The sequence below is a fragment of the Abrus precatorius genome, unplaced genomic scaffold (genome assembly GCF_003935025.1).
Source record: "Abrus precatorius isolate BTA unplaced genomic scaffold, Abrus_2018 Scaffold5, whole genome shotgun sequence".
Classification (NCBI taxonomy): domain Eukaryota; kingdom Viridiplantae; phylum Streptophyta; class Magnoliopsida; order Fabales; family Fabaceae; genus Abrus; species Abrus precatorius.
Window position 1 is genome coordinate 14,423,604 of NW_020874395.1, and position 133,106 is coordinate 14,556,709.

At 30.6% G+C, this 133,106-nt stretch overlaps 12 protein-coding genes across 19 annotated transcripts; 6 read left to right on the top strand and 6 right to left on the bottom strand.

Moving 5' to 3' along the window:
* Positions 1-4,756: 4,756 nt before the first annotated feature.
* On the bottom strand, positions 4,757-17,253 carry LOC113866517 (probable serine/threonine protein kinase IREH1). 2 transcript variants are annotated; one of them, XM_027501348.1, is made up of 18 exons: positions 16,267-17,164; positions 14,783-14,847; positions 14,414-14,596; positions 12,966-14,321; positions 11,688-11,860; positions 9,651-9,891; positions 8,820-8,912; positions 8,596-8,736; positions 8,389-8,481; positions 6,988-7,192; positions 6,562-6,647; positions 6,356-6,444; positions 6,079-6,130; positions 5,914-5,970; positions 5,643-5,813; positions 5,478-5,555; positions 5,152-5,330; positions 4,757-5,078 (listed from the first exon to the last, which is right to left on the bottom strand). In XM_027501348.1, the coding sequence occupies exons 1-17, from the start codon at positions 16,985-16,987 to the stop codon at positions 5,250-5,252; spliced, it is 3,885 nt and encodes a 1,294-aa protein (XP_027357149.1). In that variant the 5' UTR covers positions 16,988-17,164; the 3' UTR covers positions 4,757-5,078; positions 5,152-5,249. The 2 variants fall into 2 exon arrangements, with proteins under 2 accessions (XP_027357149.1, XP_027357148.1); XM_027501347.1 differs by having other exon boundaries at positions 4,758-5,078; positions 5,640-5,813; positions 16,267-17,253.
* An 8,296-nt stretch (positions 17,254-25,549) lies between these two features.
* On the top strand, positions 25,550-31,565 carry LOC113867778 (protein TIFY 6B-like). The gene is made up of 7 exons (XM_027503244.1): positions 25,550-25,754; positions 28,629-28,822; positions 29,063-29,319; positions 29,586-29,679; positions 29,783-30,098; positions 30,597-30,657; positions 31,255-31,565. The coding sequence occupies exons 1-7, from the start codon at positions 25,667-25,669 to the stop codon at positions 31,379-31,381; spliced, it is 1,137 nt and encodes a 378-aa protein (XP_027359045.1). The 5' UTR covers positions 25,550-25,666; the 3' UTR covers positions 31,382-31,565.
* A 2,668-nt stretch (positions 31,566-34,233) lies between these two features.
* On the top strand, positions 34,234-36,606 carry LOC113866748 (lipid transfer-like protein VAS). The gene is made up of 3 exons (XM_027501549.1): positions 34,234-34,609; positions 35,720-35,752; positions 36,461-36,606. The coding sequence occupies exons 1-3, from the start codon at positions 34,234-34,236 to the stop codon at positions 36,604-36,606; spliced, it is 555 nt and encodes a 184-aa protein (XP_027357350.1).
* Positions 36,607-38,387: 1,781 nt separating this feature from the next.
* On the top strand, positions 38,388-42,653 carry LOC113867924 (surfeit locus protein 1-like). The gene is made up of 6 exons (XM_027503435.1): positions 38,388-38,572; positions 38,715-38,800; positions 39,658-39,896; positions 40,662-40,833; positions 40,907-41,190; positions 42,245-42,653. The coding sequence occupies exons 1-6, from the start codon at positions 38,398-38,400 to the stop codon at positions 42,312-42,314; spliced, it is 1,026 nt and encodes a 341-aa protein (XP_027359236.1). The 5' UTR covers positions 38,388-38,397; the 3' UTR covers positions 42,315-42,653.
* A 681-nt stretch (positions 42,654-43,334) lies between these two features.
* LOC113866749 (pentatricopeptide repeat-containing protein At3g22470, mitochondrial-like) lies at positions 43,335-45,019 on the top strand. The gene has a single exon (XM_027501550.1). The coding sequence runs from the start codon at positions 43,418-43,420 to the stop codon at positions 45,017-45,019; it is 1,602 nt and encodes a 533-aa protein (XP_027357351.1). The 5' UTR covers positions 43,335-43,417.
* A 2,987-nt stretch (positions 45,020-48,006) lies between these two features.
* LOC113866750 (uncharacterized protein At3g17950-like) lies at positions 48,007-48,876 on the bottom strand. The gene is made up of 2 exons (XM_027501551.1): positions 48,661-48,876; positions 48,007-48,504 (listed from the first exon to the last, which is right to left on the bottom strand). The coding sequence occupies exons 1-2, from the start codon at positions 48,742-48,744 to the stop codon at positions 48,007-48,009; spliced, it is 582 nt and encodes a 193-aa protein (XP_027357352.1). The 5' UTR covers positions 48,745-48,876.
* A 3,562-nt stretch (positions 48,877-52,438) lies between these two features.
* Positions 52,439-55,504, bottom strand: LOC113866751. The gene is made up of 4 exons (XM_027501553.1): positions 55,392-55,504; positions 53,679-54,129; positions 53,375-53,600; positions 52,439-52,953 (listed from the first exon to the last, which is right to left on the bottom strand). The coding sequence occupies exons 2-4, from the start codon at positions 54,114-54,116 to the stop codon at positions 52,439-52,441; spliced, it is 1,179 nt and encodes a 392-aa protein (XP_027357354.1). The 5' UTR covers positions 54,117-54,129; positions 55,392-55,504.
* Positions 55,505-59,307: 3,803 nt separating this feature from the next.
* On the top strand, positions 59,308-86,490 carry LOC113867134. 5 transcript variants are annotated; one of them, XM_027502186.1, is made up of 43 exons: positions 59,308-59,421; positions 59,547-59,707; positions 64,413-64,488; positions 65,346-65,426; positions 65,513-65,593; positions 68,360-68,436; positions 68,548-68,602; positions 68,722-68,770; positions 69,008-69,145; positions 69,432-69,510; positions 70,133-70,223; positions 70,297-70,343; positions 70,456-70,650; positions 71,302-71,377; positions 72,987-73,067; positions 73,146-73,226; positions 74,266-74,342; positions 74,424-74,478; positions 74,579-74,627; positions 74,817-74,954; positions 75,074-75,155; positions 75,271-75,349; positions 75,854-75,900; positions 76,677-76,888; positions 77,125-77,212; positions 77,858-77,977; positions 78,076-78,194; positions 78,282-78,354; positions 78,444-78,563; positions 78,720-78,788; positions 78,881-79,051; positions 79,137-79,184; positions 79,315-79,456; positions 79,668-79,765; positions 80,323-80,467; positions 80,733-80,821; positions 80,895-81,005; positions 81,791-81,865; positions 83,007-83,072; positions 83,192-83,380; positions 83,461-83,571; positions 84,040-84,120; positions 86,077-86,490. In XM_027502186.1, the coding sequence occupies exons 2-43, from the start codon at positions 59,606-59,608 to the stop codon at positions 86,254-86,256; spliced, it is 4,143 nt and encodes a 1,380-aa protein (XP_027357987.1). In that variant the 5' UTR covers positions 59,308-59,421; positions 59,547-59,605; the 3' UTR covers positions 86,257-86,490. The 5 variants fall into 5 exon arrangements, with proteins under 5 accessions (XP_027357987.1, XP_027357989.1, XP_027357992.1 ...); XM_027502188.1 differs by having other exon boundaries at positions 70,133-70,211; XM_027502191.1 differs by having other exon boundaries at positions 70,133-70,211; positions 79,668-79,699; positions 86,077-86,471.
* A 1,543-nt stretch (positions 86,491-88,033) lies between these two features.
* Positions 88,034-90,680, top strand: LOC113867181 (aldose 1-epimerase). Its single transcript, XM_027502290.1, has 5 exons — positions 88,034-88,195; positions 88,285-88,334; positions 89,034-89,160; positions 89,689-89,793; positions 89,893-90,680. Exons 1-5 carry the CDS (start codon positions 88,081-88,083, stop codon positions 90,513-90,515), a joined length of 1,020 nt encoding a protein of 339 aa, XP_027358091.1. The 5' UTR covers positions 88,034-88,080; the 3' UTR covers positions 90,516-90,680.
* A 583-nt stretch (positions 90,681-91,263) lies between these two features.
* LOC113867182 (Down syndrome critical region protein 3 homolog) lies at positions 91,264-95,023 on the bottom strand. 2 transcript variants are annotated; one of them, XM_027502291.1, is made up of 11 exons: positions 94,902-95,023; positions 94,725-94,817; positions 94,510-94,574; positions 93,721-93,775; positions 93,282-93,368; positions 92,950-93,034; positions 92,761-92,856; positions 92,263-92,447; positions 92,104-92,192; positions 91,540-91,639; positions 91,264-91,418 (listed from the first exon to the last, which is right to left on the bottom strand). In XM_027502291.1, exons 1-11 carry the CDS (start codon positions 94,950-94,952, stop codon positions 91,374-91,376), a joined length of 951 nt encoding a protein of 316 aa, XP_027358092.1. In that variant the 5' UTR covers positions 94,953-95,023; the 3' UTR covers positions 91,264-91,373. The 2 variants fall into 2 exon arrangements, with proteins under 2 accessions (XP_027358092.1, XP_027358093.1); XM_027502292.1 differs by having other exon boundaries at positions 92,950-93,018; positions 93,275-93,368.
* Positions 95,024-96,654: 1,631 nt separating this feature from the next.
* On the bottom strand, positions 96,655-103,715 carry LOC113867626 (phosphoethanolamine N-methyltransferase-like). The gene is made up of 12 exons (XM_027503030.1): positions 103,607-103,715; positions 103,286-103,407; positions 100,989-101,126; positions 100,570-100,707; positions 99,952-100,095; positions 99,511-99,621; positions 99,274-99,415; positions 98,128-98,408; positions 97,850-98,011; positions 97,122-97,175; positions 96,960-97,034; positions 96,655-96,870 (listed from the first exon to the last, which is right to left on the bottom strand). The coding sequence occupies exons 1-12, from the start codon at positions 103,629-103,631 to the stop codon at positions 96,772-96,774; spliced, it is 1,491 nt and encodes a 496-aa protein (XP_027358831.1). The 5' UTR covers positions 103,632-103,715; the 3' UTR covers positions 96,655-96,771.
* A 6,423-nt stretch (positions 103,716-110,138) lies between these two features.
* Positions 110,139-113,885, bottom strand: LOC113867296 (nucleolar protein 56-like). 2 transcript variants are annotated; one of them, XM_027502528.1, is made up of 9 exons: positions 113,575-113,885; positions 113,278-113,492; positions 112,805-112,962; positions 112,494-112,681; positions 112,165-112,417; positions 111,266-111,414; positions 111,049-111,183; positions 110,434-110,672; positions 110,169-110,355 (listed from the first exon to the last, which is right to left on the bottom strand). In XM_027502528.1, the coding sequence occupies exons 1-9, from the start codon at positions 113,777-113,779 to the stop codon at positions 110,299-110,301; spliced, it is 1,599 nt and encodes a 532-aa protein (XP_027358329.1). In that variant the 5' UTR covers positions 113,780-113,885; the 3' UTR covers positions 110,169-110,298. The 2 variants fall into 2 exon arrangements, with proteins under 2 accessions (XP_027358328.1, XP_027358329.1); XM_027502527.1 differs by having other exon boundaries at positions 110,139-110,672.
* Between the last annotated feature and the right edge of the window lie 19,221 nt (positions 113,886-133,106).

The window sequence follows — 133,106 nt, forward strand, 5'->3', positions numbered from 1 at the left end:
CAATTGCAAAAGCTATTGGAAGAACACAATTATTTCTATCTTTAGTTGTTGTAATGAGCAACATATGACGATACTTACCATATAAGAACATTTCATCCACTTGTAATATAGGTTTATAGAATTTAAAAGCCTCATGACATTGTTCGAATGACCAGAATAGTCGTTCAAAATACTCTACACTTGTTATCCACTTGATGACCAATCACATATTTTTTTGTTTCAAATTTATAAACAGATCGAAGAGAATGTAATTACATGTATTCTAACCAACAAGGCAAGGTAGCATATGATTCATCCCAATCACCAAATACTTTAACAATGCTTTTTGCTTTGCCTTCCAAGCTTTTTTATATAAAATTTTGTATCTAAATTGAGCACATATTCGCTCTTATATCAATGAAATATGTATCGACGGTTTTTCATTCACTATTCCTACATAAAATAAATTTTATCAAGTTAATAAGAATGTCATTGTAATATATATATATATATATATATATATATATATATATTTGTCTTACCAAGAATGCATGAACAAATTAAATCAGAATTTAACTTTTCATGATCTTGAGAAATTCTCATATTGACACATATATGTGAACCACCCCACCTAGTAATTTTTCACTTGTTTGAATTTTTCAACAATGAAGCTCTCACTCTCCATGGACAACCAGAGGTATAGTTTAAGCATTTAACTTACAAACGTGTTGGTTTAGACTCAACCACAAGATAACTTTGTTGAATCTTCATTGCGTAATGTTTTAACGCATTTTTCACATTTTCTTTACTATCAAATAATAAGTCAACAAATAAAGGATCTTCGTCAACCTATGAATTGACTTCATGAAGATGTTCTTCATTCATTTCTTGATCAGAATATTCTCAATTAATATACCTATACTTTGGAGTAATTCCAAAAAGAAATTACAGTATCTCCTGCATTATATTTAGCATTAATATATAAATAAATAACTACAAAAAAAATTATAATTATTTCACATTACTTCCTACATTTTCCATTACTTGTATATCTAAGTTGGAATGAAATTCGCTTTCAACATCGGTAGAAGAAAAAATGCCTAACGAAATTTTTGCTTCATCATCTCCATTAGTGTAACTCTCATAATCTAAGTGTTCATTATCTTCATCAGCATCATTTCTAACTCCTTTATTGCAACAAATTTATCAGTTTTAATTTAATCAATTACATATATTACTTAAAAGATATTACAAAGAAAATAATTTTACCTTCATTATAATCACGACTCACAAGGGTCCTATTATTTTGCTGTGAAAGCGATAAATTTAAATTCATCATCTGTAAAGATATCGATGAACTTCTACTAACAGCAATATCTACATATAACTCAATAATATTTTTACTAGATTATCGTTGAAATGAACTTATCATGCAATCCATATCTTTATCATCATATATATTCAAAGCTATATAATGTCTAATATTTCCATCAATCAAAAAACGATAAATTAATCTAGAAATAACTTGATTATGGTTAAGATTAAGTTTTAGGTGAATTTTTCTTTTCAATATTTCATAACTTATTCCTCATTTTATATGAACTACTTTCTTACTTCCTTCTAAATTTACTCCTTCATTTTCTTCATAGATTCTACCATTTCAATATATAATAATAACAATTCCATTCATCCTGCATTTTCACAAATAAACTTTATTTAATATTTAAAATTTACAATAATTAACATAAATAAAATAAACAATACTCATTAATTAATTTAACAATTTATTTAATTAAAAATAATTAAATTCATATATTAAAAATTAAACAATAAAATTATTAAATTAAACATACCTGGTTTTCTTCTAATTTTCTCTTCTTCGGTGAAAATGAGAGGAGGGTGGGGGTATATATAATGTTCAAATTTTGTCATATAATTTGCAAAAATTCTGGTAATTGGATCCCAGTAAGTTTCGCAGGTTGGCTGTCGATTTCTTTAAGAATTTTGCCACTAAAATTGCTAATTTAAACAACCTATTAACACATGTCGAGTTCTCATTTGTTTCGCCAGTTCTGTAGCAAAATTTATTTAAAAATAAATTAAAAAATATTTTCGCTATCAAATACGCGAAATTCTTCTATACGTGACATGTGTCACATTTCTATTAATTTCGCAACTCTTTTGGCAAAGTTCAATTAACAATAATAAAAATATATATATTTGCCAAACGATATGGCGAAACTTATGGCCACGTAATCCAAAAAAATATCAGAGTGAGAAATTGTTTCAGATTACCTATAAAGTGATAAATTATTTTTTAAATTATAATATTAAAATAAATTTTCCATTTAGATTTAGAGATAATTTAAATATATAAAAAATTGGAGTAAGAGTTTAAGATTTAATGGCTATTTTGAATAATTCAAAATTTAATCTGACTTGATTTTCAACAATAGACTACTGTTTTAAAATTACCATATTTTGATTATTAAAAAAATGTCAATATTAGGGTATTACAGTGTTCAACTTGGAAGGTCAGCTACATTGGTCCCCATGAGTCAATTTTGGTATTGTGTGACTCAGCAAGTATTAAAACAAATGCCTTTTATCCATAATGTAGATTTTAAAAGAAAATTTATATTCATACACTAATATATATCTATACAACAAATCATAAAAATAAAAAAGAGAGAAAAAGAAAAAAAATATAAAACAAAAAAAATAATATGTTGAAAAAAGCAAAAAATATATATTGTATGTATATAATATCTTGTTTTAAAATTCAAACATTAATCCATGACAATGGCTGGCACTTGTGAAATAATTACCCTCAGTTGAGTACAACCCCAACTGAAGTTCATATCGCAAGGATGATGCATGTGTGGATGTGATTGTAATTGTAACTTCATGGTACACCAAAATAGGGTACACATAATCACAGTGGAGGGGCACTACATTTTAAAGTGACCCTTTCAGACATAGTGGTCCTACTGCTACTTCATTGTGGTTCATGGTCATATTATATTGGCATCTAGTGATTTAATCCATATTGGACATTTTAATTTTGTTAATACCTAGAGGGAATGCATTCAAATAAGGTTGGAAAACAATGAAAGATAACATTTTACTACATGGGATACTCTTGCCTCTTTGGATGTTGTTGTCCTGTTCTCTGCAATTTTCTTCCAGAATTGGTGACAGTTATGGTAGCACAAACACAAGCATTGGACCATTGTCGCTTTCTTTCTGACAAATTAACACTGCTAGATATTATTTGGCGCCAAGCATATTCCTCACCACTGAAAATTGCTGTAACTAATTTAATATTATACTCAAGATGTCAACACATGATTATTTTTTTGTAGAGCAAGGACAACCATTTAAGATTAAATCGATTTTATATAAGAGGTGAAATATATATATTTGGATAAATGAAAATGCTATCACTTGTCAAAGAAAAGGGAGGACATTATGTTTTATATCAAAAGTGGAAAAATATTATTTTATAGTGTGCCAAGAAAGAATTGAGATCTGTGAATACATTAAAAATACAGATCAAGTCAAAATTTAGAGGAAAATAGTGAATTTTACAAGTTTATGTACGGTTAAATGGTAATTTTACGGTGTTTTGTAAAATAAGAGTATTATATAATCTCTTATACGTGTGATAATTATGATAGTTAATTTTATATCAATAGATAATAAAGTTAGTGATTTATTTGAAAAAAACAAATATAAATACTCTTTAACTTTTAAGATATTAAAAACAATGTACCCTCCATCTAAAGAGGGTATTCAATGACCCCTCAAATTTAAGAGTATTGTAATAAGTACTATTAAACAAGTATATATCTTAAGTTAAATATTTCTATATGCATTTTTGGATTTTTTTTCACGTCTAGATAAGTATATTACTCAACCCAACTTATATCATTTTTAAATTTTAATATATTATAGTTGTAATTTTATTTTTTATATTTAAAGCATCTTATTAAATTATTATATTATAATATAATCATAAAAAAAAATTGCAACTTAAGAGTACACCTTGTTTACTCTTCATAAAAAATATTTAAATTTAACAATTTAATTTTGTATAAACAAATTGGTGTAAATGGATAAACAGGCATGCATATTTAAGTAATAAATTGAGCTGTAAATTTTGTGTAAATATTTTTATTAGATTAATTACCAGATATTAGCATTAATAATAGTTATAATCTATTTAAAAAAAATACACTTAATTCTTAGACTATATATTATTGCTACGGTTGCCACGTTAGTTTTAAAAATTACAAGTTCCTTTCCTACTTTTATTTACGAACTATGCACAAGGTATTCTTAAAAATAACAACATAAGAAAAAACGACGATGGAAATTAACATTACCTCCACGATGTAATAAATGATCCCACATATTACTATCCCAAATAAATGACAACCTTCATCAAATCCAAATAAATGGGAGAAAGTATCACTTCCACCCCACGTTTATTTTTCCATTTTTCACTTTCATCTTTGAGAGGATATTGTCCTTAACAGTGTAAAAAAACCGGGTTTGACTCTTTTATTGTTTTGCAGTTAATGACATTAAAATGCGACAGATTACAAAAAAAACCAGCACTATTGTACCGAATTACATCAACGTTTTTGGCACTAACTGGTGTAAGTGAAATGACTTATTTCCAATTACCGTTACGTTCTAGCATTAGGCTGCGAGAAAAAAGGAGTGGGGTTCAAACTGATGTTACGTTAACATAGCCAAACTAAGTTAAAGAAACCAATAGAAACCACGCGAACAAGTTGTTTATGACGCAGTGCTTGAAGGGGAGGGAGCACCAGAAAAGACTTGGCAACAACCCAATCTGAATTGTTTAAGCAAATAATAATATTACAGTGGGCAGAACAAAAAGGGATGTGTTCTCATTGCCAGTATAATAAGAATTCGCCACAGAACAAAGTGAGCCAAATTTTAAATTTACACTTCTCAATTCATACACAATAAACCGTAACATTGAACCCCACCCCCACCGGAGCGGGCTTCCCTGTAACCTAGTAAGCCAAGTGTACCATCCTGAACCACTTTGAACCTCTAAATCTCTGCAAAAACCAGCAATACATGGTCAGAAAGAATAGACTACATGGTGAAGCGACAAGTTATGCAGAATCATACATGTACAAGGTATACAAACAATAAAGGTGCTTATGCCCCCAAAATTGCTTGGATCATAGGTCGAAAACCAAATTCTGGACTTTGTCAGGATAAGACAGCTATGCACTAGAATTGGCTGGCGGATCATCTTTCCATCCCTTGGTGAGATCATAGTTGATTGATGCAAGCTGAGAGAGATTCTGAAAAGCAAATGGAAAAATTACACACACCATATAAGAGAATATTTAGGAAAGAAGAGAAGGGCAATAGACCATGCATAATTCATGAAAGTTAATTCTAATTGTTTAGTTCAAGTAGAAAGATAGAATATGATTTGAGATCATTACCTTAAAGGAGAAATTACTAAAAGAGTAATTGACAGATGAGCTAGAATCAAACTCAGCTAGACCCCCACATTCATCTCCCTGTTACAAGGAGAAAGTCAGGCCATAATATTAATTTGATTTCAATTAGTATTTTCCATCTAGCAATGTCTACAAATGTAGTACCACTTCATCTTGACGATTGCTCAAGCAACTACTGCTGCCACTTAAACTATCGGCATCACTAGAATCCTCAACATCACTAGCTGGATATACTAGCCCATCAGAAGTATTCCATGAGTAGCGACTAGTGAAGTAACTAGTATCTAAAGCACTCTCAGAAGTAGGAACAAATGCAGCCTGCAAAACCAACAAAGGCATTATGTGGTTCAGCACATAATATTTAAATCAAAAGAAAGGTAGCAGAATTAATAACATTTATAACTCAACTATCACATACTTTCTGCCTGGCAAGTGTGTCCCAGTTTATATCCTTGAAGAAAACATGTTGCTTTACCTGCATCAAGTGTCTATCAGTTTAACACTTGAAAGGAAAAAAATTAAGAAAATATCTATCATAAAAATTGAGAACAAGAATATATATGATTATAAGAAATTAGATCACCTCTGATGCCCCTTTCGCTCCTAGTCTTTGATTAGGATCTTCTGTCAATAATCTGAAAATTGAAAATCTCAAAACACTAAATGAAAAAACATCCAACTTTCTTAATTGAGTGCATAACTGCGAATAACAACCCATGACAAGAAATCAGATTACAATAAAAATTATTGAAACATATACAAGGATTCAATGTTCTAACATATTTTATTCAAAACAAATATTTTTTTAATGCATATAACAAGAACAGTAAAGAACAATTAGAATATAGCATGTCTAGTACCGATCAATAAGATCCTGTGCTTCAGGACTCATTTCTTCAGGAACTGCAGGCCAAGGTATCTTACGATTAAGAATATTATCAAATATAGTCTACAAACACAAAAATAACATCATGTCAGAGAGAACTCCATCATATAAAGGCAAAACTAACAAGAAGAGAAACAAAAAACCAATATAAATATTCATCATAGCAAGCAGGGTATATACCTGAGGATGCTCTGCATTGAAGGGTGGAATACCAACAAGCAACTCAAATAAAATGACCCCAACAGACCACCAATCGGCAGTATACCCTGTAAAAATTTGAACAAGTGTTTTGATTGTTATTTTGCAATGGTAAATACACACAAAAAAAAAATGAATATTCACCAGTATATTGTAAAATCATTAAAAAAATCAGCAGGCTACAATGATAAAAATAAATCAGTCAGTTTCATCCTTTCACTATAAAAGTGCTTCAAGATTTTTCAACATCATTAAGATTTAAGAAGTTAAATCTAAACAGAAGGAAAATCATGTTTCTGTAATGATTTATCAAAAAACAAATGCTAACATTGACAAAATCTAATCTGAGTGAGGGAGAAAAAACCAGAAATCTAACCACCTTAAACATGAAAATGGGAATATACGAACCATGTCCAGTTCCCAAAAGTATCTCTGGTGCTAAGTAATCAGGCGTGCCCACTGCTGAACGTTTCTTCCTTCTTTCCATTTGATCCTCAGATGTAAATACATGAGGTTCATCATCTCCAAGTAGGGATGTCCCATTCACTGCTGGACCAGACAAATCATCTGTGCTGTTGATGAGACCAACTTTAGAAAGCCCAAAGTCTGTTAACTGCAAAAGTAGACAAAAAAATTAGGTTGACTTCCTCAACATCAGTATCTATCAAATTTATTCAAAGAGCCACAGGGTTACATGCATGTTGAAACTCAACAGGAGGCAATGTATAACTAAGGAAAAACACTGGGCTTGTTAGGATGAGCTTTTAAAAAGAACTTTATATGTGGGCTTTTTTAGAATGATCTTTTAAAAAAGTAAAAGTTATATGTTTGGATGTAATATTGAGTACTTCGCTTAAATTTTTTAACAGCTTCTCTATGATTAAAAAAATCTTTTCCTTACAATCATTAAAAAATAGCTAGGGAAAAATGGCTCAAAAGAGCACTTTTTTGGTACATCAGTTTGAAACTTTGAAAAGCTCATCCAAACACACTAATATAACAAAAGTAATATATACATACATACATATATATATATAGACATTGACTTCCATTAATTCAACGTTTAGTTCAAGAGTTCTTATTGAGTAGATCAAGTTTACAAAATTTTATATAATTTTAAAATTACTTGATACTTCGTCAATTAATTTTAGATTACCATATAATATATTTTTTAAAAATACAAGTACATGTCAATTATAAGATTACATATTTATGAATGTCCAACTCAAATTCATTTTAAAATTGACATACATAATATCCCATGATTTAATGGTTAAATTTATGGTAGAAAAAATTATTGAAGGTAGAAGTGTCTAAAACTTACTCTTGGAATTGGCCCAATGAGCAACTAACTTAACTGTAAAGGGAGAATATTCAATATCATATAAGCTAGCAAAAAGTTTATTTTTCACAATATCTTCATGGGGAAAATAAAGTTCTGTATCTTGGTATTAAATACATGTTTGGGAGTAAACAATTGCTTTTTCTTCCTCAAAAGCTCTTAGAAAACTAAAAAATGATTATTTTTCTAAAATAAGTTGAACCTAACATGAATAAAATCACAGCTTATAGGAGTGATATTGACTGTGCCATTGAAAGAAACTAATAATAGTAAAGATGCAAAACTCAAACCATTCATTATATATATAAGCCCCAAAAATTTCGAAATCACCACCAGACTAACAGGCTACCCCAACCAAAAGTCATAAAATTTATACATTACTTTTATGCAAAAATACAAGACTAGCTTCTCACTGAACCATGGCTTGGAGGTTTGTAAAAAGAAATCAAAACAGACTCAGTAGTTACCTTGATGTGACCATCATGTGCTATCAATAAATTGTCAGGCTTCAAGTCACGATGAACCACGCGCAGTGAATGCAGATACTCTAATGCAAGCACCTAACATCAGATGAAAAGTTTTGTTTTAGATGATGTAATAAAAGATTTGTTTTTTCAAATTACCACAGAGAGAGAGAGGGAGCAAGCCAGTAAAGAAATAGAACCAATAATTACCACTTCCGCAATATATACACGGGCAACTTCCTCATCTAGGCAACCTAAATTCCTTAATAATGAATACAGGTCACCTCCATTCAGATACTCCATGACAAGATATAAGTTCTCACGACACGTAAAAGAATAGAAGAATCGAACCTGATTAAGTGGAAGCTATTGTTAGAACAAGATTAACATTTCTCAAAGCAACATGGAATAATAAACAAGTTAGACCTGCTCACCACAAAAGGATTGCGTACGGTAATTAAGATATCACGCTCTGCTAATATACTTTCCACAGCATTCTTTCGGATCATATCTGCCTTCTTGAGAACCTGTTAGAAAATAAGCTCAATAGGATAAAGAACTAGGGAGTACAAGCATAAAACAAGAAATAGAAACAATTAACAACATAATATATAAAGATATTCCAACAAAGATATGTCACCAAAATTTATTGGATTAAAATTACTTTATAAGCAAAAAACCATTGAAAGATGTAAACAGCATGAAGTCAAAGGGTAATAAACATTACAAGAGTGTAAAGAATATTTCAAAGCAGATTTTGTTTTCCAGATAAGAAAGAAAAATCATTAAAAGAAAATGATTAAATAAAAGGTTAGACTCAGCATACAGAAGAATTTAACGCAGATTTTATATTATATACGAAATGACTCCTGCAGCATGTTATGAGAGATACAACAACAACTAGTGAAATATATAAAGAACAAGTACAATTATGTTTGAAATTGATACCAATTTGGATACAATTATTTTTGGGAAAATGATTGCTTCTTAAAAAAAAGGTTCTCAGGAAGCTGTCAAAAAAGGGGCTTTTGCCCAAAAACAAGCATTTCAAATAGGCAATGACAAGGTTTAATAAAACTCCAACATTATAAAACAACTCTTCTACAAGCCACATGAAGTAGCAAGCACAAACAGGTATGGAACAAATCAACAAATGCAAGGATGTGGATGTTGAAATTAAGAGATGATAGAATAATGACAGCCACCAAAACCAAGAGGTGCGGGGGGTAAACAGTAACCAGTAAGTTAGAAGCATAAAGTATTACCTTTATGGCAAAAAGATCACCAGTTGTTCTCTTTTTAGCCAAGAAAACCCTTCCAAATGCCCCACGACTGATAGGTTTTATAATCTCAAAGTCATCAATAGAGGTACGATCCCTTGAAGAATGAATCGGGCTTGTTCTCAAGCTACGAATCACATCTTCTTCCAACAGATCATCATCAACAGTGCTCTCCGTATCTATCTTTTCAACATCCACCATCTCAGTGAGCTGCAGATACTTCTCTCTACCAAACAAAATTACAACTTATCAAGAATAATCACCTAAAGGTTAACAACTTGCAAAGTCCATGTTATTAAATTGCAGCAACGGTGGATTGCTGTTCCAGATCTTGGAGAAAAAGGCATATGAAAGCGTTGGCATTGCAATCTTGCAACAGTGGCAATGTTTTTAAATTCTATGCTATGTTTTTTTTCCCTATTCTTTTATATTTTGTTTGCAACCTAGTCCCCACTTCTCTCACTTCATTAGTGAGGTACTTCCCTCACAGAATCACATGCTCCTGTCTTTGATTCTCTGTTATTCTCTGATTTCCTTCACCAAAACAGCATTTTTTTAAGTTTCATGTCCATTTCTATTTACCAAACCCGTAGCAGCAGTTATAGAATTGAATCAGCATAGCTGCAGTTCTTTCATACTTATTTCATTCCCATAAGTTCATAACAGAGGCTAGACATTAGCACAACAGTCACACACATACCTACAAAGACCAATTAGATTCCTTCAAAGCTATATGAAATTGATTAGGATAAGTTTCAATTTTTCTGTTGTCTTTCATTTGAGCTGCTGTTACATTAGATTTTGTGAAGTTCATGTACTAGAACACATTTGAAATATGTTTATTATTTTTTATATAATCTGATAATTTTTATTTTATATATCATGCAGATACTTTATAGTATTTTACCATGATCATCATGTGTCAGTTTGACACACCACAATTCTATGTTCAATTTTTTGCTTGCTGCTACTAGTAACAAAGGGAAAGTTACAAGTACATGCTGAAAAATATAAAATTAATATACAAATTTGGAACAAAACAAAAAAAAAAACTCAAATTAGAGAAGGAAATAAATAACAAACAGCAAAGGGTGTCGGAGCAGCCATTGCTTTTACTTGAAGCTTTGAAATTTGAAACAGAACAGAGTACAAGAATCAAAATAGGGAAGAAAAATAGGAAAAAAAAAGTTCAGTCATCGGAAAATGTGCAGTTCGCCGGAAAGATCTCTGAAGATGGAGAAGATGACCGGAAAGTGTTTGGGTGATGTTGGAAGCTTTGCTGAACTTGAAAAAGACGATAAGAGATGAAGAAAATGACTCAAAATAATCTTAGTTACATTAGAGACTTTACATGAAACGAAGAAGATGATTGGAAAACGTCCCTTTCTTGTTAGAAGCCTTGGCGAAGATGAAGGCCACACTCTAGCGATGGAAATAGAGAGAAAAGAGATGAAATGAAAGGAGAAATGAGAGGAGAGCTGAAGAGAGAGTTGAGAGGTGAGTTGAGGGGCTAAGGTTTGCGAGAGGCAGAGGACAGATTCGAAATTTTTAGGGAGAACAGCATAGCAGCCACTACAGCCGCAATTTCCGGCCGCTATTCACAGCCCGAACACTGAACCGCGACGCTACAAGGTCGTCATAGCGAGACTACACCACTCCGCTCTACTCTGCCGCAATAGCAACCGCTATTGATAACTATGTTCTAAAGTGAGAAATTAAATATGAACCCCCCAACTAAATTACCATGGTATATGGCATTCTGTATTTAGTTGCAAAAGGACCCAACCATACTTTCTCACTTTACATTACACATTTCCTCATAGAAACAGCTATATTATCATGGTATATGGTATTCTGTATATAGTCACAAGCTTTTGATTATTCTGTAAAAGAATTCTTTAACAAGAATTTACCCTAAAATTTATTCATTTAGAATCCATCCACTGAAGTTCAATTTTAACTTGGGAGTATTTTCCATATTCTAGAGATGTTCTATAACATGTAAAACAGAAAAGTACAAACCGTATCAGCTTCTCGATACGTGTTCCAAAAGTCTCCACAGTAAGTGCATCAAATTTCCTTCGTTCTACAACAATTCGTAAATCATCAAGACAAGATAATAAATATGATGTTGTGCGGTCATCATCCAGAGGTGCATTTGCCACACATCGTGCTATATCAGCAAGTTCATTCATCTACAATATTTCATTAAAAATACATAGATATGATCAATAATAAACATAGTGCTGAGTAAACCACAAGATCACAAATTTTATTGTTTATTTCAACATTTTTAATGCAATGATAATATCAACCATGCAAAATGAAACAGAATATTTCTTTCTTTTGTTTTGGGACATGAAAATTTTATCATATTAATTTACTAATCGAGCAGTAAATATACTAAGTTTCTGATAATAAAAAACAGACATTACTTTGCTAACTACTATCCATTCAATGCCAAGCAAAGTGCATCTTTTCTACAGCATACAGCTGGTAAAAAAAAGACCCTACCACCAAAGCAAAACTTAGTGGCTCACATGACAGCCAAACCAACATAATTTTTCACATACATATTCACTTCTTTAAGAAAGAATCAGCAAATTCTTAACACATGTAAGGAATACCATTCATTACTGTTTATTCAGCAGAGCACTAATGTCAAGTTGCTTAAAACAATGAATAATTCAATAATGAAGAATCACAACACAAATCAAAGTTGTTAGGATTAAATTAACATTGTACTATTTCAATAATATTCTACAACAATCATTTAAAAAACAAACGATTCTTATAACTCAAATATTCGCTAGTAGTTCAAAATGCTTATTTTCAATACAAAACAATGCCTAGATCAATAAATCCATCCTAAGATTTCCCCTATTTTATAATTTCTTACACAGCGTGCTAAACAAGTCGGTCAGTGGCTACAAGAAGACCTGATATGCTGGCAGAAAATCACCAATTCACCATACCATTTTCAATCAAATGTCAAAGTATCAGATGATCTCTAATCAGCCAAAAGATATGAAAAACAAGTCTAATGTCAAAAGGCAAAAAGTACATCATACAATTATATATCTAACATGCTGCGCTTATTTTAATAGATCATAGATGTTGAAAATGTGTTTTAGGGACAGTTCTGACTCCTTCCTGGATTGTGTATCACTAAACATCACATTGAATATGCGGGGAAGACCATTTGACACAACATGGTGAATTGAATGGACCATGCAAGCCATGACATAATTAGTATAAAACAATAAATTAAAAATAAAAGCATTTTAGAAAGTGGCATGCCTGTGGCAGATCATCGTGTTCAGAATAAGCAACCTTCCCGGCCAAGAGCAAGTCAATCTGACTTGTCCTGGGTGTCATCAAAGGAGACCTAGGAGTCATGCTCCCTGCCGATGATGTTGTCATACCTTGGTCAGACTTTGGACCAAAACGAGTTTTACATGATATAAGTGGTAATCCCTTTAGGTCATCCATAAACACAGAATTATCAGTTTCAGGGAAACAGTCTAGCATGTCCTCTGAGCCTCTGCGAGACCAATCACTAAGTTTAGGGGAAGGAACATCAGATTCTTCAGTCATGCTTGAGTTTGACACTTTTGCAACATCAGGACTTCCCACCATTTGTTGGGTATCCTTCTGCGTACATGATTCCATCATCTTTTCAAGTGTTTCAGCAATTCTGACAAGACGCTCATTGACACTCAGTCCCTTTTGATCACATCTATCGGCAACTGCACAAATCCTTGAATGATCTTCAACATGTGAAGTAGGAACTTCCTCTTCACATATACGACAAATTATTGAACTCTCCTCACTATTGTTTGGCTGATCTCCCCAATATCCCCAGGAAACTTTGTGTTGGTGTTTGGAAGCATGATCAAGGGAATCTTTGACAGGAAGATGCTCAGGTGGTTTGGCATTAGAGAGATCCACATCAGAAGTGAATCTCTTATTATTTGATGCCTTTGAAGATTCAACCCTTCCAGCAGGTTCTTTGGGGCTTCTTCCTGACGGAGATGGGAATTTCTTCCACGAAGCCATTCGATCTCTGCCTGAAGAAGAGTCAAAGTGTTTTGAACTGTCATCATCGACAGGAAGTGTTAGATTCTGTGGTTGCATAACATCTTTCTTCCAACCCAACATACCCTGCTCTTGACTATAAGCTTTTTTATTTGAAGCCTTCATGGTCTTTGCAGCACTAGAACTTTTAGTATCCCTTCCCACACCAGGAGGAATACATTTTTCAGCAGAATGCAAGACTCTGGATTGACGAAGATTGAAAACAGGCTCATCCTCCGCCAAACCACTTTCCTTGTGGAATTGCAATAATCTAGTACACCTTGTTAGAATGAAAAGCATTCGAGTGTGAAGCTGTTTTAGCATCCCTGGAGGATGCTCTTGACGCCTATCATCCAACTCCTGAACTATGCTTTCACACTGAAGCCAAAACTCCCCAGGTGAAGTCATTGCACAGCTCCTAGCCAAAACTAACAAGTCCTCAATTGTCTCTTGCCATTCAGGATGAGTATCTGCATTTTTTTCAAGAATTCCAACCAGGTCTGCCGCAAAAATAGCCAAATCAGAGTTCACATCTTCCTTTGCTTTATCAAATTTTGCCCTGATAACAACTAAAATCCCCTGCACAACAAAGTAAAGCAATTTCAATGTAATACCTCCTATGACACAAATCATGAACAAAACAATATAATGTGAAATGGAAACCAAAGTACCTCAAGGTTATTTAACCGTCGAGGCTTCAAAAATGGAAAAGGCCAGACACCTTTCGAATTCAACTCATGGGAAAAACTTTTGATATCTGACGGAAACCTCTTCCTAGGAGCACTTGTGACACGTAATATAGCTTGAAAACGAGGAGATTCTGATTCCTTTGGGTTTTCAAAATCATATGCTGTCTGAAAAGGAAACAATTAAGCTTTTTTTTTCTGCACTAATAAATGAATAAACAGAACACTAATTCAAACAAAATTTATGTAAATGAAGGTAACAAAATTTAAGTAAATAAAGCTAACGATAAAAAGATACCACACACCGACATGCGCATGTGCACGCGCACACACACACCCCAAACCCAGTGATACCTCTGGAGTACAAACATCTGTACTTCTTAAGCCTCCAGACTGAGCCCATGATGGTGCTGGTTTGCCTGTATAAAGTGATGTCATGAGCAAAAAATAAGCAACACAGTTTTGCCAGATATCTCAGCATAAACAAGCATAGAATAGTACAAACTTGTTTATCAGCATTCGAGAAAACTAAACAAATAATGACATCAACCCAAACCCTATTAGAATTTGTGAGTAGGATGGTAGGACCCTGTCCAAGTTTGATGTGTGAGGGAGTGAGCTTAGTTGATCTTGAGTTTAAGCTTGAGAATGGGTTGTTGTCCATAATTGTGTGGCTATTTGCAATTGTCCACCTCTTACTTGTACTCCCTTAAACTCATGCTTATCCCACCGATGTGAGACTATTTCCAAAACTTACTTTCACACTTGAAGTGTATTACATATACAGTACATTGCTTTGCCAATACAACCATTTTATTAACTACAGAAACCAACAAGATGAGCTACAAGACAGAGATAAAGAAAAGCGAAAACTGTCAGATTAGCTCTGACAACTACAATCAACCACTTTCACTGTGTAAAGCTGCCAATCAATATGATGCAGCAGCAGTAGATTTATATAAAATCATAATTTTAAAGATCCACAGACCTCTACTGTTTGGTGTAATATTGATGCCGGGTTAATTGTAACATTTCATTATAAGGATATACCAGTAATTTAATCAGGATCTGCAAGTCAAGATTTTAGTTGTGCATTTGTACAGGCTATAGCTTTAGTTGTGCATTTTATTTCCATTATTTTGTTACTTTATTTATGTTTATTAGAAACTGGACTCGCCACTTGACTAGGGTGTTCAACTGTGAACTTCATCTACTTGAATAGTCCTAAATAATATTTAAAGTAAACAGCTAACAAATTTAGGGCAAATTCTCGCCTCCCTGCATTTGATGTGTCTCTTTCCCTCAAGGGTGCGATGCCTAGTACTAAGTTCTAACTGCTTTTCAGTCAAACATGATCAATGCTGCGGGAACCAGGTAAAAGCCAGTAAAACCAGCCAGTTTGAATCAGGTAGAAACTGGTAGGCCTAGTTAATTTTAAGAAACCAGAAAAATCAGCTGATTTTTATATTTTCTTTTTTACTTTTGTGCTGACCAGCTTTTCCAACCACATTGATGATCAAATCACTGAATCAGTAACCAGGTCATATGCTCCTTAAGTCAAACAGATTACATTTCTCAATCCAGTATTCTCCCAAATCCACTCACCAGCACCCCATCCCCATTCCTTATAACTCTCATAAAAGCAAATTGACAAGTCATTCTTCTACAATCTAAGTACAGCAATGGCATTTATGGGGCCTCAATCAACAATCGAATTACGTATTATCCAAACTACGATCACGCACCTAACTGATTCAAAAACCAACTGAAACCACGCAATCAGTATCATCACCAGAGTGGAAAACTCAGAAACAAAATTGACAGAGTTGCACCGATACCTGCTTCAGAGGACGACTCGCCGTTCTGTAACCGCGACCGGGGTAGCACAATCGGGCTCTGTTCCCTCGACGGCACACTCCCCGTCGACATGCTATCAGAATTGCTCCCATTATCAACCCAAGCTCCGGTGGCGCCGGAACCCTCGTGAAACCCTACTCTGTTCTGGTTCATCGACTCCTTCTTCTTCCCGCCACTCCCATCACTGCCACGACCACCATGCCTGGAGAGGTTACTTGCTCCCAGCGCCGCCGCGGCCGCCGCCGTCCCCTTCTCGCCCCTGAACCCGAAGAAGCTCTCCTGCGGCAACGGCCCCGATCTCGTCTTTATCCTGTTCAGCCCAAGCGACGACGCTAGAATCGGCGAAACCGAAGACGACGACGGAGATTCCTTCCCCTCCGCCGCCGCCGCCGCCGCCGTCAATTTCTTCGAACCGGCAGAGCGAGACTCAGTCGGAGGAGTTTGACTCTCTTTGCCTTTGACCACGACGTCCTTCTTCTTAGTCCCATCCTTAACCTGCGTCTGGCGACACGCGACGGCGGCGGCGATTCCTCCGCCGGCTGATGAACTGGCTGTTAGGGTTTGATTAGCGGCAGATTTAGGTTTTTTCTTATCGGATCTGGAAGGCGAATTGGAAGAGAAGGATCGAGGACTATTGGAGGAAGCATCGGGGCTAGATGAATCCGATTTCTTGGAAGAGAAGAACCTTCCTTTGAACACCATTTTCCCAAGTTATGAACCCTAGCACCATGCTGCTGATAGCTCAGACATTGATTCGACGCTGAACTTTTAGAGAGAGAAAGAGGGTTTTGTTTGGATTGTAGAGAGAGAAAGTAAAAAGGGTTGGGGTTGGTGGCGTTGTTGTTCAAAGACTCCACTACTACTGTTTTCGCGACGAAAGGAAAAAATGTGTCACTTCTTACACTAAACCTGAAAATTAGCACATTATATAAATTATGACTTTCCTCGACCCCAGTTGCAGATTTTCTATGACCAAGACCAAAGTTTTCTTTTTTAATATGCCATTTTTTTATTATTTGTTGTTTTTGGCTTTTGACCAAAATAATTTAGATTCCTATTGTCAAAATAATGCAATCAAATAGCCCTTTTACCAAAGAAATAAATTTGCTAGTTTGGAATGATTTTTGTTAAGTGAGTTTAAATTTATAATTAATCGAAAGAAGTGGTACAACTCTTACTGTTAATGTGTTTTATTTAACTCAGATTAGGTTATGTGATAGCTTTTGTTACACTGGTAACTTACACAATGATCCAATAAATTAACTCTCAATTATAACAAAACCAAATTTTTTATGGGTATTATATCATTTTTCTTCTCATGTAACGTGTATGATTAGTCTACATGAGATCACAATGTTACTATTACATCAGTTGAATTAATGTTAGAAAATTTAGAATCGTTGAACGTGTGTCACATGCATAGCCATTAACTAAAAAAGTATTTTCCTCTTTCTTTTGTGTACTCATTTTCCAATTTGTCCCTACACCTTTGTTTTTAGCTTACTAATAACAGTACAACTATATCATATGAACAAATCATCAAAGTTCACATGATAATAATGGTGAGTATGCATATTATTACACACAATATTAACATTGTGCATATAGTATTTGATTTAATGAGTTAGTTAACTGTGTAAATTTGCATCAGCCTCGAGTGGTTTCTGTGAATACTGAAGCAAAATTTGGATATGAAAATAATAATTTATAAAATAATAATATTTTGAGTTTTTACATAGCACCTAAGTGAGATGACAACTTTGACAAAAAAATAAAAGGATTATCTTATAGCAATTCATTGAACACAAGAATTGAAGGTAACTTTGATTCTGTTTGTCTAATTGAGTAGGAAGAAGAGATGGTCTACCACATGCAAGAAACAGCTAAAAACTTTACACAGTACAATTTTTCAAGTAAAAACTTTCCCAAAATTACACCAAATTGGTGGCAGAGCCTTTTTGAATTCTTATTGTGTTCTCTCACTTAAATGGTTGTTTTTCTTTATAAATGATCTAACTTGTATGACATATCTAAGTTTTCTCCTGAATAAAACAGTTTTAGAAATTATTCACATTTTCATGAAATTGTGTAACTTGTTTTGTGCTGAGCATCTATTTTTTGTTTATATTTTAAAATTTTAAAAACAGTGTTTATTGAATTTGATTAGCTTTTATTTAAATACAATATGAAATTTTGAAACCCCTTTTCATGTAAATTTTAAGAAAATAATTTAATTTAAAATTTTGGAGTGTAGTTGTTAATTATGCATTCCAGTAAACCACTAATAATAAATTTTTTTAAAAAATCAATATTTGCTTAATTATCTAAAATAACATGTTTCGAAATGATTCAAAAATTAAAAAGTGACCTTCATTTGTTAAAAACAATTCTAAATAAAATAGTTACAAAGTATTTTAGGTTATTAGACTTTACTTTCAATACAAGGATACCATGTTTGTACATCATCTAAACGTTTAAGAATTATTCCTCCAATATATATAGAATTTGGAAATCACAAATAAAGTAATTCACATTAAAAGAAATGTGAATAAAAAGTTTTTTTTTGGGGGGGGGGTGATCTATGGGTGGACATAATTTTATTTGAAAAACATTCTGTAAGCCCAGTGGGTTCGGTTTCACAGCATACGAACTGGGCCACCATTAATTGGGCTCGCAAGTTTACAAATGGACTACAAATAAAAAATATTTGAAATAAACTAAATCAGAAAAAAATGAAAGCCCTTAAATTAAACCACATGTTGAAGACCCAAAAAAAAAATAAACAAGCACATGGTAGCACACGTGCGATTAGTTGTGAATTGTGATATACTTAACACTTAATGGGTATTTGCTTCAGGGAACAAGTTTTCATTTTTTATAATTAAATATTTGAATGATATTTTTTAAAAATAGTATTCCTAAGTCTATTATGCCCACAATTAAATATGTGTTTTTTAGAATTTTTGTGAAGGTAGGCAAATTTATTAGAAGAAATTAATGTAATGTAAATTATTATTTCTTTTATCTTATTTTAACTAACAAAATTATTGAGTAAATTTTTATGATTAAGGAATTATAAAATTTTATTTCATTTTACTTATAATGGTTGCTATTATCAAAGAAAATATTAAATTATTTTTTATTTTTACACGAGTAATAAAATATTTTAAATTAACATTTATATACACAATTTTAAATTATTTTTCTAACCCAAGTCTAAAAAGGCCTAAAAATAACTTATTTTTTTATTAAATATTATATTATATAATGTATTGATGACATTGAATATTATATTTTATAATAATTTATTATTTATTAATATTTTATTGTGTATCTTTAGCACACATTAAAATAAAATAAAAAAATAATACAATAAATTTATAATATACTAATTTAAATAATATTCTAAAAAATGTATGATTAAGAATAAATTTTTTGGGTGATATTTTTTTCAAAATTTAAAATAAATATGGGAATACATTTTTTTCCCATTTAAACATTCCTGAGAATAAATATAACAATAAAATAATGGTGCACAAGGAAAAGAGAGCCTAAGAACAAATATTCCATGCAGTGAAACAAGTAGAGCAAGCAATGAGATTATTATTATTATATATACTGTTACCACATATGATAACTATTCCTACTAAAAAATCACTGATTTTCTCGTTTTTTTTGGATTGGGATGACGTCCTTCCTAACACTGTTGACACGATCTGATATGAAGGGATATACCTGAAAAAGTACTTCAATGATAAAGTTAAGTATCGGTTTAGGCAATAAATGTTATTTAATAATTAGAAGTCAACAATTTACATGTACCTCTTACCTTCCTTTTTATAGGCGTTATTACGCGTTAATGGACTTTATGAGTCAACCCTGACTTTGGCCCTTTAATTACAATAGATAATGGTCTAATTATCACCTCTTAATTGGGTTAATTACTGACTAAGAGGGTGCTCAGCTATTTAAGCTGAAAGGGTACTCGATTTTCTTTTTTTATAAGCAAGATCGAGTGGTGTCTTATCCAGTATAATAACTATTTTTATAAGTTAAAAGTAATTTATACTTTACATTTTTAAAATATTAAATAAGAACATTTGAAAATATAAATATATTTAAATTTATAAAAAAAATTATTTTATTATTTCACTTTTGTACCATTTATACACTTGGAAGAATTTTGAAAGTTTGAAGAAGTTACAAATATGGTCATTCGATGGTGGATATATGAGCTAAATTGCAAGGAATGTTGAAAGTTGTGGAGTTTTTTGCTTCTGTAAATAGAGTTTAGTTGTTAGTCATATTGTTCAAAAAAGGTAGATGATAAATTGATGGTTGTGGGAAAGGTTCTCTCTCAATTTCTATTACATAAACTTTTTCAACTAAATCATATGAATTGAAACCGTTGAAAAATTTTAATAAATTAAAATTTTAAAAAATATTATAATATATTAATTATTAAAAGTTAAAAATATTGAATATTTATAAAGAATAAAACAACAGCAATAATTGTGTCTTACTTTTTAACATGAAAATTACACTGTATCATTAAATTCAATCAAAAATTTAAAATATAAAATATTACTAATCAATATAGTTTTAATAATTTTTTTAAACTTTTCTTATACTTTTATTTTTTTATTATTAGATTAAAAGTATTTCATACACTTTCTTCGCTTACTTTTAAAAGTTTTTTTATACAAAATTAAATCAAATTAAAATATTTTTTAATTATATTTTTTTACTATAAATATTACTTAAATATTCTTATTTATACAATCATTTTTCATTCTAATATTTTTTATTTGACTATTTATTTATTTTAATATTTTTTATTTTTTAATTTCACTTTTCATCGTATTGTTTATTTAAGATTAACATTTTATATCATAGTAACTAATTGTACAATTAATTTTTTTTTCAATTTGATAGTTATTTTATAATTACAATTTTCTTTTTTTACTTTAATCAATCAATTTATATTTTAAGAGTAACACCTTTGTCGTTTTATTTAATTCATTCCAAATACTTGAATTTAGCAACTTATAATATCATTTTCAATTTGAACATACAATGTGATTCTCGTCTTATTATTATTATTTTGCTAAAATTATAATACATATATTATGTCATTTTTATTTTAATTCAGACTAAAATTTTTATATTATAAATTTTTTTTTCTTAATCTGAATTTTGACATTAAACTTTTCTTTTGAATCTTTAGCCAATATTATATTATTTACAAAAATTATACACTTAAAATTAATTTTTATATATTACTGGTAAACACATTCAAGTCTCAGTGTAGATATGTCTTTGTAGAAAACTCATAAGATATATTTTCAAAATGTTTCACACATGCAATCTTCTTTTTATAAGGATAAATATGTTATAAAAAATATTTCTAAATTTTTATAAAATAACGTATATCAAAGGCAAAAAAAATCCAAATTAATCATATGAAAATGAAATAAGAAGAGAGGTATTTTATATATCACATAAAAGATACTTTAAAATGTCTATATGTTTAAATTATATTTTTTAATTACGCATACATGAAAAATAAATAAATAATAATAATATTAGATATTTTTTATTTTAATTACTCAATTGATGACTTGTCTCGATGATTATGGTCAATATTTATCATAAAAATAGAAAAGTTATATAGAATGTTAAATTGTAATTGTTTATATAAAAACAATATGATATCCATCGTGAGAAATGCACGTGTTTTGTTTCTTTATCATTTTCATATTAGAGTAACGTCACTCGTGTAGGCATGTGGATGTGCTGCCAAAGCCAAATGACAACATTATAATGAGGGGTGGGCTCATTATAAAGTGTGACAACTCACAAAATTATAAATAAATACAAATATTTTTTAAAATTATTTTTTATTAAACATGTGAATTCAAAAGTTATTTTGATTTAGTATATAATTAAATGTAGTTGTATTAAATAATTAAAAAGAGAGTTTTGATGTTCATAATTATTTTATTCTGTTTGAATTAAATTTTATTTAATATTTTCTTTTTATTATCTCATGTGATTTTTATACATTGAATGATTATTTTTAAATTAATTATATAATATATTTTTTAATTAAAATATTTAAATTTACAGGTAATAATAAGGGAAATATTATATTATATTATATAAATAAAATATGATTGGCACGTGGGGACCAAGACGCGAGGTGGGACGTAGGTATTGCGTGTCAAATTGGCTCACCAATCACATGCGCTCTCTGCTTCTCACTGTCCCCACTCCCCAATTCCCCAGTCGCACATGCTTTCTTACGTTTCACTTTCTCATCCACGTGTCGTGTTTTTATTCAAGAGTATTCTCTCCATTTAATATATTCATATACGTATTTAAAAAAATAATAATTATTATTTTATCAATTATCGTTATACAATAGTTTTTTATTAAATTTTTCTTGTTAAAAGTGTTAAAAATATTATAATGGTAAGTTGATAATTTTTTTTATAAGAATAATTATAAAAGATAGAGTTATTAATAATTGATAGCAAATATTATTCTTAAAAAATAGGAATAATAATAATAATAATAATAAATATTTTTAATACTAAATAATTTAAATATCATTTAATATAACGCATAAATATTAACACACTATTTTAAATATATTTTTATCGTTAATTAAAATTTATTAAATATTAAAAAATTATACTAATTTCATTTTTTATTTTTGAATATATTTTTAGTAAAATTTAATAAATAATATTATACTAAAAAAAATATTTCTAACACTGTTCTTTCTTTATTTCCATCCAATCCTATAATATTTACATCCAAATTCATTAGTCAGTGAGGCAAAACAATCACTAATTTTTATAATTAATATTATTATTATTAACCAAACTTAATTCTAAGTATTAATTTTAATGTTTTTATATTATTATTTATTATAAAATTTATATCAATAATTCACACATTTGTTATTCAAAAAATGATTTATTTATTTATTTAATATATAAATTACCTAATTTGACCATCTAATATTTAATGTGTAGCAAAAGACATACAATAAAAAACTATATAACAATAATAATAATAATAATAATAATCACATTATCTAATATACTGAAATTCACATAATAACTTTAAATGCTACAAATTTTCATACAATTTTATTATTTATTAACTTGTTTTTATATGACCTTTGAGTTTGACACATACATTAAAACATATTTAATATTAGAATTTTTTATATTATCTTACATATCCTTCTAAATATTAAAATTTTTATTACTTTATAAAATAAGTATTAACTAAAAAAGACACATGTAGTTATTGTTTTAAAAATATAAAAAAATATTTAATGATTAAAAGAGTTTATAGGTATACATAATAGAAATATTTAAAAATATTCTTCCCATGATGGGTGTTAAGAATTCTTGTTTTTATAAAAACCCCGTGGTTATGTTTATGAATAATTCCAAACAAAACAGATTGACTTAGTTTTTTCTTTCTTTTTTTCAAAACCCGTGGTTAAAAAGTTGCTTTTGTCTCTTCTTTATTGACAAAAAAAGAAGAAGAGAAAAGACAGTGACTTAAAATGATTGTAATGATTAAGGTGTGAACCTATATTAGCCAATGAAAGAAGAACTCAAAATAAGATTAAACCAAGCTTTGCATGATTCGTTGAAAAAACCTCGACCAACCACATAGAATATATATAAAGTTTTAATGTTAATTATGTGACAACTAAGGCTACCTCAGCCCACAGGCAAATAGAATCCATCAACTTTGTCTCGTGAAACGTTTACCCATTAAAATAAAACCAAAACTATTATTCAATAAAAATGATTAATCAATAGCCAAACATGTGAGTCCTAAGTCAGAAAAAATAAAGTAAAGTTCTTAGGTTATCTTTTCCCATGTATTATTCTTAAAGAACAACAAAAGATAATACGTGTCTAATGGAACACGCTTTGAGTTATTTATTCAATATATAAAACTTCACGATTCACTCTTTCAGGACATCTAGCATATTCTATAACAGTTAATGTTTATTAATACCCACATTTTATAATTTATATTGTTGTAATAGATTAAATAGGTTTCGTTGTGCAAAACTATAATTGGTTGTTGTATGTATTTTTTAAGCAATGTTCTAAAAAGCTAGATTCGATCATCAATGGTTTCTGTGTTCCATAGATTCATTCACCTATCTAAAAATATTACATGTTAGAGCATGTACACAATGTTTATGAAAAAAAATATTAGGTGTTAAATTATAGTAATAATCAATCAGTTTAAAAATAAATAAATTAAAATATTGACACTTATGGTTCGTCTTTGCTTTGATTATATTTCTCCGTCAATGATTTATTCATTTACTTAGTAAGATATGAATTCATTTTTTTAAATATATGAATTATATTCAATGTCAGATATTTTCAAAGTATGGGTGTTTTTAAAACTGACTAAAAATTTCAATATATTTTTCTTCAAAAGTAGTGCATGAGTTTTTGTTTTCGGATTCTAAAATTAATAAATCATATATATTTTATAATTATAAATGCTTTACAAAATTTAAATAAATTTATTACAATTCTTTTATTAACAAATATGTTTAATATATTGATTAAAAATATGATAAATTATATTAATAACACTAAACATTGTATTTTTATATTTTTTTCACTTTTTATTCGTATTTTTAATGTATGTATATATATACGTATTAAATTAACTCAAAGCAATGTTCTGGTGATTAAAGTTTATCTTTAATTTTTGGATTAATTCTTAATTTTTTTTATCACCGTTCCTGATTCTACTTTAATTCTTTTGGTCAAATATATAATTTTTTATCGTAAAAAAAAGTAATGTCGCTTTCTATCAACTGTGATAAATTTAAAATTTTAATAGAAGCAACGACATAACAAAAAAGTAAATCACAATTTAAAAAAATCAAAATAAAATGAAAAATAAAAAAGTTACAGCAGTAAATTTACAATAAAGTAACTTAATAAAATATCCTTATTTTCTACCATAAAAAATAAAAAGCAACCGGTTAGCCAGAACCGAGTTCGGTGCACACGCGGGAAAGACGAGTTTTCAGACCAGCTCGACCGGTTACCTAGGAGCAATAGCATCACGTAGAACCGAATAACTTAATCGAACGGTTCAGATTCAACTCTCGAACCGGTTACACCCTCCTTTTATTTTTGTTCATTCAATTTTCCTCCTTCTTCTATATATCTCTCTCTTTCTTCTCTCTCACTTTCTTCTCCTTTCCACTCTTTTCCGTCTTCAACAACAATTCACTGCACGCATTTGGGTTTTTTTATTCTCTGCGTAACCAGCAACATACAAATTCTTGTGGGTCTTTGATTTTTTCACCACATGGAGAGGGAATTTTTTGGCTTAAGCTCCAAAAATGGTGCATGGATTACTATGAAAGAAGATGGTGCCAACAAACCAAAAGACCCAGGTACCAGTTCCCATCGTCATCATTTTGTTATCATTATTTTGTTCAATAAAAGGCTTTGCAGGTCAAGTGTTTATGTGAATTAACTTGAATGTTTTGTTTTATCTTAAGCTAGAGATGTTTTTTTTTTTTTTTAATCTTTGGAGTTTTATTGTTTTTCTTTGAATTGTTATGTTCTATGGAGGATAGAAACTGAAATTTGAGAGTTTTTGAGTGGTGTGATTCTGTTTCTGTGACACTAGTAATGGTAGTATTTTTCAGTTTCATTTTTGGATCCTAATTGGCATCTTTTTAATGCATGTGTTATACGGGTCTTAAACTCAAATTTAAATATGTAAATATAATTTAAAATTAGTGTTAATAATATGTTTGGCAATTATTATACTATAATTAAATTTACTTTGAAATATATGTTTAAATTTATGTAATAAACTATATCTTTTATATTGAGTTAATAAATATATTAATTTTTATTTCTAATACATGTTTATTGGAATATGCTAAAAAAATTAAGTATACCATATTAAATACTTTAAACTATCATAAAAATACTTGTTGAATATTTTTTTAAAAAAAAAGGTAAACAAATTATTTATTTTTTAAAATTAAAAGATAAATCACATGACTTTAAACTCATTTATAAGAAGTATTAATTCATTTAAACTCAAATTTATAAATATTCACTTAAGTACACACACTTATTCAGTTCCTTTTCCCACAATAAGTGTTGTTTATTTTCTCAGAAATAAAAAATAAGGAAGAACGTTTATTTCCTCCCCTAAAAGAAGTATAAAATATGGAAGAACAAAGGAAAGAACAGTGCTTTAGTAATACCCATATGCAGCAGAAAATACCAGAAGTCATTGTCAGGCTTTGTTGGTTTGCTTTTTCTTGGTTTTTCCCTTTAATCTTAAATGGATAAGAACAAGAATTTTAAGGTTTCTAAGTCCCAACTACCCATTTTGCAAGAGTGAATCCATTGAAGTTTTAGGCTATGATAAAGTGAAGGAATTTTACCTGCAAGTTGCAACCTAGCTGCTATAATGCATTAATAAGGTGAAGTATCCATCATACATAACTACTACGCAAGAAAAATCCTATTGAGTGGGCCAAACATTGAAGCTGGGTCCATCTGATTTTTGTGTTTTAAAGTTGATGTTTGATTTCACCAAAAGCAAAATTTTATGGTTGATAAATGGTAATGTAGGGAATTTGCATAGAGATAGAGTGGCCTTCTTCCCAGTGATTCAAATAATAAAATACTTAAATCAACAGATAAGAAATTGTTCTAATAAAAAATGCTTAAATTTTTTAAAAAAATAGAAACTTTTCGTTATTTCACATCACATTCACTTTTACAATAGATAGAAGCAAGTTTTTTTGTTATCTCTAATTTTACATTTTATAAAAATAAAGAATGTAAAATAATATTATTAGTAGTAGAAGTTAATTTTACTGATAAATAGTTCGATATTACTCAAATAAAATCTTGAATTCGAGTTATTATGTATGTAAAAAATCTTCATCAATAATAAATTTACTCATTACAGTATAATATTATTGATATAATAAATAATTAAAATAATTCTTATATACTCATTTAATTTTTTTATCACGTTGCTCATTTAATTTTATATTTTTCTATTTCTATTTTTATATAAATTGTTGTAAATATTTATAGTGTGAATATTTCTTCATGAATAAAAGCAACACGAAACAATTATATATTTAAATGCTTAGTACATAGTAGAAACGTGGCCTTGGTTGTCTTTGGTGAAATTTATCTATATATTATTGTAAAATGTGCTACTTCTTTTTCTCGCTTCCATATTGATGTGCAATATTTAAATCATTGGGACAATGAGATGCATTTTTAATATTAATATTATGGATTCTGACGTATGAATAATATTTAAAAAGGATATAAAGGTGTATAATTTTTTAATATATTAATGGTCATTGAATATTATATAGGAGGTTAACATGGGCATGCGTGATGCTACATATTGAAAGGCCTTGGGAAGCAAACAACTTAGCCATCTTTGATGCTGTTGACCAGCTGGGTGCATTAAGGTTTACATAAAATATACTTACAGAAGGAAAATCCTAAAAAAATAAACAAAGAGAGACAGCATAAAATATTGTAACATATAGAATAATAGCATTTTAATAAAGTACTACTTTTTATTAAATGGTGGACTATGATTATATAATGCTAAATTCATATGGGGTTAATATATAATTTTTCTTCTATGGTTCTTAAATTTGTACTTCTAACCTGTGCTTGTCCTGTTGCTGCCGACATTTACAATAAATAACATGGTCGTACCATCACATAGTCGCATGTGATATAGTTATAATATGTGAAGAATTAATACAAGGACTATAAGCTTTCTTGTTATGTAATGTGCTTCCGAAGCTTCTAATAAATTATTATTATTATTATTTCCTAACTTGTTTATTTTGAATTTTGTTAACCTTAATTTTTAAGGCTGAATTTAGCTACTTATAAATAAAAAACTATACAAAAATATATTTATTATATTAAAATTATAATAATGTCTTAACATCATTGGTTTACTTATGATAGGATTATTTATCCTACAGGATAACTTAGACAAACCCTTTTCATCATAGTTTAGATTACCTTCAAGACCATAATTATTCTCCTGTTTCATAGTTTGGAAAGCAATTAGTAGATTTTTTATTTGGTTATTTATATATATAAATCAGCCAAAGTGATAAATTTCTTTATGTTTGAGGTATCTAACTATCGAAGCAATGTACTATCATCTTTATTCATAGATGGATTTTCTTTTCATTACTCATGAGCTTGATCTAATGTTCCACACCATTTTGTCCTATTAATTGGTGCAGTGAGGAGTTCAGGAATGCAGTGGTCATTCTCAAACAAGGTCTCGGTTCTTCCTCAATTCCTGTCCTTCAAGAACAATCAGGAAGATAGAGTGAGAAAGACTCTTCTTGATCCACTAGCCTCATCTGGATATATGAACATGCCACCTAAAGATGCTTTTGACTCTAACCAAAAACCATTCTTAGGTGTGACCCAGGTTTGTTTCTTCTAATGAAGAGATGCTTTAAATTTTGAAATTCTATAAAGGGCCTACTGTCATACTCTCATATAGCAAAAACATTTCTCCTTGAAGTAGAACATTTGAATGCTTTATTCTTTTTATTATAATTGTGAAAGGTATTTTTCACAAGTATGAACTCTAGTGTTTTGTTTTGTTTTTTTTTTTGTAAAATTTTTTCTTGTAGCTAATTCTTCTTATTACTTCGATGTTTTGTAGAATAATTTGTCCATAGGAAAGCAGGCAGGAAACAAGCATGGAATGTCAATTTATCCTCAGCAATGTTCAGATGCACAATCAGCATCCCTTCAGGAAGCAACAATATTTTCAGTTTCCAACCAATCAAATCTTGCTACTACAGGACTAAACATGGTCAATTCAGTCATAAAACCACAAGCTCCTGGTTCCAAATCCTCTGGCACACCTGTATCTGTTCTTCCACCAATAGGTTCCATTGTTGGATCTACTGACTTAAGGTATTATAAATATAACGATTTTTATAATGTGTGTCAAGGAGTATTAGATATACACTGTCAAAAGCTTTAAATTATCATAAAAAGTATGTATTAAATGTTTTATATAATTTTAAGATAGTAAATATTTTTATTTTAATTTCTTAACATATGTAACACACATTAGAAAAATCATAAATTTAAAATATCATAAAAATTGTAATTTCTTATTTCACTGAACATGCTTTTGAGCAATGTAGAATGGCACACCTGAAATTGTTGTTTTTCTACAGGAATTGTTCCAAATCCACTGGCACACCTACTCAGCTTACCATTTTCTATGCTGGTTCAGTATGCGTTTTTGATGACATAACTCCTGAGAAGGTGTATATATATATATATTTCTAAATTAGCTTAATTCTGTTAAAATTTTTTAAAAATATTTGTATTTCTAGTTTTCTTGATTTTCACTTCCTATGACCATTAGGCCAAGGCTATCATGTTAATGGCAGGAAATAGGTCTACTCCAATTCAGAACATGGCAGTTTCCACAGCTAAATTTCAGCCAACAATCTCAATTCCCTCCAAAGATGATGGTTTCATTATAAGTCAATCCTATCCCTCCTCACCCTTGCCAAGCCCTCTCCCACTAACTTCTCTAGCCAATTCTCAATCTATAGGAGGATCTTCTAGCAACAATGAACTTGCAAAAATAAGACCAATAGGACCTTCATCTGCCCCTCCTAACTATTTGGAATCTCCTATTGTTGTTGCTTCTGCTGCTACAAAAATGGTTCAACGAGGTATATTTATGCTTGGTACCTATATTTTTAAAAGAAATGTTAGCAGTACACTCTATCAATCTCTTTCTATTTTGAGTTAAGAGTCTGTTTGGAAGAACTTATGGAAAACATCTTATGACTGTTATAAGTTATTTTAATTATTTTCAATAAGTTCTTGGTATAACTTATCAAAATAAATTGGTTTCAACTTATTCGAATAGGTTTCATTGTAAAATTCATGACATAAACAATCATTTAAAAAAAGTTCATTGAATCGTGTTTAAACGAGTTCTGTATCCAAACACACCCTAAATCTATGTTGGCCTCACTAATAGAGAGTGGATCCATGATGTTTAGTGGAGCTAGCATGGATTTCACCTAATAATAATAAAGAAGTGTTGAAAAGAAAGTGTTCAAGGTGTGTTGCTATTTGCTAGCATTCATCTTTTTACAGCTAGTATATTCTACTAGTTTATGCACGGCACTGTTATGAACAGAAAAGTTTTGTTTTGTTTACAGTATGCTTGCCTCAGGCACGTAAAGCATCCTTGACTCGGTTTTTGGAGAAGAGAAAGGGAAGGTAATCAATGCAGCTGAGCAATTTTAATTTTTCTCTATCATGTATTGTTTTGATTATAGGCAAATATTAACTACAGCACTAAATACAAAACTAAAAGTAGAAAGTTTTTATTAAAAAATCTTATTAATACACTTCCACTGTAATTTTTGTTGAGCAATATATAAGTGACAAAGACCTTTAATCTAATGCCTTAAGGTTTTGGGTTGGATGCACAATCTAAGTCTTTTTGTATGGTTTGCTTATGGTCCACTGAAAGAGATCTCCTTGGTGTTTTAAACCCTATGTACGCCTCGACAATTTCTAATAATAAAAATTATCTATTTATTGATACATAAACCAGTTCTCTTAAAGTGCTGAAATATTTATAAACTTCTTTCTTTCATTGAATGCTCATTTCCATGATCTCCATTGAAGTTGTTTAGCCAATATTTTTAGTGCTGATTTAAATTTCTGCAGCGGAAAAAATCACACACACGCATGTGTTAGTGAAATTAAATGTTTCTTTTTGTGCTAGGCTAACACAACTAGCATTATGTTATTAAATTCGCTTGCAATGGGAGTTTCTGAGGCTGAAACATGTATTTTATACTTACTCAGGATGACGAGCACATCACCATACTTCCATATGAGCAAGAAATCACCCGAATGCAACTCTCTTGGATCAGACAGTGTTAGTTTCTCTTTGAACTTCTCTGGTTCCTGTCCTCTACCAGCTACCAACTAGCCCTTATGAAGATCATCAATGGAAGTTTAGACTTATATACTTCTGTAATTGTAAGATCAATTCTTTCTGTCATTGGTAGAGAAATTAAGTAGGCATTTTTGTCCTAAATATTTTCTTTTCTTTTCCAAGCTTTTCATTATCATTACTTTTATAGTAATTTACGTCACTATGAAGATCTTGCAAGTCATCATATATGATTTTTGAGCTGTATAATTATTTCTTTTATGAATATTGTTACAGTGAATAATCTTTATATTATTTGTATGGCCGTTGGATTTATCAATGGTTAATATCTTTTCAGCTGTAACATGACTAATATTTTCTTTCCTTATGTTTGGATATGCAGTAATGAGTTGTATGGAGTGAAATGGGATGAAATATAATGAAATGGAATAACGTTATTGTTCTATTGTTTGGATACTTCAGTAACAAAATATGGTCTTATATTCTAAAATTGGAGAAAAAGAAAAAGAGGTATTAAAATGAAATGCATTCTTTTATTCTATTTTGTATGATCTTAATCATGAATCTTAGTCTTATTTTATTTATTTCATTATTTTTTATCAATCTAAACACCACTTAAATAAAATGACAATGGTCTAAAAGTACCTCACTGGATCATACAATGTATTTTTGTTTTGATACTCACTCAAACTATTTTGTATCATGTTTGAATGATTGCGAATTCATGTTTATTTTAACATTATTAGTTATAATTTTTATGTTGAATTTATGTTTATAAGCTTTTTAATATATTTCTAAATATATTAGAATGAGGATGAACCTCCAAAACCTCCAATGATTATGGATGTAATGCATCAAAGAAGCGTTGCCCAAAAGTTTTCTTGTTACAATCCACAAGGATGATCTGTTTTCAATTTCCTCATAATTTTAAAAAACTCTTAACATTAATTGATTTTATCTTAAATAGTTAATTCAACAAGTATAGATTTCTGAAAGTGTATACATAGTATGAAAATATATTAAATTTATTCAAAGAGTGCACCACGTGTTATGTGAATTTTTTTTTCTTTTTGCTTTGTACAAAAGTGCATTAATTCCATTAGCTTAGCAATACAAACAGGCACTTGGTGGCTCTACGGTAATTTTTCTTATAAACTATCATTACTTTAAATTAAAGCATGCTTTTAGCTTTTTTAGACAAAACGCGTGTAAATATTGATTGCCTCTTTTTAAGTTATTTTATGAGTTTAATTTTGAAATTTGACTCCTTTAAAGTGAAAAAAGCATATAAAATAAAAAAGTATCAAATTATTTTTATTTAAAATTAATTATATTTATTTTTTTTGAATTTCAATAAACAATATATATGTCCTTACTTTCTTATTTTATATATTTTTAATTTAAAGGAGTTATTTTTTTTATTTGATAAATTATTAATATAAATACTTTTGTACCATCAATTATTACAGATATTTTAAATATAATTTTAAAAATAATTATTATAAAAATTAATACGATTCATGAATAAATGAGTATACAAATTCTTTATATTATAATATATTTCAATTAAATTCTACTTTTATTAGAATTTCATGAGTCTTTAACAAGTAATAAAATAATAATTCCAATAGTAAATGCCACAGGGGATAAATATGGAACTTTACTCAAATTTTGGTGGTGTGGGCCATTTTAAAGCAAATGACACGTGCATTTGTTCCCCTCAGAAGCTTGTTCTTCATTCGTTTTATTATTCCATAGAGATTGCATGATATTCTTTTGAAAATGCTAGGGATATATGTTTTTTTAGTATATGTCTATTTATTTGTTAAAATTAATTAAAAATTATGACTAAACATTATTTTGACAATAGAATTAATTAATAATTTAAAATATATTAAAAACGTATATTAAAAAATGTATTCATAGCACTGACATAAGTAAAAAAAGTAAGTCAGAAACTCATTTAACTTTTGCAAACCGTAGCAAATATTTTCTCTGCTCCTGAGATGTTTATGTACATGCTTGTTAAGGTCAAGTGTGATCGGGGATGACCTATAGCTTGAACATTATAAATTTAAAAAAACCCTTTTTAATGAAGAAAATTATTAAAAAAATGAGTTTTTTAAAAAGTTGGTTTTAAAAATTTTTAGAGCATATTTGATTTCTGTTTTAAAAACTGTTTTCTATTTTTAAAAATAAAATATAATACATATTATATTTACTTTTTTTTGTTTTGTTTTTTCAAATCACAAAACTCAATATCTCTAACAAAGCTTAATTTAAAAGTATCGTTTTATTTAGTATATTATTTTTTTTATAAAAGATAGAATACTAATAGTTCGCTCTTTATTATTAAAGCAAAATTCATATGAATCTTATACTAATTAATGTGTAAGACCCATATGATTTTTTAATATTGTATCATAAAAATTTCACCTAATAATAAAAATTATCAATGATATCGTCTTGCAAGTATTCCTAAAAAAGTGCAATATATATATAACAATATACACCTAAAAATTTTACAACTAAATTTTTTAATTGTACAGAAATTAAGTGTCAAATATTGCAAAATATAGGTATCCCAGACTGGCAAAAAGAGAGGAGAAACACAAAAAAAAGTTGTAATTGGGAAATAAAACAACCTGGTGACAAGAATAAATGGCTATGAAGAGATGAGTGGCTAAGTTTAATTTCCTCTTAAAAGCAACCCTTTAAAAATAGAATGTTCCCTCTAATTTATATAACTACGTACATCCACCACAATGAGGCACCAGAGGATGGAATAGAGGAAAACCAACAACAAAAATCACCTTCCATCCTTTGGTCATTGTTCTTTCATTTTTATTTTTATTTTTTATATTTTTCTCTCTCTTTTGTTGAAGATCATGGCTTCCAAGACCCTTTTCTCATTCTTCCTAATCATGTTCTCTTCATATCTTCACATTGGTTTGTGTGATAATCCTCCCACCAATCTTGACCAGCTTTTGCCTGGTCTTGGACAAATTTCAGTTCTACAAGATGCACAATGCATGCAAAAAATGCTTCCTTGTCAAGCATATTTGAGTGCTCCAAACAACCCTCCTCAGACTTGTTGTGATCCCTTGAAGGAAATGTATGACAATAAAACAGATTGTTTATGTAGTTTCCTTAACAACCCTCAGGTTCTTCAGTCTTTCAAGATTACTAAGGAGGATGCCTTGAAACTTCCTCAGGCATGTGGTATAACGGTTGATGCTTCTCTTTGCAGCACAGGATCCACAGGTAATTAATGGTTTTATTTCTTGATTCTTCATGTTTTGTGATGCAAACTACTCCTAACATATATACTTGATTTTGCATCAAATTCATTCAAATGTTGATCCATTTCAACGTTATAACTTTTAAGTAAAATGTGATTTGACGTAATTTTATTAAGCTGTTAATCTGTGTCATATTATTTGTCTTTTAAATGATGTATATTTCTGAAGAAAATTATTGCATTGGTAAAATGGTTTTATGACTAAAACATTTTCATTAAAAGATCTCAACTGTATCTGTGAATCATTTAAGTATTTATCTGAGATTTCAATAAATGCAAGTATTATTAGAAATAAATAATTAATACGTGATAGATATGGTAATTTCATGAGTATTAATTTAATTAATTTTCATTGCAAAAGAATCTGTGTTGTATTAATTTGCTATAGTTTGTATGCCTTGTTTTGTCATGTCATGATACCCACACACACAAATACTGCTCACCTTAAGATAATATAAAATGATTACGTAACTGGTTGCGTTAGAAGGCAAAATAAATGATGTTGTAATTTATCATTTTCTTTTTCCGTTTTGATTATTGTTGTAAATCATGATGGGTGATGAAAATTGGTTTCCTTTCGTTTTTATTTTACCACAAGGAGAACTGTTTTAATATGTTGGAATTGGGGTTGAAATGAGTCCAGGTTATCAAATTTTCATTCTGATACTTTTTGTTTTGTTTATAAATCTTTTGCAATTTTTCTTCAATCTTCAATGTTATCAATGGAGTAATGCTTGTATTTGCCATCATAAACAACTGATAATTATTGCATTTGCGTTCATATCCTAATGCATAAGATAGAGGAAAATGCAACAATCTTGATCAAATTGAAGAATCCTTAAGGCCAATAAAATAAGTTTCTTTAAGCAAACATATTGATGAACTTTTCATATATAGTTTCTTCAATAATTTTGATGAATTTCATGTCTAGGAAATTGCACACGGATTAGCTAGGTGAAGTCTAGTTTGTTAATGACCTAGTTCTATATATTTACCCTTTCTAAAATTTTGCATTTGCATTGCATAAAGGGTTTGGTTCTAAATTTAAACTTGTTTTGTTTATTTCATTGCAGGAGCAACCTCACAATCCCCACAACCCTCAGAAGGTAGATCATCACCCATCTATATGTTCCTATGGCCACATAGGAGAAGAGTTTTTGGACATATAAAATATTGAAAATTTTGAATTTAATTCAATAAATTAAACTAAATTTAGACTACATTAGTCTGTTAAGAAGCTTTGAACTAATTGTTGCCTAACATGCTACTGCAACCCTAAGAAAGAAGAAAATGGGAAAGTTTGTTCTGGAGTAAATTTTTAGGCAAATATTAATCAGTACTTTTAAAAAATTAAATTTTTTGAAATAAATATTATTAATACATAATTTCCAAAATAGACTATCCAGCTCGCTTGGATTTAGGGTTTTGGGTCAAACTAAAAAACTCATTCAATTTGACCTAATAAAAATAATGACAAGCCTAACTAAAATTACTTTTTGAACTTTTAAGCCTTTGACTAAACAAATTAACTAAATAAATCAAAATTTTAATGTAGACTCAAGATATAAAACTCACGGCCTTACATTTTATGGGCAGGTTCGAGTCAACCAGACGGAACAAGTTTAACTTATCAACTTTAATTAATGCCATACATGTCATAATTTTTAATGCATTTTGAACATGATTTTAATAAAAAAAATATTTATTGTTTGGCAACTATTTTAAGGCACATATTAATAAGCTCCATTGTTTTGATGTAAACAAGTTTAATTACATCAACATGTAATAACTAGTACTATGTTTGGTGCTTGTAGGTGAAGACGTAGCCAGTGCAGATGAAAGTTCCAAGGAGGAAGAATCAACAAGTTCAACAAAAATGATCACAGCATATGGAATTGTTTATTTTGGTGTTCCTGGCTTTGTTGCTTTGTTGAGTGCTCTTGTATTTTCTACATACTAAGCAATTGTATGAGTTTATTTACTCATGGAATTTCTGTCTTGAGTCTTGGTTATGTGAATTTTCATGTCATGATTACCGAATGAGTAAAGAACATGTTCTCAGAGCTATATATACAACGCATTTTTATATAATTTAGTTTTGCAGTAGCAGATATACATATATATATATATATATATATATATATATATATATAGTTTAGTGCCATTACGTGATTGATCAATTTTTATTTTTATTAAATAGATTAGTTGACGATTATTCATTCATAAGTCTGTATATATAATCTTTGTTAACTTTTGCTTTGTACTGTACATAAGTTTAATGGTTATTATTAATGCTATGCTTACCATTGATTGTAATTAATATGACTCACAACATTATATAGTTTCTCCCCATTTTACTTAAGACCAAGCTAGTAAACAAAGATTGAAGTATATCAAATTTAAACAAAATTATTTGAAATAAATTTTTTGTTTTCCCTTTATTCCTAAAACGTTCTAAACATATTCGTGAGGATAAAATGTTACATTTTATAGGTGTTCCGTACGTGTGAATATTTTTTAAGTTCTTAGAAATGTTAAAAATATATTTAAAGTATTTTTGGAAATAATGCACAATATTTTTTTTAAAAATATTTATACTTCATGTTTAGATCAAATATCGCACTTTTTAAAAATACTAATATTTTTCTCTTAAAAATAATTTTGTAATTTTTTTTACTCTATATGATAATTGATAAATTTTGTTTGCATTACTGATTAAATTTATACTTATTTAAATTAAAAAAAATTAAATCAAAGTTTATATTTTTTTAAAAAAAATAGTATGAGACATTTATAATACTAAAAGCATGAGTATATCTGTCAAAAGTAGAATTATATAAAAAATTAACTTCATTAATCATATATAATTTTTTTAAAAATAAGATTAGCACTTAGATTGACCTACATAAGTATTTGTTTTTAATTCAATTAATTAACTTTTATATTATTATAAATGAGAGTACTCTATATAAAATGAAGCTATTATTGTTTATAATTAATATATATATATATGAAAAAGATCTTTTTACATTGATAAGTCTAAAAATTCTTATATCTATATTTCTTTAAAATATTAAATAAAATAAACTAACCATACATTGATGAGTACTTTTAAAATCAAGATCCTCTTCCGTAAAATAACTCTCATGTTTTGTATTTTTTTATTTTTGTTTAAGCGAATTTTGACTTAAGCGAAAATGCAAAAATAACAACACACGAGAGTCATGTTCATCCCAAAAAATGAGAGGATCCAAATCTGTACTTTTATATAAAATGAATGAAACAATTTCTTACCACTATGCTCTCTTCAAGTTTTGTACAAAATTATTATTATTATTTTTTGTTGTTAACTTAGAATGTGAGAGGTATGCATTCTAATAATAAATTTTTATTACTAAAATGATTGTGAAAACGAAGAAATAAAAAAATGTGTGACACATATCATTTTTATTATACATGATTAATTTTAAACTATCATTGAGTTAGTAATTAATTTTTAAAACTGCATTACTACAGTAAATAAAGTCCCCTTTATATCTATCTTTTTTTTTATTGAATATATCTTTTCTCTTTTTATCATACATTATTTGTGAAAATATTTTTCTAATTTTTAATTTTTATTTTTATAAAATAGAATGCAATCCGGGAGGTCCACCGTAGCTAAAGGTGCTTCCACTTGCAGCAGATTTTACCCCCGTAAACCCTTTGCGCTTCTTCATCGCTCTTTGCTTCCCTCACATCACAAGCCCAAATGCCCCTATCGCATTCTGCCGTCAGAACGCTAGCTCGGCTCCGCCGTGGCGCCGCCGTATGCGGCGGCGGTAGCTCCGTCCATTTCGTCGCCATTAGGTCGTTGAGCTCCGCTGCCACCGGTTCCTCTGTGTCTGATTCCGACCCAACACTTCCCTCTTCTTCTGAATCGCAGGGTATGCATTCACTTATGCTGACTGGATCGATTCTTCGAGTGGGTCGATCTTGTTTATTCCATTGTTGAAGTCCCTTTTCATAAAAATTCGAACTTTGTTATTTTTATGCTTATTGATTTTTATTGTTTGGGGTTTATGAAAGGGAAAGCATCTAGATGGTTGCTGTTTGTGCCTGGGGCAATCACATTTGGCCTTGGGACTTGGCAGATTTTTAGAAGAGAAGAAAAGGTGTGTGTCTTTTTGGCATTCATTTCGTTATAATTAGGAAAATGTTTAATTTCACATAATTCTTTGTTTACACGATCTATAATTTTGAACCATTGATTTTGATGAAGGAAGGGAGAGGAAAGCAATGGTGTTGATTGATAGGTATTATGTGAATTATGTAAGGGAAGATTTTGTTAAAATAATACCACCCCAATAATTCAACTTGTATGTATTTTTTTTTAATGAAGTGTTGGCAAGTGAGTAAGGTAAAGTGAAAGAACGTGCTTTGAGATGAAGATCAAGTAAAGAAATCCAGCCTAGAGGCTTGGTGGTGTTATTGTAATTTATTTATTTATTTTTTGACATGTGTAAGAATTTGTGAACTTTCTCTTTGAACAACTGTGGCGGAAAATGTATATCAACTATTTATGACTGTCAAGATTGTGAGATTTTGAATCATTTTGGTTGATATTAGTGATCTAGGTGCTTCAATAAGAGTGATGCATCAAGGTGTTATAATATTTTATCTTTTTATCTTCATGTTTTGAGAATACTATTATTTCATCTGTGTTTGTCACTTATTTTTTGTCTTGACCCATTAGGGAGATTTCTTATCATTGGCTTATATTGTGGATTATTGCCTTATTCATTTCCATCTCCATGATACGTGGATGACTTGAATACATGATATTATAGGAATTTTATTACAATAATCAAAATATAGTTTGCTAATAGAATGATGGGGTATTCTGTTGTAAATATTTGGAAAATGTTTTGGGGATGGAGTTAATTTCATATGAACTCATGAGATTCAATGTTTAGATATTAGCTGTGCATATTATCTTGTTGAAAATTCCTTCTATCTTTCAATGTTACAGATTAAAATGTTGGAATATCGAGAGAAGAGGTTGCAAATGGAACCATTAAAACTCCGTAGTGCTAATCCATCAAATGAGGAATTAGATTCTCTGGAATTTAGAAGGGTGGTGTGCAAAGGAGTTTTTGATGATAAAAAATCAATCTATGTGGGACCACGTTCAAGAAGTATTTCAGGAGTCACTGAAAATGGCTACTATATTATAACACCTCTTATGCCAGATCCCAATTGTCCTGACAGGTAAAACATAATCATTACTTCCTGTTTTTAACACCATTTGAATCCAGGGATGAATTTTCTGTTAGAGTAATGCTAGTTGATATTGAAATTGTTCCTCATAATATTCAATAGCTCTATTTTTTCTAAGAATTTGGGTCCCTGAAGTGAGGGGGATGCACTTTAGAAGATAAAGTGTATGTTATAGACCATTGATTTGAAAATCATCAGTTGAAAATTTTGATAAATTGATAGTTTGTTATTTTATCACAATATTAACAGCTATATAATTGCACTTTATTCTCTAAAGTACATATTCCCCAACTCATTTTAGAGAAGCTAAATTCTTATTCTAAAATGGATGTTTATTATAATTTATACTTACTACCATATACCAACTTTCTCTTATAATATATTTTTATTATTTTGATATGAATTTTATTCTTGAATGAACTTTTGGGGAAATACATAATATTGGTATTCTCCTTTCATCGATATAATGTATCCATAGGTACAATGTGTCTACTGTGTGGCTAAACATTGCTGAGTTTTAGAGTTTTAACTTTTGAGGGCTTGGAATATATGGGATTTCTTTGCATAACTTCATAAACTTGAACTCCTAATATTTCTTAGGTTAACATGTCCATATCATATTATCAACTATAGTTTTTTCTTAATTGTAGGCAATCATATGCTAGTTTTGAATACTCCACTGCCACTGGTTTAATGGGTCAATTGTATCATTTGTTCTGAGTTTTACATTTTTATATTGTGTATTGTTTCTTCCAGTGTGGGTTCTCCAATTTTAGTCAACAGAGGGTGGGTTCCACGCAGTTGGAAAGACAAATTTTTAGAGGCTTCAAAAGATGAAAATTTAGCAGATGCACTTCCTTCCCCTTCTCAGGCTGACGGAACTAGATCTTGGTGGAGACTTTGGTCTAAAAATCCTGTTACTATTGAGGTCACCTCTCCTTTTGATTCCTTGTTTAATACAGAAGATTTGTAGATTTAAACTTATTTTTGGTAACTTACAGGATCAGGTCCCGTCTGCTACACCTATAGAAGTTGTTGGGGTAGTTCGTGGAAGTGAGAAGCCAAGCATATTTGTTCCTGCAAATGATCCTGAGTCTTCCCAGTGGTTCTATGTTGATGTTCCTGGCATTGCCCGTGCTTGTGGCCTTCCAGAAAATACTATCTATATTGAAGATATTAATGAAAATGTCAATCCAAGTAACCCTTACCCTGTTCCCAAAGATGTCAATACCTTGATTCGAAGTTCAGTCATGCCTAGGGACCACCTAAACTACACATTGACATGGTATGCAACTTACTTTTCTCTCATTAAATATTGATGCATTTTTTGACAAATTAAAAATTATTTTTTATGTATTCAATTATATTGCTGTTGTATTACTCTTGCCACCAATTTTTATATTTGATTGGCCAAAGCTCGTAGGTTTTGCAATATGAGTTAGTTTACCACTAAATGATAATAATAATAGAGGAATAGTTTATTTCGAAGAACTCTGCCAAATGCTAAAAAGTAATAGTCAAAATCAGGAATTGTATGTAGTTGAAATACTTTGAAAAATTAATACTTCAACCATCCTTTGTTGATTACTTGATTCTAAGTGATTTTAATTAGGATTTGTCAATGCTTATGTGGTGAAAACATACATGTGTTCTGTCACCATTTAAGAGATTCAGAATAGGAAGAATAAAAGTTGGCCCATGTCACCTCTCCTGTAGTTGTCTGGCAACGCCTAGTTTGGGTAAACTTCTAGAGAAGTTTTTACAGGAGAGAAAAAAATTAATATAAAAAATAAATAAAACTTCTCCCATAAATTCTAAACAACTTATGTTTATATTATTTTTAAAAAGTTTTCTTATTTAACTACTCTAAAATTTGAAAAGATAAGTTGTTTCTAATTTATGGGAGAAATTTATTTATTTTATATTCTTTTTTTTTTCCTATAAAGATTTCTGTAGAAGTTTACCTAAATATGGCCTAAATGTAAGTGTCCATTGCATATTTCTATTATACTAATTTAGTCTCTTTCTGAAGGGATTTTGTCTTTGTATCCACCTGCTTGTAACTCAGAATTTACTTTGTGAAAATTAAGCTTAGCATTAGGAAAAAGGGTTTTCAATGTGATGGCAATGGAAATTATATGAATTATTGTAATAAATTATATGAAAAAGAGTTTATTTTAATAAATTATCTGAAAAAAAATTAAAATAAGTTAAAAAAATTATGAAAATTATAGGTTATTTTCCTAAGCTATCTGTGAACTATTTCAAATGCACCCTAAGTCTCTAATGATGAGGTTGCAAGCATCTTTCTGATAAGTTTTCATTTGTATTTGGATCAGGTATTCCCTTTCTGCAGCAGTTACATTTATGGCTTTTAAGAGGCTAAGACAGAAAAATAAGCGGAGATAGCAAAGTCATAGCTATTATAGTTGAAATTGACTCCATCATTTGGCATCTGGATACATCTCTATCTTCCCAAACTTTTCTTCAAATCTCAATTTTCAAGAATCACTTTCAAGCAACTTCAGCTATTCAAGTGAAGTATTCCCAGAAAGTTACTCCCTCCTCAAAAACACTGATAAATTGAAAGTGAGATGATATATTTTTTGCACAACACATGAATGTTTATAATTTTGATGTAAGAGGGATCAAAGATATATATTATCTGAAAGGTCATTTTTTTGTTAGAAAATCAGCTACTGATAGTAGTTGTTAGAGGATATCATATGAATATATTTGGATTATTTGTAAGATTCCTTTTCACTTTTTTCTCTTTGACCAAATAAAGCTTTCAACTCTTCCACTCCATAATATTACTTGCAAATTTTGATATTTAGCAATGAAAATAATTGAGATAAAATTTCACAATAGGATTGAAAGTGAGTTTATTTTTTTAATAATATAGTAATTTATATTTGAAAATAAATAAAAAATGTATGTATTTTCCAATGAGTTTTCCGAAATTTTTACTCAAGCAACCATTAAATATTGAGGAATTCAAAAGTATTTGTTAGTCGTTTATAATTAATTTTAAGGAATGGTATGGAATTAATTCTCTAAGTAATATAAATAGAAGTCATTAATTTCTTATAACATTCGAAATCAAAGTCATATAAATAAAAAATAATTTAATGGTATAAAAATGCATTATATATATATATATATAGAAAATTATGAAAATGCAAAGTATTATTTTTATTATAAAAAATATATTCTAAATACATAGTTAAACCTTTTAAAAAAGGTCAAGATCTTTCAATCTGTGTGTTTTCGATTTGTTTTATGATGTGGTTTAGTTAATTAGTTAAATTAAACCTAACTTTCTTAAATTCAAAATCCCCCAAATTCGAAACCTAATTGTGATTCGCGAACCCTAAACCCCTTCCTCACACCATCTGATTTTTGCACAATTCACACGGACCCATTCTTTTTTTCACGATTTGAACAGAAGCATTGAATGGAAGCATCGAAGATAGACAAACTTCTTCAGCACTGGAAAGAAGAAGGTTGCCATGTCGTACACAGCTACGACAACAAGGTTAAGGTTTAGGTATGCCATCCCCAAGTTTAGCATCTTTATGAGACTCTTTTCTCATTCCCCACCACAACATGCAAAACGAATATCTGGGTTTGATGCCATTGATGATGCTGTGGCCTTATTCACTCGCTTCATTACTATGCATCCTCTTCCATCTGTTGTAGAATTTAACATGATTTTAGGGTCAATTGTGAAAATGAAGCATTACCCAATTGCTATCTCTTTTTCTAAACAAATGGGGTTAAGAGGAATCACTCCTTCCCTAGTCACTTTGAGTATATTGATCAATTGTTATTGCCACTTGGGTCACATGGGTTTTGCTTTTTCTGTGTTTGGCATGGTTCTGAAGAAGGGTTTTCAACCCAATACTATAACCCTGACCACGCTCATTAAAGGGCTTTGTATCAATGGTGAGGTTTGGAAAGCAATGGACTTTCATGACAGTGTGGCGGCACAAGGGTTTGTGGATGAAATTAGTTATGGGACCTTGATCAATGGAGTATGTAAAATGGGGCATACAAGAGATGCCTTTGTTTTGCTGCAAAAGATGGAAGGGAAAGTGGTTAAGTGTAATGTGGTAATCTACAACATGATCATTGATGGCTTATGCAAAGATGGACTTGTTACAGAGGCACGTGATTTATGTTCTGAGATTGTTGGATTGGGAATAGCTCCTGATATTTTTACTTACACTTGTTTGATTCGTGGTTTTTGTAGTTTGGGACAGTGGGGAGAAGTTACTCGGTTGCTTTCTGAAATGGTTGATAAAAATATCAACCCAAATGTTTATACGTACAATATATTAATTGATGCATTGTGTAAAAAAGGAATGCTCTTAGAAGCTAAAGATATGTGTAATATGATGATTGAAAGAGGTCAGAGACCAGATGTAGTTACCTTCAACACTTTGATGAGTGGATATTGTTTATACAATAATGTGGATGAGGCAAGAGAATTATTTGATACATCTGCTGTGTGGGGTATTGTGCCTGATGTATGGAGTTATAACATCTTGATTGTTGGGCATTTCAAGAGTAAAAGGATTGATGAAGCTTTGAGCCTCTTCAAAAAAATGCGTTACACAGATTTGGTTCCTAATATCATAACTTACAGCTCTCTTATTGATGGTTTGTGCAAATCAAGGAGAATATCTCATGCATGGGAACTTTTTAATTCAATTCATGCTGGTGGTCCATTCCCTAATGTTATCACTTACAATATCATGTTAGATGCTTTTTGCAAAATCCAACATATTGATAAGGCAATTGAATTATTTAATCTAATGCTTGAAAGGGGATTGACTCCAAATGTTTCAAGCTATAACATCTTGATTAATGGGTATTGCAAGAGTGAGAGGATTGATGAAGCCATGAACCTTTTTGAAGAAATGCTTGGCAAAAATTTGGTTCCTGATTCTATAACTTATAATTCTCTCATTGATGGCTTGTGTAGATGTGGGAGAATCTCTCATGCATGGCAGCTTTTCAATGTGATGCATAAAAGTGGACCACCTGTTAATGTTATAACTTACAATACCTTGTTAGATGCTTTTTGCAAAATACAACACGCTGTCTAGGCAATTGCATTATTAAACCTAATGTTTGGCCTATGATGATTTGAGTCATTGCACGTTGATTGAGGAATTGCAAGGATTAAAAGGAATGAATGACGCCATGAATCTCTTCAGGGATATGTCTTGCAGCAATTTGATTCTATAAACTCATAGTTCTCTAACAAATGATTCAGGAATCCCAGAGAATCTCATATGCATGGGAGTTTGCTGATGATTAGCATGATAATGGTTGGCCATCTGTCACTTAAAATATCTTGTTTGATGCTTTTTTGTGAAAGCCAGAAACTTGACAAGGTGACTGTTTTAATTCAGTGGTGTCAAAAAAAACTTTGTTTTGTTTGGTGCCCATTGCCTAACTTGATAGTTTTTACAGTGATCAAAGAATGAAGATTGCACAAGAGATTGTTCAACTTTGTGTGTAAAAGTTATCAGATATAACACTATTGTCAGTGGACTCCGCTAAGAAGGTTTGTTCCATGATGCAGTGGACTTTCCTTTTAGAAATAAAAGAATGAGACTGATAAAGCAGAGAAACTACTTCAAGAAATGATTTCTGGAGATTTAAACAAATGATAAAACCTGGTGAGATATTGCAGTTACCCTCACATACTTATACTAAAGGTGAGATTGTCTAAATGCTTAGCAAATGCAAGTTTCTTTTGGGTCGGAGAAGTTGAACTACACCAGGGCCAGCTCCTTGGGCAAGTTTTACTCAATTCACATGTTTATTGAACTTATTTTAACATTCAACTGTTGTCATGATTCATCTGTTGTCTTTGTATGATTATTATCCATCTTCCTTGGCAAATGCGTTCCTGAAATGCTGTCTATTAAGTTTCTAGGATCCATTTATTAGCTGAAATGTTTATTTTTTTTTATATTTAATTTTGTAAATATATAACCCTTGTACGATACATCATACGATGAAGTAGTAGGACTAGGAACTGACAACAACAATGTAGTTCTCTGTGCTGCTATTACTAATCTACACTCCATTTTTCTCCATAACATTATTTTCTTAACCATTGTTCTCAAGACAACACCAGTGCTGTTGCTAATTCTACATTTTAATAACTTTGTATTCTGGTTAGTTTACCTATATATATATAAGGTTAAGAACTGAAGTCCACATAAAGATGTTTTCAGAACCCAAATGATGTGTTGCAGGTTCATAATCTGACACTGCTCTTTCACTAGCAGAAGAAAATTGACAGGGGACTCAAGATCCTATTTGGATATACTTGTAGAAAAGTTCTTACAGACAGGGAAAAAAAAAGTTAGTATAAAAAATAAATAATTTTTTTCTCACAAGTTAAAAATAACTTATCTTTTTATATTTTAAAAAAGTTAAATGAGAGAACATTTTAAAACTTCTAAAAGAATAGAAAAGTAAGTTATTTTTCATTTTTAAGAGAAATTTTATTTATTTTTTATATTAATTTTTTCTTTTATAAGAACTTGTCAAAAAGTTTACTTAAAAAGGATTTTAATTTGCATAATTTTAAAAATAGAAAGATTTGATTAATTAAAATTCTATAGCTCAGGTTTTGGTAGGAATAGCGTGCATTCTAGAATACGAAATGTCCACATTTTATATACCATCTCTTTCCCTATTGTATTATAGATAAATCAAGTTTAATGGTTTATATGCTAGTTTGCTTAATTTTTCTATTGAAATTTATCTTATATTAGTATTTTGAAAATGATTTTTTATTTTTGTTTTTACTTTCAACAAGTTGAAATAAATTTTCATGAATTAAAATTAAAATTTGATTAAACTTGTATAACTTAAACCACCATTGTAAGCATTTGATTTATACTTTATTATTTTGAACCAATTAATTATTGCTATTTCAGTGCAACAATGTATTTGACAGCATAAGGAGCAGAGGAAAAGAAGTTAAAGAAATTGAATTGACTGAATCCTTTGAGAGTTCAAAATAGACTACATAATAAAAAGATGAATAGTTTAAGGGTGAAAAGAGTTCATTAAAAGCATAAGCATTTATTTTAAAAAAATAACTAATTACATAAAATTAATTAGTTTAATGAATTCTTTTCATGTTATTATGCAATGGTGTGATGTATCATATTGCGTTTAATCAATTTTAAATTTTGAATGGTGGATGTGCCTACTAGTTCTCTAATTCTGATTTTTCGATTCTTCTCTTAATAATAATACACATCCCTCCCTTTTAACAAGATTGGTGTTACTTTGCAAATAAATTTAAAAAATAAGATTAGTGTTACTATAAAGTTGAATTTGACATTTTATAATAACATTGACATGATTAAACTAATAAATTCAGAAAATGGAACGTGGTAGGACTTTATTATTTTATTTTGACTCAATTTTTATAATACCTTTTTAATTTCTTTTTGTAATCTTTCTTCTGATAATCATTTTGATTTTTGGCGTAAATGAAGCACATGATTAGCACCAATCACCACTTAAAACCCCTATTAATATATGATCATAATTGGGACCACCGTAAAGATTAAAGCATAGTGCATCAAAAGAACAAAAGGGGAAAAAAAGAGAGTAGAAAACCCAAAAGCCCAGCTTGCTTTTTGAATGTGAACCACAGACAAAAAGAATCCTAATATGCCAATTAGGTAACAACCAAATAACCCCAAAAAATAATGAAAAAAAAAAAATTAAACACAAAACTTAATTACATTTTAATATTAAAAAATAATAACCTTTTAATTTAGATGTTTTTATATTAATAAACAACACAATATAATCATGTTAAAAAATGGTATTTATCAAATAAAAATACACTGTAACTGATTGTAAGTTTCTCTGAAAATTATGTTATACATATAAAAGAAGATTTAAATTTTAAAAATAATTTTTAATCATTTAAACTCGTCATTAGGTCTAAGAATCGAGATTACCATATAAATAAAACCTCGAAAATTTTCCTTTATATATATATATGAAATTATTAAAATAAAACAAAAAATAAAAAAGCTTTATGACAACACTAAGCTGCACCGCCGCTGCAAATTCCGGCGAGTGAAACCGGAAACCTATTACAGAGGCTTTCCGCCGCCGGTAGTCCGTCGTCGACATCGGCCATCGGTGGAAGAACCCTCCCGTCGGCGAAGAGCACCCTGCTTCCGTTCCTCTGGTGATGGCCGGCGACCATTCCCTCAAGCTCCGCCGCCGTGCCGTAGAACGCGCCGTCGCCGAACCGCCGCTCCACTTCCAGAAACTCGCCGAGCGAAGCCGGCCCCGCGTCGTCGTCCCGGCAAATCTGCCACCATCGCCGCCGCCTCTCCGCCACTGCCGCCGTGACGGCGGTGCCCACCCTTTTCTTCTTCTTGGCAGCTCCGGCGGTCCTTTCTGCGAGGCCGGCAGCGGCGGCGGCGGAATGTGGGTCTCGGTGCTGTGATGGGACTCTGAATGCAATGGTTGGGAAGTTCACTCCCATAAGAGTCCCCAATGTGGTGCTTCTGTCATGGAAGAATGATCCAGTGGACTATCATTCAATACCCCAAAAACAAAAAAAAATAAAACTTATGATTAATTTCTCACCAAAAATTAAAATTAAGGAAAATTGAAATTTTGGGGTGTGGAAAAAAGGGAATTTTAACGAAATTTGAGAATTGGGGGGTGTGAATGAATTTGATTTTACCTCAGTGTCAAGATCAGAGGAGGAAATGGAAGAGATTGTGGGTGAGGATGGTGGTGGCACTAACTCAGTGGCTGGATCTAGCATTGTTGTGCTGTGAGTGCTGATAAACTCTCTTGGAGGTGTTTGTGGATTTTTGAGGAAATTGGATTGTGGGTTTATGTGCTATGTTTAGCTTTGAGGGTTTAAATGCATTATATAAGGAATGGATGAAAAAGCAATTTGAGGATCAAAGAAAAAGGGATGATGGGTTTGTGTTTTAGATGATTATTATTACCCAACTGGGTCATGGGCGTTTCAGCTTTGGGAAAATGATGCTGCAAAACTTCAGTATCACATTTTCTTTTCTTTTTATAGAATTTTGACCTTCTTTTATGAACAGACACAGACAGTTTATGAAACTTGCAGGATTATGTAAGTGCTCCAAGGGTCTATTAAGTTCACGTGTGAAGTTGATTTATTTAACAATGTGTTCTATTGTATGCAATTTTCTTTTGGACTAATGACAACCATGACTTATGAGAAATGATTAATTTTAGATTTTTTGAACTTAAAAGACACTTTCTGATTTTTTTATCTTAAAAAAAGACAGTTTATGAGTTTTTGATATTTCATATTACATTTTTAATGTAGTTTATTTAATTATCTTAAATATATTTGGATAGCTGAATGTAGTTAAGTATTCACCTGTCTGCATATGTTTTAGCAGATACAAGGGTGAAAAAAATATAAAGAATGCCTTCCAACTTTTTTATTTTTAGAGGGTCCATAACCTTATTTGCTTTCTGTATTAAAATGTACACAACAATTATCTAACAGTTAACAACAATACCATCAAGATAGAAACACCAGCTACAAAAGCCATCACATAATTTCTAGATAATAATTATAATGATATATAATGGCCCAAGCTAACGCCTAACAGTAATCTTTTCTGATTGATGTTTCCTCCTACGCTTGTCTCTCTCAACCTTTTAAGATTTTTATGGATTAGATTTGATAGAAGATGCAGGGATAAGTCAACATGTATTGGTAAGATGTCTCCTTTATTGCAATTTTCTCTATGATTATTCTCTTTTTTTTTTCCAAGCAAATTTTCTTTCCTACTTATTTTTTGATAAGATAGTTGAATGCAATGTAGTTGTGTGAGGCAAAGTAAAATATTGATCATACATGTGATTTCTTTCTTATCTCCTGTTTTGTTTTCTTATTTCTCAATAGAAAATGAGTTTTTTTTAAAGAGTTTGAGGTGTTTTTTAAACTAAAAATGTAAGTTCTAGACTAAACTATTAGCTTTGTTAATAACTACAAGAAACAAATCAATGTTTTTCATATGATTCCTTTAAAAATAATGTTTTATTTTTAAAATAATTTAATATCCTTTATTAATAGAGGGATGAAAACATTTTCAACACTACCAGAGTCACATTAATTGCATAAGGCTTCTACAATTCAACAAAAAGGATACAATCACATCATTTAAATTAAATAAAAATTTAAAGCGTTTATAATATTTTATAAAGAATGACTAAGAAGATTAATTTCATATTTAATTCTCAAACATTGTAATTTTTATACAAAAGAAATGTCTATGTATTCAAATTTTGAAAATCGGTCAGATATAATAGTTAGAAAGATTAATATCTATTATAGTATATAATATAGTTTTGAATGAGTGCATAGAGATAATCAAATCATGCTTGTGATAGTGTTACTAGCATTTCTTATGCTCACATTTTATAAGAAGAGCTAAAAAAAATGTAAAATTTGAGTATAAGAAATTTAAATTGTTTTTACTCTTAAAGTTTACCATCTATTTTCCTTAGAATCAAACATAAAGGTCTAAGTAAACTACAATAAAATGATGCTTCAATCTTCAATTTAAGCTAAAGCTAACTTGAAAGGGACTATCACATGATGTAATGTATCAATTGGTAGTATGTCCCTAACTAAAAGGCTTAGCTATCACCACCATCATTCTAACTCCAAGCGTTGATAGGTTAGATACCTTTGTGATTGAACTATAATAGATGCAGAGAAGCACAAGTTCACTTTTAAAGAATTTATGACTCATTTAACATTATTGTGGAATATTAACACATATTTAATGAGTCATGCAACGTAGATCACAAGGGAAGTGCATAAAGTGCATAAAGGTGAAGTCATGGTACATCACATTCTTTTGGTCCTTTTTAGTTGAGACTTGAGAGACTAAACTCAGGGAGCCTGTGATTTAGCTTTACGGTTCAATTGGGAGTTTTGGGGATTCATATGAAAAGTTTAAAGCACAGATATGGGCAATTATGTTTGCACAGGTGTAAATTTCTTTAACTTGAGAATACACTTTACATCTTCCATTTTTTATAAATAATTTTTAAAATACAAATTGATTTTCCTTTATTATTTATTTTTAAAGATTTGAATAATAAGCAGTAGAAACAACAAAATATTGTTTTCATTTTCTCCCTATTTCAACGCACCTTTGTTCTTTTTTCCGTTTCCTATTTTCACTTTAATTTTTTAATATTTCCCTCACAAAAATCACAAGACAAAAAGAAAATAAAATATAATATTTTTAATAGTGGGGTTCTATTTATTCTTAAGAGTAATTTCTGTCAAACTTTGTAGACTCTTTATAAACATTAAAATTCACCGATCTAACAATCATGCTTTAAATAAATTAAATGTTTATAAACATATGATTTTATGGTTAATATTTATTTATATTTTAAAAAATATATTAGATATTAAAATAAAGTTATCGGTAAACTTTTGATTAATTTTGAATTATATAATTTTTTTAGACTTGATTTACTCAATAAAAACTCCAAATAAATGGTTAAATTGATAAAATTCAATGCATATAGAACTTTATTAAGTGAAGTAACTCTAGCTTGATGCCCCACCCTTTATAATTATTAGTTCAAACATATGCATTGAAAAAGAAAAAAACCAATCACACCCTTTTTATTTAGTGATTTCATATTGAAAATGTTTTGGAGTTCAGGCTTGCCGTAAAAAATATTCACACACAAGGAAATGTGGAATATTGTAAAATATCTTATGGAAGATTGAATCAAAGCCCCAGAACTCCATAACATGACAGTAACATGATTGGCCTTGCAAGCTAAGTGAATTCCCTGTCTATGTTCCTTTATTTTCCCTCACATTTCAATGTCACGTAGGCAAGAATCCATGTCCCTTGTATTCCGTATAATGGTCCCATGAACATATGATAGAGTACACTGCACCAACTATACATCCTTTCGGTTTGAACCACAGTATGAATATTGAATATGATGGTCTCCCACATGAGCTGAGCTCTCTTGGCAATGAGAGAAAGTAAAGAGCAAAAGACCCCTTCCAAACAATTCATGAAATTTGGACAGAAAAGTTGGCAAAATCTAAAGGAAAAGGGTAACCACCAATTTTCAAGGAAAATCTAAAAGCAAATTCAACAATTGAAAACCTTTAATGAAAAGTAAAAACATCTCTTCCCCTCTGAATCTGCCCTTTGCTGCTATAGGCAATCTCCTTCTTGTTTTCATCTGCCATCAGGGATTAAAAAACTTTCACCCTTAAATTGAGCTGTATAATCCATCTTAACAAAATTAAAGGCAAAAGTTTATATGATGAGATGTGATCCACTGGCATACTTCTGTTTTATATACAAAATGCCAATGTAAACTATGACAGTCAGTATAAATCTGGAGTCTCATATATTGTAGATCCTGAGAAAACTTCAAGCCTAACCTGAGCATATAAGCTTAACTAAAGAAAATTACATGGGGGGATAATCATGGATAAAATCATTCCACATTTCAGTTGCAATGGAGTCCCTTAACTGTGAAGCAAGTGCAATTTCTTCAGCATTTAAAGTATGATCTGATGACTGAGTCTGGGTCTCAACATCCGACTTTGGCTGTACTTCCAACTCTAATGGGGGTAGTGACTCCTCCATTGGAAATGATGCGTCTTCATACATCTTGAAAAGACAATCATCTGGTTTTTCCCTGCGAATGTAGTTATGTAATGCACATGCTGCCACCACTAACTTCACCTGTGTCTGTAATGGGTAAGAAGGAGCAGACATCAATATAGGAAACCGTGCCTTTAGAGCCCCAAAAGTTCGATAAGTGACATTTCGTAATAATGAGTGTCGTTGATTGAATAGTTCACTTGCATCTTGTGGGTGGTAACCACTGGGAAATTCTTTGGAGTGGTAAGGAGTACTGGAATATGGAGCAATGAAACCTGACACATTTGGATACTTGCTGTCTACTATGTAGTATTTACCTGTATCATAAACAAGTGTTTTAATAAAAAAATTGAAGCAGAAGTTATAAATGTAGGGTAATCTGATCATGGGATATAACTAACCCTTTGTCCTTAAAATTCGTATAAAGTTTCATTTTTGTTGCCCAAGTTTTATTCATTTGAATTATGTCTTAATTATAACAAGAAGGTGGAATGTTTTCCTTTTGAGCAACTCCATGACAATAGGAAGTAATAGACCACCATCACCTAAGTTGGCACTTGGCATTGCCGTCTCCCAACTGTCAATCTCTTACAACAACAACCATATAAAGTTGACATCAACTAAATGATGAAAAAACATATTATCTTGATCAACTTCAATTTAATGATGTCAATTGTCAAGAGACTGAATTCCAACAGTATTACTACTTAAATCACATCTGCATTTTACAAATATTACCTTCAGGGACCTGCAATCTATTCCGTCTTGTGATTGCTGAATTAAAAACTTGTAAATCTGTAGCAGATCCTTCCCATCCAGCCAAAACATAATGGAACTTGAGGTCAAAGGAGCAAGCTGCTAAAATATTTTGTGAGAGTAAGCCATTCTTATTCCGGAAAGGTCCTTGTTCATCTACACCAACTGTCACTGGTACATGTATACCATCAATTACTCCCACACAATCCTATTCAGGAATATTTAAAAAAATGAGATAGAGTCAACCCAAACAAGTTATTATCAAACTTAGTTCAAGAAATCTTACTTTAAAATATGGATGGAATCTAGGATCTTCAAAGATTTCTGAAGGAACATCAGAGCCAGGAGGCTGAAAGAAATCCAGTGACATTGACATTATAGCATTCAAAACATTGTTAAAGTGACGACTAATAGTTTCTCCAGAATAACGGAATAACTCTTGAACAGCCCTTGTCCGCAGATTATGCCCAATAATGAACATAAATATGGCCAGTTGCTCCTCAATTTTGATTCGATTTGTGTGACGCAATAAACCCTTGGCTTGTAGGATATCACACAACTTATAAAATACATGCTTATCCATGCGAAAATTATCCACACAACGTTCATTTTGACCATTGAGTACTTCATCTATAAATTTCATCCCATTAGATGCTAAACGACTCAGTTCCTTGGGTACATGATTACCAGAGACTCCATCATTTTCCTCCTCAGAACTCTCCATTAAGAAACTAGGACTGCTTTCAACAGATGTATGTCAGTGAATGGAAGTATGGAAATGAAAGTTATTCTATCATGAAAATATAAACCAATGAAAGGTCATTTATCCCTTTTCACACCCTTCCTATGTCGTTCATGCGCATGAGATAAAAAATTAAAATTGTAGTTTCACTATTTCATCATTACACTGGGAAATTATGGCAAGTTACAAACAGAACTTAGTTCCGTTGTTAATTGTTACTCAACAACAGTATGGGGATGAAATAGAAGCTTCATTCATCAAACGAAAAATAAACCAGGACTGAAACATAATGGCCACAGATTATAGAAGAGAACAAAGCAAGAAAGGCACAAGAAAATGATAGACATTAGTAGGTATATCCTCTCAACTTTCCCTAAGTACCCCATGTTTTTACATTGAGTCCCTATTGATGCTATTGCATTTAAAGCCAGGACATGAAATTATGAAGTTTATGCAGTTCTCCCTAAATTTACTTTGAAATTTCAAAAGAGTCTGGTGTTGGTCCTAGTAGATGAATGAGAGATGCAGAACACACAAAGAAGGGTGCGTTTATGTATATGATGCCTTTAATTGTACGCCAATTCATGCAGATAAAGGGATGTGTCTGTAGAAGGAATTTATATAAAAAATGATATCATATACCTATATCTAGACAGGAGCTAGGGAGCGCAGATATGACATGGGATATAGAACAAGACACAATTATAATATAGCAAATAAAATTAATATGAAATTAACAAAATCCAAAAATCTTAAATTAAAAGAGTGAATTGATGTTTTAAAAACGCGCACAAGTCATTCTAAACACAACAAAATGTTTATACTTTGTCTAATTATTGTATTATTTCCATCTGTATTACTATAAAGTTAAAAAATATCTATAAAAATTAATTATAAAATACAGGTAAATAATAATTAAGTTTCACTTAGCCCAAAATTTTCGTTTCTACTCTCTTTCCTCTATTCTTTATTCTCGTGCAGGACTAAAATAACATTAATGGATTACTCGCACTCAAAGGTGGTAATCAAAACTGAAAATGCTAGAATGCGCAAACAAATCCCCTTCTTTTCAAAACAAGTTAATTTCATTTTCACACAATTCCAAAGTAAGCATAATCAATATGCACACATTGCAAACAATAACACTCTCAACCTCAGACAACAGAGAGAACAACAGGTTTATGTAATGCAGTAACCAAATGCAGAGACAGCAACATTCATAAATTCATGCTCCAAACAACTACCAGGAATTCACACCTCAGTTTATCGGCGATTCTGAATGCGGTTTCGTAGAAGGATTTTGCTGCGGAGAAAGTGCTGTCGTTTTTCGCAATCGCAGAGAGGGGAGAAAATGGAAAGGGAAAAGTTTTTGGAAAATTTTCTCGGCAACCAAACAGAAAGCAAAAGAAGGGTCACTAGTTGAGAGTTGAAATGATACCTGAGTCACCAGAGATACGACGTCGTCCTAGTCTTTTGAAGTTTAATCCAAAACTTGATGTGCTGCGACCGCGACCATAGTAAGTTACGTTGTACACATTGACCAATAACAAAATTACACGTCATCGCTATTTAATCTAAATAAAAGGTTTATATTAATGACAAAACTTACCACTTGTCTTCATTTTAGAGTAATACTGAATGGTACGAAAATTTTGACAAAAACTGTTTACGAATACCATTCTTTGAGATGTATTTATTAACAAAGCAGTAATTTTTTAATCATAAAAAAATTAACCACATAGATTTGTGATAAATTTGTGTAAATTTTTCATATGATAATTGATATATAAATTACTAAAATAATACTATTTTTGATTAAATGTAGTAGTGATAATATTTATAATCATGCATTTAAGTTTTATTTTTATATTATTTTACAATTTCTATTTACATAACAAAAACATAAATTAACTTATAAAAATTTGTTAGAGTTTAACTTGCGGTTTTTAATCAAACTCCCAAAAATGTAAGGCTCCGGTTAATTATTATTTTAATGACATGTTTAGTGAATATGATTAAAAAATATAATAAAGATAAGATATAATGATTATTTTAGGATTTATTTAATTAATAAAATTATTATAAAGAGTTATCTTATTATTTTTTAGTATAAATTCTATTTTATGAAAAAATTTAATTAAAGATACATATGATAGAATAATAATCTTTGTTATTTTAATATATTTTTAAATTTTTTATTATACTTATATGTTCAAATAACAACATCCGTTTCTTCTGAAAAATAAAATTAAAAAATTTTAATTATTTTATTTAGGTTTAAGTTTATCTTCCTTCTTATTTTAAAATTTTAAAATTGTGGTTTGCAGAATGATGAAATTAAAATAAAATATAAATATAAAAAATTAAAATAAATTAATGTGTTATTTAAGTGAATTAAAATGAAAAAAAAGTCTTCCCCTTATTTAGATAAATAAGAAATAAAGTAAAGAATAAAAAAATTATATTAAAAATTTATTTATAATAAATATAAAAAATTAACTATAAATTTCAAACTAAAATTTGTAATGTTTTTTCTTTAATTAAATTGTTTTTATATGATATAAAAATAATTTTAAAAAAATATAAAATCCCTTTTCCTACCCCTCCCAGCTTCCTCGCACAGGAGGAAGGGGTTTTATTAGTGGACCGCACCTCGCAAAATTTTTATTTCCTTCTCTTATTTTTTTTATTTAAATTATTACTTTATTTGTTTCCTTTTATTTCACTTTCTCTTTCTTTTTGTTCAAATAATCTGCAAATTTCAAAATTTTTAACTATTTTCCATAATTCATAACGTGGAGTATGGTAAAATTGTGCATGATAATTAATTATTGCTATAAAAATTAGATTAAATATATTTTTCTTTCAAAATACATTAAAATTTATTTTTAATTCTTTTAAAAATATTTATTTTAGTATTTATCCTAATTACTACTAAATAATGATATAAATAATCTTAACGGTAACAAAATAAGTTATTTAACCTATTTAGATAGTTTTACAAGAAGTAATGAACTTTTGTGAGTTAAGTTAAAAAGGTCTAAATCTGATCTATATCGTAAATATTTTTTATATTTTTTAAAATTAATTATTAAAATAATATTATTTTAAAACAAAATAATTGAATACTTTTTGTTAGGTACTGGAAAAGGTGAAACTTTTTTGAAGAAGTTTCATAGTTGAGAGAGAGAAAACTTAAAGATGACGATAAATGTTAAAATTGGAAACAATTTCATCTATCAAATATGCGAAATTTGTTAAAAAAATAAAATAAAAATGGCAGCAGCATCAGCACCGTGTAAAAGGAACCCTGCTTTAGCTAATAGCTGACAAGATGAAAAGTTGCGTCAGAAACATATATTTAAAAATTAAATTAGTTTTGTTTATAGTATAAACAAAATTGCTTAAATATCATGATTTCTTGACTTTTATTTTTATAGTATATGAAATTGTTTAAAAAATACCAAAAAGATTTTGCGAAACTAGCATTGACTTAACAAAAACTGTTTCATAAAATTTGTTTGAAAAAAATATATTTTAATAATTCATTTTTTTAAAAACTAAGAAAGTCTACCCTAATCCAATTAAATCCCTACCATTGTTATACTGAAATAGAAAATGAGTAAAAATAAATTAAATAAAAAATATATGGTGAGAAAAAAAATGAAAAATAAGATATAAAATGTGTTATCTGAATAGATAGTAATAAGAGAAAATTCAGTAAAAAAAATTTACTTAAATTATTTAGATGAATGGAAAAGAGAATAGAAAAAATTAATTTATATAAAAAATATTTTATCATAATAAAAATTATATTTTAACTAAAAAATAAAATTTTTCATATAATTTTTCTAGTTATATAATTTAAAAAAATATTTTTATATTATTTTAATAAAATATATAAAAAATATTACAAGGCTCTCTCTTACACGCTCAAACCACTGCATGAAAATCTTGACATTGGAAGAGTAATTTTATTTTTGTGGGTCCTACGTGAAATTTTGTTCCTTTTACAAAATAACAAAATATTCAAATGAAAGAAAATAATACTTTTCTTAGAAAATTATGCCTTTCATCCTCTTTTCAATGAATCCAAAAACTACATTAATATTAAAATATTTACTATTCTGATTATATATTAAAAACTCTATTTAATAATTAATAATAATATTTGATATTATTAAATATGTGAAGCATTTTATGAATAGTTAGTTATTATCATTATTAATGCTTAATTTTATTTACATAAAATATAAAATATAAACAAGTAGATTAATAACACGTAAATGAATAACCCTACGAAACGTATAAAGCGGGTATGGATGACGTGGAAGTGACTCAGCGTCATGATTCAAGAGATATCGATGGAGGCTTAATTTATATTATTGAAAATAATTAATTATAAATATTAATTTTTTATAATTTGTTTGAAATAGGTTGAAAAAATTTAAATTTTTATTTATCAAGAATAATCTGTATTTAAAGAAAGGTTAGTAAAAATTTAAATAATTACTTTTATTATTTGTGTATTTATTATATAATTTATTATAAATTTGGTATGCTTAATTTTTATTTATTTAATTTGCATTTTAGTGTTATACAATTATCGTAGAGATAAAAATGTTGTTTAGTAATTATTTTGTAATAAATTAACATAGATTTAATAACAACTATATTAAAAATATTAAATTATTAAATCTATTTTAACTAATTCATTACTTAATGAGAATTTTAATTAATTTATTAAATATATAATAAATAAAAACATAAAAATAATAATAAAAAATAAATGTTATTTTGAATATAAAAGTGAGTACATGGTTTAATAAGAAAAAAGAAGACTCTTAAAAAAATTATCATTTAATAGAATACCTATACATAACAAAAGTACAGATGATATGTTTATTTTACTGAATAAGAATAAATTTAAAAGATAAAATTTTAAATTAACGAAAATATGAAAATAAGTTATTGAAATTAAGATATATATATATATATATATAATTAATTTAACATAATATGTTAAAACTTTAAAACTATAACTAGTTAATTTAAGTAATAATATTTTAAAAAATAATTTAATTTTTGTACGACAGAAAACTGAGAAAGTGAAATTCAAATATCATTATTGTTTAACAAATAATAGCACCTTTCTGCTTTGTATGCGGCATATTTTTTTAATCATTGGCCTCACAACACTTCTGATTATTATTTTTTCTTTATATATAAATAAGGAGCAGAGATGAGAGAAAGATGAAGCAAGGACAGCGATTCCCAATCAGAAAGCGTAATTTCCTTGCTCTTTCGTTCTTTGACTCGTTTCGTTTTTCAATTTCATCAGTTTTTGCTTCGATCCTCTCTCTCTCTCTCTCTCTCTCTCACTCTCTGTGTGTGTTCATATATATGTTGTAGATTGGTGAAGTATTGGTTTGAGTGTTCATTTGCATTTGAGTTTGTCTTCTGCAATCGCAATGGCGTCACGGAAAGTGGTTGGGTTCGTTGGATTGGATGAATTGGGGTTGGAGATGGCGTCGCTGGCTATTCGCCATGGCTACGGTGTTCAAGCTTTTGAGGTTCCTTTTTATTTCTTTCTTTTTATTAGAAATAGAATATTCTCATCCAATTCAGTGTTTACGTGTGTGTTTTCCGTTCTTTGTTTTCTTTTTCCCCTTCAAAATGTCTTGCATTTTTGCTTTTTTTTTTTTTTTTGGTATTTATATATTTTTGTTTTTGCTTTGAAATATCTCAACTCGCAATACTGTGGTATTGATATATTTTAATTGATAATTTATGATTAGATGATAATATTATTTTTTTATATTATTACAGTAGTATATTTTAATTAAATTTATGTTTTATAAGCTTAAACTTTTTAGTCCCGAAAAAGTTAATTATAATTTTTGCCTACTTATTATTTTTAAATGTTTTTATAATTTATTTATTTAATTAAATAATATATATAATTTAGTTTAGTGTTTTATTCCTATAATTATCGTGAACTTTAAATATCATGAGTTTTATATTTGATCTTTTTAAATATTAAACAAGTTTTCTATACGAGAGAGGGATCAATTAGAAAAAAATATATAGAAAAGACTATTGGTTATATTAAAAAAATTAAATGAATTTTATATTAAGTATCATAATCAAATTTCAATTTTTATATTGTTAATAATTGCACGTGTGGTTTTTAACTTTCTACTTTTAAATAGTTGATTTTATTTTTATTTTGTTAAATAATGTGGATGTTGTTTTCATATATTTTTTTTGCCAAAACATTTTCAAATTTTACTTAAGTTAATTTTTCTCATATCTTTTATGATTCAAAAGTTTTTCTTTTAAATATTGTTTATTTTTAAATTTTATCTACACTGACATTATTCGTATAATAAAAGGAATACTGGTAGAGAAACAAAAGTAATGTGGAGAAGATGGTTCCCCTTAACTTGATTTTTCAAGAAAAATATGGATTCATAACTTTCAACCTAGATAAAAACAAAAATAAAAGAAATTAATAATATTAAAATAAAAAGGTCTCATGCACTGTGTCATAAATGGAATTTATGACATAACGATAATTACTCAGATTTACCTTCTTTTATTTTTTGAATCTTATTTGTCAAATGTGTACGTTAAGTGCAGAACCAATTCTCCGTTGGGTAATAGCTGAGGCTGTCCCTTCCCACAAATTTTCTGGGGCTTTAAGTTGAAACTTCATTCATTAGTTTTTATAGAAATTAAAAAAAATTATTTTTTTACTTTTTGAAATTTTTCTAAAAGAGAAGTTAAAAAAATTAGGCTAAATGCAACCTTAAATTACCCCTAAACGATTTTAATAATATTATAAGGTACAATAAAGTGTTATTATTCTCAATTTTGGTTTGATTGACATGTTTGTATTGAGCATGGGCACGCCATTTTGATGTCATATCCATGTGTCGGATATGCATCCAATTCCAATTTTTTCTCTTGACTCCAACGTTACTACGATTTTGTGGTACATGGCGTGTACACGACCATTTAAAATTAGAGCCAGACATGGTAAGTCGAGTACTTGCAGATTTAAATTTTATTAGAAGCTTATTAATAAAGATTTGTAAGTATTTGTGAGAGTTGTTTGAACTGGGAAACATATTTTAACTCCGTTGAATTCTGGAAGACTCAGTTTACTTAAATTTTTAGTTATAAAAAGATTAAAAAAACAAAGAGACTAATAATAATCGAAGAGTTTCTGTATACAATTAAATTAACATATTTTTTTAGAAAGAGTTAAATATATATCGTATAATAATTTTTCTAAATTTAAAAAAAAAACAAATACTTTAATTATTAATAGTAACTGTTTATTATTTTAAATAAGAACAACGAGGTAGAAAATTTATAATTAAAAAATAAATTATAAAAAATTTAAAATTCAAAGTTTAAATAAATTTGAATTAAAAAATTAATTTCCAAGCTTACTCTCATTTGATATAACTTCTATAACTACTTTTGTTTAAAGATGACAGCTGATATTAATCTCGTATTAATTTTTAAACGAGAACGTTTTGATTTTTTTTTTTAAATAGAAATGTTTTTGAGAATATTCTTAAACGATAGTATTCGTAGAGATCAATTTATTTTTTATTATATTAAGTGATCTTTTCTACAATGATGCCTGTATAAATGTCACAGTAAAATTACTAGTTTTATATATACATGTAGAAAAGTAAAGGCAGGGGTGCTTTTGCTCCGTAGTAATTTCATTTTGGCATATATGATATGACATACATCGCACAAAATATTGTAAATTTTGAAGTATATGTGCGCGCGCAAGGGCTTACAATAATATTTACATATGACCTATGAATGAATGATCACCAGCAGTATTCAAATTATGGAATTTTTTGATAGCCTCCTCTCGATCTTGCTAGATAATCCAAGCCTCCTTCTCACCAATTCTAAACATCGTCGTAATCCATGATTGTCTTCATGATAAATTTGGGAAATGCACTTAGAAATGGAAAATGCAAATAGTCGTTACCAGGAAAAGTGTTTGAGATAATATTTTGATATGATTATTGTAAAATTGATTTTATAATTACATTTTAGTTGTTGTTTGGCACTTAAAAGGAGATTAATTTTAAAACTTCTAGTTTAACACCCAACAACTGAATTGGCACAGGTGACCCGGTAGTGGTATTAATTTAATATTTTCGAGTATACTAAAAATCTATCTGGCCAAAGCATCTATAAAATAAACAGTTAATTATATCAAGAAGATGTATGCATTTGAGCATATTGTCAATTACACGAACTTGAGATTATATTGTCATTTGGTGTGCAAATCTTACATGTTTTTAGGGATGAAAATAAGTTAGGTTAGAGTTTGTATAAATAGGCCTAGTCTGTTTAATAATTTTGAATCTTAAGTCTGTCATATTTTTTTTATTAAACTTAGTCTGACTTTTTAAAAACCTGATTTAATCTATTTACTTTTTTAATAGTCTATTTCATACTGAGACATTGAGTAGGTTATTAAATTTTTTTATAAATAAAATATTAAACTATCTAAATAGATATGTCTTTTAAAAGTCATAATATTTATATTTAAATAAATTATTAAAAAAATAATTCAACACTTTAAATATGTATAATAAAATTATATATTTATATTTATCACTTTCAAGTTACATATTTAATTAAAATAAGTAAATTACTACATATACAGAAAAATACAATAAAATAAACATCAATTTATAAATCATTAAGTAAATCTAGTAGCATAAAATCTTATACATTAAATCAACAAATACAATATAAGTAAATAAGTCTTAGACCTAAAATTAGCAAATACAACAAAAAAAAATCTAAAATGCACAAATAACAATATTTTTTCATATAAAATATGTAAAAAAACTCTAGCAAGTAAAACTTTTTCTCTTAGAGGGTATGTAGTAGAAACATTTTTCAACTCTAACAAAAAATATTAGGATTTTTAATTTAATATTTTATTATTTTAAAGTTTAATTGATTTAATATATTATTATATTTTATATAAAATTATTTAATATATTATTATAAATTTTATGAATTTTAAATAGGTCATTCTAAGAGGCATAATAGCTTTTTTTTAAGCTTAAGTCTGACCTATTTAATTAATTAAGCTTTTTAAAAAGTCTATTAATTAAATAGGCTAAACCGAACTAGGTTTTAAAAAGGTTAGGCTATAGGCTCCTATCACACAGTCTGACCTATTTCTATCTCTAGTTATTTTTCTTCTCCCAAATTTTACCAAAACATGTATATTATCTTTGAAAAACCATGATAATGCAAATGAATTTGTCAATGAATGAACATATGATCTTCATAATAATACCTATCAAAATTATTCAAATTCTAGCTTCTATTGATTTTTTATTGACATTAACACTAACTTCTCTTTACTAACAACATTAATGGGAATGCTGTTAAGCTTATAGATGTCAAGGGTATAAATTAAGGTAGTGTTTGACTTAACTTATTTTTGGTTTCTCTTCTTAAAAGGGAAATCTGGGTCAAATAAAATTTTGAGAAAAGGAGCTTCTAAAAATTTTCTCTTTTTAATGAAGAACACTTTTAAAAAGAGCTTTTAAAAATGCTAGTTTTTGGAGGATCATTTTCAGTCTTAGGACGAACTACAGCCTGCATTTTAGCAAAATAAGTAAAAAGTCATTTTGCTAAACCTTAAAAATTCACTTAAGCAAAAATATAAAATTTTGCATGAGAGGAAAAGGGGGTGAGAGAGAGAGGGAGGGGCTGGGTAAGGTGGGAGGAGAAGAGTGGGAGGGGCTGAGAGGGGGGACAGTAGGAAGGGAAGGGGAGCTGGGGAGAGAGCAGGAAGGGGGCTGGGGGGAGAAGGGGAGGGGGGCTGGGACAGGAGGGAGAGGGGAGATGGAGAGCAGGGGTTGTATTTGTTTAAGTGAATAAATTCGTTTAAGCAAAAATGCATTGTAGACTCTGCAATTTGCACCAAAACTGTCGAGAATCTGTTTCCCTTCACCTTTATTTTTTCAAATACCTGAACATATCTTGATGAGAATATGTTAAAATGTGGTAACACATGTAATTGCTATTTGGAAAAAAAAGGAAGTGTTGTCAGGCATGAGACATTGACCTGCTAACTTGTGCCAATAAATCAGACCTCCTTTATGGTTATTTTCTGCCATCTGTTACTGCATCTTCTATTATTAGACTTTGATTTTATGGAAATTTTATGTTTGCTTTTAATTTGTTCAATTGAAATAAATTGCTCTGTAGATAAATGATCCCATTATTCAAGAACTCATGAAGCTTGGAGGAGTTAGATGTTCAAGCCCTTCCGAAGCAGGGAGAGGTAATTGATATTCAGTTATATGGTTGACTGTTTCATAAACTATAGTTATTTGATCTGGTTTGTTGTAGGAACCCACTAAAATAAAGTTAAAATAGTTGTAGTATGTAATATCAAACAAATTTCATAATTTATCTACTTTTGAAATCTTAGAAATGTTTGTTGTAACCTTAAACTTCATAAATATCATTTGAGTGATTGGGCAGCACTTGTCATCAACTGCAAGCTAAAGTTATTCCACTGTAGAAAGAATATTTGATTTAATCATGGCCATAACCGACAAAAGCTGAAGCTTGTATGCATGGACCAAATGGGAAATTTCCAAGCAAAAACTCGGAGATGCTTATCTCTTACTTTTAGTCTTAAAAAACTAAGTTGGTATATTAACTTCAAATTGAATATTTTCAACCACCCCTTAAAAGGAATCCTTTAGACAACTTGTGTCCCATGTTTTGTTGAACAGCAAAAGAAAAGGCTCAGTCTGTATCTGGTTTGCACAAAAAAATGCAAACATCTGAAACATGGCATTTACTGAATGAAAAAAATGAAATCTTACGAATTTCCTTCTGGCAAATATCTTGTATTGGAAATGATCTGCTCTACCATATTTCATGTTACTTGGAGTTCAACATTTCTTTATTTCACATGACTTTGTAGGTAATAACTAAACATCATTTAGAGAAAGATAATTCTGAAATTAATTATTACTATTTTTTTATGTTGTCATCCTCTCTCCAAAAATATGAAATGATGTTGTCATTCTAACTGTTCCACTGGTGTTATCTAATCCATGGACTGTTATTTAAATTACACTGTTACATTGACTTCCTAATGCATATATTTCTCTATGTCATTTGCAGATGTAGCAGCCTTAGTTGTCCTAATATCTCACGCAGATCAAACTAATGATCTAATTTTTGGAGATGAGGGTGCTTTGAAAGGTTCTTGGGAGCTTTTTGGCATTAAACATTAGTTACTTCCAAGGATCTTGACTCACATAAATAATATTCATTTTTTCAATATGCAGATCTAAAACAAGACACAATTCTTATTCTCCGTTCAACCATATTACCATCAGTTCTATGTAAACTAGAGAAGGATCTGGCAGGTAACAGATGCCTGGTTATTTTTGGCTTTATAAGATGTTTTCTTCTTTGTAAAAAGAGTTCCGATAAATTATGCTTAGCCTCCTGCTTTCAGAAGCTAGAACTAACCCTTGATCCATGTAGCGGTTGTAATAATTGTCTGCTATTTGAGAATATGAAGTTATCACCTACTTTTTTGCCTGTATGATGTGTCTGTTACATGATTCCAAAAGCCAAAGTCAAGCTACTTTAAGATATTATCCTAAAGAATCTTTATTATGAACAAAGTCAAAGAACATTAAATAGTGGTCTCTGGTTTTAAATGTATGTATAGCATATTTAACGTAAGAAACTGTACAACTTAGGGACATGGTTTTCAAGCCGATGCACAATATTATCTAATTTCCATTTGCTAAGTTATACTGAGACTGATGCTTGTTTCCATCTTTTTCTGTTGCTCTGGCATCCAAATTAGTGTAGTTATGCAGGAGAGGTGGAGAACTGGATGCATTTTTTCCCTATAGAAATGTGCATTTCATTTTTGGATATTATTTTACTACTGAATGCACCCTTAGCTAACTGCTTTTGTGGTCCCAATTTAAATTGCTAAAATAATATAAGCTTATGAAAACTTAATTTATGGCTTAATTATATTTTTAGTCCCTATAAATATTGAATATTTTGTGATAAATCTTTATAAAATTTTTGATTAAGATTTAATTCTTGTCAACTTTTGTTTCTTAACTGTTGAGCTGGCTGACGGATAGCCAGCTCATCACTTTCACGTGACATGCTACGTCATTTAATTTAATAATATTTTATTATTTAAAATTAATATTTATAAATAAGTCTCTAAACACATTTTACATTATTACAAATAAGTTCTCTTCTCCTTTCCACCTTTACTGTCTCCTTCCCCACTGTCCATCCCCATCTCTACCCTTACCCCTATTCTGTTCATCCCCATCCCTCCCTTCTTTCTCTTTCCCTTTTCTTTCCTTTTCTCCTTTTCTTTTCTAAAATTTCCTTTAGCTAAAACTGAAAAACATCAATACTTTTTCATTACATTAAAATTTTAATCCAAATTTAAATCCATGTAAATCTAATTTGAGAAAGCCCTCGAGATAAGTAATAAAACATGCACAAACCCAATTTTAATTTCAATTCAAATACAAATCCAACCCACCAACTAAATTATAAATACTAAGCAAATTAAGAAAAAAACACTATACAATACACATATATTGGGATATGGAACATGAAAAAAGGAATATCGAGAATAAACAACCTCAACAAGAGGTGGGGATGAGAGAGAGTGTGAGACTGAGGTGGGTTTGAGAGCGGGAGAGTAAAGAATAAGTTCAGATGGGGTAGAGGATGAGTTGGGGGAGGGGGGAGAGAGGAGGAGGTTTAGGGGTGAAGGGGGAGGAGTTAAGAGTGAGAGAATGAGAAACAGGTTTAGGGTGGAAGTGCGGGATGAGAGAAGGAGAAGGAGAAGGAGAGAAGTGTGAGGTGAAGGTGAGGTTGGGTGATGATTAGTTTGTGGGAGGGATGAGGAGGAAGAAGAGTTGGGGTAAAGAGGAAGGGGTGTGGGGAATGGGAGGGTGGGATAGTGGGTTGAGAGAAGGAGAAGATAACTCATTTGCAATTATATAAAATATGTTTAGAGATTTATCTACAATTATGTAAAATGTGTTCAAAGACTTATTAATAAATGAGTTTTAAATAATAAAATATTATTAAATTAAATAATATGACATGCCACGTAGAAATGTTTAACTGACTTTTAATCAACCAACTAAGCATTTAACAGAAGAAAGTTGATGATAGAGAATAAAATCCTAGCTTTTTAACTTTTCAGTGAGTAAATCCTAACTCAATAACGTAGAAGTGCTGAGCTGACTTTTAATTAGCTAACTCAACATTTAACGGAAGAGAGTTGACGACAGAAGCTAAATTCTAATCTCTTAACTTTTCAGTGACTAAATCTTAATTCAAAATTTTATAAGGACTTATCACAAAATGTTCAATATTTATAAGGACCAAAAACATAATTAAATCTTAATTTATTTTACTCGTTAGTTTGAATATCTTCCCTTAAATTTTTCTTTTATCTGATGGTATTTATGCGTGTGGTTGTCATATGTTGTTCCCTTTCATGTCTTCATTTTGGATTCCAATGGACAACTATAATGTTCAGGAATGATGAGTAATTTCCTTTGATTTGGGTAAGTCATAAAAGCAAGACCTTATGGTTAATTTGGATTTATGTTTTGATTTTGGTACATAATTGGTCCTTCATCCCAAACAAAAGGAATGGACAGCAGGAATGTGTTTTACCAAAACAAGAAAGGAATGTTGTATTTCACTTTCCAGTCAAGGCAACAACTGGGGAAAGGGAAAAAAGAAGGTTTTGTCAATTTGGTGTTGAAACACATTTTTTAAGTTGATAAACAAATTGTGTGATTTTTTGTGGAAGCTCCATATCTTTAATGGTGATTTTATGTCAAGGTTGGACTCAATGTCATTCATCCAGCTCATAGTAAGTTTCAATGTTTGTTTTTCTGGTGTATTCTACCCTTCTCCTCTTCCATTAGGCATGGAAGTGGCAATTATTATTGTATTCACTTTTGTAGTATTTTGGTAATGGAGCTTTTCATTCATCTATCAAGGATATCCATTGTGCACTCAATGTACATATATTCTAGAATGATACATTTATTGTTTTTGGGAAAATTTACTAACAGAATATTGCTGCCCAAAATTGACCATGTTTCTTTATCATGTAGAAATTCATGAGATAACTTATGTTGTTGACGCATATGTCTCATATGGGAGGTCTGATGCTTTGAATGGAAAGCTCACTGTAAGTAATAGTCTTTGTACTTATAGTTTCTTGTTAAGTTGTGATTAGGAACAAATTTCCTGCTTTTGATTATCTACTTAACTAGTATATCTTGTGTTAATTTTTGTTTAGATTGCATCATCAGGAAAACCAAATGCCATTGCAAGAGCCCAGCCTATTCTTTCTGGTAAAGTTGTTAGTCTATTGAGAGTTACACAGCACTTGATATGTCATTAAGAAAGTATCAATCATTATTATTATTTTTTAAATTTTTATGTTAATTAATTGTTGGCCTTTTGTTGACAGCAATGTGTGAAAAGCTCTTCAGTTTTGAGGGTGAAATTGGTGGTGGCAGGTTTACTTCTTTCTCTTTCAAAACCTAATTTTACCATTATATGGAATTCTTTATATGCACCTGTTTTATTCTTTTTTTTTTTTTTTTTTTTTTTTTTTATAAAGTGAAAAACTACATGCTTCATGATTAACTTAGATAATAATCCTTAGATACTTAATGATATTTATCCCAACCAAAAAGTTACTGTTATAGACTGTTGTGTCAGATTTAATAAATTATTGCCCTTTTTCATTGCAGTAAGGTTAAAATGGTTATTGTGATGCTGGAAGGCATTCATTTCATTAATTCAGTGGAGGCTCTCTGTCTTGGTGCCAAAGCTGGAATTCATCCATGGATAATCTATGATATAATTTCCAATGCTGCTGGAAATTCATGGTATGTGTTAAGTCAATATGAAACGACTAGATCTACAGTAAAACATGTACTTTGTGGATGCTTTGGGCTACATTTTTCTTTTTGTGATTTTTTTTGAAAAAGAAGAAATTTAGAAGGCAGGAAACCTTCATATAAAATATTGAGAAAGGAGGTTCACTTCTATCACAAATTTTCTTCGTGTCTATTAACTCAAATGTTCTTGATTTTGCGCTAACTGAATGCTGATAACAGAAATGTACTATCCCTCTGTAATTGGAAGGTGGCGATGATTTCATCTATTTTGTAGGGTGTTCAAGAATAATGTTCCTACTTTGTTGAAGGGGGAGGTTAAGCATCAAATTCTGAACACTTTTGTTAAGGAGTTGGTAAGATCCATACAGATGAGAAGCAATTAAGTATTCATATATTTCGCTGTGTTTTGACTTGTGTAATGGTTATTTATAACAACAGGAGTAATCTAAAATTATTTAATTAATACTTTTGCTATAGAAACCTCAGTTGTTAACAACTTACATTATTTTATTATAAAAAGGCACATTTGAAATTATGGATGATTTAAAAACTGTGTAAGAGAAACCACATGCTCCTTGAGCTCTTGTATTTTTACATGCTCCAACACCGAAGAGCTCTTGAATGAAAGGATTCCCTAGAGATATAAACAATATAGCCTCCACTTAATAGCTTTAGCCCTTGGATGGATTTGTTTTGATTAACAATTACTATGAAATTTTGTTAATTTTTTGAAATAAACTTGATTCCTTAAATTTCTATTTCATATTCATGAATCATTTATTTCTTTTGTTGGAAAAGTTACAATATTGTATCAGTATGATGCTTATTTTTCAAAATTGACATTTTGTTTGCCATATAGCACCTTCGTGTGTGCGCCCACGCTCTGTACAGATCACTGCTTATTATTCTCTTTGTTTTCATTATGGTTATTCTTTTTTATCCACTATAATGATGGTGGAATTTGCTTTATTCAAGGAAATCATTCTGGATATGGCCAAGTCACTTACTTTTCCACTTCCACTTTTGGCTGCTACTCATCAGCAACTTATTCATGGTACAAAATTCAGTAAGCAATACAGCACTGATCAAAATTTAGTAAACTCATTTGCAGCTAACAGTTTAGAAAATTCTTTTTTCAGGGGTTTCACTTGTTGATAGTCGAGATGATATTACAACATTAATTGAGGTTAATTGATGGACATCTGTTTGAGAAGTTTCAATCAGAAGTTGATTTTTGTTTTTATAAGCCATAGTGTCTTTTTCTTAACACATCTTTTTCTTCATAATGTTCATGACAGGTTTGGGAAATACTTTATGGGGTTAAAATTTCAGATGCTGCAAATGCTGATGCTTATAACGCAGAACAACTGGCATCTGTATTTACTACTGATTCTAAGAGTGGGAGACGGGTTGGTTTTATTGGACTTGGAGCTATGGGGTTTGGCATGGCAACTCATTTACTAAGTTCAAAATTCTGCGTTGTTGGTTATGATGTAATTTCTCACTCTCAAAGTTCTTAGAAATTTGATAGTAGTATCTTAATATTGTGAGTTTGGTGACCATCTTCATCAATAATGGAAAGTTTGTTTGCATTCTCAATAGCATTGGTGTCTGCTAGTGGATTGTCTGTTCTCTGTCAGAAATTAGAAAGCCAAATGTCAGGTCCAAGTATAGTCTTCTTAAAGCATATAAAAGATTTTTTACATGAGTTATGCTTGAAGTTGACTTTAATTGTATATATCATGTGAGGGATTAGTTAAAATAATAAGATACCAGTAATTTGTCTTTATCGTTTTAAAAAAAAAGTGAGGCGATAATATGATATGCATCAAAATTCAAGATTCAAAGCTTATTTGCAACCAAGCACTGATTCTTTGGCTAAAGCTGGTAGTCAACTTATTCTGTATATGGTGGTTTATAATACGTGATTGGGTTTATGTATCTGCTTGTACTTTGTGTCTCTTTACTTCTGACATATTCTGGTATTAATTCTTATATGCATTTTTACTTACAGAATGGGTTGTATATTTTTGTATGGTCTAGAATGTGGATGTTACAGTGTAGATCAAACTATTACGTGAACATCATGGTAGAAAGTGGAAATAATCACTTTAAGCATCTTTTCATTTTTTTTTTGTTTCAAGGTGTATAAACCAACTCTAACGCGATTTGTAAATGCTGGTGGCTTGATTGGAAATTCTCCAGCTGAAGTGAGCAAAGGTAAATCAATGTGACTATGAACCCATAAATAAATTGATACGTACTTATAAACCTATGAAACTGGTATTGTAGCGAATAATAAGATGAATAAATTTAATGCCCTTGTCTTCCCTAGTGTAAAAATGAAAAGCCTGAGGTATATATCATGGCACTAGGAAATACGAATTCTTTTCCTTCCTGTAATGAAGTTATTTATGGTTCACATTATTTTGTTCCTAGTGCATTCTCTACTCTTTAAAAGGCAGAGTATTAGTGAATCCTCATGCCTTGACAGATTTCAAAATTGATGATTTGGTGAGAAGCTCTTAACTGATTTCTTATGCAAGATCAAGATTCATATTTTAGAATGAAATAATTTTAATGAGAAAGAAGAAATGAATGAATTGTCTAAATTTTAAGTTGGATGATTTATCCCCATTCAAATTAAGTCAACAGGCTATGATTACATTAGGTTTAGACGTTAGAATTTAGCAAGAGAAAATTTATAGCAGTCAGGAATGAAGAGATATTTATTGAGAGATTCAATCGATCAATCATATCAGATAATAATCCATCATCATTGTGTGCTGATGTTGCCACTGAAGGTAGAAGACTATTGAACCTGTCAGTCATTTACTTAGTCATTACTCAGCTTGTGGCAGACAGAATTCTCACATCAGCTGTCCTGGTTGGTGTTTAATTTCTTACACTTAGAGTACAGGTGACATCACCCTGTTTTACTTTATTTACCAAGATTTTCTGCATCATGAATGTCCTCAAGAGTTCTTGTATTGTTTTATGTTCTTGGTCTTGTATATGGCCCTTTTATTTGTACTAGTTGTTATTTATTAGGGTGGTATTCCCTGTTAGAATTAAGCACATGCTGATAGCTATTACAAATTGTCAGTTGACTGGAATAAGTTTATTTGTATGTTATTAGGATTAGATTTCTAATCACATTCCGATTGTATTCAATGCTGTACATAGTATATATATATATACTTCTGTGTAGACTGATTAGCTATACAATTTCTATAATATGATTGATATAAGCTGCCTGCATTACAAATAATGGAGAAACTGATTATGAATATGATAAAACAAAACTTCCAACAGTTCAAGTATTAGAACTAAGCATTATGTAAATTCATATAGCACAGAATTATCTTTTCTGGGGTAATCAGTTGTGCACATGAGCAAATGGCAAAAGAATGGACAGTGCCTTCTATATTGAACCTATTTATTTCATTTATTGTTTTTATGCTATGTTTTTGTTATATAAGATAACTTTTAAGACGTCCCACATTGGTTAGAACTAAAGCCATAATACTCCTTATAAGGACTAGAGTTGTAGTCCTCCTCTTATGAGTTAGATTTTGGGTTAGGCCTAAGTTTCTTAACATGAGGAGTGAATCTTGGGCTTGAGGGGTGTGTGTGTTAAGATGTTTTACATTGGCTAGAATTAGAGTCAAAATACTCCTTATAAGGGTTAGGATAGTTCTTCTCTTATGAGCTAACTTTTGGGAGTGAGTTTGACTCAAATTTCTTAACAATAACATGCTAGATTCCTGCAAATAAAAACATTTCAAGCACATATGGAGTCCTCTAATTCACATATTATTGCTTTCAGATGTTGATGTTCTCATAATCATGGTCACAAATGAAACTCAAGCAGAGAATGCTTTATATGGAGAATATGGTGCAGTTTCAGGTGGATATAAGTCTCATAATCACCCATATTTTTATGTTTTGTTTTAACTGTATTAATCCCTCTTTCTTCACTATGTAGAGCTTCCACCAGGTGCATCTATCATTCTCTCTTCTACTGTTTCTCCTGCATATGTGAGTCAGCTGGAGCGCAGACTGCATAGTATGTTACTACTCCAACGAGATAGTTATCGAATTTGTATTATGTATCTGAATTTGTTTCTTCTTTTCCCCTTTTATGCAAGTGCAAAGTGGATTGTGGGCTTGTAAATTTCATACTTCTATAATGTGCCTTAAATTTTAATGGGTGAATCATATGTTGTACAAATACAAGGAAAACTAGATAAAAAAATGTACAAAATCCTTGTGATTTCAAGAAAAGTTTATAAAAGTAACAATAATATTAGTAGTAGTAGCAGTAGTAATAATAATAGTAGCAATAATAAGAGTTATAGTAGTAATAGTGTAATAATAGTAATACTAGCAGTGAAAGTAATTTATTAGTAATAAGTGATAGCATAGCAATAGTAGTAATGATAGTTGTAGTACTCGTACTACACAGCTACAGTAATAATAGTTGTTATAGTAACAAGAACTACAACAATAATAATAAGAATAGTAATAAACTAATAATATAAGCAACAATACAATACAGTGTTAGTGATCGAATTGAGTAATATGTTTATTCTGTAAAAGTTTAATAAAATGTACTTACATTTATGTGTATCATATTGAAATTTTTTATGATAATTCTTACAAAATAAGAAAATATTTTAAAAAATCCATTAAATATTAAAAATATCACATTAATAGTTAAATAATACAATTATCATATATAACTGTTCTTAAGTAATAATTTTTTTTTAATGAAGTTTTAAAAAATAAGAGTAAAAATGTTTATAAAATATTTAAATACGTTAAAAAAGAAACTAATCGGATTGTCTTTGGATGATAGTGTTTTTTGATAGCTTGAAATGTTCTTTGCAAAGGTTGAAACTCATAAGTGTGGTACGCAATGGATATAAATGCAAGTGTGTTGTATGCGTATTGGTATATAATATGGATATGACAAGCATATGTAATGATTTTTAAAGTATCTGTACATCATAGCTTATTAGAGCTTATTCCACAGCATGCTTTTATTCCCATTAGGCTTTAGTAAAGGATATAATCTTGTAACCATTTACATGATAATAATGCAGGTGAAGGTAAGAATTTGAAGTTGGTGGATGCCCCAGTTTCTGGTGGTGTTAAGAGGGCATCAATGGGAACGCTTACGGTGTGAAACACATCTCTAGATTTTATTGAAAGTGCCTTTTATATTTTGTGGAGTGAGATACTGATGTCACATATTTCTCAGATAATGGCTTCAGGAACTGATGATGCTCTGAAGAGTGCTGGTTTAGTCTTAGCAGGTAACAAATACTTGGCATGGAAGTGAAAAATATTATTTCTAATTCTGGGTTTACAGAAATCTCTGAAATAATCTTCAAGTTAATTCATGTTTGTAATCAGCCTTGAGTGAGAAGCTTTATGTTATCAAAGGTGGTTGCGGTTCTGGAAGGTATTTTTAATTTATAAGTCTATCATTCTTTATTAATTGTTTTCCTTTGATCAATACTTCTTTCCCTACGCATGAAACAGGTAATGCTATGCTAATTTGATTGAAGGTGACACTGAAATTGAGTGAATGTAGAAACATCAGTTCAAATGAATGTATAATACTCTCATTTTGGTCTATTTTGTTCTCTAGTGGTATAAAGATGGTTAACCAATTACTTGCTGGAGTTCAGATTGCCTCAGCTGCTGAGGCAATGGCGTTTGCAGCACGGTTGGGTTTGAATACAAGACTGTTGTTTGATTTTATTACAATTAGTGGAGGAACTTCCTGGTATGTCTATTTTATGAAGTGATCACTCTGTCCTCTAAAACTTATGAAGTGACTTAGAGTTTCTTTTTTTTTTTTTTTGTAAAATTTTGATCAGGTTGTGACTTTCATAAATGTTGCAGGGTCTTTGAAAATCGTGTCCCACACATGGTAGACAATGATTACACACCTTGTTCAGCACTTGATATCTTTGTGAAGGACTTGGTAAGAATCGTCTCCCCCCCCCCCCCCAAACAAAATATTTAGCAGGGGCATTGGGGGACACTTTATTTAAATAACATTGTAATGTTAGTTCAGTAATATCTATTTTCATGTATAGGGTATTGTAACTCGTGAATCATCATCATGGAAAGTTCCACTTCACCTATCAACTGTTGCACACCAACTGTATCTGGCAGGTATTGTATATTGCTTTGAATCTATGATGTGGTATTTCTCTTCACCTCAACCTGGTCATTCCTATTGCTGGAATGTATATATATATATATATAAAGCCTCATTCTAATTTGTGGAAGGGGATAGGAATTAGGAACCAATGATGGTGCATGTATGATCTTACTTTCAAATGACCATCTTGTTTCTTAAACTGAGATCGTGATATCTCAATCAGTTCAACTTGTGGAGGCCTTTCTGCGTATAATGTGTGCCAATACATCTTTTCCAATCTATAAATACAAAGCCACTAGGAGTAGGATACTAGTACTTAATTTGAGTTATTTGCAGGATGTCTTGAGTTCAAATGCTCATGTTGTTACAATATCACAGAAAAAGAAAACATGTAAATGGTAGAAGTTAACTATTTAGTTTTCAGCAAATGATACAAAATAAAAATATGGAAAAAGGGGTCTTTCAGAAACTGTTAAGCAGAATTGCTTGCTCAAATTTGTAATGTTGCTGTACAGGTTCTGCTGCTGGTTGGGGACGGATAGATGATGCAAGTGTTGTCAAGGTATATCAACTAATGCCCGTTGATAAAACCTCTAGAGTTTAATTCAAGCTTGTAATGTTTATTGGTGGTGCATTTATTAGGGACAACATATCAGTTTTCAGCCTTTAATGTATAAAAGCTTTATCTGACAGTAATGTCAATTCAATTTTAGTTTTGCTAGTTTTTTCTATAGCGTTTTTCTTGTGCTTCCTGTTTGATGGTTTCAGAAAACAATATTGTTTAACATAATAGACAGTAAACACATTAAATAAGGATTAGTATTTTGATAATCTCTCTGAGAAGTGCTTCCTGCATAAAACTGGAGTTTTTTTTGGGTTGGTTGAGCTTTGTTTATTTTCAGATCCAATCCCTTTTCTTTCTTTTTGTCTGTTTCTTTAGGTATCTTTTCTCTTTCTTATCCATTAGCCCAGGAGGCTGGAAGGTAGTTCTCACTTTAACTAATATCTATTTTCCATCTAGCAGCCTTTCTATATGATTTTCTAGTTTACCAAATATTAAACTGCATTGGGTTTAAGTTTAGGCTCATGGTATTATTAATAATGAGTACCTACAGAGGTTGCTGGTAGGAATAGGATAACAACGATTTTACAGTTAACAGCTATAATTTTGTGTTCCTGCTCTAGACATTAAAATTCTGAAATTCCAAGATGATTTTGTCAAGAAAATAAAAATTGTTAGATTCTGGAATCCATAATTACATATGATCTAAATTTGTTTAATTTATGATAGACACAACTGCTCGAATAACTTAGGAGGCTGTATCAAATTTTCTACAGGTTTATGAGACACTAACTGGTGTCAGAGTTGAAGGAAAACTCCAGGTTCAAAGGAAAGATGTTGTGTTACATTCTCTTCCACCCGAGTGGCCCCAAGATCATGTTCTTGATATACAAAGACTAAAAGAAGGCAATTCAAAGATTTTGGTTGTTCTGGATGATGATCCGACAGGAACACAGACTGTTCAGGATATTGAGGTATTAATGGAATGGTAAGTGTATTTCGTTTTCTTCTGTTATTTCTAATTTCTGGGCAAAACCAGTGTGGATGACACTTCATGCAGCATTATATCAAACCAAACTACCATAACTCTGGTATTTGTTTCAATTAGTGCTATTTTTAGTCATTTTCTCAATTAATAATTATTTCATAATGGGATTGGAACTGAAGGAAAGATCTTCCTGAAGAAAATCTCAAATTTACTCAATTGGACATGTTCCTTTGCAGGACCATTGAGTCGCTGATTGAGCAGTTCAGAAAAAGTCCCAAATGCTTTTTCATTTTGACAAACTCCAGGTCACTGAGTTCTGAGAAGGTAAAAATCTTAACCCACAAGAATCAATAAGTCTATGAATTTTTATTTGGTTAAACAGGAAAAATATTGCTCTTTTGGTCCTCTCTTTGGTAAGAAATTCACTTACTACCATGGATGAAAATTTGAATAATTCCAATCGAAGGTAAAATTGACCAAGTGTATGAGCCACAGCTGTTTAAGGGCAGAGCTATGACCCTGACCCCCCCCCCCCCTCTCCCTCCCAAATCAATTTTTCTTTGTTTTATACATAATATTATAATTTTTTTAATTACTTTAATGATATTTTTTGTGTTTGGTCACCACAATTAAATTTAATTATTTTAATGATGCTCTGTGTGTTTAGTGACGTCAATTAAATCAACCTAGTTCTGCCACTTGTCCTTTTATTTCCTTGTAAATGGAAAAGCATACTGTTGTTGAAGTACAAAGAAAAGTGTCCTTGACAGTTGACATGCAATATTTGTGCTTGAATAAAGTCTTACTCTGTCATAGCTGCGGCACTTTAATTATAACTGCCATATGATAAATTACCTCAAGCAATCTGATGCCTGATCCTTGTGTCCCTACCTCAGTTCAACTATAGGATATTTCAATAAGCAGTAATATCAAGTTCCATTAAGTTAGTTTACATTTGATCTTTGGCAGGCCAGTGCTTTGATAAGAGAGATTTGCAGAAATCTAGATACTGCTGCAAAATCAGTTGACAACATTGATTATACAGTAGTGTTGAGGGGAGATTCAACTTTGCGTGGTCATTTTCCAGAGGCAAGGATGATGTATTTTAGCTCAATAAGTATATTTTAATCACTAATATTGACACTCATGCTTCAATTTGCAAAATGACACTACACTGTTGTGTACAGGAAGCAGATGCTGTTGTTTCAGTATTGGGTGAGATGGATGCATGGATAATTTGTCCCTTTTTCCTTCAAGGGGGCCGCTACACTATCAATGACATACACTATGTTGATGATTCTGATATGTATGTCTTTCCATTCGTGATCTAGGTATAAGGAATTATGAATGGATACAAAGATAGAATACTGAATATTTAACTTTTTGTCTACAGGCTTGTTCCTGCAGGGGACACAGAGTTTTCCAAAGATGCTGCCTTTGGCTACAAATCTTCAAACCTACGAGATGTAAAACACCTTTATCCCTTTTCTGATTTGATCAATGTAATCTTATATTTTCATACTATTGGTAAGGGATGCTTTTTATCCAAATTTAGTGGGTAGAGGAGAAGACAAATGGTCGAATACTTTCAAGTAGTGTTGCGTCTGTTTCTATCCAACATTTGAGGAAAGGTGGTCCAGATGCAGTTTGTCAGCATCTAAGCAATTTGCCGAAGGTATACAAAATTTGTGACCTAGTTAATGTTCCTTATTTTGTGTATTTTTAAGTTCCGAGAAATTTACATGTGGCTTTACTTTATCTGGTTAAGAAATTTTAAATAAGTAGGCATATTCAATCCACTTACTATGATTATGTCTCCTGTATTAAGCAGGGGTCAATATGCATAGTTAATGCAGCTAGTGAAAGAGACATGGCTATATTTGCACTTGGAATGATCAAGGCAAAACTTCTTTTCCTTCATGCTTTTTTGGCCCTATTTGCATATTTTGTTACTGATGCAAATGTTTCTTGTACAACATGTCTTGTTAACAGGCAGAATTGATGGGAAAACGTTTTTTGTGTCGTACTGCTGCTAGTTTTGTTTCTGCTTGTATTGGAATCATCTCAAAGCCTCCAATATTGCCAAATGATCTAGGAATGGATAGAGAAAGGAATGGTGGGCTGATAGTTGTGGGATCCTATGTTCCAAAAACAACAAAGCAGGTGAAAAATGAAATTAAGATTGAAATAAAATCTCCCTCCCAAACATACCCATTTTCTCATGTGGGTTTATGCTTGTAATCCACAGGTTGAAGAGCTTAAATTACAGTGTGGTCAGTTCTTACAAAGTATTGAGGTGATTAACATCCCAAATTTCTCTTCATCATTTTTCATTGTTTATCAAAGGCATTTGTTTTTATGCCTTGTGCAAATACTTTTATTTTTTAATTTCATTTGCTGGTCTGATAAGGGTTTCTCCGTAATAGGTATCAGTTGAAAAACTTGCAATGAGTTCTATTGAGGAGAGGGAGGAGGAAATTGGTAGAACAGCTGAATTAGCAGATATATATCTTAAAGCTCATAAAGACACTCTTATAATGACCAGCCGAAATCTCATAACTGGAAAAAGTTTGTCTTTCTCCTTTTGCTTGTTTCTCTTCTTTCCATCTCTTAGATATTACTATATCAGAACTGTTTTAGCATTGAGGATCAACTCTGAGATGGCTTACTGCTGTTCATGTTTTGACCTTGTAAAGAGAAGTATAAAGCATTTTTAAATGAGGGAAATATAGTGTTATGTCTGTCGATCTAATCTTCCAGTTAAAATTTAAACGTGCAGCTGCTGCTGAGAGTTTGGACATTAACTTTAAAGTGAGTTCTGCTTTGGTGGAAATAGTGAAAAGAATAACTACAAAACCTCGCTATATAATTGCAAAGGTATTATATGTTTAAAGGACCTAGTGAACATGCATTATGATATGGAAAATCCTTTCATCTTTTTGAAAAATAGTCACTACTCTATGTGGGTTCACAAGTGTTTACACTACCAGCATAGTCACACTACTCAGACCTGTTTGCACTGATCATCTGGGCACACTTTGCATCAAGCTTAAATTGTTAGCTATGCATTATCATTAGGTTAATTGACATGAGAAATGAATTGTTAAGAAATAAGTTTGTTAAAAATTTTAGAGGGACAAAAGCTCGTGTTTGCTCTGGATTTCATGCTCAAGAAAGCAAAAAATTTGTTCAAACATTTTTGCATTTTAATTTGTTACTAGAGTTTAGGGTTTTTAAATTTTAGTAAGAAGTAATATTTTAAAATCCTTTATTATGTACAAAATCCTTTAGTAAGAGGTAATATTTTAAATTTTTGCTCATGTTTTGTCCATGTTTGGTATTTAATAAAAAAATCAAACTTTTGAGGCATATCCTTCCTTTTTGGATGTGTCCCAAGTTTTTAATCAAACACTGACAAATTGTACCTTTTCAAGGGTGGTATCACGTCTTCAGACCTTGCTACAAAAGCCCTTGGGGCAAGATGTGCCAAGATAGTTGGACAAGCACTTGCCGGTATTCCCTTGTGGCAATTAGGCCCTGAAAGTAGACATCCTGGTGTTCCTTACATTGTCTTCCCAGGTAAAATTTTTCTAAATTTCTTTTTCCCTTCTTTTTCTTAATTACAGTTTGTGACCAAATCCGACTATCTGGAGCTGTAAAATCTATAGAAGTGCATTTAATTTCTTCAAAAGTTGAGATGCATAAGGTGATTTGAACTTATGGGAGAAGTGTGATTTACTTTACCTCTTTATTTTCTTCTCCTATGAGTACTTGTTGATAAGTTTATCCAAATTCCAAACTGGACCATAATTCATCTTAATCAAATATGATCTGCTTTTGGCAGGTAATGTTGGTGACAGCAGAGCATTGGCAGTAGTTGTGAAGTCCTGGACTCATCCAATCAGACTTACATCGACAAAAGAGATTCTTAAGGTAAGGATTCAAGGCTTTGCAAGTGATTCTCCTTTAATACTGATTTTGTATTTTTGGTTTTGTTTTCATAAAGAATGCAGAAAGGGGTGGATATGCTGTTGGAGCATTTAATGTCTATAATTTGGAAGGAGTTGAGGCTGTTGTTTCTGCTGCAGAGGAAGAACAAAGTCCTGCTATTTTACAGGTCAGAAACAGTTGGTTCAAAATATTGATGAGAATGGGGTAGAATCACAAGCCCCGAGTACTCCTCTAGCTATGGTTTCAATGCTCAGTGAAGAAAAGGAAATTTTAATATTTTATAATTATGCAAAAAGGATTGAACCGAGCACCTAAAGGGTGTTTTAATAAAATTCGAGACAAATCCTATTTAAATATAAAATCCTTGATAAATACTAATCAGGATTAAATTGCATGATATAATGTATTCAGGATTAAATTTTCTCACAATTTTATTTTGATTCTAAAGTGAAAGCTTAAATTCTGTTCATTTGTGCTCTCAAATGCCTTAATTTTTGTTTTAGACTACCTTTTGGGCTTAAGTTCTGGCCATGTCCTCTTGACCTAGAAATTTGCACTGTAATAAAAATTTTAAAACCTTAGAGGACGACTAAAATTTTGTTTTGGTTCTCTAGCTGATATGTTGATTCTGAGAAATTCATTTTGTCAGTCTGTTTGTATAACACCTCTGTGATCAAACTAGCTCGGGGAAATAATAGAAAACTGACTAATATTCTTCACTAAAGCCAAAGTTCTTTTATTCATATTTTCTTACTTCAAGAATAGTTTGGATTTTTTGTGAAGCAATTAAGCTTCATCCTCTTCATGATTAATTGTGTCATACTAATATGTTCAATTTCTGTGTATTTGCATCACATTAAGTATGATTTTTTTGTATGCTCAAAATTCTATTATTTTCTACAAAAATGTTTTTCCTCTAAACTTCTTTTGAACTATCTATACAATTTTTAGATCCATCCAAGTGCCTTGAAGCAAGGAGGAATTCCCTTGGTTGCTTGTTGCATTTCTGCTGCTGAGCAAGCCAGTGTAAGTGGCATTATATTATTTGAAGTAAATGGATATGTAAAAAGAAATAGAAATTCCAATTTCTCTGTCAACCTGGAACAAGATCTTTGATAAAAGAAACGTTTAACGCTGAAAGTAAATAATGAATTTTAAGTCTTGATGAAAATCTTAAAAATTTAATTTGTATAGTTTATAAAGTTTGTGTTCCAACGTTGAGGATGAACCAAAATAAACTAGTTTCAATTAATAAAGCAAATGAAGGTGTTGTGTTGGAGAAAACCATAGCTATTACCATTAAATTAGTAGTGTTTAAGGTGGATTTCATGTTGAGGAGGGGAGGGAAGGAGAAGGGAGGGATTAGTGAGAAAGTTAATTAAACATGAGGAGAAGGGTTAGAAGATATTTCTAAACCACCAAAATCTTCCTAAATTTGTTTTTTTGAGTTCTCCCATTTTGAGAGATTTTAGTGACTCGTGGTGAGATTTATTATTTATATTTATATTTGTTAGATTAAATATTTAACATGTTCAAAGTTAGAAAAGAAAGAAAATAAAAAATAATTTTTTTCAAAAAATGTTAGCTTTTAGGGTGATAATTTTTCTAAAAATTATAAAAATAGAAATAAAAATTTTAAAATTATTAATTTTTAGAGAGAGAATTAATTTTTGTATATTTTTGAAAAAAATAAAAAAGACTAAAAAATATATGAATAAAAAATATAAAAGATAATAATGTTATTTACATGTTAAATCCTTAATAGTAAATATCTAATCAAGGGAGGGATTTACCCCTCCTTCCTTTCCCTTTTTCTCCCCCAGTAAAGCCTTTAAACTCTTTTATTCTTTCTCCTTCCAAACTATCAAACAAAACCCAAAACAAAGAGTCATTTTTAAAGTATTTTAGTGACCCCTAGAGTTGAATGTTTTCAACCTTATCTGCTTTATTATTTTTCAAAGCATGACTTAAACATCTGGAAATGCTGAAAATATTCAAATTCATGTTTTTTTATTGGCTAATACAACATGTATGTTACTAAGTATCTGATAAATAGTACACAGAACAGGTGTGGGTGAGAAGAGCACAGAGGCCTGTATTTGGGTTTAAGAAACTATTAGTTTGAGCTTCTTCAAATTTCACTGCTTATTGTGTTCATATGCGGCAGGTTCCCATTACTGTTCACTTTGATCATGGAACTTCAAAGCAAGATCTTGTGGAAGCTCTTGAGCTGGTAATTTGATTTTTTACTTGCATAAAAATCATACTTACAGAACCTTCTTCAATCTCATAGATGTGGTTAGTTATTGCTGTTATCATTCATAACTGAATATATGAATGCAACGATTCCAGGGATTCAGTTCCGTGATGGTGGATGGCTCACACCTTTCTTTCAATGAAAATGCTGCATACACAAAATTTATATCGTTACTGGCTCACTCAAAAGATATGCTGGTTGAAGCTGAGCTAGGAAGATTGTCAGGGACAGAAGATGATTTGACTGTAGAAGAATATGAAGCCCGGCTAACAGATGTTAATATGGTTGCTATCTCCTCCTTGCTTCTCAAATTTTTCTTCTGTGCTTGTTCTAATCTCATTCCTACTGTTTGCATTAATTTCAGGCACAAAAATTCATTGATGAGACTGGCATAGATGCCTTGGCAGTGTGTATTGGTAATGTGCACGGAAAGTACCCTGCAAGTGGTCCAAATCTCAGATTTGATTTGCTTAAGGTGATAGTACATTTCTGTTTGTATTATTCATGCATGTGATAAATTCTGGGAAAATTGCAGAAAACAAACTTCCAGAGAGGATGTTAAGGAATATGGGGGGTACCTAACTAGGAGTGACTAGTTAATAATGTTCAGAGAGGATGTTAAGGAATATGGAGTGACCACTTATGTAAAATTTCAGCCAGTAAATCCTTTAGTTAGTTAGTTGGACTAGTTAGGTAGTTAGAATTGATTGGTTATAAAAAGGAAAAATCAGATTAGGGGAGCACATTTTGTGAATTTCATAGATGTGCAAGTGAAAGGAGATATCCTTTGTGAAGGGGAAAGTTTCTTGTGGAGAATTCTATTCTCTAATTTCTTTATGTTCTTCAATAAAGTTCTGTTCTTTCGATTCTTTCTCTCTAGTTTCCTTCTTATTTTCTCTAGGTTTCTATCAAATTGTTTAATTTGACATCCTGCCATCTTTAGGAGCTGCATGCTTTGACCCTGAAGAAAGGAGTTTTTCTGGTTCTTCATGGTGCATCTGGATTGACTGAAGAACTTGTTAAGGTACGGTTGCTTAAATAATAGATTTGGGATTTGACTTTAATTTTTTATCAGTCAAAGTAACATTTGCCTGTTATGAGCATTGAGCTAAAGTTACAGTTGCAATGCGTCAGAGATTTTCTAGGTTATATCCTTTTATATTGAACTGCTTGTCCTTCAACTTGACATTTACTTGCGATTTGCAGTAGGGATGGCAATGGGTAAAGTACCCGATGAGCACCCGCAAAATTTACCCACAATGGGTAGGGTATTTACCCGCTATACGGGTACGGGTATGGGTGTGGGTAAAAACCCGCAAATTTTAATGGGGATGGGTGCGGGTATGGGTATCTAAGTACCCACCCCGCCCCATACCCGCATATATATATATATATGCTTAAACTTTATTCTATAATTATGAATTGAATTTTTGTATTATTATATTACTTATGTGAAGTTATATAAGATTAATATAAAAATATATTTAATAATAAAGTAAACCAAAAAATTTATTTTGGTTTATATTTTTAATAAAAAAATTTATTTACTATTTTATATCATTTAATTAGGCTAACACAATTTAATTATTACATAGTTAATATGAGATTGACTTTTTTTAAAATATTATTTATATATGACACACATAAAATATTTTTTACACAAATATTTTTATTAATAAAATCATATTGATGATTAAATCATAAAGTGAATGATAAATAATAAATATATTATAAATTTTACAATCACCTACTATTACCGTAAACTTATTATTTATTAATAATATTTAAATTTTATTTTTATATTTTAATTTAAAATAATATTTTTTTATGCAACATATGTATTACAAGCACAACTATAATCTATTGAATCTAAATAATATTATTCTTACTATTTATTCACATTCAAAGAAGTTTTTGAAAAGATATAAATATAAAAAAATTATTGTTAATTTTTATTTGTTAATTTTTTTAAGATAAAAAAGTATAATTTTTTTTAATATACACGTATATTTCTTTATTATAAAATTTTATTGTAACTATTTATCTTTTATTCAAATTTTTTTAAAATTTATATATATTATAAATATTTAATTCACTAAAATAATTTTTTAAAAATTTATATTTTTGATAAAATACTTTCGTATAGTATATGAGTTAAAAAATACTAGTATTAATATATATATATATATATATATATATATTATATTTATTATTTTAATTAAATCTATTATTTTTCTTACACTTTCAAATTCAAAAGTTAAAAAAAATATTTTATGTATCAACTTTCTATCGTTAGTATTGAACTTCTCTACTCTAACTCTATTCACATTCTCAATGTCTGTCTCACTAAAACTTAATAACTATAAAATGTTATTCATTAGAGTTAGTTTTTAATGCCGTCACAAGAGGTTACTAAGTGATCCCACACGAAGGGACAACCATTGTACAGATCTATTTCGTTGTCGTTCTGACATTACCAATCAATCAAATCTTACACAAGATAGGATTATCACTGACAAATAACTTGTGTGTTTAGTTTTGCTTATTGTTTCTAAGAATTTTAGTCTAGAAAATTATTATATTAAGATACATTTAACATTTATGATCTTTGAATATTTGTTTTTTATCTATATTTGTACCTTGTTCGACAACTACATATTGAATTTTTGTATTATTATGCTACTTATGTGAAATTATATAAACATATTTTTCTTTATAAACATTTTTTTCTCAAACAAGCGCGGGTAATGGGTACAAGACGGGTATGCGGGTACCCAGAGGGTACGGGTACGGGGATTAATGTTCATACCCACGCGGGTATGGGTCCGGGTACGGGTATTTTTTTAAAACGCGGGTATGGGGATGGGTACTGTAGTACCCTACCCATACCCTACCCATTGCCATCCCTAATTTGCAGTGAGCTCTAGTAGATTTTGCACTTTGTATTGTTAACCTCACAAGTGCTTCTTGATTCCTGCAGGAGTGCATAAATCTTGGCGTTAGAAAGTTCAATGTCAACACCGAAGTAAGGAAAGCATATATGGACTCCCTCATTACTCCCAAGAATGATCTAGTTCATGTTATGGCTTCTGCAAAGGACGCCATGAAAACTGTGGTTGCAGAAAAGATGCATCTCTTTGGTTCAGCAGGAAGGGCATGATTTCTGCATATTTACTAGCTAGGATTACTGGTGACTATCAACTACACATTTTTTGTTCTTATGTTGTCTTGTAATAAGGAATATTACTAGCTCATGAATTCATTATTTCCTGCAGTTCAATAAATGAGTTCTAAATTTGAGTGCATAGTTTTTTTCTAATGACCAGTGGTGATTATTATTGTGTAGAACCCCAATGATCTTTATTCTATCTTTATACCACACAAGACTTTTCGGTATCTTTTATCCTCATTCACACACTCAACAATCATTCTTTGACCTCGTCAAAGCGTGAGATGTCACAAGTATATAATTTGATTTTAATTAAAAAATAATTTATTTTCTTTCTTTATTTTTGTTGAATAATGTTCTGTCCAAGATCTAATTGTATCTTAAAAAATAATTAAAAAAAGATAAAAAATAAAACTTCAAGATACTCTGCCAAAAAAATTGTCATATTTTAATGTAAGAGTGATATAAAAAAAAAAGAAAAAAGGAATAGTAGATGTTTTTGCTTGGTAATTTTTTATTCAAAATTTTGGAAGAAAGGAAAAAGGGGGAAGAATAGAAGAGTTTAAGAGCATGTTTGTTTCTCTCCTGAAAAACAATTTTCTGTTTTTTAAAATAAAATATAATACAAATTTGTATTGTATTTTAACTTTAAAAATAGAAAATTATTTTTAAAAAGGAAAATAAACATACTTAAACTCTTCCTTCGTAATTTTAACTCCTCTAAAATTTAATTTTTCAAAAGAATTTTTAAACTATTTAAATTAAATTATTCTTCATTGGTATTTTTATTTGATTGCTTAAAATATATAATATTAAATTTTATTATTTTCCTCCCCTTTTCTAAACTAAACAGTACATTATACAGAAGATAAAAATGGTTCGAAATTTCATCAAAATTACTATTTCCTTTAAAAAAAACTTAGACGACAACGTATTCTTATGAACTAATACCAAACAACCTCTAAAATATAATACGATCATATATTTCCATAAGTGAAGAGAATGGAAATGATACATCGAAAACACATTAAACAGTAGTGGTTAAATACTAATGATTGAAAGAGGTACAATGGATGAAACATATTTTCATTTAGATGGGAATAAATCTATTAAAATTTAATTTTAAGATTAAAAGACAGTGTATCTCTCTTATTACAGTGTGAGTAATAAGTAAAAGAATCAAAATTTTAACATATCTAATTGGTACCAATAATCTGGGGTTGGCTTTAGCTCCTTAACAAGTAAAAGAATCAAAATTTCAATTAAGACGTTTAATTTGCATAAGAGATTTAGGGTTGGCCGGAGGTAAAGTAGCCTCTCTTCTTATTTTGACAGTGTTCATACTTCATCTTATTATTTGTATGAATGTGAATGAATATACACATCAATTAAATTATCTCTATGAAGAATGAGATAGACATCAATGCCAATGTAAATTAGACTCTGATCATTATATTATATCTAAGAGAATAATAGATGAAAGAAAATTTTGCGACTAAAAATATATATTATAAAATTGAATTTAATTAAAATATATTAATAAATATTTACCTTATCATTTAATCATAGATTGTGATATTATAAAAAATTACATTATTTAAGAAAATATTATTTTATTTTATTTTTAAGTGATGCATTTTTAATAAAATAATACAAATTTAATTTTATAAAAGTGCGATGACTAGGATAACTTCTTACGTGCCTATATATATAGAGAAGATCAAAACAGCGATAGAATGAGATAAATTGAATTTACACTTTGAAGTGAATCAGTGATTCAATCCCTCACCCTCTCTCTTTCTCTCTTCAATTTCAATGGCAGATCAGAGTCCGAAAGCAGAGACCTTTGAACTCAATAATGGCAGCATGCAAGTGCTCCTCACCAATCTCGGCTGCACCATCATCTCCTTATCGGTTCCAGGAAAAGATGGTTCGATTCGCTTCGAAATTTTCATTCATATTTGCGTTTTTATCACTGATTATGCATCACATTCACATGCTTTCTCTTTTCCTTTCAAGGTGTCTTATCCGATGTCGTTCTTGGCCTCGACAATGTTGAGTCCTATCAGGTGCCCCCTAAAAAGAAACTTTTTTTTTTTTAATTATTCGGGTGTTAATCGTAATGGGTTGTTTAGTTATGGCTTGGAATAGATTATGTTGTCAATGGGCATTGTTTCTCCCTTTGCAAAATTCTACCTTTCCAGCTTAATCAGTAGCATGGCTTTGAGATATGGGAGTGACACGTGGCTATTTTAATTTTTATTTAATTAAATTTAATGAAATAATCATTTATTTTTCATAAACTCTTGCACAATGCTGCTAAAATAAGTGATTATTTTCTCAAAATAAACTGAAGTAAGTACCCATCTGGTTTAAAGTTGAGTAGAATTGATTTTGATCGAATTGGTTTTGAGCCATTGAATGTGACTGGGATATGTGTATAAATTAATTTAAACTATACATTTTTATTGAAACGTGTGTTTTGCATAGAAAGTGCGAGAATTGATTTTCTTAGTTGCTAAACAAGCACTAAATATACAATGACAGAGGATTTTATATACGAATTATTTAAATAAGAGTGCAGAAACTATATATAAAAAGTTCATCTTGATTAATTAACTTTTCATGAATGAATGATTATATGATTAAGATTAGCTTCTGTTACCTCTTATGTTTTTACATTATTTTGCATCCTCGTGTATGTGTTTATATAATTTTCTGTTTTATTCTCATGATTGATTTATGGAATTTATGTTGCTTGGTAGCAGAAAGGTCTTGCTCCTTATTTTGGCTGCATTGTGGGTCGGGTTGCAAACAGGATAAAGGATGGCAAGTTTACACTTGATGGCGTTCAGTACTCTTTGCCTCTTAACAAACCCCCAAACAGTCTCCATGGTATCAATTCTATGCTTGCATAGTCTTCATGCTTTGCTTTGTACAGGATGTTGAAATTGCCAATTGTGGATTGTATAGTAATGCAAATCCCTTCAGGTCCATTTATGATGATTAAAAGAAAATGGTTTTGTTGGATCATGATCATGAAATGTTTATATCGAGATATCTGCTTTTGGTTAGGGTCTGGTTATAGTGGTTATGAACTATTATTTTAACATATCAATCTGTATCTTTCCATTCCATCAAAAATTTATTTTGAAAAATAAACTCAAAGCAAGTAAGGATTTGTGACAGACTTAGCGAATCCAGTATTCTCTGTTATTCTCATCTCATGAGTGACTGACCGTGTAACAATTATGATGTGTTCTAGTGTGCTCTTTTTTGCTAATAATTTGATTCTGAAATGGAATTTGAAATAGCATTAAATCTTGGGTGTTTTCTAACGAGAGCAAATCGCTGCACTCATACAATACTAAATGATTTTTGTTTGCTGTTTTTCTGATCCCCTGCCCCTTTCCTAAATTTTAGGTGGAAATGTTGGGTTTGATAAGAAGGTATGGGAAGTAGTTGAACATAAAAAAGGTGAAACTCCATCAATTACTTTTAAGTATCACAGTCATGATGGAGAGGAAGGTAGTGTCTATTCTCTTTTTCTTCCTTACTTCTATGTATTGCAGTCATTAATTATGTTCTTCCTTACCCATATCTGGTTTTTGTTTTCTATCATATAAGGTTATCCTGGGGATATCACTGTTACTGCAACTTATACGCTCACCTCAAACACAACACTGAGGCTTGACATGGAAGGAGTGCCAAAGGACAAGCCCACCATTATTAACTTAGCTCAGCATACCTACTGGAACTTAGCCGGCCACAACTCGGGGAATATACTTGACCATTCAATTCAGATATGGGCTAATCACATCACTCCTGTGGATGAGAATACTGTGCCAACCGGTGAAATCATGCCAGTTAAGGATACCCCTTTTGATTTTACATCTGAGAAGAGAATAGGCAACACCATTAGTCAGGTTGGAATGGGATATGACCACAATTATGTGCTTGATTGTGGAGAAGAGAAGATGGGTTTGAGACATGCTGCAAAAGTGAGGGATCCATCCAGTTCAAGAGTACTAAACCTATGGACAAATACCCCTGGTATGCAATTTTACACAGCAAACTATGTTGATGGTGTTATTGGAAAAGGAGGTGCTCTGTATGGAAAATATGCTGGGTTATGTCTGGAGACACAGGGATTCCCTAATGCTGTAAACCAGCCAAATTTTCCATCTGTTGTAGTTCGACCTGGCGAGAAGTATCAACATTCCATGTTGTTTGAGTTTTCAGTTGAGTGAAGTAATGTTGTTGGAGTGGCGTAGGAATGGTGTAAACATCTTGTCCTGCATGGTGTGATTTAGAACCTTGGGTTTGGTTTCTCCTAAAATGATTGCTTGTTTGCATTCAAATAAATGTTTTACCCTTTCATTGTCCCACCTTTCAAGTCCACATTGCATTCTATCACTCCTAAATGTTGATATTATATTGCAAATTGAATTATGCTTTTTAAGAGTCAGTTAAGCATCCATCATTTTTAAGTCTAGATTTGACTCTCGTTAAACGCTGGTAATGGGAGCTTGAAAATTTTGTACAAGCAGGTTCAATGTGTTCGAATTGTAATGAAAATGAGGCAAAATAATAACTCATAATTGAAATGGTATAATCACTTTATTGGTGATTATTTTTACCTTCTATTCATTTTCCTATGTATTGTTTGATTTGTTTGTAGTTTAAGTGTTCAACAATTATGAACCAGAGTGCCAAATTAATCCAAACAAAATCAAACAAATCATACATACCAAAACAGGCCTTTTTTAAATTGTACCGGTTGAAACGTCGTGTTACGAGGCAGAAAATATAATTAAATTTTTGTTGGGTCAAATGTTTATGTTCTATTTCAACGAGAAACTAAGCACACATTAAGTTACCCGTTTACAAATAGAAAAGAAAAGATGAAATATTGAGTTACATTTCATCTTGAAATATAATATTTTGCAATGTTGCTGTAAATCAATTACTCAACATTGAGTTACATTTCAAGAAACTGAAAAGCCAAATACCCAATTACTCAGCCCTCTCTCAAATGTTGCATGAGTAAAGCCATATTTATCCACATATTCAAGCAAAGTTGTATTGTGAGAAACCATACAGTCATCTTACTTTGTCCGAACCAACTCAAGAGGTAATGTTTCCATTGCCAACTGAAAGCTCAGAAAAGAAAATTGCTAATAAGAAACATGTTACAAGCTTAAATAAAAGTGATACTTCAAAGTGAAGTTTATAAATAAATGATGATAAATCTAACCATGAACCTGCACCTACCCAGAGTCTTGGTGTTTTGGGGTCAGACTTTTTATGCAATTTTGATAGCTCTGACTGAAAGCTTATAACAATGGCAACTTTGAACTCAATTGAGAAGGGACTGCATGAAAATAACAACACAATAAACATCAATTTAAGTCCTTAAGGATTTGGTGTGCGTAACCATGAGTTTTTACAAGTGCAAAGTAATTCACGAGTAGATATTTATGAAATGAGGAGTGCTTAACTCAAAAAAAGTCACACTTCATAGACTCAATGAATCACATGAAAATGTATGTAAAAAAATGTTGCATGTTTTGGATGTAGGGTTTGCGTACTAGTTTAATTAAGCACTTATTTAATAAGTTCTTATTACATAAGGTTTTATACCATAGATTCGACCATGAAATTTATTGACATAAGTTGAAAAGAGCTTGTTTTGATAAGATAAATGAAGAAGCTTATTAAAATAAGCTAAAAAGAACTTACGAGAGTCATAAGCTCTCTATAAGCTTTTACAAATGCACCCAAGTGTTACTCGTGTGAAATACATTGAAGGAGAATCATCATGAACAGGACACATACCCAGCCAAGGTTGTTGGACAAGTCAAAAGACGTGGTAGCATTACATAAATTGGCAGAGTCAAATTACGGCACACATCTCCATCTGCTATCTGCTAAACAAAAGGAGAATTAACAGCTTATTTGAAATTGCATGCTCTATACAAACCCAGCATCACTTGCCTGGGTTGTTTGAATCAAAGAGGTTTCAGTCACAATTCTCTCCCCAAGAAGAATGGACTCAACACGGAACAACTGAAGGTCAATTGACTGAATTGGAACTGCAGATGCTTCTACAGTTAGCTCGCCGTTAATGGGACAAGAAAGAGAACATTGGGTACAGACTTTTCCTGTCACCCGAAATCCACCTATTCAAATAATAGCTTTGCATGAGCCAAATGAACGTTTTCATTTATGTTAACAAAAATCTACAGGCCAGAGGTTGCACATAATACAATGCAACTATTCAAGTGCACAACTGATGAACTTTTTCCATGATGAAGTCTAAACATGTTACACAACAACGCTAATAACTTAATATTGGCACATAAGATGAGAGTTACTACTTATGATGTGAGATACTAAGGAATGAAACAGATGCACAAATTTTCTTTTGCTTTTCATTTGTTTCCTAATGAGACAGAACAAACATTTGTATTCATTGAAGAAAAATGAACGCACCAGATTTTAATTCAGGAAGTAGAGGATGCCTTTGAGTGTCTTGAGTGATGTAAAAGATGACCATCTCTGGAGGAATTGGTCTTTGTAGAAGATCAGCTGAATTTTTGAACAAACAAAAGAGGGACTAAAAGTTTAATACTTACTAACATAAAATTAAAGAATAAAGATCTGGACTGAACCAAATTATACCTTTATCACTTTCAACAATGAACTCCATTGTCGCTGATAATGATTTATGCAAGTATCCACGAGATATATCTACAAACACCAAATACTATAGAGGCTATCAATCACCAACCTTCTAAATTATGTCAAAAGTTAAAAAGAAAAAAAGACGAGAAATTGGTTTTGAAAATGCTTTAGTTCTGATCTTTTAACAATGTAAAAAGTTTATATCACCAGTGAACCACATGTCCTCATCAAACCTTGGTTACCGTTTGGTTACCAAAATGATGTGGCAGTTCCATGTTCAGTGACAGTGTGACTGTGTATGTCAAAAACATTTTCAAAGAACATTTTACCTGGATACTAATATTTGCCCCATGAAAAGTCTCATAAAATCTTTCTGAATTGCCATCCCGCTGTCTAAGATTCAATGAAAATGGTATCTGCCACAAAGATTGCAAAACTAACAGTGAATATCAACACAAGAAAGTAAGTCTTATAAAGAATTCCATCAATATAGTACCTAAGCTTTGCCACATGCACAGTGCAGGATTCAAGTATTAAAAGAAATTTATTACACTTCAGAAATCTATGCTGTTTCAAACTGAGGCAGATCCCAAATAATTTAATAGCTTGGTATCATATTTTTATCAAAACTATGATAGCATATCCAGAGTATTCCAGACCACTTAATAGCAAACACATGCATATGAAGCATATATACAGATACACCAAAAAAAAAAAAAAACTGCTTTAAATAGACACTATTTTATTCTTTTGTTATTGATATACTACCTCTGATGTTCCCGAACCAATCTTTCCAGAAGATTTAACCTCAACGGTCCTATTCCTGTTTCAAGCCAATCACACGAATCATGTACAGCTGTCCTAATGTGAGCCAAAGAATTTACAAAACATTTTTAAAGAACAATTTTCAGATTTTTTCTAAAACAACAGTAATACCCTTTGGAGCTAAAGTTAGCAATACAGCATCTTGAATGAAAGTGATGGTCAAAGGTACAATTACCACTTTCACCATGAAAACAAAATTTAAATGATATAAAGTGTACAATCATGTAGGTTTACCCACTGTTGGTAAAAAATCACACGCATTTCAAGTGTATAGACAGGGTAGGGAGAACAGATTAAATCCCATTATAAATTCAGGTTGCTAAAACAAAATGCCGAGTCATCTACAAATTAGTTATAAAGATAACTACTAATGAATAATGATTACTCATCTATAGAGACCAAATGTTGGGTCAATTGAATATGGTAGTAAACATTTTCAATATTTAGATATGCCTTGGCCAAAATTTTAAATAAGAGAAAATCAATAACAATAGTGAACAGTGCAACACCATCAGAACAAATAGGATCTCCAACCCTGCAATACTGAATTAATTTGATCTCTTTTGGGCAACATTCTATGATCTTTAATTGACTAAAAATCTAAGATACTCTACTCATCGGTGACACACAGAATTGAAAAAAATAAATATAAAAAATGGATTATTAGTAATTAAATTTCCACATGAACAAATAACAATTTATTTGTTAACCTTCAGTTGCATTTAAACTTACAAAATTGGGATTGGCCTAATAACACCATATAATGATTCAACCACCCCAGCTGATCCTCCACGAACCTGCAATAAACAATTTTCAAAATTTAAACCCAAAACAACAAACGTGATTAAAACCCAATCAATCAGAACAACCCTTTTGGCTCAATTGGCATTCTGAGCAAAAAATTAAAATCTTTTGATGATTTAGTGAAAAAAGAAACAAAAGGGTACCTGCAAGTTGACGGATCCTTTAACATTAAGGCGAATTCCATAGTGAGATATTGAAGACTGTGTTTTGACAATGATTTTGCCTTCCACAGCTTCCTGAAAATTCAAATGTTCAACAATGTTTAGAGAGAGAGAGAGAGAGAGAGAGAGAGATGAAAGGTAAGTAGCGTAAGTTTTTACCGAAGGGCAATAGACATGATTAGAACGAGCGAGTTTGAGCTCAACGGACATGGCTGCCAAACACTCACTGCTGAGTTAGTTGCGAGTTTCTTCAATTTGGTGAGAAGATGTCATGTCACCATTCATCATTTCATTTCATAAATGTTTTTAAACTCACTTTAATAATTTTTATATAACATTAAAATATTTTTTATTTATTCTGATCAATTTTATATTTAAATTTATGTCGTAAACTCCAATATAAAAAATTATTGTTTAAGTGTTTAATTAAATTATTTATTTAAATTTATACTAAATTATGAATGAATTCTAGTTTCAATTTTAATTTTTTAATAACAATAAAAGGAAAGATTCTTCTTGTGTTTTTTTTTTTAATCTTAAGACATGTTGTAACTGCAAGGTAAAAGCATCTACATATAATTATAAAATATAATTTTATATATTTTTTTTATAGTTTTTACTTTTACATGAATTTAATGATAATAATATAGATTATATAATTTTACAAAGTTTTATTTTAATGTCTAAATCTTATCAAAATTTCAAAACATGTATGTAATGCACATAACATTTATCAATACTAATTAAATGCTCTGCTCTCTTGAAATTATTTTATTTTTATAAGGGTTATTGTGCTATATGGTCTTAAGATTGTAAATTATCTATATCCATACCTGAATCTAAATAATATACAAAATAGAAGAAACCCAAAGTCTTTGGGTTGCGTTACTTCACAGAGTTCATTTGTTCAAAAATTCACTTATTTTTTTAACTTCAATTTTTCTGCTCTTTTTTTTATAATATTTAAACAGCAATATTCCTATGTTTCATGTAATGAATTTTAAAATCGATTCCATTCTCATATTTTCATGTTAGCAAAGACCTAAATAAAGTTATGGAGATTAAGATTCTTGAAAATGATAGGGTGAACAGTTTTAAAATCTCAACCTTTCGTTTTTATAAAATGCATCATTGGCTTATAACCCCATACGTGATTTCCAACTGATCAAACAAACGACCATATTTTTTCTCAAAAGTAATCTACTGTGCATATAAAAATGTGAATGTCTTTCGATATCTAAGGTAAATTTGCAGAGTCATGTTGGTTGGATTTTTTGAAGAGATATTAAAATGCAGCACTGCTGCATTTGGAAGAACTTACAGTGCAGTTTGGTAAAATTTTAGTAAAGTGTTTATAGAAAAAATAAAATCAGTTAATGAATAACTTATTCTTTAAATTTTAGAAAATTTAAATGAAAGATTTTTTTAAAAAAAAATATAATATTTCTAACTTGTGAAAGAATTTTTATTCATTTTTTATATAAATTTTTAAACAAGAATTTTCTATAATTTTATTTAAATTAAGCTTATGTCAATAAATTTTATAATCTAATTTATGGTATAAACTTTGTATAATAAAAGTTTACTTAATAAATACTTACTTAAGGTGTTATTCTAAACCTTCATACTCTTTTGTTTTTTCTTTGGAACACTTCAAGTGTAACTTTTCATAAGCTAAAACCAAATAGTTAAACCTTCCAGTTTCTACCTTTCAAGGCGCAATTCACAAGTAGGGAGACTGTTATATAGACACAAAACGTCACTAGGGTGACCCAATTTGTAAAGACAACCAAAAACAGGATTTTGAAATCAATTTTGAGCATAGAAGCCATCAAGCCATAACAAGTAAACACCACATTCAAATAGAAGAGGATGCATAAAATTTTCATTTCTTTCATCCTGTGCTCTCTTGCACAAATATTTTGTCAGAAGATATAAATAACAGCAACATAATTATCCATACTATCATTTGGAAAATTGTTACACTATTAACTACAGGCATAACTAGACATATCATGAGAATGAAGCATCATTTTTTCTTGGCAATGAACAAGCTCCATATTTGCTCCCCATCAGCACCTCTCCTCTGCTTAGCCTTCCATCTGTCTATAACTTCATTGTAGTCTTCCTGAAAGCAATGATTTCAGCAATGAACTCTTTGAAATTTAGCTAAAAATATGTAGCACATAGAATGTTCAAAACATGCAAGTATCCCACCTCTGAGAAATTATCAATGAAATCACCCTTCTTGCTCTCTAGTGCATTTAATTCTTGTTGTAGTGTTTTCATGAGCTAAAACACAAAATAGTTTGTTAGTTCCACTAGGACTATAAAATGTAATTATCAATAAAGTAAAGTAGATCATAGTTTTTGAGCTACCAAATTAGTTTGATCCTCAGCAATGACATCATCAAATCCAGCATTATTGAGCATCTGTACATGATTTAGAACCCAACATGTCATGTAAAAGAAACATCAACAGCAATAATTTCATGTGAGAAAGATAAGCTGTTGGAAATAGGAGAGATATTTTAGGAAGACTATGAAAAATGAAAATGAAATTACTACTTTCATTCATAACATCCTTTAAATACAAGAAATTCATAACAAAAAATTACTAATAACTCAACCTGCCAACTTGAAAATTCAATGACAAATAAAACTACTCATTAATATATATAATTACCTTTTAACACCCAAAATTCCTATACTTCAAACTCAACGTTCATAACATTAGGATTTTGGAATTTGTCAAAAGACCAAATCAAAATATATGAACTGTATTATTAACAAAGAAGACAATACTGCAGAATCAACTCTTCAATAACCAGAGCAAAGCTCCTACAAAGGTTCACACCCTTGCCCACTACTGACGGAAAAAAAGCATAAATGACCTGTTCTCTATCTTCCTCCTACTATACGAAACATTACACGTTAATCTGCTCTCCATAATTAAATACTCTCTCTAATTCCCATTCTGCTCCTTCTTCTATCTCCTACTATATACTTATCAAATCCAAAGTCCATGACTGAGTTGGACTTGACTTGTCCACTTAGGTTCATGGGACCTAACAGAATTCCACAATTAATAGTAAAAGCTACCATACCTGACAATATGCTTTCATGTCATCAATATAATATCCTCCTCTTTGAATGTACTCAGCATATTCTAATGATAGACTTCCAGCACTTTTGCAATAATCAGTAATTAGAAGTGTACCTCCATGCTTCAACCACTTGAAAAATGATTTGAACAGTGATGGTTTATCCTGGATAAATCCACAAAAAAGATTGTAGGAAATACAAGTTAGAAATTTTAAATGAACTTAAGACATAAAAAGATTTAACCAATGAAAAATTAATAAAACCAAAAATGCTTCCTTACTTTGATGTGTAACAATGTGTCACGAGTGTAGATTACATCAAATGTGTTCTCAGGGTATGTTTTTTTAGTGCAATCAACACATTCAAATTCCACAGAGCATTTGAGTCCAATAGCACGTTCAATAGCAAGAGAAATCATATTTATGGAGAGGTCAATGCCAACAACCTCAACATCAAAATTTTCAGCCATGTAAAAGTCACCACCCCCAGTTCCACAACCAACATCTAGTACTTTCTCACCAGGTTTTAATCCCAACTTTGCCACAAATTCCTTTGTTGTTTCTGCCCAAGCAATGAGCATCTGTGCATTAGAAACATCTGGAATGTACTATGACTGATTCCAAAAATAAATTAAATGCGCCTTCAAGATTTTATTTTTTTACCACAATAGACCAGAAATTCTCCAAGGAAAAGAAATTCCTAGATATGATATAGTATATCAATCAGTCTATGAATGAGATATATAATCACAGTGAGAACAAAAGTCAAAATTCAGAATAAACTATTGGTTGGCTTAGTCTAGTTCACGTACTTCAACTTACATATGATTTTGTTTTCTCTAATTTTAATTTGTCAATAGTTCAAGTTAGGTTTCTCACCTCCAAAATTTCATTCATTGATTTATATAATTTATAAAGAAAAAAGTACATAAAAACTAAATAAAAATAAAAGGCTTTATTATATTTTATACATTTATTTAGTATTTTTATTTAAATATTTTTATACAAATATTCTTTATTAATTTATACAAATAAAAAATATGCCACTTCAATTATATTTTTGTTATTATTGAATGAAATTTTGGAGAAAAAAATACTTAATTTAAACAATAAAAAAACTAAACATGAACGACCAAAATTAAAAAAATTTAAATTACACAGATTAAAATATAAAGACTTTCTATTTTAATATGCCAAAAAAAGGAAGTTTCATAAATCTTCTAGTCAAAGGCATTAATATATGTATATTTCAGCTTCACTCAAACTTCACAATGATTTGGTGTTACTTCTAGAATGCACACATCAATCCAATACATGGCTATAAGGGGATATCATTGAGGATGATCATTTTTCCGTCTCAATTTAAATGAGGGAAATTCTCTATTGCATAAAATGGTATAAGAGAGAAAGGAAAGTGACAAATATACCAAGTCCTCCAGTGCTCACAAAACCTTGGCCAAAAACATCCTCATATAGTAAAATATCCTTATGATTATACTCAACACTATCTAAGAACCTCTGGAACCCCCTATCATCTTGTGATCTTACTTTTTGCCACATCCAGCAAATCTGCATGAGTTATATTTTATCATATATTGTCAGTTAATTGAATTAGCTGAAATAAAAGATAATAATTAAAAGAAATAGAAACTTTGTTTTATTACCTGGTTCTGATTCTTCTTATTTCGTACATAAGCTCCAATGCATTTACATCCAACAAGGGAAAGTTCAAAGTAATTTCCAGTATCATCACTCATATGGCACTCTTTAAATACCTACATGAAAATGGGAAGGGTAATCGAAACCAAGCTTTTTTAGAATATGATTAAAGAATATTAGGGGTATTAATAACATTTTTGTAAAATTAATGACCGAAATCCGTGACTATAGGCACATCTTCAGTCTTTACCATCACAAATTCACAACCATTTCCAGTTGAATAAGTTCAACTATGCACCAAAGGTCCTTTAATATAATCTTGAAAGTTCCATCTCCATAAAATACAAAACAAAACATTCCATATAAAGTTGATGTGAACCTCATTTTAATCAAGCAATTGTTGGAAGGGACAAAGAGGGGGAATAATAATTACACTCAGAACAAACCTTAGTGTAAAATCTGGGTTCCCTGTAGTGAGTTGGGTTGTATTTTCTCTTTGAATCTCCAGATTGGTGGAAACAAGATTCTCTGAAGAATATATATCCACCAACTTTTAACCATTTGATCATCCTTGCAGCTAAATTCTCAACCTGGAATGAATCAAGGGGGAAAACTAAAAGCCTTAACAAAAAAAAAAAAAGATCTACTAGGAAGCAATATTAGTCACTATTTGTCACAAATAGTGATGAAACCGAATGTTTAACAATATTATACACATTCTAGGGGAAAAATGGAAAAGACATTCATGTTTTATTTCTTTTCAAATCTTTGATATTCTTCAATAGACAATATGTAGAAACATCAGTCATTGATTGCCAAACTTAAAGGACAGAACCAGAAGACCCAAAAGAAGCCCTTAACCCACAAGGCACAATCCAAGTTTAAGGAATTCTATATCACAAATACAAATTTAATTTCAAAATTATACACCTTGGTATCACTTAGAACCATAACCGTTTATGTCATACTTCATGTTATCTTCAAGTCAACATATCTAAACTGAAAGCAAAACTATGAAAATTCTATGCTTTAGTGTTTTCTTTGAAACAATAAAAAAGAATCACCTCTCTGTCTGAAAGATACATAAGTAACCAATTTGAGAATAGTAGATCAACTGATCCTTCAGAAATATGCAAGTTTGGAGATGTGACATCAGCACACAAGAACTTGACATTCTTGTGGTGCCCATTTGTGCTTTCATTCTGCATAAACATTATGTGGGATGTGAAATTCAGGAAAATTACTTCACAATAGGTTGAACCAATTTTTTATCTTTTCAAGGGTCTAGCTAATCAATTGCTTGAATTTTTTTTAAAAATTATTAAAAATCACATGAAGAATGTATTGAAAAATCATAGTGAGAGTGCATTAATAACATTTTTAATAGAAACTTTTAATTTTTAATTCCTAACATATGCCTTTTTAAATTTGATAAAGAGCAACCATCAATGTTCTTAATGTTGTAGTAAGAGATTTCAATTACCTTCTTTATTGCACTCTCAATGAAGTCTACAGCAAGTAATTGTCCAGCTTTCTGAGCCAATTCACCTGTAAATCTTCCAATACCTGCTCCAAGTTCTACTACTGATTTTCCTTCATATGCTGGCAACAGTGACAGAACCTATGCAATTGAAAACAGATGAGCAAAAACACTCTCATCACACTGACAAAAAATAAAGAAAATAATGGAATACTGATAAAGGTGTATATAGAAATTAAAAATTTGCAAGCATCTCATGTCGCTTGTTGAATCAGAAGGAAATAAAAAATCTCAAATATCACTTTTGTAAACATCTTTCACTTAAACCAAGAAAGAGACTGAAAAGATTAACAAACTTAAAGTAATTCTTTTATGGCTTATATTGAAAGGAGATGATAACATAAAATATAATTTAGTTGTACATTTATTCTCATAAGCAAATAAATTCTGTTTGACATTAAATTCAAGCTTATAGTATTGAATATTTAATTTAAAATCTATATATTATTTTTTAATTTAAAATTTTAGTAACATAAATAGCTTTGATTCAAATTTTGTCTAATAGAAAGTGTTACCACCCTCGATCTAAACAACCCAATGACTAATTATTAAGCACATAACAAGAGAGCAGGGAAGAAACACATTTATATGTAATATTATATTTGAATTAATTATATATGAACTTAACTATATATTTAAAATATTTAAAAATAAAATGTAGAATAAACCACACATATATGTGTAATTTAAATACACTGAAACACTGTGTTTTAATTATGAATATTATACCAATTAAAATTATTAATTTTTATAATAACTAATACAAAAATTATATCAACACATATTCTAATTATATCAACACATATTCCCTGTGGTTATTGTAACTTTTTATAGGAATTTTAAAATCAAAGTACTTCTATTTTGAGTTCATCTGTATCTCCGCCGGAATTAGAGTTCTTCATAATTTAAAAATTTCCCCTCTCGAATAAATTGATTTCTAATGGAAAAATATGCACACCAATTCGTCTAAACTTAATTATACGTCTTAAACAAATAGGCTATTAATCTCTAACTGTGAACTGGATATTAAGTAACTAATGAAATTTAATTAGCCATAAAAAGAAAACATTTAAGGAAAAAGTACTTTATTTGGATTCTTTTCAATCATTCACTCGTGTCATGACAATGTCAGACTATTAAAAAAAAAGTAATAATCATATTTCTTTTGGGTCAAGATAATAATCATGTTAAAATCCAAGCAAATTATAAAAAATAAAAAATGTTAATAACATATTTTATCAATTAACTTTTTAATATACTCTTTTGTTATTAATTAAAATTTTTAAAAAATTAATACATAAATTATATAACACAATATCTTAAAATATATTAGGATTCCTGGATGTTTAACAAGTAATAACATATTTTTTTAACATTTTTTATTAAAAGAATATTACTATGTTACTAACAATATTCTCCTAAAAAACAATAAAAGAAATGTTAACAAACACGTATATTTTAATATATTTATGACTTAAATATAGTTTAAGTTTTTAAAAATATGATAATTTTATATTTTTTAATTTTTAAAACTATAAAATCATGCACTTTGAATACATAACAAAAGAGCAAAACACAATTGATTTTATTAAATATAAGAATTAAAAATGAATAAAAATATTTTAAAAACTAAACCAAGAGATTACTTTTTAAAGAATTTAAAATATGTTTAAGCATACATTTATTTCACTCAAAACCTCTCAATCTGATCTAGATTTGACAAGGATCTCATTTGAGTATCTCTTGAATGAATGGTTCTCTCCACCAAGCCATGGAGCTTTCATGTATAAATCAAGCACCCTTCCAAACGATTATTGCTATACATTCATTCATTCATACTCATTCATAGGTAGTATGGTACCTATCATGCATGAAATCAAATCAATGTCTAAGTCTATAAAGTACTTGTGATCAATTTTAACAAGTGTGACTAGGCCTTATGAAATAAGTTGGATAATCTGATAAGCATAATAAGGGAATAATATTCTTCATGGCCAACCAAATTTTAAATAAATTTATTAAACATTTGACTTGCTTTTTATTTAACAAATTCACATAAAATTCATTTAATGATGAAAAATTTTGAAAAGAAAAGTTCATGCTAACTAGTCTTAAGATAACTGTTAATATAAAAAATTAATGTTAAAATGCATGCATTAAAAAAATATGAAGTTGGGGTGCATTTTTAAACACTGGTTAACAAATTTTTGAAAATGATAAATATAGAAAAGGAAACGCACTTCGGGTCTTTCTTCTTTGTCGAGATCAGAGGCGTTGGAATCGAGCATCATTGATTCAACAGACAAATCTGTGGAGTGTTCAATCCAATAGGTTCTCTGAACACGACGTTCATCTTCAACACCTGCATCTCTTTCACATTCTCACGTTAATTAATTTCTAGAGAAAGTATATATACTATATATTACTAATTCATATTCGTGACCAAAAACATAAACAAATTAACCTCAGCAATTCTTGTAGTGTGAGGAACGTATATAGTAGAACACATGCATGATTATATACTACGATATATATATATATATACATGTTAATTAATTCACCTTGCACCATTGCCAAGAAAGCCATGGAAGAATGAAGAAAGTAAAACGATGAAGGCTTCTCAATGACAATGGCAATGGGTTATGAGCACTATGTCATTTGCTTTCTACTCCTTCCTCCATTTATAGGAAACAAACATCTTTTTCTTTTGTTTGTCAGTTTTTCTATGGGTTGAGCCTGGGTCCCATTTTTTCAGTGAAAAATGATTGTTTCACATCCATATAATAATAAAAATTAGAAAAATAAAATAAAAATGATTTAAAAGATTTTTTTTAACATTAAATGTCATATTTGGTGATATTACTATATCTATTTTACTTCCAAAACTAGTGTCAGTTATAATTGTTTTAGTTAATTATTTATAATAATATCAATTAATTAATACAAACTATAAAAGAATTAAGTAATTAATATAATTATCATTATCATATATTTAATAAAATTATCTAGCAATTAAGTGAATGCTTTCTTATTTGGATATATACAACTAATTCAACTATCTAGCTTTGAAATAAGATTTAAAAAACCAAAAATTATAGTGTATACTTATCCGGGTATAATTATCTTAATTAACTAATTTTAGTCATTCAATCAATTAATATTGTGATGAAATAATTAAACAGTAAATATTTGAATATTGGATACACATAACATTAACTCATTTATAAAATTTAATTTGACATAGAACGGATTGTATTACTAAAATAATAACATTCCTTCAAATTTTGAAATTAAAAATTATTTTTTCTAGTAAAATTACTTCTTTTAAATCATTGATTAATTGACCATTTATAATTTCATTTGATTTGACATGTAACTTATTTATTAATAAATTAAAATTAATTTTTTTCTCAATTTTAAAAAAATATATCTTATCGAATAAAATAATATATTGCATTGAATACATCCATTTTTAGTTCTTATTTTTTTAATAAAGTTTATTAGATAAATATTATAAAAATGTGGAAGTACGTCGTACAATTACCTAATACACACAGAGATCTATCAATTTTTGTTATATATTTTTTTTAAAAGGTCACATGTATATTTTGAATTAAAATTTATTTTATTTTTTCATTACATTTCAATATATTTTTTACTTTTGATAACTAAAAATTATATATATATATATATATATATATATATATATATATATATAATCGCATATACGATCAAATTAACAACTAAAACTCATTTAAATTTTTTAAATAATTCAATACCAATTAAAATAATATCATACAGATAATTTATCAGATAATCAAAACCATTATCACATAGATATGTTTTTAAATCATCGATAAAATTATTTTTCAAAATCACTAAGTAAATTACGTAAATGATTTAAGGACTCAATTCTCACTGAAATTTATATAAAATCTTCAAATAAGTAATATCCATTTTTTAATACTCCTTATATGCTTTATAATCAAATTCTCCATTAATTATACTCTAAATTTTAACATTTTTACTTCTAGAATTGGGTTTGCATTGAAGTCAACTATCCTGTATATTGGTTTAATTTGTCAAAAGGATAAGTGTTTGTAATAACTAAATGCCAAAGTAATATTGTTTATTATTTTACTTATCCACTATCATTAATATAATTCAATACTAGTATATGTATTTGTAAATTACAATTTTACTAATCTTTTAGTTTTAAAGTCCGGGCATTATTCATTCTAGTTCAACTGTTATGATTTAAAATTATATTTAAACATTATTTTTATTATAAATTTCATTTTTTACTATTCAAAACAAATGTATGTACTAAAAAAAATCTAACAGAGAGAAAAAATTTCTATCCTACGTAAAAAATATAATAATAATTTATATAATAATAATTTATTACAAATTATAAAATTTAATATATATTATTACTATTATTAAATATTATAATTTTTTATAAAAACTTATTGTTTATTAATTTTTTATTATATTCTCTACTGTACATATTTAAAAAATATATATTTACAACAAATGCTAAGCATTTGGAGCCTAAAGTGACTTTTAGATATGATGGCCTCAGGAAGGAAAAAGATCACATACTAAATTTTGCGGTTTAGATTGTGTTTTCCAATACTTTTCACTGAAACGTGAGTTTATTTTTATTAGCTAAAAATTTTGTAAAATAAAAATAGTTCTATTTAATAAAGTAGTTGAAATAGTTAGAGCATGTTTCTTTGCATTTTTATTTTAAAAAGAGAAAATTATTTCTAAAAATACAAGCAAACATGCTTTTAGTTGTTTTTTTAGTATTATTTCAGCAAATATTTTTTAAAATATTAATTTTTAACCAAATTTTAATTTTTTATCTAGGAAGTAATGACATTATTATTTGTAATTTTATATTTATTAATTAATTCAAAAATTAATTTTACAAAAAATTAATTTAATCAATTAACTTTTCATATTTCAGCTAATTTTTTAATTTTTAGCTAATTAATCTAATAACTATACTAAAGACACCCACAATATTTTTTTTTTCCTATAATTTTACAATGGTATGTTGATGAATACAAATGTAAATTTACAAATAAAACCCCCTTTTAATAAATTTACAATAAAACTTCGTTTGACTTTCAATGCAACTAATTTTGGTATTAAGATTACAACTAATTTTTGTGAGAAGTAAATGAATAAAATAAATGATTTCAGCATCACACATCATAAGATGCCAGTTATTTTTTTAAAACAATAATAACCATAAACATTGTAACTTTTGTTCACTAATATTTTTTTAATTTCTTTTCAATAAGGAATAAAGTAAGAATAAGTCTATAGCCCTACTAATGATTGAGATTCGCTTCAAATCAAATAAAAGGTTGAAATCTATTAGAGTCTGAATTGTTATCTCAAGACTGTGCTTGAGATTTGAGGAACACAATGCACGATTAGAAGCCTTCGAGTTTGAGTTTCATAAAAAAAAAAAGTTATAAATAAATTCTTGTTTTTATATTTTCGTGTTATTTTGATTTTAATTTAATTTTGTATTTTACTTTTTTTAAAATTCAACTCTTTTGATTTATAGTGATAATGTGACTAAAAAAAGATACACAAAAAATTTAATCAATCATGTCATTACTAAAGAATAAAAACATTGAATTCAAAAAAAAAAAAAGAAATTAGGCTAAAACTAAATAAAATTTTTTGGAAACTAAAATCAAAATCTTATAAAAAATACAAGAATTAAAAACATACCATTAATAAATTTATTCTATTTTAAATGAGTTTAGCCAACTCAATTAAAATTAATTGAAATATAACAAATACACTTTTGAAATATAATAAACACACTTTCTGATGATAAGAAGGTCTAAGACCAAAAGAGAAAAAAAGAAGAGGTTCACATGCATGGCTTTCACATGGAGCCAACAATAATGGAATGTAAGGTACAAATAATTGAGAGGAGACACAAAATAATGAATCCATGCTTGGAAAAAGAAAGGGACAGCATGCAAGAAAGAACAAGTCAACAATAGAAGTCCTTGTCTTATGGTATCATTGTCATATTTCAACTTGAACCAATCATTGCACTTCACCAAGAATGATCACACATTTCACCAATTGCCCTTAACCCATGGTACCACCAACCCTTCAGGTTTCTAGTTATATATACTAGCAACTGTGGTTTTGTTGATAGCATTAGAAATTTGAACTATTCCTACCAAGATTCTATACCACACAACATAAAAAAAATATGCAGAAAGTTAACACATGTTAGAGAAATAACCACATACTAAAAATTAGAAAGACACAAACGATATTAAGAAGTTTCATTTGGGTCGAATAATTATCTCTATGAAACCCACCTATCTGAAATGTATTTAAAGTTTATGACAATATATGCTCAAGAAGAAATAACTTTTATGATTGCTCATCTTATTGGTTAGTTTTGTGATTCGAAAGTAGTGCTCTTGTTGTTATTATTGAAGGAATTGACCAAAAATAACAATGATGACAAAATAGAAAGAAATTCACAATGCTGCTGGCACTATGCATGGGGGACAATGGTTCCTTGGCTCTACTATTGACAATGAAAATTTGTCCTATACAACAAAGTTAATAACGTGAATATATATATATATATATATATATATATATATATATATATATATATATATATATATATATATATATATATATATATATATAGTTATATTCTTAACACCGTTTCAAAATTTCAACAATTATATCTCTTAACCTCATTTTATAGAATATAAGAATGATTGTTAAATTATTTTATATTATTTTTATTATAATATATATTAAATTTTATTTTATTTAGATATGTATAAACTATAAATATGTTATTTAATAATTAATATTTATTTATATTTCTTAAAAATATAATACTCGTTAAAATAATATAATGCAATGCTTATGGATAAAATTTTATAAATTATATATTTAATAAGAAATTTTAATAAGAACGATTAAATTAATCAATCTTATATTTTATAAAAAATTATTAAAACGTGTAAGTATTTTATATCTTATATTTCCGGATTGTTTGGAAGCTGAAGAGAAACAAACAACAAATATGATAAGAGGAATCTGAGAGCTCGCAATAAGCAGATGGAAGCTTCTGAAAAAATGAACAGAATTGAATGATTAATAAAAATAATAACAATAAGCAAAAGATTTTACTGTTTATGAATGCTTTTCAGCCGTAATTTTAGGTCGAAATAATAATTTACAGTTTATAAAATTAATTTTGAGATAATTGAATACTTTAACTTTTAATACAAACAAAAGTAATTTTATTTTATCATCTAAATGAAATCAATTATTTTAAACTTAATTTAAATATTGTTTTAAAATTAAATTATTTCAAAATTAATTATACTAGATATAATTAAAGAAAAAAATAATTAACTATGCAATGATTAACTCACTTCATTTAATCATTTAACTAATAACTAATTATTATCTAATTATAACAAAGTTGGTGATGTGGCAAAGTTTCCAAACTATCAACCAAATCAATTTTACACTCTAAGAATTAATAGGAAAATGTTGCGGCATTGGGGTAAAGAATCAATATTTAATTTTTTTTTTATTGAAAAACGTAAAAATACATCTACACCAATGGTTTTTAATAAAAATATATTATTCATTGATTCTTTAATTAATGTCTTTAAAACATTAGTTAGAAAAACTAATTAATATAGTTTAAATTTTTACATTTAGTTACATAATAATATGAAAATTTGCTAAACTATTCTTAATAAGCATGTAATCTTAGACCGATAAAGGAGATTCAACTACATTGATTCATTCATAAAACTAATTTGATTAAGAAGATATTATTTAAAATTTAATTACAAAATATTAATAATGTAAAAAAATTTACATTGTCATCCAATAATAAATTATTATATATCATTAAAAATCATACTTTGTATTATTTATTGTAAAAAATATTTTTCAAGTATTTATAATTAATTAATAGTATAAAAGTTTTATATTAATATATTCATATTAAACTCTAATATTTAACTGTTTGTTGTCATGGAAACATTTGACGTTTATGATTCGCCGCATTCATTTTGCAAGATCAAATGTATTTACAAAAATTAAATCCTCATAGAGCCAAATCCATGATTAGCTTTTCGAATGAATGAAAGGTTATCTATGTTCAAATGTTGATGTCGTTTATCATTAAAGTAGAAAAGGAAGTGAGATTCTGAATCATATTTCATGATAAGATTGTGAGTTTACGTTCTATTCTTCCAAATATTACTTCAATTCTTATATATTTGTTAAAAACTATTTTTCTTTTCCAGCAAAAAAAAAACTATTTTTCTTTTATCTATTTATATACAAAAAGTTCACTCAATATTCATTATTAATTTTTCACTAACATCCTTTTATCTATATTAGAATTTTTAATATGATAAATAAAACATTTTATTATTTGAATAGTTCAAAAAAATTTAAAATAAAATAAAATAAGATAAATAAATAAAAATTACAAAATAATAATTCTTTTAAAATTTATTATCTTTTAAAAAAATAAAAATGAATATTACATCATTGAATTAAACATTAATCTCAATTTTTAAAACTAAATTTAAACCATTAATACTAGTATATTTTTACTAATGAATATTTGTAACACTTTTATAATTATAATATAATAAATATTCTTTTGAGTATTTTTATTTTTATATCTAAATGTTTAAACTGTCCTTTAGATTGAGAAAAACAAATCCTTCGTATTTATGGTAAAAATATGTTTTCACAAATCATTTATTAGGTGCAAATGTCCTATTTACTGCCTCTTTGAATTAAAATTTAATAAAATTAATTTAAAACTATTGAATGTACTTAAAACGTATGTCTAAATTAACTTGAATTAAACATTTTTATTAAAATATGTAGTTTTATTAAGTATAAAATTTAATTTTATAACTTTAGCTTTACAAAGTTGAGCCCGAATCCATAACTACCCAAGCTACTAAAAGATGTCAGTTAATACGTTTTTAAAATCTCACGCAGATGTGGGTGTTTCCAAACAATGGAATGACGCAGAAACTCACTGGAACAAAATTTGAATGCTGAATGTGCAGTCAACACAAAGCTAGACATGCCCAGCAACTGAGAGAAGTTCAAAGCAGAAAAGGCTTCTAAAGTTATCCAAAATAATAACATTACAAACGCGATTTCAGCAGTTAAAATTACTCTCCATAGTTTACTCAACATCTTTACTTTTTGATTTCTTTTTCTTTTTCTTAGTCTCAGTAGCAGCCTCTAATACTTCTCTACTATCGACCCTTTTATCCTTTTTCTTTTTCTTTTTAACTGTTCCATCTTGCTCATTTTCAACCCCATTAGCACCATCATCAATGGCTTGATCATGAATCTCCACCTCATGGTCCAATTTCCTCTTTTCTTTCTTTTTCTTCTTCTTTTCAGACTTATGATCCTCCAATGCATCACCGTTTGTAGTCTCTGCGGGCTTATCTACAGCCATGTTATCATTGTCTGTAGTGGCAGACTTACGCTTCTTCTTGGCTTTCTTGCCTGAAACTTCAACAGGCACTTCTTCTGTTTCCATCACTGTATCTACAATTACCATCAATCAGTTGAATTCCACTATTACACATGCAAATATAAAATACAGACACAAGCTTCTTAAGTGAAAAATAAAAAAATTAACTCCACCATATAGATACTTAACCGATTTTCTGCCATCGTCTCCTTAATGGATGTTACTCAAACTCTCCTCATCTATAATTATTTTTTATCTTATATTTTCTCATATAACCACACATCCATCTTAACATTCTACTATAAATTCAGCCAAAAATAAAATTCAACATGGCAATAAACTCCATCGTATAATAAATAATAATCATTACCAAATGCATATCATTAAAGGGAATGAACGAGGGCACTGGGATGGAACTGAGGGATAGTTCTCCTTCCATCCTTTCCTTACCTTTGTTTTCAACACTTTCAATAGCAGACTTCATGACATCTATGTTCTTACGAGGGGCAACTCCCTTGTCATAGAAGTCAAGTCGCTCCTCAACTTGCTCACGTAGTTTCTCCCCAAAAGCAGTAGTGCCCCTTTCTGCATTATAGTACAACAAAATTACCTAACATGCAACAAGGTGTTGTAATGCATAAGATTGCTAAAATTAAACAAAACAAACCAGAAAAGCAGTCAATCCGTGATGCAATTGAACATTTATTAGCAAGATAGCGAGCTATTCGGCCCTTATTTCTGGCAGATGCTCGACCAATAAAAGAAGAGTGGAATATCAGACCATATTTGGGAGTGTTTCCTCTTGTTTTTAATGCCCTGAATAGAATAGGAAATTATATTATTATAAATTAGAAACTTAGAAGTTACAGCACACAAGAAGAGTAGTTGCAGACCAAAATTAGCTATTTTCTTGACAAAACAACATGGAGGAAACTTGACAGGAAAGTTTGGAAGCAAATGATAGGGGATTTGTGTAATGGACAACTGCTACCTTATACATCGTAAGTGGGAACAATAGTTAAAAGCCTTTACTTATGGTAAAACATCTTCAAGTGTGTAGTTCTTAAAGGAAGGAACTACCTAAATAATATATAGCCTGTACTTGCAGTTTGAACGATTTACTGTTTTTGTGTTTCTGGTCAAGAAAAAATCCTAAAACAGTAATTGCCTAGTCTGGTACATAAATGGAAATGGTGAACTTCTCAAGCATATAAAAGACATGATTAAGCTACACAGGACAATGGATATGGCTGACGTAGACAATGATTTGGAAGAGTGCAGGAAAACATTGACCCTGGCTACTAGTTCTCTGTTACTACCTTAATGAAAGGAAGTTATATTATGGTGACATAATAAATTAACATCTCTGGTCGCGATATCATATATAGGTTTTATAATAAATTCCTACCATGCCCTAGTGAAGGCCTTCCATGGAGGGAACCTAACCTACCAACCATAATTGAAAATAACAAACTCTTGCAGTTATGCGTATGAAACCTGGTTACTTTCTGTTAACATTGACCAAATAAGCGGTACAACTTCAAAAGAGAAGGTAGAGTTAAGAACCTGAACAGAGCCTTCTCTGCACCAAGAATTTGAAGAGTTGAAGAGGGGCATTTAGCTAAATTTGTGAGGCTACCTGCATGAGAAATTAATCGCGCTCCAACAACTTCACCAATTAAGGAGGCCAAATTTGGTGCTATGTCGTTCATTTTAGCAACCAGGTAATCATACAGCTTCCGCCTGTACTCAGACAGGTCCATCACCCTCTGTGCAAATTGTTTGACATTAATCAAGTCCACTGGGGACAAATCCTGTCCTGAAGAAAGAGAAGAGAAATAAGATTTAGATAAAGGTCAAGACAAGTCAAAGTAACACAAATACGTGAATTCTACCCATGGAGGCCTTGGCAGCTTCCACAATCTCCTTTGCTTTATCTTCATCACCAACTATGTCAGTTAAGGTTGAAATCTTGTCTTCAGACACCTTTGATTTATCCTCAATAAATTTTGCAACTTTGGCATACAGATAATTATCATTTACAATCTTCACCAGTTCCGGAAAATGCCAAGAATACCATTCTCTGCACACGATCAATGAGAATCAAACTCTTTAAGTCCAATAATTCTCTTAAAAAGAGTAAACTATTTCCAATACAAAAATCCTAGATTTAAAAGTAGACTATTCACTGCGGAACACAAACTACCTGACTCTCATGGAGAAGGAATTGATATCCTTATCAAGTGTATCAAGAAGGAAAATCGCTTGAATGACCATATTGTCAACTCGATTAACATTGAACTTCACCTTCGCTCTGCTGTAACTATGCCCCAGACCAAGCTGAGCCTTTTCCAAATCCCCAGACTACAGAATTCAATTAAAGCAAAAATTAATTTAAATAAATTAAGGTTCAAATACGCACTCCTTCCCTATACTAGACACTCATTTATAGATTACTCCCTATACCCAAAACACTTGCATTTTAGTTCCTGCATGAGGATTTTATTTCACTTTAGCCCCGGTTGTTTCAACACCATTAATTAAAACACGAACTTGTATTTTTTTACATAGAATAATTCATAAATGCATGTCATTTATAAGAACCAAATACGCATTTTAACCATAAAATCAGAAACATTTAAGAAACACAATACGAGGTAGCAGTAAATGTTAACCAACCTTGAGATCACTGACAAACCTATCAAAATGGAGGCGCACACCGCGAAGCAACTCACTCACAAACTCGTTACTTTGGCAAGGAATTTTAGTGATTTCAAAAATCTGAGAACCAATCTTAGGATCTGATACACCTAAACTGAACTTCGATTTCTTACCTTCCTTCACTTTCGGTAAGTTAGTTTCCAAAACCGTTCTCAATTCATCAGTCAACAAGCCTGAACAACACCGAATCAATTAAAAACCATTGGATAACCGGTTTAACCGAAGTTTCAACTACGAATTGAACTTCGAATTTACCTTCGGAAACGGCGTTGCACTGTTTGAGGGCGTCGAGTGCGGAGGTGAAAGGGTTGAAGGAGCGAAGCTTGACGACTTTGCCGAACCTGTTCAAATCCCAAACCGAGTTCCGAACCGCCTCCGTGTTCTGACCGATTTCGTCGAGGCCGTGAGCTTCGAAGAGAGCGTAACCCGAAGCTGACTCGTAGAGAAGGAACAGCGCCATTGCAATGCAATGGGAAAGAAACAACCCTAAAACCGAAGCAGGAGGATCGGAGAAAAATGAATGAACGGAATCACACTCGGTAATAGAAGACACGAAATGGAAGTGCGCGCGCGCCCAATAATACCCTAAACCCTTTGCTGATATCATATTGGGTTTATGGGCTTCACGGGCCCATTCAAAAACCATGTATGCTGGTAATCAGTGTTCTAAATAAATTTCAGTTATATTTAACTTGTATGACTCAGTTTGGTTCGATTTTTTTTTTATAAAATCAGAAACTAGTGATTTAATTAAAAATTCAGTTATCGATAAAAAATAATTAAAAATTGAGTTGATTTAGCTTATTTATGTATCTATAAAATTTAGAATATTTTGATTTTTAGCCACACTATGGACATTTGGATGAATAGAAACATTCATTGCATGACTGGTTTGCTAAAGGATTTATAGTCAATATTGGCTTATACTTTTCAAATTATTAGAAACTTTGACTTTCTTCTCAACAAAACTTCCTCCATGGCCAATGGCTGTTTTTTTGCTTAGGAGTTTCCTATGATGATATAGTTGCCTTTAATGTTGATGGGCGCTGACATAGTAATTCAGGACAAGTAGGGTTTTAATTTGAATGATTGTTGCATGATTTTGCTATGCCTAGATTTGTAGTTTCTATAGCCATATAAGATTATCTGATATAACATTTATGGTGAACTTTTTGTTATTCATTACAAAAAAAAATTCTCATTTTCTCACAGGCAATAACTATTTTTTGTCATTACTTTTAACAGTTGTTGATGAAATGAGATGTATTTTTTTTTAGAAAATATTATATTATAATTAATCTATACCAATGTTAATCTTAGCCTCTGTATTTGAGTTTAAGTAATTAATAATAATAAGTTTTAATTGATAAAAATATATTTATTATATTTCATATCTTCAATGTAAAAATTGGAGTGTTTAATAAAAATACATGTTAATTTTAAATGTTTAAACTCATATTTAAGAGTTAAGTTTAACAAAACTCTTAATATATTTTTAAAATATTTATAATTTTTAATATATTAATATTTTTTTAGAATTATCAAATAAGTTAGTGAAAGAAAAAAAAACCAAATAGTGATTAGTCAGTGAGTTAAGTAAGATTATATTAAAGAACTTATTAAGGGGTCTAGAATAATTTAGAGATTAAATTAATTTTTTTAATAATTCATGATATGTGTTATTTTATCTTTAATATAAAGAGTTTTTTTATTCAATATTTAAAGAATTAGTTTCCTTTCGACCTTTTTCCAACTCAATCACCATTTGGGCCTAGCGTACTGGTAGTGTTTACAAAAGCCTATGTTAGTCCAAGAAAAAAATCCCAAGTAATAGAAAAGAGAGAGGTCAAAGCTTAGTTGAAGATATGAACTTCAAAACAAAATGTTAAATAAAATTGAAATTAATTCAGTGATATTTTATTTAAGATTTACTTGTTTTAATAAATGAGTCCAATCGAATTGTATATATAAGAAAATAATATAAAATAAATTAAAATGTTCATTAAATAAAAAAAACATATTGTGTAAATATGTATATTGTAGGTTTTGATAATGCCAAAAAGATAACAAGAAGGAAACTCTATGGCATGAAAATTTTTGATGAAGAATAGGCAAAAGGCAAAGATAAATGGTTAGAATATTTAGATTTTAAAAAAGTTTATCAAAAGTTTTTCTCTCTAGTAAATTTATTTGGCCATTTTAAAATTAATCAAGTTTTACTCAAAATAAATTTTAAGATAATTATTTTGATATGAAAAAAACATAGATGATGATTTAAAACTATCTAAAAAGTGGTAAAAATTCAATCCTTCAAGTTTTGGGTTTATTGTAATCGATTACCAGATATAGTAATTGATTACCATGTTGTTCTTATACCCAGAGTTCAAAATCTCATCAATTACTAGAAAGTAACTGCTGTCATTTTTCAAAATTTTAAACTGTGTAATCAATTACAAGTTCATGCAATCGATTACCAAAGACCAGAATACGCAAAAAGGTGCGCTATGAAAAGATGTATCCTTTTGAATCAATCTCTAACAATCCATACGAATTGTTCAATATAAATAACATTTACTAACACTTTCAAAAGGTTAAAAAAATACTGCATAGATCAATTGAACAAATCATTCTCATTCATCAAACATCTTGCTTAAATCTTGACAAGATTTTCTTATTAATTGAGAAAACTTTGTAAGATTTCAAGTTGTATTATTTGCTCTATTCAGAGAGTAATTTCTTCTATTATATTATCAAAGTAGTGAACGTAAGCCCCAAATTTTTGTAATATTAATTATTGTATTTATATAAATATAAATATATATTTATATAAATATAAATATATATTTATATAAATATAAATATATATTTATATAAATATAAATATATATATATATATATATATATATATATGTGGGTATTTTTGGATATGTGTTGTAGATGTGTATATATATATATGTGTGTATGCATGACTGGATAGGGCTGAAATGGGCTAAGTGCCTAAATGTAGGGCATGATACTGGGCTGTTCTCGCTGCAGCGAGAGGATTTTTGCTGTAGTGAGAGGGCCTTAGGAGGAAAGACCAGAATTGTCGCCTTCTCGCTGTAGCAAGACACGTCTCGCTGTAACGACAGTTTGCGCTGCATTTCTGGGTGTAGTCTCGCTGTAGCGAGATTTTGCAGAAACCAGAGCGCATTTTTTTTTTGTTTTTTCGCTGTAGTGAGAGGGCATGTCGCCACTGCAGCAAGAATAACTCGCTGTAGTGAGAGTGTCGCGACCAGAAAAGGATTTAAAGGGGTTAGGGTTCGGGGAGAGTTATTTCTCCCTGTCCCTTAGATCCTTTCATTCCCCAAAGCCCTATTCCACCGATTAATTGCCTCCAAAGCCGTTCGGGAGCTTGATTGAAGGTTAAATCTATGTGGGGAACGCTTGGAGGTGAGTTTTTAATGGTTAGGGTTTCGTTTCTCATGCTCAATTCTCTATTTCTTGGAATTCTCATGGAGTTCTTTCATGTGTTTTAGGCCGCAATTTGTGTAGGGAGCATGTCCGTGGTCAAATCTGAGTGTGGGTCTTCAATCTAAGGTAAGGGAGAACTTTATCCTACTCTTTTGTGCATGAATTGTTATTAGTTTGCTTAATATTGTGTTGTGGCTGAGTTAGTGGGTAGAAAATTACTGAGAAATGTAATGTGGGCCATGTGCTGTGATTTGTGAACATTATGTGTGTTGACCCGAACTTGATGGATGTGGATTGTATGTAAATGTGGTGTAATATAGATGAATATTGGCTATGTGCCGTGTAATGTGAAATGAATGTGGGCCTAGTGCCATGTATTTGAATGCAATGTGGGCTGTGTGCCGTGTGTAAGCATGATTATTGCATGCATGAATGGAATATGTGTGAATGAGCGTGTTAGTGCCGTTGTAATGTGCTGTAAATGGTTCAGCGATACACTGGGGTGTGGGAGATGAGGACAGTAGAAATACCTTAGAAAAGAGTGGTGGTGACGCCGACTGTGGAACGGGTGCACTACGGGTCACACACTCTCTTCTTGATTAGACCTCTGACTATTATCTTTGTTGAGTCATGACTGCCCACGTGGTATCCATGAGGTGGGAGTAACCGGCGACCATTCATGGTGTAAATCTGTTATCACAGTGCCACAGTGAGTGTGGTTAGCATGCATATGCATGCGTTTATGAATTGTACTTATGGATGTGAAATGCTGCTTGTGATTGAATTTGTTTAATGTGTTGAAAATGTTTTGGAGGTGAGACTCTACGTTGATTATGTGTGTCAGGCTAGAGATTTATTATTGAGTAATCTATAATATTTTATACTTGTTCAATGTTAATTGATGGATTATTTGGTATTGGAATAGATTTAGATGGAGTTTGAAATTATTTTTTTTAAAAAAAAAAAAGTGAACAGTACCGTATGAACAGTGTCGGATGAACAGTAAAACTGCCTATGAACAGTGCAAACCGTGTACAAAACCGTGTATGAACAGTGCAAACCGCGTATGAACAGTGAAAACCGCGTATGTACAGTGACTGCTGACGTCATCAGTGACATCATCATGGCGTCATGACTGACGTCACATACGCGTACAGTGCGTGTACAGTACGCGTGTACAGTATTTTCCGGTATGAATAGTGCTCTGAACAGTGTTTCCGGCGATGAACAGTAATTCCGGTGGTGAACAGTAAATTTTGAAAATTTTCTATAAAAAGGGGGCTTCACACGAAATTTTCATTTCTTCACCCCTATCCAAGGTTCTCAAAGGTTCTAAGGCCAAAAACTACCATTTCTCTCATACTAAACCTTCCTAAACTTAGATTTCTCGCCAGATCTGAGATCCTACGTCTATTCTGAAGGATTTGAAGTAAGTTTATTTAAGTTTGAAGCTAGATTTACCGTTCGTTTCTCTTCTTCTTCTCTTTCTCATAGAAGTTCATGGTATTCTTAGGAGAAACTCCGTTCTAAAGCCAAATCTTCGGTGAATCTTGCTATAAAACAAGTAATATTCGGTAGATCTAGTGTGAATCGTTGTTCTGAGGTAAGGGGAGTTTACTTTAACCTATGAACTACGTTTTGAACGGTTTAATATGCTATTTTAAGATGTTTTGATATGATTTTGTTAGATCTATTGAATAAAAGCTATTTTCTAAGCTGTAACTGCTGTTAATTGATTTAAAATGCTGAGATTTTGGCTGATCTATCTTAAACTTGCCTTAGCTAAGCTGTTAAAATAATTTTGGCGGTGTGCATCATGCTGAGATATATGTTTTGCATCATTATAGAGCCGAGTTACATGTTTAGGTGGGTAGACGTGTAACGGTAAGTTAATGCTGAGCTGCTGTGCTGTGCTGTCTGGATCCAGATACCGGAATGGGTCGCTCCCGGACCGGCTCGGTTCCTTCTGGATTACTTAGGCTGTGAAACCAGTTGGAAACCGTTTTCATGCTGTGCATTAGATGGGCTGGAAATGCATGGGGCTATTGCTGTGAGAAATATTTTACTTTATATATATGATTTTATTTTATTTTTGTAAGCTCACCCTTGCGTTTCTTTCTATGTCGTTGTGTGCGTGTGTACTGCGATGATCGTACGGTGGTACGTGAACAGATGTAGCAGGTGTTGCATCTACTTCACAGGCTGAGGGGCCAGTGAAGAAATGATTGAAGCTGGGGTCGAGTAATATTGTATCAAAGTCCTTTTTCCTATATTTTGAGACCTCATGTAGAGGGAGCTACGTAGTATAATTTTGGGTATTTTTGAATATTATGAACTAAATGTAATATTATGTTGTTCTGTTGGATATTTGTTGTAAGAAACTCTGTTTTATTTTGAATGAGAAGAGAATTTCATAATTATATTTTCTATACTTTATTTCAAATAAGTTTGTGATGTAGAAACAATGTTCTCGGTTCCTTATAAAAGGGGTCGTGACATTTTAGTGGTATCAGAGCATGGTCTAGGTAAACCTACGGGGTGAGGTTGTTAGACGTCAGTTGTGCATATTAGACATGTCAATTTTAGCTGTGAATCATATATTATAATTTCTAATCATCAGGTTGTGAGGGAACGAGCTTGATCACCTCGGTTCTCAGACATGACTGATATAGGAAATCTTGGTATATGATACTGGGGTGAGCTATAGGCGATTCATGCTGCATAAATAAAAAGTTGTTAAGCTAAGCTATAAATGATTGTTGAGATAAGTGTGTTTGCTATGCTGTGTGAATGCTGATATAATGTTATCCTCAGTGCTAAACTGATTAAATTGTTATGATATACTAAATATGAATATATCACTATAAGCTGAATCTGTGAATATAGCTATGTGGTGGTATTGCTGAATGTGTTAAACGCTAGGAATCTAAGCTAGTCTATATATTAGGATGGCTAGACCAAGAAGATCTGCTACAAACCCTCCTCCTCCTGCTGATATGAACCAAATGGCTCACGCCATGGAGGCCATGGCAGCCACTGTTAGGCAGAGTCTAGATATGATTCAGCAGCAGCAAGCTGCTAACCAAGCCGTTGCTGCAGCACAGGCAGCAGCAGCTACTGCCTCAGCTGCACCTCCTCCTGAATACCATGGTTTGTCAGAGTTCAGGAAGAATGATCCTCCTCAATTCACGGGAGTGGATGGACCAGATGCTGCTGAACTCTGGATCAGGGAGATTGAGAAGATCTTCCTAACTATGGGTTGCGCCGAGGAGAGGAAGGTGTTATATGCTACTTATATGCTGACAAGGGATGCAGAGATGTGGTGGCACGGAGCTCGTGCTATGCTGGAGGCCCGAGGTGAAGTCATCACTTGGGCTGTATTTAGAAGTAGTTTTCTGGGAAAGTTTTTTCCTTCCCATGTTCGTGCTGCCAAAGAGCGGGAATTTCTAAACTTGGTGCAAGGAAACTCATCAGTCTATGAGTATGCAATACAGTTTGAGCGGCTTTACAGATTTTATTCTCACCCGACCTCGGAGGAGTGGAGATGTCAGAGGTTTTCAGACGGGTTGAGAATTGACATAAAGAAGATTTTAATCCCACTTAGGATCACATAATTTGCTGACTTGGTGGATCAAGCCACCATTATAGAGAGTCTTAATGCAGAGGATGTTGGTGGAGTTGGGAAGGCTCCATCTAGTAGAGCTGCTAGCAGCTATGGTAATGGAAGTAAGGGTGCTAAGAAGGGCCCCTACAGTCGGTCGCTACGCCAACAGCAATCTCGACCATCTCAGTCGAGAGGATCGGCAGCATCAGCCCCGGTGCCAATAGGGACTGCTACTTCTACATTTCAGCCTAGGGGAGCAACTTCTTCTGCTCCTAGAGCCTCAGTGCCGCATATTGTCAAATGTTTCAGATGTGGTGGGCCACACTACCTGAGCTAGTGCCCACAGACTGATGTCAGAGTTTACTTCTCATGCCAGCAGCCAGGGCATCTTGCTAGGGACTGTCCTATGCCTAGTGGGGCAGTTTCGTCTTCTGCTAGCGCCTTACATGCTGTGAGACCTAAAGCGACTAGAACTCCGACGAGAATTAGATCGAGAGCAGAGGGACGTGTATTCACTACTTCTGCATCAGAGGCAGCCCAGGCGACAGATCTCGTTCAGGGGACAGCGGTAGTGGCAGGTACTTCTCTTTCTGTATTGTTTGATTCTGGAGCCACGCACTCTTTTATTGCGGACATTTGTGTGAGAAACTTAGGGTTACCATTGAGTGATCTAGGATGTGAATTGGTAGTATCGACACCTACTTTAAGTTTGATTAAGACTTCAACGGTTTGTGTTAGGTGCCCCATAGTAATTGAGGGACGAAAGTACAAAGTAAACCTTATTTGTATCCCAATGTCAGGGTTAGATGTAATCCTGGGTATGGATTGGCTAACTGCCAATCGTGTGTTAATTGATTGTGGCCGGAGGTGTTTAATCTTTCCTGAGCAACAAGGCTGTGTGGAATTAATTTCTACTCGACAGGTAGAAACATCCTTAGGTGAGGGAGTATCTTGTTTTGTTTTGTTGGGAGTTATGAATGCAGAAGTGGAGCAAAGCCTTCAGTCAATACCAGTAGTACGAGAGTTCCCTGAGATTTTTCCAGAGGATATTCCTGGAATACCTCCACGTAGAGAGGTGGAGTTTTCTATAGATTTGATTCCTGGAGCTGAGCCAGTGTCTGTAGCACCTTACAGAATGGCGCCGAAAGAGTTGATGGAGCTTAAGGAGCAGATTGAGGATCTAATGCGGAAACAGATGATTAGGCCGAGTATATCACCTTGGGGAGCACCAGTTCTCTTAGTGAAAAAGAAGGACGGCAGTTCTAGATTATGTGTTGATTATCGCAAGTTAAATAAATTGACAATTAAGAATAAGTACCCGTTGCCGCGAATCGATGATTTGATGGACCAGCTGAGAGGTGCTAAGGTATTCTCTAAGATTGATTTGAAGTCTGGGTACCATCAGATCCGAGTGAAGGATGAAGATATTCCTAAGACTGCTTTCTGCACTAGATATGGCCACTATGAGTATATAGTGATGCCTTTTGGAGTCACCAATGCTCCAGCTGTGTTTATGGACTACATGAATCGGATCTTTAGACCTTTCCTGGATCGATTTGTGGTAGTCTTTATTGACGATATTTTGATTTATTCTAGTTCATCAGAGGAACATGCAGAGCATTTAAGGACTGTACTCAGTGTTTTAAGGGAAAAACAGTTGTATGCTAAATTATCTAAGTGTGAGTTTTGGCTAGAGGAAGTAAAGTTCCTCGGTCATGTTATTTCAGCTAAAGGAATTGCAGTTGATCCTTCCAAAGTTGAAGCGGTGTTGCAGTGGGAAAGGCCTAAGACAGCCACAGAGATTCGTAGTTTTGTGGGCCTAGCAGGCTACTACCGGAGATTTATAGAGGGATTTGCGAAGATAGCTGCACCATTAACACGGTTAACTCGCCGTGATCAACCCTTTGTATGGACTGAGGAATGTGAACAAAGCTTTAATGAGTTGAAGCAGAGACTAACTTCCTCTCCAGTGTTGATTCTCCCTGATACTAGTCGATCGTTTGAGGTTACTGTGATGCTTCCCATCAAGGATTGGGATGTGTGTTAATGCAGGATAAAAGAGTAGTAGCTTATGCATCTCGCCAATTGCGAACTCATGAGCGAAATTACCCGATTCACGACCTTGAGTTAGCTGCTGTAGTCTTTGCTCTGAAGGTGTGGCGGCACTATCTTTATGGAGCTCAGTTTGATGTGTATAGTGATCACAAGAGCCTGAAATATTTATTCGATCAGCGAGAGTTAAATATGAGGCAGAGACGTTGGGTGGAATTCCTTAAGGATTATGATTTTCAGCTCCAATACCATCCAGGAAAAGCTAACGTGGTGGCCGATGCATTAAGTAGGAATGTAGTTCAGGCATTCTCCTTAAGAGTTAGTGAAACTCTTTTGGTAGAACAATTCCAAGACCTGAACATACACGTAGACTTATCACCTGAAAAGATTAGTTGTAGCCGAATTGTGGTGACTAATAATTTCTTACAGGAAATTAAAGACAAACAACTGTGGGATTTGATGTTATGTCGGATTGTATTTCTCTTAGGGACAGATAAAGCAAAGGGTTTTAGTAAAGGTGCTGATGATATTCTCAAATGCCAAGGTCGAGTTTGTGTCCCTAGAGATACTGCATTAAAGAAAGCAATTCTAGAAGAAGGACATAAGGGTAATCTCAACATTCATCCTGGTGTTACCAAGATGTATCAAGATTTAAAGCAGATGTTTTGGTGGCCAGGCATGAAGCGAGAGATAGCTGAATTTGTTAAAGCTTGTTTGACTTGCCAGAAGGCAAAGGCGGAGCACCAGAGCCCTCCAGGAGAGTTGCAGACAATGGAAATTCCAGAGTGGAAGTGGGACCATGTGACTATGGACTTTGTGTCCCATCTACCTAGAACAGTTAAAAACCATGATGCCGTATGGGTCATAGTTGATAGGCTAACCAAGAGTGCGCATTTCTTGCCAATTAACATGACCTTTAGCTTGGAGAAATTAGCAGAATTGTACATTAGAGAGATTGTCAAGTTACATGGAGTACCTTCTAGTATTATCTCTGATAGGGATCCTCGATTCACTTCCCAGTTTTGGCAGAGTTTCCAAGAGGCTATGGGCACACAGTTGAGGTTGAGTTCTGCATATCATCCGCAGACAGATGGTCAATCTGAGCGTACTATTCAGACCTTAGAGGATATATTGCGGACTTGTATTGTAGAGCAGAAGAGTAATTGGGAGGATATGCTTCCTTTGGTAGAATTCACTTATAATAATAGCTACCATTCGAGTATAGATATGGCACCATTTGAAGCTCTGTATGGCAGAAGGTGTAGAACCCCTATCTGTTGGTTCCAAGATGGAGTACATTTGATGGTTGGACCTGAAATGCTGCAAGAAACTAAGGAGAAAGTTGAACTTATTAGAGAAAAGCTGAGAGCTACCCAGAGTCGACAGAAATCTTATGCTGACCGACGCAGAAGACCTCTAGAATTTGAGGTTGGTGATCACGTATTCTTGAGAGTATCACGCACTACAGGTGTGGGGCGAGCCTTAAGAGCCAAGAAGTTAACACCTAAGTTCATAGGACCGTATCAGATATTACATCGTAGAGGACCAGTAGCCTATGAATTAGCACTACCACCTCAGTTGTCAGGACTACATAATGTTTTCCATGTGTCGCAGCTAAGAAAGTATGTTCCGGATTTATCTCATGTAATCGAGCCTGATGTTGTGGAGTTATGAGATGATTTGTCTGTCGAGGTCCCAGCTACTCGTATCGAGGAAACTAGAGTTAAGGAACTTAGAGGCAAATCTATTCGGTTAGTAAAAGTTGTTTGGGACCCAATAACTGGTGATGCCACATGGGAGTTAGAGGAAAGAATGAGAAAGTTGTACCCTCATCTTTTCTCTGAGTGATAAAATTTTTGAGGACGAAAATTTATTTTCGGGGGGAGAATTGTCAGGCTAGAGATTTATTATTGAGTAATCTATAATATTTTATACTTGTTCAATGTTAATTGAAGGATTATTTGGTATTGGAATAGATTTAGATGGAGTTTGAAATTATTTTAAAAAAAAAAAAAAGTGAACAGTACCGTATGAACAGTGTCGGATGAACAGTAAAACCGCCTATGAACAGTGCAAACCGCGTACAAACCGTGTATGAACAGTGCAAACCGCGTATGAACAGTGAAAACCGCGTATGTACAGTGACTACTGACGTCATCAGTGACATCATCATGGCGTCATGGCTGACGTCACATACGCGTACAGTGCGTGTACAGTATGCGTGTACAATATTTTCCGGCATGAATAGTGCTCTGAACAGTGTTTCCGGCGATGAACAGTAAATTCCGGTGGTGAACAGTAAATTTCGAAAATTTTCTATAAAAAGGGGGCTTCACACGAAATTTTCATTTCTTCACCCCTATCCAAGGTTCTCAAAGGTTCTAAGGCCAAAAACTATCATTTCTCTCATACTAAACCTTCCTAAACTTAGATTTCTCGCCAGATCTGAGATCCTACGTCTATTCTGAAGGATTTGAAGTAAGTTTCTTTAAGTTTGAAGCTAGATTTACTGTTCGTTTCTCTTCTTCTTCTCTTTCTCATAGAAGTTCATGGTATTCTTAGGAGAAACTCCGTTCTAAAGCCAAATCTTCGGTGAATCTTGCTATAAAACAAGTAATATTCAGTAGATCTAGTGTGAATCGTCGTTCTGAGGTAAGGGGAGTTTACTTTAACCTATGAACTACGTTTTGAACGGTTTAATATGCTATTTTAAGATGTTTTGATATGATTTTGTTAGATCTATTGAATAAAAGCTATTTTCTAAGCTGTAACTGCTGTTAATTGATTTAAAATGCTGAGATTTTGGCTGATCTATCTTAAACTTGTCTTAGCTGAGCTGTTAAAATAATTTTGGCGGTGTGCATCATGCTGAGATATATGTTTTGCATCATTATAGAGCCGAGTTACATGTTTAGGTGGGTAGACGTGTAACGGTAAGTTCATGCTGAGCTGCTGTGCTGTGCTGTCTGGATCCAGATACCGGAATGGGTCGCTCCCGGACTGGCTCGGTTCCTTCTGGATTACTTAGGCTGTGAAACCAGTTGGAAACCGTTTTCATGCTGTGCATTAGATGGGCTGGAAATGCATGGGGCTATTGCTGTGAGAAATATTTTACTTTATATATATGATTTTATTTTATTTTTGTAAGCTCACCCTTGCGTTTCTTTCTATGTCGTTGTGTGCGTGTGTACTGCGATGATCGTACGGTGGTACGTGAGCAGATGTAGCAGGTTTTGCATCTACTTCACAGGCTGAGGGGCCAGTGAAGAAATGATTGAAGCTGGGGTCGAGTAATATTGCATCAAAGTCCTTTTTCCTATATTTTGAGACCTCATGTAGAGGGAGTTACGTAGTATAATTTTGGGTATTTTTGAATATTATGAACTAAATGTAATATTATGTTGTTCTGTTGGATATTTGTTGTAAGAAACTCTGTTTTATTTTGAATGAGAAGAGAATTTCATAATTATATTTTCTATACTTTATTTCAAATAAGTTTGTGATGTAGAAACAATGTTCTCGGTTCCTTATAAAAGGGGTCGTGACAATGTGTTTTTGGGTTATGTAGAGTACTCACCCTTACATTCATTTTTCAGGTAATCAAGACGATTAGCATCGGACTCAGTGAAGGGACGGATGGATTGCTATAGGACTTCAATTTTATTTTAAAATTTGTTGTAATTGAACTAGTCTTGTAGCAGTTATTTGATATTAATTTGTAACCCTTCACTTATTTCGAAATCTTTTATGAAAAATTTGGTTATTTGATTTGCAAAATTATTATTTAATTGAAGTTAAATTTAAGGTGTTACAGTGAAAAGGGTAATGTATCCCTTATAAAAACAAGAGTGAGGTATCTCTTGTATCTTGAAAGACTCAAACAGAAGGGTGAGAGATCCCAAGGTATAAGAGGACTCATTGATTGTAAAGATTTAAAGAAATAGTAAAATTCTCAAAAAAATAGTGAAATTCTCAATAGGTTGCTTGAACAAATTGAACGTAGCCCATAGAGGGTTACTGCACTTGTAACGCCTCGAATTTTGTAATATAGTTTGATTATTAATATAAGTATTTGCGTTGACTTTTTCGTGTTGTGTATTTATAATATATATGTATTTCTAAGTGCAGTCTCACTGTAGCAAGATTCTGCAGAAACTAGAATGCAATTCCCTTTGAGATTTTCACTGTAGCGAGACAGGGTGTCGCTGCAGTGAGTCTCGCTGTAGCGAGAATGTCGCGACCAGAAAAAGGATTTAAAAGGGTTAGGATTTAGGGAAGTTTCATTTTCTTACTTTTTCTTTGAGATTTCTTCGATTCTCTCACTCCTATTCACCGATTAAATTGCCTTCAAGCCGCTTAGGAGCAAGATTGAAAGTTGGATTTGTGTAGGAAACACTTGGAGGTAAGTTTTAATAGTTAGAGTTTCAGTTTTTCATCCTCATTCTCTTATTTCTCAGTTTTCCTAGGTTCTCACGAGGTTTTTCCATGTATTTAGGTTAGAGTTTGTGTGGGAGAGCGACTACCTTGTTGATTTAGTATGTGGGTCTTCATTTGAGGTAAGAGAGGACTCTACCTTATCTCATTGTGTTTAATTTATCATTTATTTCATTGAATGTTGTGATGTGGCTGAGATAGAGAATAGGAAATGTGTGATTCAATAAAAATTATTGTGGGTTTGGAGTGAAATGTGAATTAATTGTGGGGATGACATACCCTTAAATGAAAATGTGTATGGCATGTTGAAATGTTGTGTGTATGAAATGGACATGTGTGTCGTGTGTGGTAGATGAATGTGGGTCAGTGGGCCGTATACTATGAATGAATGTGGACACTTGTGTCGTGTGTGCGAGTGAATGTGGACCTATGTGCTGTGAAATGTTAATGACTATGGATATTGTGTTGTGAATAAGTAATGTGTATGGTCGAAATGTGTGTGTGAATGAGGCATGTTGAATGTCTTTGTAATGATGTTGTGAATAGTTCAGTGATACACTAGAGGTATAAAAGATGAGGACAGTAGAAATACTTTGGGGAAGAGAGAGAGGTGGTGCCACCAACAGTGAGCGTGGGTGCATCAAGAGCCACACACTCTCCTCTTGACTAGACTTCTGACCACTATCTTTGTTGAGTGACCCATGACTGCCCATGCGGTATCCGTGAGGCAGAGGTGACTGACGACCATTCATGATGTGAATTTATTATCACATTGCCACAGTCAGCGTAGCTAGGTGTAGTAAGAGCACGTGTGTAAATTGTTATGGTGTCGTGACTACATCGGTTATGAACTGGAATGAAATGTTTGAAATGTTACTTGTAATTACCTAAACTTGAGTAAAATATGTACTACGTCAGAAATAAGTTTTTGGAGCGCTAACTTAGACAGCGATTAGTAAAAACCGCTTTGTAACTATATATTTAGAGAGCGGTTCTCTATTAACTGCTCTCAGATCTATACTTTTGAGAGCGGTTCTTTGTTAATCGCTCTCAGAACTATACTTCTGAGAGCGGTTCTCTATTAACCGCTCTCTAAAGTCGCATTTCTTCTTCTTAGCTAACAAAGTTAATCTCTTTTACTATAAGTTCAGTTCGTCTTCTCTACTCTCTTATATTCTTTTCATCTTTTTCTGTTAGTCTACTCTCTTCGTCTTCTCTCACTAACAAATTTTTTTTTTCCGCATCTGTAGGTACCTCTTCATTCTCTGTTAGCTTGCTCTCTTCATCTTCTCTACACTAATAATTTATTTTTCTTTCATATCTGTAAGTACATCTTCATTCTTTGTTAGCCTGCTCTTTTCATATTTTCTGCTCTAATAAATTAGTTTTTTTTTCACATCTATAGGTACTTTTTCATTCTCTCTTTCTTTCTTTTTTCTCTCTATTAACGTTAAAAATCATTCTACTAATTTGTTTTTTTTTTTTTTTTTTCTGTTTGGTTCATATAGATGTCGATTGTTTGGTTAACACCAAACATATAAACTCAAGATTCAATTTTGATTTGTGATAAAAATGAAGAAAACTTACAAAGAAATCAATTTCAAATTTTGATTTAAACATAATAATAAGTTAATTTTACTTTGCAGCAAAAAACTCAAAAAGAAACTAATTTCAAATTTGCGGTCTACATTTATTCTTCGGAGAGTGGTCCCACGCGAAACCGCTCTCTAATCTTAACTTTTGAGAGCGGTTGTTTAACCGTTCTCTTAAATATAACACATCAGATAGCGCAAGATTTTAGAACAGTTCTAAATGTTCTCTAATTTAAAACGGAATCGTTCTCAGATCTTCATTCTGATGTAGTGATGCTAGAATACCTATATGATATGTATGGTGAGACTCAATGTTAGTTGTGTATGTTGGATAGTGTAGAGTATTCATTCTTACATTTTATTTTCAGGTGACCAAAATGATCAACATCAGACTCAGTGAAGGAAGGATGAATTGTTATAGGACTTAAATTATATTTTGAAATTATGATGTAACTGAATTAGTCCTGTAGCAGTTTTGATATAAATTGTAAACCTTTATTATTTTGAACTATTTTATGAAACTTTGTGATAAGATATTTTATTAAATAAAAATTTTATTACTGCTATTTTTCAAAATTATTACTTGAAAATTAAATTTAAAGTGTTACAGAACCAATATAAATCAAATTTGCAATCTCTTTTTTTCTTATCTCTTTAATTTATTGCAAATCTATTTCATTATATTTTGTTTGTATATATTAATAGACTCTCATATCTCTTACATCTTGAAAAAAAATTTAGATTGTGAAATCTAAGCAAAAGTTTCTAAACTCAATTCACTCCCCTCTTTTCATTGAGGCCACTTAAATAACATATTGTATTCTTTAATAAAAAAGTTAATTAGTTCAACTATTTAAACTAACTAATCAAACTAAATTTTGGCTACTTTTAATCAACGTTTGAAGTGATTTATCATAATTTTGATTAATAATTTAATAATATCCTAATAATTAGTTCATGGTCAAATGAGTCAAACTATCCAATCTGATCCAATATGTTGACAACAATGATAAGAATCAAATTAGGGACACGAGTAATAAGGGGCTAAATGACTAGGACACAAAATGAAGATTAGAAATAAGATTAATTTGTTAAGACTTCATTAAGGGGCTTGTGAAAAGCTTTACTTTTCCATTTTTGGATTCTTACTTATCACTAAATTTAAAAGACCACAATTTAATATGTGCCTATTTAATTTAAATTTGATTTTGATGAAGTAAATTTTGCATCGTTAAATATGATTAAGATATAAGTATAAATTAATCTAAAACACATTTTATTGGTGTGTATATTTTTCATTAAAATGGGCGAAGATTAATATTTATGTTCCTACTTGTCATGTAATGCAAAATATGATTATTTTAACCTATATGATCCAATGCAACTCAATTTTTCCCTATATAATATCTAGGTCATACGGTGGACAACAAATTTCTTAGTGCATTGGTAGTTCATGGAATATTTTTGGAAAAAAAATAGATTTTCAGACTTAAAAAAAAAACTTTTTTTTTTACTTTAAAAATAAATTACAATTTCCCAAAAGAATTAGATGTTGTAGGGACAATAAAAGAAGAAGAAGAAGAAGCTGTTGTGCATGGTGTACAAAATATTCTATTATGCACCATAGACAAACCATATCTATTAACATTTTTTAAAAATCATATAGTTTTTCTTCCCTTTCAGATAGAGTTTCTATTTGAAACAAAAAATGAAAGCAAGTGTGTAAAACATATTCTAGTCCCTTCACACTTTGATTTCAGAAAAGATATGATCTAATAATATTAAAAGTCATTGGTGTTTTTCTCGTTTGGTTTACTGTACCCTGACTCCATCAATATTCTCCACTTCTATTGATGATCATAGGATTTTCCACACATTAAAGGAATGAAATAACTCATTCCTATTACATGCCCCTTTTCTTACTTTTTTTAAATAAAAAACAATTTTTAAAAAACTAAGAAAGAGATCATGTTTTAGTTAGATGTCAATTTTTAAATGAAAAATAATAAAGAGAACTTAATGAACAGGTGATTGAATCGTGAAACGAACTTGATGTAGACATTATGTTAGGTTTTGAATATTTCCACTAAGTAGTGGTCATAAGATTCAAGAAGATTATTATTGAATTTGAATTGGAAACAAGATTCTATATTACTGCTCAAAATATTCCTATTGGATTCCCAACCATAAGGAATATTTGTATGGAAATGTATAATGTATCCGGATTCCATTTTTTGTAAAAGCTAATATTTTTCATGAAAATAAAGGTATTTTTCCCGACATTTTATAAATTTAAAAGTTACTTTAAAGTTAAAATAAATAAAAATCTAATTTCAGATTAAATTATTTCACAATTTTATTATTTTTAAATTTATAAAAATGCACTTTTAAATCAAAATTTTAAGGTAATATAGTTTTAGGTTTTGAGATTTAAAATAAAGGAAAAAAACTAAAAGTTCCTAAAGTTAGTCCTTTTAAAACTTTTTTTAAAATTTTTCATTAAAAGAATAATTTTTAAAATTTTATTTTGTTAAAATTTTGTTTGACCCAATTTTTCCATTCCAAGGAGAGGAGATGGCTAATATAAGTTGGGCTAATATCAATAATATTACTTGATTTAAACTTTTTAGGGTTAGTTAATTACACATTTAAATTTAAACTATAATAATAGAAGAAAGATCTGTTCATTTGATTTTTGCTGGGGAGTTAGGAGTTATCTATATATACTAAAAAATTATACATAAATATTAGGTCATTAAAAATATATATATCATTTATTAGCAAGTTAATGTTAGATTTCTTTTTTTTGGTAGAACAAGTTAATGATAGATTAGTCATTATTTGTACATATTTTTTTTATCCAATATATATAATTTATTATACAATTTTTCCTACCTTAAAAGGACACCATTCCTTCCTTCTAAGAATTTATAAAAAAAAAAAAAAAAAACTTAAAAATGAAAACATAAACCTTAGGCTTAATGAAACTAACCCGTTTGAAATAAACTATTTTGGCAACCCTATAAAAACTTAATTGACTAACATTCTTTTGGAAGTATACGGCACTTTTCAATGCTATTTCATTCAAGAATTTTTTTTTCTTAATTGATTAGTTATGAACAGTTCCCAAAGATAAACTAAAAAGACAAAGAAAAGGGAAGAAAGATTGGTGATCAACCCAATGAAAATTTCTAAGGCATGGGAGCTGTACTGTGCTACATCACATAAAGAGTGGTCTTTATACCTTATTGCTAAGATTTGTGGTGGCCAAGTTGCTTCCCACGTACCTGTCAATGTGCTTGTTTGATTCCTTTCACCTGCACCTTCTTGTTTGTCTCTTGATCAAGAATTAACTAACGCATGCTTTATAATTGGTCAAAGAAAATTTAGAAAATGAAGCATGGCTTGTCCATAATTGCCTCTTAAGCGACTTTTGGGACGGGTAATCATTGTACTTAGAAAAATAATGTTACTAACTTGGGTCATAATCGTGATTATTTGGTCTGTGGATGGATGTTTTGGCATAGCAAATTGATTGTCTCTTGATAGATGCGACAGTTACTAGAATGTTTGGCAAATAATAATGATATTTCCAAGGAGATAAGGGTATGGTTATTCGGTGAACCTCTGAAATAACATTTTTCCTTTTAACTCTTTCAAAATTCCAATCACCAAAAACCAAGAATGCCCTAATTATAGTAATTTCTTGTATTAAGGTTCTTGTCGTTCATGCATGTTTTGGAACCCCAACTATCACGTAGATATGGGTACCTGCTCGTGACAGCATGCATTCACATCAATCCAGTTGGGAAAAACAGCAAAATAGAGTTCTAATTATGTTTGTTAAAAAAATATAGATTAACTGAATTTAAAAATAAGTATTGATATTTAACCTATTTTACATTATAACCTTTTATATATTTTAAATTTTATTAATTTAAATATTAGTTGAAAACTTCTAGTTATCAACATAATTGGTAGCAATTTTCTTATAAGAAATCCTCTAAATAATTTGATTAAAAAATATGTTTATTTTTAAAAAAATATTAAACTAAATATGCATTAAGTATATATTAAGTTTTAAAAAAACTTATATAATTTTAAAACTAATTGATATTCAATTAATCAAATTTATTTTCACATATAATATATTTTTAACGAATATTAAATATTGACTTAAAAATTATATATTAATAAATATTTAATATATGTAAAATTTAATGTGTATAATCAAGATCGTGGCATCTCATATAATTGAAACGATAAATTTAAATATTTTAGAAAATTTTATTAAGAGAAATAAATGTCTAGCTAATACTTATATAGTCTTAAAATAAGTGAACTTTTAGTACAAAATCATAAGTAAATTTTTCCCTCATGAAAATTTGAATTGCGATTGACCTTGTTAGAAACGAATTCCCCAATTTATCCAAAAATTGCAACACGGGTCTGTTAATTTGTTCAGTTTTATAGAGAAATTTCCAGTTCCAATTTAATCTATAATCTATCCAAACTAGCTGAGGCTTTTTTTATTTATTTCATGAACATAATAAAGATGGTAATTTTTGGTAGCTCTTAAAATACTACCAACTAAGTAAACTATGGTCTAAAAAGATTTTTATGAGATAATGTCCTTATATAAAAATATTTGT

Coding starts and splice junctions, on each gene's coding strand:
- LOC113867296 (XM_027502527.1), bottom strand. CDS start 113,779: ATGGCGCTGTTCCTTCTCTACGAGTCAGCTTCGGGTTACGCTCTCTTC. Junction 113,493..113,574: donor GTGCAACGCCGTTTCCGAAG/GTAAATTCGAAG, acceptor GGTGTTGTTCAG/GCTTGTTGACTGATGAATTG. Junction 110,673..111,048: donor TGAAAGTGTTGAAAACAAAG/GTAAGGAAAGGA, acceptor TGGTAATTGTAG/ATACAGTGATGGAAACAGAA.
- LOC113866751 (XM_027501553.1), bottom strand. CDS start 54,116: ATGGAGAGTTCTGAGGAGGAAAATGATGGAGTCTCTGGTAATCATGTA. Junction 53,601..53,678: donor GATTCCATCCATATTTTAAA/GTAAGATTTCTT, acceptor ATTCCTGAATAG/GATTGTGTGGGAGTAATTGA. Junction 52,954..53,374: donor TAGATTGCAGGTCCCTGAAG/GTAATATTTGTA, acceptor TTTATGATACAG/GTAAATACTACATAGTAGAC.
- LOC113867626 (XM_027503030.1), bottom strand. CDS start 103,631: ATGGCTTTCTTGGCAATGGTGCAAG. Junction 101,127..103,285: donor ACAAAGAAGAAAGACCCGAA/GTGCGTTTCCTT, acceptor TCAATTGCATAG/GTTCTGTCACTGTTGCCAGC. Junction 99,416..99,510: donor ATAAGAAGAATCAGAACCAG/GTAATAAAACAA, acceptor TAACTCATGCAG/ATTTGCTGGATGTGGCAAAA.
- LOC113866750 (XM_027501551.1), bottom strand. CDS start 48,744: ATGCTAGATCCAGCCACTGAGTTAGTGCCACCACCATCCTCACCCACA. Junction 48,505..48,660: donor CCTCTGATCTTGACACTGAG/GTAAAATCAAAT, acceptor ATTGAATGATAG/TCCACTGGATCATTCTTCCA.
- LOC113866517 (XM_027501347.1), bottom strand. CDS start 16,987: ATGGTGTTCAAAGGAAGGTTCTTCTCTTCCAAGAAATCGGATTCATCT. Junction 11,861..12,965: donor AACACGATGATCTGCCACAG/GCATGCCACTTT, acceptor GAAATATTGTAG/ATGAATGAACTTGCTGATAT. Junction 8,482..8,595: donor GTGTATATATTGCGGAAGTG/GTAATTATTGGT, acceptor ATCTGATGTTAG/GTGCTTGCATTAGAGTATCT.
- LOC113867181 (XM_027502290.1), top strand. CDS start 88,081: ATGGCAGATCAGAGTCCGAAAGCAGAGACCTTTGAACTCAATAATGGC. Junction 89,161..89,688: donor ACCCCCAAACAGTCTCCATG/GTATCAATTCTA, acceptor CCTAAATTTTAG/GTGGAAATGTTGGGTTTGAT. Junction 89,794..89,892: donor CAGTCATGATGGAGAGGAAG/GTAGTGTCTATT, acceptor CTATCATATAAG/GTTATCCTGGGGATATCACT.
- LOC113867778 (XM_027503244.1), top strand. CDS start 25,667: ATGGAGAGGGAATTTTTTGGCTTAAGCTCCAAAAATGGTGCATGGATT. Junction 25,755..28,628: donor CAACAAACCAAAAGACCCAG/GTACCAGTTCCC, acceptor TAATTGGTGCAG/TGAGGAGTTCAGGAATGCAG. Junction 29,320..29,585: donor GTTGGATCTACTGACTTAAG/GTATTATAAATA, acceptor GTTGTTTTTCTA/CAGGAATTGTTCCAAATCCA.
- LOC113867924 (XM_027503435.1), top strand. CDS start 38,398: ATGCCCCTATCGCATTCTGCCGTCAGAACGCTAGCTCGGCTCCGCCGT. Junction 38,573..38,714: donor CTCTTCTTCTGAATCGCAGG/GTATGCATTCAC, acceptor GGTTTATGAAAG/GGAAAGCATCTAGATGGTTG. Junction 39,897..40,661: donor GATCCCAATTGTCCTGACAG/GTAAAACATAAT, acceptor TGTTTCTTCCAG/TGTGGGTTCTCCAATTTTAG.
- LOC113867182 (XM_027502291.1), bottom strand. CDS start 94,952: ATGTCCGTTGAGCTCAAACTCGCTCGTTCTAATCATGTCTATTGCCCT. Junction 92,193..92,262: donor CTTTGATTCAAACAACCCAG/GCAAGTGATGCT, acceptor TTTGTTTAGCAG/ATAGCAGATGGAGATGTGTG. Junction 91,419..91,539: donor CCAAAACACCAAGACTCTGG/GTAGGTGCAGGT, acceptor CTGAGCTTTCAG/TTGGCAATGGAAACATTACC.
- LOC113866749 (XM_027501550.1), top strand. CDS start 43,418: ATGTCGTACACAGCTACGACAACAAGGTTAAGGTTTAGGTATGCCATC.
- LOC113867134 (XM_027502186.1), top strand. CDS start 59,606: ATGGCGTCACGGAAAGTGGTTGGGTTCGTTGGATTGGATGAATTGGGG. Junction 59,708..64,412: donor ACGGTGTTCAAGCTTTTGAG/GTTCCTTTTTAT, acceptor ATTGCTCTGTAG/ATAAATGATCCCATTATTCA. Junction 71,378..72,986: donor TCCAGCTGAAGTGAGCAAAG/GTAAATCAATGT, acceptor TATTGCTTTCAG/ATGTTGATGTTCTCATAATC.
- LOC113866748 (XM_027501549.1), top strand. CDS start 34,234: ATGGCTTCCAAGACCCTTTTCTCATTCTTCCTAATCATGTTCTCTTCA. Junction 34,610..35,719: donor TTGCAGCACAGGATCCACAG/GTAATTAATGGT, acceptor ATTTCATTGCAG/GAGCAACCTCACAATCCCCA. Junction 35,753..36,460: donor ATCCCCACAACCCTCAGAAG/GTAGATCATCAC, acceptor TGGTGCTTGTAG/GTGAAGACGTAGCCAGTGCA.